The sequence below is a fragment of the Amblyomma americanum genome, chromosome 3 (genome assembly GCF_052857255.1).
Source record: "Amblyomma americanum isolate KBUSLIRL-KWMA chromosome 3, ASM5285725v1, whole genome shotgun sequence".
NCBI classification, from domain to species: Eukaryota; Metazoa; Arthropoda; class Arachnida; order Ixodida; family Ixodidae; genus Amblyomma; species Amblyomma americanum.
The window spans coordinates 125759635-125903813 of NC_135499.1; the positions used below are offsets into that span (position 1 = coordinate 125759635).

Genomic DNA, 144179 nt, shown 5'->3' on the forward strand with positions numbered 1-144179 from the left:
CGAAAGACAGGCAGGTTTGTACGTATGTTTGAAAGATTACAGCGGCAACGCGAAACCGCGCGAACTATGCTAATGCAGCTAGTGCCGTAAACTGCAAAAAGAAAAAAAGTAAAAGAGAAGAGGCTGCGGTGTCACCAGCTGTTGCCCATGTGGTTTGTTTCACTTAAATGCATTTGTCCTAACCGGAAGTATTAGCAGTTGGTGGTTCTTTTGTGCATCCTGCTATTCCTGATTTTCCTGCGGCGCGTGTGCTTTCTGTTCTTTACTCCAAAAGTATCCAACGTCGACGGCAATTGCGGCCTCAAGTGACAATGTCAGCCAGGGTGTAGCACGGCGAAACGTAGTTAGATTTTAATTCAGTTTTCGAACGTAGTATGAGCGATCATAACCAACGGGTCACACGAGCAGTCTTTTTTTTATATGGAAGTGGATTCGTTGGGGGTAGGGAGGGTTTGAGGGGGTTGTTACCAACGCAGGCTGGTCAACTTCCTTATAGTAGTCACGGTACGAAGTTGCTTTCAACTAATGATTTTCGTCTTTTATATCGGCCGAAAACGAAGAACTGGCAAGTGTTGGAGAATAGAGACCAGAAGCGTCACTAAATTTCACGTAATTAAAATCCTGATTTGAAAAGGTCACGTCGCCCACAACAGCGGCATCTAACGTGCACTGTTCGCAGGCAAAGAAGAACTGACTGTTGTGCGCGCACAGGATTTCCGTCTTTCCAATGCACTTGCACCCCGAGCTCCGCTAATTGGCTTAAGTGGATCATGGCACTGAACGCCGTGCACTTTCTCATTCTTATCTATTCTCTCTCTAAACATTCAAGCGTTTTGTTTCGTACAGCAGGAGGCGCTTGGCTCCTTTCGCTTTTAATCACGTTCACCGAAGCGCGCACTACCCGCACAAAGACTGAAGTACTTAAGTCTTAAAGCGGGTAAGCTGCCTGACGGCTGCGCTCCTATTTGGTTGCGTAACCAGGTCGTAGGGAAACGCATGCAGCAGCTCTGACATATAAGCAACGACCAGAATTTGCCATGGAGCTTTTGCCGCTTGATGTGGGACAGAGAAATTTCTTCCTTAAGATGGCATCATTTCTCGAGCATGGCATCAATATGAAAATTTAGGGCTTCTGCGTGTCTATCCCAAACGACAACTTTTGCTTGCCCTCTTTTCTTTTCGCATCTGAGGCTCAGTTTAGCCGAGTACAACAATGCTCGCTTAGCATTGCTAGCTTGGTATCGAGGCACCAAGAGGGCCACGGTGGCTGTCGTGCGTAGCAGCTTCCGAAGCACAAGCCCAGCACACGCTCAAAAGCTAACGTTCTCTTCCCTGAAGCGGTCGTATCCCCAGAAGACGGGAGAGTGAAAATAAGGGTACGGCAGGAAAAAAAGTATGGTAGCGCATTCTGTTAGTAAATGTTGTAAGGAAAGGTCTGGTAGGCAGGCCGAGCTATCCTCGGGAATACGACGTAACAGCACTGCATTGCCTTTTGTGCAAGGAGTGGTGCGCTGGTATTGCAAGTGAAGTATTGTCTACCATATCTGCCAGTCCAGATTAGCGTAATCTTTGCCTTAAAGTCTCCCGTTAGTGCCTTTTTAAATTTCAGTGTTTCTCTCTGTTGTGCGTACCGGATATAAGTTTCAATTTCGACGTTCATGCCATGACTGCGACTTCTTTTCCGGCAGTTTATTTTTTCGTCTGTTTATTATTATGCATATGCTGTGTTGCATACGTAGCAATGAACGCATTGTTTTAAATACAGTAATTTAGGTGGAGTTGATTTCACTTTCTTTGCACTGTCTGTAATTGGCCCAGCCTTCTTTCTCAGGATCCTATCAAGTCTGAGGTCTTATTCTCTACCTTAGTTTTCTTAACCTGCTCTTTATTTAGAATTTTTTTAGCTCTGTGTGTGGCTTTTTCCATAACACACTCAAACAACACCAGCAAGCAAAAAGAAACTATAGACCTCAACATCTAAGTGATCCGAATTATATGAGAAAACAAAATTAGGGAGTAGAGAAAACTATGTTTGCACCGAGAATAGGTATGAGCAAAAAGTATAAAGCGCGTAAAATATTTCGAAATTTCCTGTTTTAAGCCATTTGTCTTGAACTGCCAGGGCAGCCAAAAAGTCCTGTAAGAGTCATCTGGGGCTTGACGTGGCCGAACAACTATGCCATGGCTTAATACGCCCGCTGCCCCAATTAAACCGCTGCAACGCCCCTTCTGAGTTCTTTTTCAGAACGGCGACTGCGTTCAAGCTGTTCTTCTCGCACACGCAATTTTCTACCCGCCAGATGATATACACGCTACGCGATCCTTTTTTTAAATTACCTACACCTTGGTGCGAGAAGTTGAGCTCGTAGTGCACGAGTCAAAATAAATTCATATTGGATGGTATGCGCTAATTAATGTTCTCAAGCCTCTCCTGCATAGAGACATGCCGTAGTTGAAAGTTCTGAAATAATTCAGACCACCTGAGGTTCCCTTTTATACACTGACGTTAAACAGTACGAGGGTTTTTGTTTGCGTTTCTCCTCCATCGAAATACCGATGTCACGGCGGCGCTTTCTTCCCGTGCCCATGGGCCAGCAATAGAACAGAATTATCGCTGATGCACCACCGCTGGTTAAAAAATGAGTGGCACAAACATGCAACAAATATTGCAACATATAATTGATGTCATGATATCTGAAAGAATAGCATTCTCCCCCAAAACAATTCCCAAAAAAGGCCTGAGAACGTCGCTACCTATTAAGGCGTCGCGCTGGTGCAAAGACCAACGTGAACGGGCTATACAAACTTGTGCTTGATTGCTGCGACTCTCGCTAAGGGAAAACACAGGGCTGGTTTTCGCGCTTATCAGCAATGTTTAGTATCCAACGTCTATACCACGGGAGGCGCGACGACTAGAAAACTTCACTGTCTTGAGAGAATTTTTTTTTTGTTTTAGCTGATAAAAATGCTTTTTTCGTTTTTGAAATAATATAGATAATGATCGTCTCAAGAGCACCACGCCATTTTCGCTTGCTGTTTTCACTCGCCGTTTTAACTACTCGCAAATCGCCGTTTGTATTAGATTGTTGAAGCGTGGGGATGTTGAACCCAACCTTGGTTCTACTCGCCCTCATAGTAATGTTTCGAAAGCGCAAGCTACTAGCGATCAACAGTCAGTGTCAGTGTCTGTCAGTGTCAGCGAAAGTTAGCTCAGAATATTGTCGAAATTGAACATATTTATAAAAACTTTATTGCACGTTTTCAGACAATTGAATCGTGCGTGGCTGCTCTGGAGACCTCGTTACAAAGACGCTCCGTCGGCAGTGACAGTTTCAGCAGTAAAATTCCACGTCTAACAACCGAAGTTCACAGTCTTTCAACTAAAAATGATGAGCTGGAAAACCGTGCATGCGGGAAGAACTTAATTTTACGTTGTGTGTCAGAATCGTCAGAAGAAGATAATGAAAGTCTGTCCTCAGACATCGCAAAATGGTTTGAGGAGAAACTAAACATAAGCTGCCCTCAAATAAAAAGATGGCATCGTCTTGGAAGGCCTTCACGTGACCGTCCATGTCCCGTGATTATGAAGCTTATGGATTTCCGGGAAAACGCTGTAGTGCTAAAAAACGGCCACATGCTTAATGAAACTGATCGGCTTCTTCCCACTATGCAGTCTTAGGTCTCGGAGCGCTATCATCTCGCCACCGCCTAGAATGATTGAAGTTTTTACACACACTGGTTCATTCGCAGCTTCTTCCTTCACTGAACAATTATTTGAGCTTTAGCAAACCTTCCATCAATAGAAGTTGTCATAGCCTGAACCTTACCCGTTTCTTTAAAATACAGCTTTTTTCCCCTGGCCATTGAACTCTGGAAATCGCTGCCTGGAGATGTCTCGTCCGCGCACTACCTATTGACGAATTTTTGGTGGCCATCATTTGTTAGTGACATTTTTTTTTTCACATGCTTGTACTTTTCTACACGACTTTTTTTCTCCCTGGCCACTCCTGCTATAGCCTTATCAAGGCTGCAGTATGTATAATTAAATAAAAATAACTAAAATTTTAACATGAATTATCCGCTATGGAATTAAGAGGAAACGCATTAGTGCGTCTTAAGCTGATAACAGGCGCGCTACCAGAGGCCTGCATTAATAAGCGCTAATGCCAAGAGCTTAAGGGCGTGTGAGAAGGAAATATCGTGAAACGAGTAACTTTTTATTTGGCCGGGCATCCCGGCAGCTTGTAGTGGTTGCGAAGTTGGTAATTTCGTTTGCTTTATTCTATTTCCACTCGCTCCAGGAACCTTCGACTGTTTCCTCCGGCCAGTCTTTCATGCACATTAGTCTGATTTTTTTATGCAGTGCATGACCGTAGTAAGTAATCCGCGCTGCGCTCACAGCAAGAAGCTCGAAATACTAACGCGAGTGCTTTTTTTTTTTGCATGCCCTGTCCGCTTACCTGGGAACTCTTTTAAAATTCCGCACCATTGAAAAGACACTAAGTATCCAACATGAGCCTAATGGTTGCAGTGGCAAGAACTTGCTTCATAGAAGCGCTTGTAAACTCCAAAAGCACTTTACACATTGAGGATTTTTATTTTTGGCGCGCTCAATGTTCCACTGTAATTTTTAATGAAGAAGTTTTAGCACTATATTGACGACACTCCGGCTGTGCCATAGGCAGCTTTTGTTAATTTTTTTAAAGTGGAGTTTTAAATTAAAGGGACAATGATCTGGTCTGCCAAAAAAAATCTATAAATCGATGCTACTGACAACTCAACTGTCGGGAAACGAATGAAAAGGACAGCAGATTAGACAAAAGTATACACAGAAGGCAATAAAGCGGTTAAGCCAATTTCCAGGGAAGCTGTCTCAATAAAACGACCAAGCATACGGTGACCTAAGCCATCTTTGTTTCCCGGTCCGCGATGTTCAAAGTTGTGTAGCACGTGCACTCTACCGATGCGCTTGATGAATTTTTTTCTGATTAATGCTGCAAACAAAGACCAGCTGAACTCAGTTGTTCGAAATCTTGCTAATCATCGTCAACTCAGTTATGTCGGCTACAAACAACTCCCCATTGATCCTGTAGTACTCAATTCCCCCAGCTGCGGCCGTGCTTTCTCAGCGAATTCGCTTATCCCATCTCCTCACCTGACGTCCTCTTGTCTCCAACTAGGTTCTTTGAAGAAATAAATTTCGAACGCAAGGATACTAATATACTCGTAGAACTGAAGGAGTGCTGGGAAAGCCTTTCGGTGGAACGCTTTTCCCTTAGTTCACTTCTTTTCCCAAAACCGCAGCATTCCTGCGGGAATGCTGCGGTTTATACTCCTTCAGTCAATATATCAGTCAGTAAATATTAGTCACTTACCCATAACCTCCCTACAATACTAAACAAATATAGACACACAGTGGGCTTGAACAAAAAACAATTACATTCCTGTTTTGTGCAATTGTGATCCATAAATTTTTGTTTGTTGTTTCCGCGTATGTGCTTTTCAGTTGTTTTATTTTGGTTTAAGTTCATTACTGGTAGCTTTATGTGATTGACATCATTATTACCTGTCACAGTAACTGTTTTATTATTTCCCTATTACTGTCTACCTATGTACTATTCATCTATTATGTTTCTATTCTTTACGCTGCTGCCTTGTAATGGTCTCTTGGGCCTCGTCAAGCTTTTGTGTAGCTTTTAGCCCAAGAGACCATCCAGTTGTCTTCTGGAAATAAAGATGTACTTGTACTTGTATTACGACATTTCTGGAAAAAAGAAAGCTGCAGCTGATCGAAAAATCGAGCCATGGAACTCAGCGCTTCTAATGCCGTGCAAACCATGCACGCAACCGCTTGGCTACTTCTGGGAGGAGCATCGTTGCGTTTAAAGACATATATATGCTACGTTCTGAGTCCCGCAGCGGCTTCCTGCGGACATTTCGTGAACTTCTGTTGTTCAACTCCACACATTGTTGCCGCGTTAGAGTTGGCACAGCTCAGTAAATGATGAAACAGTTCGGGCAACAGCTGTACGCCACAGAAGAGGTCGCTCAGAAGAAATTTTGTGGTGCCTGGTATGTTCAAGATTCGCACTTCGCGATGAAGATAACTAGGGTCCTGTTGAATAATTATTTTAAATCAAAATTATGCACAGGTTAACTTCAGCTCACTTCTACCGTTCACACCGTACTTAGTAGAACTGCAATATGAAGTATTTAGACTGCTATTTCGCGGTGAATTGAGACGGTTTACCGGATCTGACAAAGCTGCTTGCCTTGAACCCAAGCATCACTTATGTCTACCAAGACTTTTTCCCCGAAGGTTGCTGCTTTTAAACAGATGACCTGAAACGTGAATTGCGGCTCCGGAGGGCCTTCAATATTTTCACTATGCGATAGAGCTATGTTCTAGAGAAATTACGACAGTTACAAGTTAGCCTTTTCTCATACGCATGCAGGGAAGTGCGTGCCATCGTTGAATGGTGCTTATTCATGACCTTTGCTTAGGCTGATCGTTTCTCTCCTGCCGCTGAAAAGGAAATCTCTTTATTCACATTCAATGGAATCAGTGATGCACCACGTTTGGGTGAGATGCGGGTTAGAGGTGACTGAATAGCTCCGCTGCATTAAATAAGCGAAGGAGGTGAACATCCTCCGACTAGTAAGGTCGAAGAGACAGTTCACTGCCAGTTGAACTCTTCGCTCAAGGTAGCGTTAAACTCATTAGGCAATTTTATCAGAGTAAACCGCTGCTAGAGAGACTACATTATTTGGTATACTCTATCAGATCGAGTACCAGTTCTTAGAGTGTAGGGAAGAATTAAGTTTTGTAATAAAGGAGTAATTATCTATTGGCGGAGCCGTACGGCTACAAAGCAAAGCTATGAAGCTTCCACCGAAACTTCGTAGCTTAAAAAATTTTTTCTGGTCCGGGGTTTGAGCCCAGAACGAACGCGTAAGCGGAGCAGTCACTCTACCTACTAAGCTCACCGCGACCACTAGCATATTACCGGTAGGGCGAGAGCGAATTGATCAGTAACTGGAAGTGGAAACGGTGTTCGTCAGAGTCATAGGGTAATCCCTCAAGTAGGACAGGGTGGTAGATTTGTTTACAAATTACCCTGCCATATATGCTAGCCGTGCCAGTTATCTCAGTTGGTGGAGGGAATGCTCCAGTGGAGCGGTGACCCCGGGGTCAAGACCCGTGACAGGACGAATTTTTCTTTAAAAACGAAGTTTGTGTGAAAGTTGCACAGCTTTTCTTTTTAGCCGTATGGCCCGCACTTGCATCGATACCAATGGGTAAATAATACCTTATTAGAAATCTCCGCCACATTTAGGGATTCCCCTACATATATGATCAGAATTAAGGTGTACGGCGAACCGTCAATTAGATGCTGTGAGCGCCGAATACATTCCGCTCTTAACATTCAGAAACAGGCAAAATGCCGCATTTTTACACTCACGCGAACTATCGAAACCGCATTTAGTAATGCGAAAACATCAGAAGCTTCATCGGGGAAAATGTTCTGCGTCGTTCAAAAACATCGTCCATTTGCTGGAGAGAAGCCAATTCTTCAGATATGAAATGTCATCTCTTCCGACAAAAGCATGAACACTTTTAATGTTATCGCATTGCCTGCACATTATGTAATTAGGTGTCCTCGTGATTTTTTTTCCCACCCTTTAGTAATTTGTTTTAAATGAACAACAGAATTACCCTGGAGAGTGTGCATAATTGTAAGCGTTTTCGTGTAGCTTCGCCTGAAACATTTCAATCTTTAAAAATGAAAGACGAAAGTCCTTCACAACACTAAGTTGTCAGTTCTGCACTGCATTAAACAAAGCGCAGCTAGCGAAAAAATTCTGGCTGCGGCTAGCCAAACTTATCCACCCGCGATACGGCGCAGAACAAGCGTCTTTCAGTCCTCCTGCTTAATGCAAAATGTGAGAGTGAGCCCAATCTTAGACGATGTAGCTAACTGACGAGCTCCATTACTCACTCGGTTTACAAGAGGTAACGAGAAGACAAATGCGAGGTATAGCTGCTGCCCGTAGCTACAGCAATCAGCGCTACTTGTTTACGAGGAGCAAAGTGGTGGCACTTGTGCGCGCAGAAGCAACGCGGAGATCCATTAGCTTCGCTTTCACAGTAATAAATTGCCCTGTTTCGCTTTCTTGCGGGCTAATTAAGTGCCATCTAGTTCCTTTTCATTAGTTTTCTTATATATATAGCACGTGCGAGATACGTCTTGGGCGTTTCCAGCTTCTTATCGACGACTGAACGGCGCAGTCACCCTGTTCTTGCGTCGATAGAAGACTACGTGCCATTGTTAGAATATAAAAGTACAGAGGCACATTGAGGCGAAGAGATGAGATGATAGGACGCATTTCGAAGTTGAACAGTCATTGAGGGTGGCATAAAAGTGACATACTTGCTATGGCTCTGCTTAAAACATCGACAAACTTTAACCTCCTAAACACACTCTGCAAAGTCACTCAAAAGACATGAGGTCCTTAAAATTTCGAGTCGCCTTTCGCATGAATTTGACGCCTCATAAACAATTCTCTATGATAACGGCGCTATCTTTAGAACACCTGGTGGGCACAGAGATGGCGCTATGGAAGCACTATTTTTGCAGTAAAACAACGCATGAAATGTTCGCCGAGCCCTTCTACAGCTTATCGGCCCTCGGACGTAAGAACGCCTCTCCGGAAGACGTTGCCGTATAGAGTGGCACGTGTTTCCTCTGTAATCACTCCAATATAAATAAAATATGTAATCAAGTGAAAATTAGCACGGGTTCTAATAACCATTAGTAAATAAATGAAGTTTCGTATTTCTTAAAAGTCTCACTAGTGAATTTTTTACGCTACTTCCATTGTGCCAGTTCTCAGTTCATACAGCAAATTCATCGGCCACGGTAATCGTATTTCGATGTATACGAAATATAAAGCCGCTCGAGTGTTCTGCGACGTCATCACACGTTAAAGAGCGCCAGGTGGTCTAAACTAATCCGGAGCCCTCCACTACGACTTCCCTCTCACCCGATGTGTGCCTTCGGGGTCGTAAACCCGACAATTCACAATTTTATACAACAATTTTTTTTGCATTTAATAGAGACAGCGTTATGTTAGGGGGTGAATCTATGCAACACAGCTTTTGCCGCTCGTTGCCACGACAGCATCCTCTCTCTTCTATGGCTTTTCTCCCAAATTACTACTGCCACGCGCTGCCTTACTGGAAGTACACGGAAACGAAACCCGCCTACGGCAGCTGCATTTCTGTCGAAGTGAAATGCATTATGAAATGCCGTATATGTGAGGGCTCCTTATGGAATCTAGAGTGGTCGAAAAGACTCCACAATCTTTCATTGCTTACCCGCTCACACAACTTCAGCAGGCGAAGCCTCACATATACGTCTACGGTATTTTATACAAGAGCTTTCACAAATTATTCATTTTCAGCTTCATAATCAGCCATCATAAGTTATTACGCGGGTTCTTACCACACTGCTGCGGGCATTTACGACCTGCTTAAGAGTCATAACGAGCGGCACGTAAGCTTGCATATTCCACGTGCCCATGCGTCCTGCTGCATTACTCGGCAGACTGTTTTATAGCAGGGCATAAGCCACGGGAATGACGTATACGTCACAAGGAGAGGCCATAAAACGGAGCCTTTTCCATAGCTCTAGTGGACATATTTTTCTTATATTCTTTCAGGTATGATTTTCTGCTATGTCAACTATAAGAGGGCCGAAAACGGTCGTATATTTGCAGGATTTCGTAATAATTGCAACACGGGTGCATTCAGCGGCGGTGCTGCGCGGGCTGCACCGCCGTTCGCCGAGCTGTTCCGCTTCTGTCTTTTTTTCTCTTCCACAGCGAATTCATCTCTAAACTTGCAGTAGTACTGCTCGTCCTTCATCATTCTGCCGCAGATTTTATGCGAAGTTTGCTGAATCTTCATCGCAGGTGGCAATATTAAGTCCCACTCTTAGGCCATAATATCTTTCAGCGCTCGCCAAGAGGGCAGTGAAAGCAAACAATAAAGATGTTTTCAGTGTAAATTATCGAAAAAAATGTTATGAGATCTTACGCCCGCCAGAAAAAAAATACATGCACATATTAAGATTTCTCCCGTTCACAAACACCAGCGAGTGATACTTTCATGTGTATCAGTTTTATGATCCTTGGCTGTCCCGTTTCCGCAGCCGTTACACTGCGCGCGCAGGATTCGGGAACGCAGTTTTGCAAGAAATTGCACTAAATTAAAAAATAACGTTATTCTTTAACTAGCGAGGCAAGCAAAACTAACCAAGAGAAGTACAACAATGAATCATTGTCTTAATCGACATTACTTTAATTTCCAGAGTGATGAGCTAGCTGTGTTCTTCATTAGTCGGGAATAGTATTCTTGCGTTAGACGGAATCCACACTAAACCAACGAAAACAAGTCACTTGACTCGAACTTTGCGGGGAACGTTTGCAGTGCACCTGTTGCAATTGTTTTTCTGAAATCCAAGTGATCCCCACGCATCTGTCAAAGTATATGCGACGGTAGCCGCAAAGTGAACAGCTCAACGCGCTTGAAAAAAAAATTGGCGGCGGTTTAGCTCTGGTTAAACCTGGAGTGACGCGATAGCTACAGCTGGCCGAGTGGAACTTGGTCCCGTGACCAACCACGTGACGAACCACGTGATCAGCCACGACGCCTACTCGTGACCAACCACGTGACAGGGCGGTGGCGCAGCCACAGGGTGGCGGTGCTGCCACGCTGAAGGTTCGAAATGCTACCGTAATGTAGCTATCTCTACAAAAAGAGGTCGCAGAACGGTTACGACTGTGTAACGCGATGCTCAGCAATAGCTGTTTAGGCGTTTATTTCTGGGGATATATTCCTGGCTCAATGGTGCAGTGGTCAAGTGATGTGCCTGCACTGGCAGGCGACTGTTCAAAGCAGAGCATGCCGTAGGCTTATGCGACATAGGTTGACAATGGCATAATGTACGTGACAATGACATTAACGCACCCACCGGTTATGCCAACGGCAACGAGAAGGCCAAGGATGGGCGCCTAACAGCTATAACTATAAAAATTCGTTCGGGAACTAGCCAAATGTGACAAACTTGGGATACTGTCCTCACTTAAGAGAGCGTGCAGCTTTTGTAGACTATACAGGGTGCTATTCTCGGTGAATTATTAATACGTAAGCACTACTCGCCTCATACGTGGCGCGTACAGAAAGTGCCCACATTTACTCCCCACAAAGTAACTTGGGTAAGCTCGGGTAAATTCGGAGGAGCTTCGCGCCAGCTGTGTCAGAAGATCCTCGGGAAGACCAACATGGGTCGCACAATCCCTACCTGTGGCTGTGAACGGAATAGCTACTTGCTAATGCAGTGGCGCATCAATTAACTCCTGCGCCACGGTGCTGGTTGTGGTATGAGGACTCGCCGCCATCTATGAATGTTAAGTAGCAATGACCAAATCTGCATATATGGGCATTAACCCACGGAGCTCCGAATGGTGTGCGGTTTGGTTGCCAACTCCAATTAAGTTACACAAAAGCGTGGAATACCAAAGACATAATCACCAACAAACGCACCAACGGGAACAGCAGTAGTACACCATGCTTTCGCATTCATGGCATGTAAGTGGACTTATGTGCAGCCCGAAGTTTTTACACGTTCACTTAAGCCATATAGTAAATCTTTTTGCCGAAAGAAACAGAAGAAAAAAAAACTAAAGGTCCACATTTTCGCCTGCCACTGGATCAAAGAAAATGCAGCGTGAGTTTTCTAAAAACACGTTGAGCAGTGAGGAGATATAGGTGACATGCAACAAGGCCAGAAAAAATAATATGAGAACAGACGCAGCTTTCTCCCAGCATCGCCTTCCCCTGTACGCCTCTCAACATATAGATGAAGACCGGGGAAGGTTCCTACCACACGAGACTACGCCGATGCCTACGAAATGACAACACCGTGCACCTCAAAGTGTCTGCTCTATAACAGCCTGACCTGTAATATGTTCGCTATGCTTACGCGAGAGCAAGAGGTTAGACACAATGCTAAAATCTGCTTGACGTAAAAGGTTCACATGTATTCACGGCAAACAATACGTAGCTAGATTTCATTGTTTTCGTTCCTCGCAGCAGTCTTCTTCGCACCGCGATCGCCCAATCCTTGTTATTTAGTAATCGCCAGACAGGCCAACGAACAAACGTAAGTTTGTTTCTCTCACTAGAGAATTCCAGGTGAGCAAAAAACTTCCGAACCAATATTATTCGCGTGATGACAGCTAACATGTTGTTGCTCTCACTCGCAGTAGCCATACAGGCTCCTAACGAATCCAACGCTGCCCGCGTTTATTCGTTCTCTGGGAGTCTTCTTCATGTACTTCTTTTTCTTCTCGGCGGCTAGCTCTTCAATCATCGGACGTGCACTGCTGCCTCCATGAAAGATTGGCGAAGCGCAAGGCAGGGCGCTCACTGGCCTCGAGGATATCTATGCCGCGAAAGGCTTACAGTTGAGGCGATCGATCAGTGTCCTTTTCTGTCGCAGATGATATACATCTGGGCCCTCGCATAATGCGATCAAGGATGCCATTTCCGGTAAGGCATTAAAGAAAACTTCTTCACTATGTTTATTGTTACTTTACGACTGCAAAGTTATAGCTTCTGAAAACGTATACGCAGGGACCACCTTTACGCCTCGCTACGTACCAAGGCCAGCATAAAGCAATAAGAGTCGGATCTAGAATAAATTTCAACCATAATGCCGGAGCACGACCGGTTTATTGTGGAAAAAAGCTTAAGACTCCGAAGATCAGCCTTGCTTCTTATCTTTTCACTTTAGTAATAGAAAAGCGAAGGCTAGAACAAGGGTCTAGAACCGGCATGTCTAAAGGTACTGGGAAATATCAAGCGGTTGCACAGCGGCCATAGTCATCCACTTCATAATACTCAAGAAGGTTTTCAGGGAAAGAGTCATGATCTGTCGAGTATCGTTCATCGTGTGTTTACAGGGGGAATCCTGAGGCAATGTTTAGGAAGAGTTGGGGTAAACCTTTATGGCGAATACTTTAGTAGTCTCCTGTTTGTTGATTACATTGCCTAGCTAAGTACCACTGGGACAGAACTGCAAAACATAATCGAGTAGCTAGGCACTCAAGCAGAACGATGGGCCCAGAAACGAATATAAACAAATTGACTGGGATCGAATCCACAAACTCTGGGTCAGTACCCGAACGCTATAGACACTGAGCCACCAAGGAGGTTCTAATTTGGCTTCAGCGCGGCACAGACGACTAGGCTCTAGACGTAACCGCTAACTAGGGTTATGCGAATATTCGAATATGAATCGAATGTACTTTGTTATTCAGTTTATATTTGATTCGACAAGATGATATTAAAAAAAATTTCTGACAATTAAAAAATTCTCGAATATTTGAGAGCTCCCGAATATCGCCGGCTTTCATTACTCCGACCGTGGCCAAGTCACATTATATGGACAAATAATCCGAAAACATAAGCGTGATCATCGTTTTTTTTTCGCCCGTTGATCGCTTGGTTCGTACACATTCGAACGCTGCTAGGCATCGACCTCCTGCTAACGTCCGCAAGTAGGCTTTCTCATATACCGCGTTAAAAAACGAAATGGCTGACCACCCGGTTCGGACAACCACATCGCAAAGGCGCACATTTCATGTTTTATCCTTCCGTGCCCGCGCCCATGACACTCGTCCTCAGGCGAAATGTGAATGGTGGGCAAGCTCACTTGTGCAATTTTTTAAGGCCTTCCGAAGAGGGGTCTAGTTTCACTGTCACCGCGAAGACAAGCGATCGTGTAAAAATCCCGCTTATTGCATAGTACACTCTAATTCATGCGCATATGGGATGTGCATAACAGAATGCACAAAGACATTAGGAGTTCCCTTGTTACCAGTTTATATAATAGTCTGGCCGCATAGTTTCGGTTTCAAAGCTTCGCCGCCAGCTCGTGCCTTTCGACTGCGCATGCGCCAGCTGGTCATTTTTTCATTGCTTTAAAAGCAATCACAGCGTCCTGGAGCTAGTGTGAGCTCCCCTTGCTGACAAGGTAACCATGTGGGCTAGCTGGTGTATTTCAGACATAACTTCACCAGCGAAAGCACGAGACACCAGGAGAAGAACACAGGACAACGCTGGACCCAACATATAGAAAGTTGCCCACAGAAGAAGAAATAAACTGTAACAAGGTAACCATGTGGGCTTGTTGGTGTATTTCAGACATAACTTCACCAGCGAAAGCACGAGACACCACGAGGTGCTGACGTTACCTTTAACACGCCGAAGGTGCGCGGTTACCAAGGCCTGTTCGCTATTTGTGCGGTGGAGCCTGCCGCGGCCCATTTTCGGCTTTTTTTTATTCGGGGAGGAGGTTGAATAACTCGACCTTCGCATATGCGGGCATTTCGTCTTGTCACTCTAAGTCTCAATGAATGATGTTTTAGTACTTATCATGTTAATTAAGGCTGCCAGTCATGTGTCAATTCATGAATTTCATTTCTTCACTCAGTTTTCACTTTACAAACTCTTATGCTGTCTAACGCAGCAGTATACATTTCTGTGTACGTCATTTTTTGTATGGTGCTTAGTCATGTAGTTTTGCTTAGTTCCACTTGCAAATACCAAAAAAAAAACGAAAATTGCCTTCTAATCTTTTTAAATATTTTTTTCATACTGAGCAGTTACTCGATATTCTATTTTTCTTCATATTCATATGCATTTCATATTCAAACATTTAAATATTCTCATACCCCTACCGATGACGAATGGGGGCTACTGCACAACCAGCGTTTATTCGGCTCTTGATCGCTTTCGGCCGCTCGAGTGAGATATCGCTGTGCAAGCTCAAAAGCAAGTTCTCGAGCTAGTGTTAAAGCACTATTCCGATGAGTCAAACCCGAGCAAGACCTTGGGACGTCTGTATGCTTGCGGTGTTTTGAGTTTGTACAAGTAAAATTATTCGATAAATATCAGCAACTGGGATTCGAACCAGAGCTCCACGAAGAGATCAACTTCGCCGGCCGCTGCACGAGAGCAGTATCCTATCGCCGCAGCCTATCACGCTGGCGTTGAACTGCAAGGCACTCCCGCGCTGTGCATTACACATGCTCTTCTTCACCAACTAATACTCCTATACAACTAATATTCCCGCTCTGAGCAATATGGCGGTAGTGAAAGAGAGTTGCACGGCATGCGTTGTCTTGGGCAACGTTGTGTTAGAAAATAGAAACTAGAGCAATTGCGTTGTCGTTGACAACATTGCTGCGGAAACACGACACTGGAGGAAAGGCCGCCTTCGTACATTGGGTAAATTGGCATTGACGATGAAAAAGTTGAAGATGCGCATTACTGGCTTCCTCGGTCAGTGGACACCTCAATCGCGCTTGAAGGTACGGGGCGGTGATGTCCACCAGCAAAAGAGTCCGCTTTCGCACAACGTTTCGTGTTTAGCAATGCTAGAACTGCAGCATTTTTTTTTTTGGGGGGGGGGGGGGGCGGTTGTTTCCAGCCACGTTCCTTTTTTTATGTCCTCAATGGTGATTCGTGATTCCACAACAACCCACCAAACTCCCCCCCCCCCCCTCCCCAAACGCGCAGAGACAGTATTATGCGCATTGCGTGCGCTTCCCATCACGTGAGGTTGTTTTCATTTATCCTGTGAGTGCCATCAAGCCGCGGAACCTGTGCGAAGCTGTAAGCACTCGTGGATACGTACCGTGGCACCGCAGAACTGAAATGCCTTGATGTGGAGCGTTTGGCTGCATGGAAACAGACGGCAGGGGTTGATGGAGGATCTAAAACGGCATTGTAGATTCGACGAGCGAAGGAAAGAAATTATTAGAAAGGAGTTAGGGTTAATGATGCAAACAAATCATCCAAATACTAATTAAGTCTTGAACAATGTTCGTAATTTTTGTGCTCCTGTGCAACAAACCTTGCTAGCACAAACGATATGCTTTAAGGCAATTTTTTTATGTTCAGGTAGTAAAGAAACTTGCACCAGCACCTGCTTCGAATGCGTCTCTAGGGCCCTAAAGTAATAATTTTTCTGGTCAAATACCTGGTCCTAAAGGTCGAATGCTGCTTTCCTCACTGTTCCTCACTGCGGGCACTTCCTGTGCCGAGGGCATGCTTCAATGTTTAGTCAGTCGCAGAGCCACTCAGAAAGGAAGGCATACTTGCCCGTCGTGTAAAGAAAACCCAGCCGGCCACCATCACGCTTTCGTGCTCGATGTTTCGAAGAACCCTTCCTTTCTAATATTAGCTGGGCTCTCGCGTGTCTTCAATTTCCAAGAGTAGAAGTCAGCGCACCTTTTTCACCGTCCTTAGATTCCGGCTGAATGAACGAAAAATATGGCCACTGCTTTTGAAGAAAAATAAGGGGAAATCTATGTGTGTTGAGCAAAAGCCGGGGCAGAAAAGTTTTGGTTTTTACTCAAGCATGAACGCAAAGAGGACAGTTTGGAAAGGAACGACGACTCCCAGTGGGCGCCGTTAATTATTCCTTTTGCTAGAAAAGTAGGGACTTCTGTATTGAATAATATGAAAAGAAAAAAAAGACTCATTCAAAAACAATCGGCCTGCAAAGATGCATCGAAGTTAAAGAATGTGGCGCTTTGCCAAGAAGCCTGAAAAGAACCTCGCGTACAAAGAAAAACCCGAGGTATGAAAAATATAAATGCATTAAGTTCTTCACATCTGACTTACACTGCAGCGAATACAGTCGAGGCTTCACATTCTGCTAGAGTCTTTACAAATCATTGGGTATGCCGGGCCAAACACTACAAATCCTTTAAGCCGACACAACACTGCAGTGTAGTGCCTGAGTGTCAGAACCTGCAAGGCGAACATTGGATAATGTAATTTATGTGTTTTCACAGCCGGCAAAGTGTGCGATGGCCCACGTTCCAATGAGTACACGCATTTTACTGAACTGATGCCCGGCTTCTCGAAGCTCAAGTGCTTGGAAAAATTGCCTTTGAACCCGTGTTTTGCACGTATCCGTGGCGCTTCACTGCCCAGCTGGCCATGTACGTGCAATTCAAATCAAATGAAATATTTATTATTTAGGATTGTGTAATTGCACTCAAACTGCCGTAAGAGAAAATAAAAACAGCATCGGCTTCTTAGCTTTCCTGCCTTGCAGCAAGCTGCAGGAAAAATCTGAAGGGGCACTGCCTTTTTGAAAGCTTTGATGTGCTCCATTACGTTTCCCTCTGGTCAGGCATGGGAGCGGCAGCTTTTTCCTGAGCCTTTTCCGGCATTTCTGTTGTTTTATTTTATCCCGCAAAGGTTTAGAAAAAAGCACACATTTCGCAAATAAATCTGCTATTCCGTTCTTTCTAGACTCTTGGCGGTAATGAAGAGCCGCTATGAAAGATTAAACGATACAGACATTGGTTTCGTCACGCGGATTATCTTTTGGAAACGATTCGCTTTGCCTGCAGGACGGAACTGCGGGAGCTTGTCGCAAGGGAATGATAAACATTCTCCTTTTCCACACGAAAATAAAATGGCTGAGAGTCTTGCCGCTAGAACGCTAATCCTCTCTAGGGTTTAAACATCGCAAAGAGCCTGCGTATTTGGCTGCGAAATGCTTTCGTAATGAAGTCCTGTGGAAAGTCTTATATATATATCAGCTAGCTTACCACCTTCTGCACGTCCTGGCCTTTTCCATGAACCTACCCTACAAAGCGCCTGCCATTACTTTAACTTTTGCACGCGAGAACACATCATGTACTGTCTTCACGTTACTGAGATGCGGAATAAAATAGGTAGGGGTTTAATGTTGTTAAAAAGAGTAGAAGTTCAAAACTATGTATTCATTCTTCAATTGTAAGGGACGCTTAAGGTAGCGTAGGGGACGTGGTAGCGACTGTGGCTCGGCTTGAGCCAGTGAGCAGGCCTGTGCAGTTTCCTTTTCTTTCTTCCTGAAACAACAGACGGACAGACAGTGCTTACACCACTATCAGCGCAATGGCGCAGCGGTTAAGCGATGCGCACTGCACTGGCAGGTAGCTCTTTCTGTCACAGCCACCGTTGGGATTGTGCGATCTATGTTGTTCTTCCAATCAACCTCTCCTGACCAATCATTACTTTCACTGCCACCTGCCTCCCTCTGGCTGCAGCTGGCACGAAGCTCCTCCAAATTTTCCCGAGCTTCCTGCCATTGGCTGCAGCTGGCCCGACGCTCCTCCAAACTTGCCCGAGCTTCCTGCCATTGGCTGCAGCTACCGTGACGCTCTTGCGAACTAAACCGAGCTTACCGAAGTAACTCGAGTAAGCTCGGGTTAGTTCGGAGCACGGGCCAACAAAAGACAAGATTCTTGCTCGGGGTTGGTACGTTTGAAGCATTGCTTTACCACTAATAGTTCGGATCACGGGACAAGGCAAGATTCTTCCTTGGGGTGGGCACGTCTCAAGGAGTGGTTTCGCACAAAAATTGTGCGTGGCTCGACATGGCGTCGCGCAGACTACTTGTCTTCCAGCGGGAAAAGAATTAATAGCAGCAAGGGATCGATGTGGTGCGGTAGTTAAGATACTGTTTTAGACGATATGATTTCAGTTTGTTTTCTGCATTTCGGCTGGTAAAGTTGCTTTGTGAGAGTCGGCCTGCTCATTTCCTCCGTACCGCAATCAGGGATACATCAGGCCCTTAACACAACTGCGATAGAATGTCTGTATTGTAATAGTCTTGTGGCACACACTGCGCCTAAACATATACCAGGTGCTTCAGGGCAGCCCGCCACTAATTTTTAAACCTAGGCTATCTGAGGCAACAGTAACATCAGTGTGAACCAGTAAACTGGTTAAGTCAACTCTAATAGTCAACTTTTTAGACCCTAATTTTTGGGCACTTGTTTGCAGTTAGAGATTTGAAGCAGGCTTTTAATATTAGCCATATCAGTTTTTACACTTTCTCAAAAACGCTATTTTCGACGGCGCTCTTGCGGCTCAACAAACTTTAGCCATCTCTCGCACAATTCGAAAATTCCACGCCCGCGGTGGGCGCTTTACCATGTCCACCAAATCGCGTCGCTTCACGGCTCACGTGCCACGTGACCCTCCTATCAATTTGAGGTTTACCGTGAAATCTGTTCTATATCGGCAACTATGAAGAGGACTCCTGATCAGATGCAACCGTACAAATACAGGACCGCAACTGCTGAGCCTGAGCAGATATTAGATATTTTGGTGCGCCACAAAGCAACCGACGCCGTCAAGGTTCAATCATAGTGTTTTCAGTTTTAGGCAGGTAATATAAGGTTTGCTATTTTAATTAATGGGGCCTCTGCTTCAGTTGTGCTCATGCCAGTATAAATATAAGTTTACCGTACAAGCTGAAGTTTCAGACGCGTCTCTACTTTGTCTGTCAGCATTCCGAAACACGACGGAGGACATTTTAAGATATGAGGAGGTAGCCTAAGAAACGAAACGCACTAATATGTTCTGGTACATCCAGCCGTACAGAAGGGGAGAGAGCTTCTTTTGGTTGCAAGAACAAACAATGCCAGATTGCGAACAACTTTACCCGTATTACAAATAGAAATGTTCAGAACACGCTTCACATTACAAAACAAGCTTTGGAGCCCTCATTTACAAAAGAATGACGACGTTCATATTTCAATGGACTGTAATGCGGAGCACCTGGAGCTACATCAGTGTAGTAAAGAGAGGTATTACATAGTTATGCACAGGCGAGATCAGGGACGAGGCTCGGACGAGCAGCAAGCTCGAGACAAGAAAAAAATGTTTGTTTAGGAGCGTTCAAAATAAAAATGCATACCCCTAAGCACTATACGTGAGGAGAACAAACGCTAAAACCAGTCTGAAGTGCAGGCTCAGCCTGCCTTAAGCTGCGGGCAAAACTATGAGCCAGTGTGTGTTCAAGACATGTATTTCACGTGCGTCTAATCACCGCGATACGAGTGCCAGCCAGTGTGTGTGTGTGGACATCGCCCCATGAAACTCGTTGTATTATGCCATCATCAACCTTCATTCATTCTTTCTCTCAAGCAGTCCATGACTTCACCGCGTGCTTGCCGACATCGCAAAGTGACATTTTGAGGGAATATCATCTTCTTTCTACTCCCTGTCCTCCTTCCCTTTCAAGTCCCCTCATCGCTTTCTCCATTGCAGTATAGCAAACTGGTTTTTTCCTCCGGTTAGCCTCCCTGGGTTCTTCTTCTTCTTCTTTACCTCAATAAACAAGCACTTACCCACGCGGGGCGATTGACCAAAGTGTAGTGGCATAAGCAAAGAAATTTCCCTGGGTTTTCTTCTCCTTTTCCTCCTCCTCGTCCTCTACCCTTCCTCTAAGCTCAACCAAATACAGGGACGCTGACTACAAAAAAAGAAGCTCGTTTCGGCTTCCTTAGGGTTGTTTTGTTCGTAGTTCGAAGTGAAGACAAAGGCGACCGCCTATGTGTGCCTGCAGTGATGGCGGAGGCACCGTGTGCGGACTCCTAAATCTTCGCCGCCATCCATATTAAGCTCACCAGCAGTAGTTTCGAAAAACGCAGATTCGAGAGATTGACGCAAGGTCACATCAATTTCGGTGGCAAAGGCGTGTACCCGCTCCGGTAAGGTATCAAGTCCTGTGTATTCTAATGTTCTAGGGTAGCTCTAGATGAAGACACAGCGCTTCTTTCAAATGGTCGTCTGCGTCATGTTAGGTCTTATAATTTTTTTTCATTAACCATTCACTACAGCTCCGCTTTCGGTCACAGTTAGGCCGACCGTTGGCCATGCTGAGATCGCAGGTAATCAGCTGGTCTACAATCTCACCTACGAGATCTTTGCGGGCCCCTACAATCCCCTGCCCAAGCACTCCGACCTGCAAAGAGCATCTGGGCTACAAACATAACTAACGAACACAATACACAGCTCCTCAACTCAGAGAACCCCAGTCTCATGCTCTGCGCGAGCGTCACATCAACATCCTTTTTAACCCAGCTCACCTGCTCCTCTTTTAAACGTGGTCTGACACCTCCTACTCTAACTGCACCTCATTCTATGCGAAACAGGAGCACCTTCTCGTTCAGTGCCCGATAGCCCTCCAAACTCTTTTCATCCCCCCCCCCCCTCTTACCTAGAGTACCTGGTTAACGTCGGACCAACTGGGCGACCAGCGTGCCATGGTGCTCTATTCCCAGGATATAGTGTGTCGCTCTTTAGTACAGTGCTTTTCTGTTTCTCATCCTTATGAAAAATGGCGTACTTGCTGCTACCCTAACTGTCGACTTTCGTACATGCTCCCTACCGAACAGAGTTTCTGGGCGGCCAACAGCTGCTGCTCATCTTCAAAACTGCCGACGTTGCGATATCAATTTCACCTGCGCCAACCGCGACAGGCTTTATGTGCAACGGCTGCTTAGCGGCGCTTCGAGTAGAAAAGCCGTCCACACGATCTGTCGCCCGCTCCTTCTCTTTTATCTGTGCAGGCAACATGGCGCATTCACCCAAGCAGTTCCTTAAGAAAGAGAATTTCTTTAAGGTTTTGTTTCACTCTGAGTTCGTTTGCATCAATGAACACGCAACCCGGCGTTTCTCATTTTTAATGAAAGTCTACGCTGTCTTCTGTCTTATGACTGAAGTAAGCGGGAAGCAATGAGGTAGGCAAGCAATCGAAGTGCCTGCACTCTTTCAACTGTCAAAAACAACTACGCTGCCGATCTAAGCTTTCATGTTTGTCCTTTTTTTATTGGCGCTTTATGTAGTTTCGTAGTGTTTACCGACATACATGATTCCAGAAAATGCTTCTAAAGTTTCGATGTTATTCCGGACGGCCCTGTTTCGGAGGCGGTTTATTCTGGAGTTCACAGCGCGACCTGAAACTCCTATAGATTATCACGGCGGCATACGCGAGCTGGACTGTGCATTTATTTTAAGACAAACCAGTTGGGCTAATCTGTTAGTCATCAGAAGTTTTTCGTTTCCTTTAGTTCGTTTTATTTTTGCAGCACTCGCGCCAAATGCCCTATATCGGTTTACACGGCAACACAGCGTTCTACTATAGAGATGAACGCGAGATAACGTGCTTTCCGCAAGGTTCTTAGGCCCTAAAGGACTGCGGGATGTGTGGACGACTAACGATCTTCAGGGGTAAGCAATTAGCAATGAACAATAAATCAATGGCCCTCCTCAGTAAACATTCTTCAATCTCACAAGCTAATAAACACTTCATGTACAAAATTTTTTGTGTGAGTAAAAGGAGAAAAGAAAATCAAAACGAGCGAAGGAAACAATGAAGGAAACAAGCATATCAAATATAGTGAAAATCTAAAAACCTCGCTACGCAAATTACACAGAGAAAGAAAAGCGATGGAGACACAGCAAGTGCTAGGGGGGTCCCTTTTTTAATATGCAAAGCGGCTGCATAACTGAAATTAGGAATACGGCCTCGTGCCACTTTAAAATATAAAACTTCAAAATGCCTTTTTCTACTGGCACAATCTCAGAACTGCATGCGAAACAGTTGTGAATGGAGTGGCCCAGTCATGCAGCATGGACCGTAGGAGGTCATTAGCATACCACAGAAGGAACTCTGGAAAGTGATTAGCATGTGTAAGCAGACGGGAAGAGACAGGGTGCAAAAACTCTGAAATGTCCTGCGTACCTAAACCGGAGTGCGAGGTATAGAGTTCGCAGCACTTGGTTGGAACCGCGGGAAGACATTACCCTCCAAGCAGTCCGGTCCCTCGGTTCAGCTTGTTTACATTGCACAGTATAAACAAGCATAGCTAGCGAGGAGAGCACCGCTAACCACACCGATGAGTGGAGCGCCTGTGAAGCGGACTCGAGTCATCTTAGTAGGTTGCTGCCCCCATTTGGAATTCAGCACACAGTCCGAACGTCGGATTCTGTTGTTCTGCTCCTACTCTTTGGCGGCCCTTCCACATATAAACATTCTTGCGCTAAATTTGGTCAGCCTACATCGCTTCGCGATTCAAAGTTCTTACAGTGCTCTCTTCGCTGTCGCACACATGTTTTTATTTTGTTCTTATGTCACTAATCTCAAACCTAAGGACGAAAATGATGCGATACAATCGGTCGACAATTGGAGTTGTACCTCTGCGTGGCATACGTCTTTTTGTAAACGAATAGAACACATCTATTCTAATATTATTACGGGATGATAATAACACAAGCTAAAAACATCTTAAACTATTTTGTAGTTCTGCTTTGACATGTATGCGTGTCTCTTTTACTTAATTCTCTGTCGTTGGGCTTATTACTCTGTTCTTTTTTCATGTATTCTGCAATTTTGCCATTAGCTGCTTTTTTCTTTGATTATTGTTCTGCCTATTTTGTTAGAAAGTGTTTGAAAGTTGATGCCCCCGTTACACAGTGCCCTACGGGCCTGTAAGTTTTTTCAAATAAGAAATAGGCTCTTCCTTTTCAAACCTGCATCATAGCTAAAAACATTTTAGCGAAGGTAAGACTACGCAAATAGGACTGGACAGGAGGCATAGAAACGAAAACGACACCCTTGGCGCAGTGGGCGCACCGTCCTGTCTTGTTTGCCCAGTCCAACATTTAGTTTATTAACAAATTAGCCCTCAAGAACATCTCAAAATTTGCATTCGCGCCATGCCAGCAGTTTTAATCAAAACGGTTTTAAAATACTAGTACGAACCCTGACTGCGTCATAAAATTTGAATAAAAGCCTACTGAAGAATGCACATCATTCGACTCAGTATCAGACACAGTGACGTAGTGTCTTTATCACTTAAGAGATTTGTTCCTGTTCTGACGCCATTCGAACTACCGAATGAAAGCCAGTGTCTACATGCGCTGCCTTTAACAGTCCTCACCGTGTCCGGAAATGCAACTGCTCATTCAAGGTGTCTTTACGGCGCAATGCTGTAACGTACAGTTCCGTTGGTGGGAATATTGGGCCTATAAAAAATAACCCTCACAGTTTTAACGATCCTGTAGCGGCAGAGTAAACTTAATTGCGATGTGATGACTTGCTGTTATCTCTTTTACCAGGTTCATTGTCAACTATCTGATGTGCACGATTTTGGTCCCTCGTTAGAAACATATGAAGAGTCGAAAACACTCGAATGTTATTCGGCAGATTCGGTGCTTGCGAGCGCATAATGACCCCTATATGAGCACAGCTAATGAGAATAAACAAATGGGGACACTGGCATAATTACGAAAGGCCAAAGCCACCCTCCAGTATTCTTCTGTCCCATGTGACGATTTTGCGTCCCAACGCAATGTGATCAGAGAAAGCATAAATAGAAAAAGGGCTAACATTTGAAGTTTAACCTGTGCACCAAAAATGTCCGTAACTAAGTCTATTTCAGAGCATTATTGTCGACATGTTCCTTGTGTTCATATTTAATTTCTCATAGTATTCCAGAACAAAAGTACTCCATACCATAGAATGAAAAATTTTCATGCAGTAATCAGGTATTTTTCTTTATATTCTCAAAAGGACTCTTAAAACCATATGCCAATCGCTCAGTTAACAATGTTTCGCAGGGTTACACTTTTACCAATCTGGCTAAACATCGCTTTAAACACGCGTCAGGCTAAACACGCGTGAAGCTTTCCAATCAACGCTCCCATATTGCTCAATAAAGGAACGTGCTGAACAAAGAGCGTGAGAGAACTGCATCACATTTGGGTGGAGTTCAATCTCAGAGAGTGCCCTCCATAATTAGAACCAATACCTTTCTCGCCATTCGAATGCAGTCATACGTGCAAAGAAAATGGCTTTTGCAGCTGTGTAAAACTTATTTCCTCTGTATGTTCAGAAATTTCCTCACCAGGTAGCCATTTACGACGAGCAGATGGGAAAACAGATCGGTATATCCACATGCACCACACAGCGAACATTAAATAACACATTAAAGAGCCTACGGTCTTCCCTGCACGTGCCCCCTGCGACGTAAACCTCTACACTACAAACTTTTGAGAACAAGCTTAATCTAATAATGTGTATCTATTTTATATTACTACCCAATACCACATCATCAGGTCATATTGTCAGAATGCATTTTTGAGCTTCAGTAATGAGCTTGATATAGATTACTACCTTAAACAATCCTAGATCTCTTGCCTCCATCGTTAACCCGTGCTATTATAATGCTTTACAGTCGTTTTATAATAATACTTTGTGCCTTTCAAGAAGAGAGTTTTTGCATTCAGAAGAGCGTAAATAAATGCGTGATAGGAAGAAACACTCTCCTAAGAACTTTACTGGAGCGGGTCACATTCATGCTGAAACATGCTACAGTACAGAGTTACTTTAAATAAATAACTGTCAGGCAATCTTTGCTGCATCGTTTGAATGCGTCAGCACACTTTGTTGCTGATTAAAGCTCACATACACTACAACTCTCCACAATATTTCATATTTATTGGTTTTTGTTTTTATAACACAGTGTATCGCGTCTGTCACACATTCACACTGGTCGCTTTTTTCTGGTGATGGTATACTTAGGTTTTTTTTATACGAAATTAAAAACTAAGTTCGTTGCATCCGAGATGAACACACGAAAGTTCGAGATGACAGAAGCGGCATACTTAGGTTTTTATATCCGAGGTAGCATAAGGAAGTTTGCTATAGCCAAGGTTAAAACATTAAATTTCGTTATACTCTATGAGGCATACTGAGGTTTGTTATTTTCGAGGTAGTACACATGTGACGTTTCACGCGTGAGAGCAGTCGCCATTTCCACTTGCACAGACCCTTCAAGTGCAAACGGAAATAAAGGAAAACACCACTTGAGGAAGAAATCATGCGAGCCAAATAATAACTTTACACGTTTATTGCTCTACGTGCATACCTTGAGTTCATGTGCCCAGCGACTTATTGGGCACACTATTTTCTACGCTTCAATAGCTAGTATCTTGTTATGTTCACTACCTTCTTGTCTTTATATTGAATACCTGAAAAAGTAAGATATAGTGTTGATCAGAGGTGCGAATAGCAACCAAAATGAAACAAAAAACATTTTAATCCTAAAAAAACAAAAATCTAAAATAATGCATCAGCACATGATAAAATGTCATCGCAAATTGAAACAAATATCGATGTGTCTGCTACTTACCGGAGCAAAGTATTCAGATTCCAAATCTTTCTAGAATTATTCAATGATTGATCCCTGCCTGTGCCGAGCTTAAAATGATACCCACGAGCTTTAATATAGATTTGTCGCGTCACTTTGCGTTCCTGCGTGCTGAATCAGTTCTCTAAATAGTACATTGGCTCTATTTCCTATTTCACCTTCTGGCTCATCTGACACCTTTTCATTCGGAGATTCTTGCTAGAAACCACCTGGAAATGCAACTTAAGACACACCCCGACGAGATCATATTTGGTTTTCGAGCTGTCCATTAGGCCAGAAAAAAAAAGTGGATAAATGATTTCGAGCGGTAGTATTCCCACTGCTGATTACGCAGCTAAAAAGGCGGCCCTAAGCCGCTAAACGAATCAACACAGTAAAAAACACTAGTCCACAAAGCGTATGTTACTCTACGTACCACCGAAAGAATAATATTTGTTGAATTCTAGACAACAATTGAATTTAAAGCCATCCTGCTTCATGATTATCTCTTTCTGTCCAATCTGTTCTGCGGCACAGACATCATCAAGGTGCTAAGACACTGCGCCAGAGAGTAGGTAGGAAAGAGCAGTCAATTTTGTTCTTTTGTATTCTCATCATGTGTAAAGTTTTGACGAAACACCTCTCTTACTGAGTAAGGCTTCCTTGACTCATGCGTGGCGTCCATGGAAAGTGTTAACAGAAAGTGTGGACCCTTACTCAAACTTACCCGAGTTACTCTAACTCAGTATAATATAGCGTAAGCTCGGGTAAGTTCTGAGGAGCGCTGCAGCCAGTAGGAGAAACTCGGGTATGCTCGGGACTAACTCGGGTAAGCTCGGAGGAGCGCCGCGCAGGCTGCCACTCCGTACGGTATGCTGTTTGGTGACCAACGCGAACAAAGTTACACAAACGCACGAACGCAAATAGAAGTAGTGCACAATTCACTCGCATTCAGAGCACGTTGAAACAATTTCTCTCGGTACTTGTAACGCGACTACATTAAAGGCATCGTGGTACAGAAAATTCGGTGTCGGTCTAGAAGGTAGGTCGGCCGCCAGGATCACGTGAGTTTGCGGCGTCTTGACAACCGGCCCACCGGCTTGTGAGCAAACTGCCCCCGTGGCAGTTGGCAGTTAAGTTAGTGCTTGGTCGCCCAGGAAGAGCAACCTCAGTCGCACAAGGCCCATCGCAGGATGGCGGAGCATTGCTTAATCGCTGCACCACTGGTCCCGCAGGAGTACGAAGGCTCCTAGGCATCTATGAATGCTAAGTAGATAAGGGCAGTCTGCATATATGAGAATTAACCCACTACGATATGGCGTCATAGCCTTAAGACAAAGCTTAAGTGTACCCTACGCTTTTTTATCTTATAGGTGGTGCATCTTGACTGGAAGCTAAATATCTAGATACCCAACTATACACTAACCAACCTGCCTACCTAAACTACCCACGTTACTTCTCCCCAGCATATTGGAATTATCTGTCCGGCGTGATTTCCCTACATATAGTGGGCGAATTTTATGACAACCAAGGCACTTCTTTCCGCGATGAGGCTCAAAGTTTGATGACCAAATAACGCGTAGCTCTACTTAACTTCTGCGCTGACTATCATGCGAAGTCACACCGAAGCGCAGTTATTCTTTCCTGGTTCTTTTTGAACCGCTTGTGAATGGGCCACAGCAAGCGTAATAGGAGTGAGTGAGGACAATGCGGAGCGAGCACAGAACGCTTCGCGAGCGTAACCTCAGGACGCCACAGAGCACACCGCTGAAGATGGCATGCAGCAGCAGCGGCAGCGTGTTTATTGCTTGGTCGTCGGGTACGCGTAGGGACTGGGGAAGGCGGAGCGCGGCGGTGGGCCAGCGTAGAGCTCGCCGGCTCCTCCAGCGGCGGCCGGTCCCAGCAGTGGAGACATGGGCGACATGAGCATCGACGGAACGGGAGACGAGGGCGGCTCCACGAGGCGCCGGTAGAATGCGCACTGCAGCACCGTGGTCACCAGCACGCGGCAGTCGGTCAGGCCCAGGTCGCGCCGAAGGGAGTCCAGGGCGTCGACCAGCAGCTCCCAGTTCACCGAGTCGTCCATCACGCGGAAGCGCACGTAGGACTGCGTCAACCGCCACGCAGAGCTGAGCAAAGCGCTGCTGCAAAAGGGCGCTACAGATGCAGCGCCTCGAATCCAGCAGTCCACATGGGACATTAGCGACGCTCATCTTGTGTTATAACGCAGGCATAGCGCTCTCACAGTTAATCTCACACTAACATTAGAATTAAGGAAGGCAACAGCCACCGAAACCAGCGAGCATAGGGGAATGATTCTATTTATTTCAATTTTTGGAGATAATTAAACAGAGACTAAGAGTGCAATTATTTCATAATAATAATAATATTAAATGGTTTTTCGGGGCAAGGAAATGGTGCAGTACCTGTCTCATATATCGTTGGACACCTGAGCCGCGCCGTAAGGGAAGGGATAAAGGAGGGAGTGAAAGAAGAAAGGATGAGAGATGTGCCGTAGTGGAGGGTCCTGGAATAATTTCGACCATCTGGGCATCTTTAACGTGCACTGACATCGCACAGCACACGGGCGCCTTAGCGTTTTGCCTCCATAAAAACGCAGCCGAAGCGGACGGGTTAGAACCCGGGAACTCCGGATCAGTAGCCAAGCGCACTAACCACTGAGCCACTGTGGCGGGTGCAATTATTTCATCGTTGAAAGAAAAAATTGATTAGAAAGCAGAAAAAAAGAACCACATGCCGCAGGTGGGATCCGATCCCGCGACTCTTAAATCCGCGTCCGGTGATCTACCAACTGAGCTGCGGTGACGGCCGTCTAATCTTATGATTTTGGGGTTATTTTATGTTGCACGTAATCCGTACCTTGAAAAATCACCACAGCCATCCGCGTCCATTGTGGCGGACGAGTATGTCGTGCATTACCGCGAGTGCAACGTGCAGCATCATTGAACGGCGAGGGTGGAAACTTTGTGAGAACCCTCTTATGCTACATATGGCATCAGCACTGCCAGAACCGAGGCCCTCCTCGTTAAGCTATTGAGCAGACAGTGGAAGGGAAATGTGGGCTTCGATATGACACACACATGAAGGAAGCCAGCAGCCACCAAAACCAAGCAGCAAACCGGAATGTTTCTTTCTACGAGCCCCTCATTTCTCTTCCTCTGTCTCCTCACCACCGATGGGGGGATTTCGGGACAAGCATTTCTATTTCTCTTGGCTGCCACCACGCGGTGCATCGTTTTCCACATGCAAAAACACTGCGTCGACATCATCCCTGACGTAAGGAAGAAAGAGAATAGACTGTTTGGCTGCAAAGCAGAATGTAATAGGCCACTAGGCTTAGCAGCACTGTCTGGGCGCTGTCGCAAATTTTTGGGAATGGCATCCATATTAAAGGTTGCCTTATTATGTCGCCAGTGGATTGAGCATGCTAAAGCATTGCTCCGTGACCTTTGAACTAAGCACTTTGAGCCGCTGGGCGTTCAAAACGCCGATTTTTAGCGAATCTTTGTAAACGAAGCTTTTTTCGCCTGACTTCACTACTCTCGCAAAAGGTGTGACCATATCAACCCCTTCACCGCGGAGGACGAACTCATTTTTTAGCTATTCTGTTGTACTACACATACGCATAAAAAATTGTGTAATAAAATACTTTTGTTTTTCGGCAGCATTCTTTCAGAAAACGTCCAACGCAGTTCATTAACTGGATTCATCAGAAGATTTAGTGTTTGTGAAGAGTATATAGATACATCAAACTCTGGGACGGAGCGTGTTTGCGGTCCTAAATTCAACTACAATGCATGGCTTGCACAAAAAATTTGATGCGCCATTTATGCATTTTGCCCTTCGGTTGCACAACCAAGCCGTGTTTAGATCTCACATTATTTCATCCCGTAGCCAGCGAGTAACCAAACAAGTAGCCCGCAGAACAGGCTGCCTGACATTTAACACACCGGTCATAACTCCGAATATGGCTGGAACTGCAGTGATGCTCTTGGTATAGGATGCTTCCCACGTAGAAAAAAGCAGCATGCTGAAATTTTCCCCGGCTTAAAACACTGTCAAGAAAAGACAAGCTTACGGAAAGACCTATTTTCTTATGCCTTATTCTGCAATAACGATATTTCTGCTAAAAGCACTTTTAGTGGCATTTCGAAAGGTTATCTTTGGTTGATGACCTCGCGCTTCCGGTAACCACAATGTTGTTCCACACCGAAAAAGCTCATGACAAAACTGGGCGATCAAATGCTGGGGGTCGTCGTACATGATGGCGCTGGAGCAAGAAAATTCTGTGCAATCGCTGATGTCGGCGCGTAGTTCTCGATGAATGCTTTCGCATGCCACACATAGCGAACCAATTCGATAGGAGCGACACACAAGGTTGATTGCTTAATGTTTGCGTTGGCAACAAACTTCACGCACACTCCAAACACTGTGCTCGCGTTGGCTCCTCCGTTGCTTCCATCAGCAGAGGAAACGACGTCGCAAAGCTCCCTTTTGGTCACTTGAAGAGGAGTCAAACCGACATTATTACTTAATTCCAACTGGACAAAAATTCATCCCAAAATTGCATGTGATTGGATCTACGATTTTTCCAGTCAAAGACAAAGATATCGCAGCAACGGTGGCCTGAAATCTCTGCATGTATAATGCGGGTCGCGTTCAAGCCGTGTCGCGTAATGTTCACAAGGAAGGCTCTCATTTCGAGAAATCACGTCATGGAATATCATGTGTTCAAGTGTGCGCTAACTTGTTGCAAACCCGGCTACTGTTACCGTAACAACTACTACAGAGGAACTGCTTGGTTTCTCCAAACACAACTTGCGCCCTTAAAACATGCACCTAAGAGCGTACCAGAGAGCCTGTGGAGGTTGTGGAGCGCGAACATAGTGTTCTCACCTTGAGCTTGGTGACGCCAAGGGTGCGGCCAGGGAAGAGGCTTTGCACCGTCTCCTGGATCTCCTCTATCGCGGCGGTTGCCGTCAAGCCGCTAAGACCATCCAGGGACACGGTGATCTCGTACCCACGTTCGGCAGCCGGATCGAGGTCGGCAGCATTCAGCATGCGCCGAACACGGCCCCGGTGCAGGAAGAGCACCCGAGAGGCTACCGACTCGGCTTCTTCGATGCTGCGACATGGAAAGAAACACCGGAAAGTTTCGAACATCCATTGTTCCCAGTGGGAATTAAAGAGCAGTGTATACGTGCAGGGCATACAACTTTAGAAGTAAAAGCACAGGGGAAATGTGGCTGTTATTGTAGCTGCAAATATTTTTGCAAACTGTCTACAAGAAGAATCGTCCCAAACTCTCTGAACTTATGTACTATAATTGTAAGCAGGCTTTGCAGGCTTGCAAAGGTAACAATTTCTTGCGTGCCGACTCACCCATCGCACAGAACAGTACTCCAAGGGACAAAGGTCTTCAGTACGCTTGAGCGGAATTCAAAACGGATTCCTTCGCTATTAACGGGTGGCTCGAAAACCTCTTGTGCAGGAGAAGTTCGGATTGACGTACTCTAATATGCAGTCAAACAAGGTCGTCGTTGACAGACATTGAACCTGTTCTCTTGGCCGTTTCTCAGGTGTCGTGAAAACATTTCATTTCCTCGGTAGCATGAACTTTGTGCACAAACGTAATGCTGCTTGAACAAAATCAAGGAGAGAAAACAAAGGTAAAAGACAGCGTACGAAAGGGCTTTTTTTCAAAGAGCACGGCACCTGGCCGCTTTCACCAAATTAAAGCGCTCGTTTACTCACTCGTCAGTGGCCAGCAGGACTGACATATGAGCCTTCTTCACGAATGTGATGATGCAGTGCCAGACGCGCCTCCTGGCTACAGGATCCAGCCCCTCTGTCGGCTTGTCCAGAAGCACCACGGGCGGCGCCCCGACTAGAGCCAGTGCCACGGCCAGCTTTGTGCGCTCGCCAGAACTGTATTCGACCACCGGCCTGTCGGCCTTCTCAACCAGGTCCAGCATGCACAGCAGCTGCTCGGCTAACGAGTGCACGCCTGCCACCGGTATGCGCCGCAAGCGGGCTACGTGGCGTAGAAGTTGACGTCCGGTGAGCCAGCCGACGGCTTTGCGCTCCTCACCCGCGTAGCCCAGCGCGCGCACAAACTCGGTCGGGTGCGCGAACAGGTCTGCGCCCCGCAGGTGCGCGTTGCCGTCCGAGATGGGCACCTGGGCCGTGAGCACGCGCAGAAGCAGCGATCGGCCGCTGCCCGTGGGTCCGAGCACTGCCAGGCACTCTCGCCGGTGCAGACACAAGCTGAGGTCGTGCAGCGGAGCGTACGGGCCGGCCTCCTGGCGCAGGTGATTCACCACCAGCGTGTCCAAGCACGGGAGTGTCTTATCTTTGAAGTGGCGCACCTGGCTGCAAACGCAAGGGTACGCTGTCATTTCTCACGGCGGCCAGTAGATCATTTAAACTCATTAAGGAACCACGCTGTCCACACCTTGGCAAGCAAATATTTGCATCACCTTCTGCTCGCAACCAATAACACTCTTTGAACTGCCTCGGATGCCTTACAGGAACGAGACATCATGCTGACATTGTGCCTTTTTTGCGCTGGTGAAGGGTATGGCAAGCTCTAAACTTACACACGCCGGGGCTCCCCAAAGCGCTTCTGTGGGGAGAATTCGCGGTGTCGCCGGCGTTGTATCTGAAGCGGTGCCAAGCAGACGCGGCAGCGTTTGTGGCGCGTATTTTTCCGCCGTTTATTCCCTGCCAAGAATCCCGAGTGAGTATTCCAAGACGCTAGATAGCCAAGCTCAAAGGCTGCGCGGATGCATAAACGCACCTGGAAGCTTCCTCTGCGTAAACCGATGCAGTCAATAAGAGGCACGGAATTGCGGGGAACTGCATGGTCTGTGCATTTGTGGAGTGTGGGAACATTGCGGTCTAGTGTTTAAAAGGCGTTGCCGTAGTCTGACAGGACATTATGCACAGCAAGCGACGATTACGCGCTCGACAATAAATTTTTTTCTTTCCACTGGGCTCAGTAATGAAGGTGGAATCGCTAATGATAATGCCTTTGACGTAATCAGCTGAAACTGCACTGCCTAGCTGTGCACACAAGATGAAAGATGGAGCAGTAGAAATAAACTCCGCTATATTAGTGCCGCGTTTTGTTCCACATAAGGATATTTTACTTGGAAACAACGTGGTAGTGCGTTCTACAGAGCAGCGAATGTAAAACGCACTCCTGATCCCAACTACGAAATATTCACAGTCATCTTGTCCCAAGGAACAAGGAGAGAAAAATGGGTTCTTAGAGACCTGTTATTTTATGCGGCAGACTCCTCATGAGGAGGATGCCGACATGCCCTATTGTTATACTCAACTTCAAACCGGGTATGGTTTCGGAAACTGACTGCACTGCTGCCAGATCACAACAGGGCTTGTCGAAAGGCAATTATGCGCTTCGTATGCGAAACTATTACAGGCATTCATTGTAAAAAATCGCGAGAAACGACAACAAAAGCGCTGACTTTCAACTGATGTTATATTACGCACACGTACAGTAAGGCCTTCAAAGAAATCGAACAGCTCCGGTCAACAAAACAAAAAATCTTTCCTGTGCACTTTTGCTGCAGTATTCAGCTATCATAATTCATGTTCCTAAATAATGTTGCTGCCGAAATACATATTCGTAAACCAATTTTAACAGAATATCTCACCAGAAAATCAACAACTAAGGCATATGCGCGTTCGCGTTTTATTGCGGCCTTTACATTTGTACCTATTGCCTCAACGCGTTTTGTTTTTATCTCCCATCAATATTTTCGTCCCTAACTTCCATAGCAGCTGCCACAGTGTCATGCAAACTTGCATAACTAAGTAACTAATACAGCGAAAGAAAATGTGGAATACTACACCTGCCCTGACACACAGTTACCCAAGATTCATAGTTGCCTGTCCTAGTCTCCCATGGTGACAAGGATGGGAGGAGAGTGTTGTACGACGGCGCTGCTTGGTGAGTATGATCATATCGTATTTGTTTGATGAATGTGTTAGACCGCCTGTCGTGGCATAAGAGGGGGTGATGTCGTTTGGAAGCTGCGGTTGAGTCCCAGTGTGTCCCAGTGACCCCTAACTGCCCATACTGTTCCGTTGTGCTCACAGATGGCATAGCGGATACACGGTGTCGCATATAGCAAGGAGGGGGGGGGAGTGCATTGCAGCAAAAGCAAAAAGTAAAAGAGACACTACAATGTCCTTGGGTGTACCTCTTTCAGCCGAGGAAGGAGGGGATACCGAAAGGAGTCTAATGTTAGCTTAGTTTGCCGTTGGGAGAGGAGGATACGTATGTAGATGTCTACGAGTGAGCCACATCCCGTGGATTTTAGGGTGGCCAGTATGATGTCCCGACAGACAGTGTCCAATGTCCGATGGAGGTCCACGGCTAGAATCGCTCGATGTTTGGCTTAGAGATTTCACTGACGCCTTCATTTAGCTGTAAAAGTGTCGTGGGCTGAGATGTGGGTTTGTACCCTAATAGCGTGAGGGGTAGGTGGAAATTGTCTGAGAGTTATTCCTGGAGGTTGAATTGTACAACATTTTCATTGCGTTTCTAATACAGGGTGTAAGAGACATTGGCGGGAGATAACAGAGGGAGCGAGATCTGCCTCGCTTGGGATGAGGTTTACTGACGCAGTATTCTATGTAGATGCAAGAGTGCCAGAGGTCGAGACCTCATTTTTGTATTGGATTAGACTAGACCCCCAGCAGCATAACTAATCGACCCAATATTGGAAATCTATTGGCAAAGGCCGATCCTACATAGGGCCATAGTAAAACCCGTCACTTCCGATAATGGCCCGTTTACCTGTGCTGCTTGGGAATCGGTGCGAAATGGCGATGTGCGGAGTACGTGCCAGTGGATTTTGGGCGATTCTGCACGCCGCCTTTTTGCATTGACGTAGTAAGTCGCACGTGCACGAGCCGGTCTCGACCTAAAGACTCCTACGGATGATGTGAAGCGTCATCGCATTATAGGGTCGGCGCCATACACATATTAGTGTAGTCTTGTGGGAGACTGATGTGGGATGGACCCCTGTAGTCTGGCAGAGTGGAACTTTCATCTGTAAAGACACGACTGTCTGCGCTATGCGCTTTTATTCGCTTGTACGAAACGTAAATATAGTTTCTTTGCTCCTCCTTCCCACTAAGAAGAAAATTGGTGTGATTTTCTTAGATACGTAAATGGCGCCGTAATTGTCTGACATATCTCTGTGGACAGTTTTAACCGCGTCATAAGGAAAGGGTTAAGGGAAGGAGTTCGAGAAGAAAGGAATGAAGGAATGCTCTGGGCCGGTTGATACGAGTTGGCAATAAAAAGTTTGGCATGCGTCGTGACACGTTACTGTTGCTCTATAAGGCTTTTATGAGACTGATTCTGGAATTTGGTTGTGTCTTGTTCTCTGGTAGCGCAAACTACAGGCTGCAGCCATTAGCTTTACTGGAAAGGCGTGCCCTACGGCTATGCCTCGGGCACTCAAAATCAACTTCAAACACTGTCCTTTATCTGGAAGCCGGTATCCCCCAATCTCTTTTCCCGCTTCCATCTTCTAACAGTGCGTACTTTCCTCAGGTCCTTTGACCCGGCCCCCGGCGTTCGTAGTCCCATTTTTTTATCCTATCCACAACTGTTTTTCACTGATAATTGGCCACGCTATCAGCTTCCTCAACTTAGGTTCACGCAGAATCTGTTAGCCACGCTTCAGGTTAATCTGATATCCTTGCAACAAAATGCAGATACGCAGGCTGACCCCGTCTTCTATTATGACCATATTTTCCCGTCCCATGCAAAACATATGCCCGCAAATATCCTAAATGGTCTCCTTTCTGAACACGTACAGAATTTTCCTCTTCATACTGTTATCACCACTGATGTAATGTCTCCGGCAGCTGTGAGAAGGCGGCGGTTGGGTATATTCGCAGCAGCTGGCTTGGAGCTATTCCGTTCGTATCCCAGATAATACCCCTATATTGTTCGCAGAGATTCTGGTCATTGGTTTGGCTCTTGTCAAACTTCCTAGGCATGTAGCACGGGTTCTTATTCTTGCTGACTGCCTTTCAGTTCTAGTCTCTCTCCAAAATTCGGGAAAATCTTTACTGAATCGTTCGTTTAGGTTTTTTGTTCCGCGCACAGTGCGTGAGATCCGCTTTTTCTGGGTACCTGTTCATTCAGGCGTCTATTTTAACGAGGTGGCTGATTTATTGGCAAGGTCAGCTCTCAGCGCTCCTGTAATCTATCCCGTCCCTCACCTAATTCTGTTAGAAACTTCACGTTTCTTCCGCAGTCTAAGTGGCTAAGTGCCTGCCATTTTTGCGATTCGCCTCCACCGAAACGCGGCCGCTGCGGCATCGGCGTATTCCAACAACGCTGTCTGGGCCCCAGCCTCAACGCAACGTGATTTGCATCTGTGGCAACTAGTGCTTACGGTTTACAATCCCGAAGTTCTTTGCTCCTTTTCTCAGAGTGGCATGTGTGCCGTGGCAAAGCAAGTTAAATTTGGTAGTGAAGATTTATTAAACTAGACCTCGCCTGAAACTGTCAGCCGCGTTGGGGCAGTTACTATTAAAATTCATTCTGACTACATAGCTAATTAACTATGACGTAGTAAATAACTTTTAGTCAACATTCTCGCGTGGTTAGTGGAAGTGGTGACTTCTAAGCCATGGACAAGTCGATTCCATAACCGTTGTTGAAACGAAGAAATAGTGATTCTCGAAAGATCTGCTTTGTTCCCCACAAAACTGTCGCTGAGCGAATGATGCATTACTTATGGTACCAAGCTCCAGCTGCATGCATGGATTATTGCTCCAGTAGTGCAAAGGCTTTTGCCCCGACGATGGGGAGCACAAAAGGATAGTCATCAACAATTAATAATAATAATAATAATAATAATTTGTTTTTGGGGAAAGTAAATGGCGCAGTATCTGTCTCATATATCGTTGGACACCTGAACCGCGCCGTAAGGGAAGGGACAAGGAAGGGAGTGAAAGAAGAAAGGAAGAAGGAGGTGCCGTAGTGGAGGGCTCTGGAATAATTTCGACCACCTGGGGATCTTTAACGTGCACTGACATCGCACAGCACACGGGCGCCTTAGCGTTTTTCCTCCATAAAAACGCAGCCGCCGCGATCGGGTTCGAACCCGGGAACTCCGGATCAGTAGTCGAGCGCCCTAACCACTGAGCCACCTCGGCGGGGTCATCAACAATTGTGTGATCGCTATTTTAGCGAGTAACGGAGGGAAATTGCGAGCCACGGTATAATACAGCGCGCAGTTCAAATTCGGGGCCGCGGTCATTGCAACATGTCACCAGTAGGGGTTGCGTTTGCATCTAGCTTTATGCGCTCCTCATGCGCTCGGTTCCAGTTTTTTTCAGGAAAAAAGCGGCAATTTTATCGCGGCGCAAAGCTTCAGAGAGACTTCTCATTCCCTTTGAAGAGTGTTATGGTGTCATATTGTCCGTGGCTCCGGACTCCCCATTGGGACCAGCCGCCAGACTATGCTAGGTAAACAATTTTTCAGTAAGTGTTGGTTGATTAGCTACGTAATTATGATTAATTTCCTACTAACTGGCGTCCGCGGCGGCTAAAAGTTTTCCCCTAAGGAGATTATAAAACACCGTGTCTACAGAAATTTTTGAACTTGTTCGTTGAAACACCTGGTATATTCTGTCGTATAGAAAGCTCACTATAGTTCAGAAGTGAATTGTGCTTTCTACTTGAATTTTTATCGTAAGCGAAGTGTGCAAGACTTATAATAGAAAGCAGAGATTGGTTCTTTTATTCTACTTGTAGTTAGAAAAGAGATTTCTCGTACATTAATACACCATCTTGCGGTGCCACTGCGGGTGAAATGAAGTAAATCGGCCTTCTAGCACTCAACTTCCGACTTTTCGGCCGGGTTCTCACCGCTCCTTTTCACCTTCGTCCATCAGGCACTGGGGCGACCGACTGACGTAGAGGTGCGGCTGGTACCCACAGATGCGCCGCAGCAACCACCACACGTTGGTCTCCGAAAAGAACACGGTGGCCAGGCAGAGGAGGCCGGTGAGCAGCAAGGTGGACTCCTCTGGCCACACTGAGTGCGGGTTCCACGTAAGCAGGCGGACACGCGGCAGAACGCAGCGCCCAGATGTGGTCATGCAAGCCAGCCGCGCATTGCAGCAGCGGACCAGGAACCAATAGCGGCGCACCATCTGTCTAGGGGACTCGGTCGCGTTCAGGATGCGACACGCCTGAAAAAAATTAATCTAAATTAGCTCAGCTAATCCAGGAAGTACAAAGCGAAAGATGCCGGCGTTCACAGTGTTCATTGGCGTTGGCGTTGACAATGTTCTAGACGGCGATGGCTTTGAGCAAAGGAAGGGCGCATAACTGGCTCCCTGGATATGCGGACGCCTCATTCGTGCTTTGATACACGTGGTGGTGGTGGTGAGAGAGAGATGTGGCCTGAATGCACTAGCGCTGACAGTGTTGTGGCTGACATGCGGTACTGCAGCAATAGCTACGCCGCAGCGTTCATTTGGTGGTCAATCTCTCGCGATCAACCATTAACTGCATGCCACCTCCCAGGGTGGCAGGGAGGGCGCGCTGCCTATCCAGTGTGCGGAACGCAACCAAAGCAGGCTTTTGCAGTTGGACACCAACACCACGTGCATGAAAGCGAGATTGAGGTCTCGACTCACCCACGGAGCTGGTTGTGCACCTTTTCTTTCGTGAAAATGAACGGCCTTTGCCAAGTTGTCAACGCCATTTAACTCTATGAACGCCGTCGGCTCACTTGTTTGGTTTTTGAGGAAAGGAAGCGGCACAGTAACCGTCTCACATATCTCGGTGGACACCCGAACCGCGCCGTAAAGGAAGGAGTAAAGAAGGGAGGGAAAGAAGAAAGAGAACACTGAAAATTGAAAGTTGGATTTTGAGGAAAGGCGCGGCGCTGCGCAGCGGCGGAACACCTGTGGCTCGGTGCTACTAGTAGTGCATGCGCAGTAGAGACTTGGGAGCGAGAGAGAGAGAGAAATATCCGCGGCGAGGCGCGCGTTGTGACATCATGTGCCTCCTCGGAGCACCGCCGCGGCGAAATCGCAAGTTCGCGGCCAGTAAAGCTTTCGCTTTAAAAGCGAGGAACAACGTCATGTTACGAACAGCGCATTAGTTTCAATGACCACGTTGCTGGCGACAAGGCGAGCACTTGCGCTTTAAAGAGCGATAAAGTGTACGTATTAGCGCAGAGTATAGTATCTGAAGCATTGTTTGAAACCGGCAGGAAAGGCGACAAAATAAGTGAAACCGTGGTACTGACATCGCTTAGCCGCGCTCGTGTATAGCAACATTGTGACGCAACACTACAGCCATGCTTTTGTGCTGTACCTTTTACATTTCTTATTATTCCAGATCATCAAAACCAGCTTGAGAATCAGTTTATTGGAACAAAAAAGAAAATATAAGGTGGACAAAATTGTACAGACATAGGTCCTGTAGTCCGTCACTGTACTGGGAAATCGTCTGGGACTGCGACTTTTCATCATCGCTATCAGCCTTACTTCTCGGCTGCAGTAGAAAGGCCTCTCCATATCTCTTCAGCTAACAGGTCCTGTGCTGGCTGCGGCCCCCTTGTCCCTGGAAACTTCTTAACCTGGTTCACTCACCAAACTTCCTGCAGCCCCCTGCTACTTTCTCTTCGTATCTATCTCTTGGTTACCTTGGCTGAGCATTACATGCATTGCTCAATGCCATTTCTTCTTGATGTCGACTAGGATATCATTCGCCTGCGATGGTTCGCTGACCCGTACTGCCCTCTTTTGGTCTTTTATCGTTACACCTATAACTTTTCTTTCCAGAGCTCGCTGCATTGTCCTCAAAATAAGTTGCATCTTTCTGTTAGCCTCCGCGATCTCCTAATAGGTGAGTATGGGTAAGATACAGCTGTTATATCCTCTTGTGGGATATTGGTAAACAGCCTTCATTATCTGACAGAACCAGTCAAATGCGTTCTACCCCATCTTTATTCAAGTTATTTTACTCTCGTGATGTGGTTCTGTGGTCACTGCCTTCTCTAAGTGGACGCATTTCCTTACCACTACCAGCTACTGGCTGCAATCATAAACTGTTGTTACCTTTTGAGACTGTTGAACATTAACTTTCTGCATATGAAATTTTTAAACCAACTGTTCTCCACTGCCTGTTCAAGTCATTGACCATGTTTCGGAGTTCATACCGTGGGTCACTTAGAAAGGCAATGTCCTCAACGAATCACAGATTACTGTGGTGTTTGGACGGGTGACACGAAACCCGCAGATACTGTCCAGAGTTTCGTCTTTCTGTCACAAGTTCATTTAACGCTACAACGTCACTCACCGTAAAAGTCATTTATCACTGCTCGCTACTGTAGGGAAAGATATGCGACTTCACCCAGGGTGGCAGCTAATTTCCCCTTTTCCTCGAAATCGCAGTGAACCTGATATCCTTAGATCAAGCCAAGGAGAATAATGCGGGCGCGCAGTTATTGAGGTGGTTGTTAGCGCGGTCACCTGCATGAAGTCGGCGTCGTTGTCCATGTGGCAGAGCTGGTTGAGAGAGGTGAGCCACATAGCCCGGCCCAGTCCCCAGGAGAGTGACACAGTGGGCAGCGTGCGCAGTATGGTGGTGACGAGCTCGAGCACGTCCTTGTCCAGTACATCTTCCTCGCCCATGTAGTACGCCATGTGCAACCGTATCATGTACAGCATTGCCAGGACCCCTGTGCAAACACCGTACACGCCTGTAACCATACCGCGCTGAAGCTGTCTGCAGAAAATAGCGTGCGCGGAAGTTTCAGAGGCAAACAACTATTCTACGGTTCGACCACCTCCCATGGAGCGTCAGGTTCACGTGGTCTGCACAGCGCGCTATGATTGAATGACACGCTGGGCGCAAAGGGAGTGTAACGCTATAAAGCAAACACGCGTCTCTCGAGCAGTCCATAATGGTCCTTTAGTTTCCAAATGATGAAAAGGAACTTTTCAATAGGGCTGCCATCGGTGCGTTGGATCGGTGAATCCGCGAGCCTTTTAAAGCGAAAGCTTTAATGGCCGCAAACTCGCGATTTCGCCGTGGCGGTACTCCATCGAGGCACGTGACGTCACAACGCGCGCCTCGTCGTGGAAGGTTACTGTGCTTCGCGCGCTCGCCGCGCCATCTGGCATGACGTCACACCACGCTGCTCGCCGCCGCCGCCGCTGTTTGGTAGGACGTGACACCACGTTCCTCGTCGTTCCGCTCGCCACCGCTCGCTTTGACAGCTGCGTGATAAGATGTCACAGGATTGAAAAAGAGAGCTGGCGTGCGCCGCAACCACAGTTGAGACGACAGTATGGATGGCGACAATTCTGATAAGCTGGAGGAGGCCTGGAATCGACAGCGGAACGAGACGAAGAGGAAACGAATCGCCCAGAAAACTGACGAACAGCGCGCCGAACGACTGGCTAAACGCCGCCGTGAATATGCCGCCGCGAGACAGCCACGTTTAATTTCCGGTGTCTCGACCGCTAGCAGAAGCGACAGCAGCCGTAGGAGAGACCTGAGTCCTGCTTCACTGAAGACGGCCCGTGATTAACGATGAAATGCGACCAAGAGACTTCAGCGGCGGGCTCAAGAAACCGAAGAACAACGTGCCGTTAGCCTAGAGAATAGGCGTAAGAGTGACGCGACCCCTTCAGTCCTTGGATAGCCTCGGTCCTGAAATCAAACATGCACCTACAGGTCATACTGGACGTTTATGCCTGTATTTCATACTTTGTGGAATATGTGCACAAGGCCAACCGGGGAGTTTCACACTTGCCTTCGCTACATATATTCTGGCATAGCCGAGCTAAGCCACTGCCATCTTTCTTCCTCGCTCTAAAGTGTGCGCTGTAAACACACAGTCCCTCTCGTAGAGCCTCGCCAGGATAAGGAATTGTGCAGGACGGTTTACCGACGTGACCCAATGGTTCAAAACGGCAGCAGCTTTTACGTGCGTTTGGTTAAGTTTGTTGGACCATCGCCACTTATTTCCCCTTACTGATCGACTGTTGTGGCTTTGTTTCTGCGTAGGGTTCCAATTCTTATTAAATCCAAAATCGATTGAGTTTCAAAGTGCTACACTCTTCAAAGAAAGTTAATTCTGGCGAAAAGCCCTTATACGGTAGCTGGTTGGGACTCACATGAAGATCACTGATATTGTTTTATAATACTGTCCGTACAACAGTTAGCGCCGCTTGGAGTGATTGACACGGTAGCGTTAATGGGTCCCTTCATCGGCTTGGGGCTCGCTCTGCATATCGTATCGCAGACGCGAACAATGTTCTTTACTTTTTATTAATTTCTTTGTTTACAGCAAGACACAGGGCCCTTTGACCAAGTCGAACGAACTTTCCTGAGCGCACACGAATGGCGACCGAAGGGGCGCGGTTCGAATGATTTTTCTTTTCCGCGCAACGGCTTTTCTTCGTTAAGAGCCCTACGGCTGGCGCTCCATGCATGTAGAGCTGCAGAAGGACGCCCAGCACGAAACCTTCCAGTTGCGCTCAAACTAGTGAAACAATGAGGAGCATCCAAAAGTTGACGTTACTGATTTCCATACGCTATTTCAATCTCTCAGTCGCATGAATGTCGCATTGTATCCTTCTCGTTGGAGAGGCCTCTCTGTTTTGGAAATCAAATTCAGCCTTGCTCTCAGTAACGCCCATCACGCTCTATTCTTTTGTGACAAAGTCTGTAATATTTGCATTCGTGCGCTCTCCACAATCATTATGTCGCAGCAGTACCCCTGACATGAAATGTGCAGCCAGGAACAGGATTACCTCACTTGACAACAAGCCATTCCTCGAGCCTCCACTTATAACAGAGTGCTACAGTGATGAGCCAAGAGGATATCACTCCTGAAAGAATGGCTGTCAACAAAATTCAAGATGCGGAATATATACCGTATATACGACTAACGGCTGCACTATTTTATAGCGCAGCAGTTCGCCGTCTGTTCCAGCATCCGGCATCGTAGTCGTCGGCATCGGCGTTACTGGTTGCCCAAGTACAAGAGCGAAACGACACCTGAAAGGCGGCTGTCTTGGGAAGAAACCGGAGGGCGGCTAGCAATCTAATATGCCACCTGCAAGCAGTGGCAGGTTGCGTCTGATGAGCGGAGCTCAATTTTCACATTACCGACTACCGTAACCATCTGACAATTTTTTCGCAATTTCAGCGAAATCTCCCACTTGCACAAAACTAGCATTTCTAAGTTCAGTTTTCTCGAATAATGTTTCATGCAAACTGGCGCTCTCTCTGGCGCCTGGTTGCAGATACGACCAGGAGACGAGCTGCAATGATGATCTTCTTATCCGGCCAGCCGGTATTAGTTTCTCAATGGCCGTTGCGATCCGCTCCCAGTACAGGAATGATTTCTACTTAGAATTTGAAACAGCTGCACAGCTGCACGACAGTGCATGCTGGAAGATGATAATGAGAGCAGCCGGCAGCCGTCGTTATATGACAGCTTCTAGCGGAGCGTACCGCGCGAGAAAATTTTTACATATGAGACGCAGTTGCTCTTTCCTGTTTTTTTTTCCAATCTATACGCTCCCTTGTTCGCGTCAGCGACCGATACGAGAGCTTGGATATTAGACAGTATTTTCTAAAGAAAGCAATGCTATGACTCGAAAAATTAATTATCCTGTCCATTCTCCTTTCTGATTCGTTTGGTTGGTGGCTTACCCTCTTCCTGATAAACGTCTGACTAAATAAGCATCAGACGTTCCTAGGACGTACGTCTTCACTGCTATAAATAGAAAGAAATTTAATTTATTTCCACCAGCGCCTCGACTGCACTGTGAAGCTCACCAAAGACACACTTGATGACGATCGCGAGAGAGAAAGCCCTGGAAGGCCGGAATCCCGCCACTTGTGCCGTCAAGTAAGACAGAGGTATAGCTGCCCATCCGTACGAAGCAAACAGCAGCACCGCGGAACGCCAGAACTCGAGGCAGTCACCGAAGCCCCAGATGACCACCATGGGAGCTAGCAGAAGCAGGTACAGCAGGTACAGCACGCCATAGTCAAAGAGCATGTTGGAAACCCAGTACAAGGCTCCTGGCACTCCAGCGAGCCGCTGCAGAAGCCGGCCTCCGTCGGTCTGGTCTAGGGCTGGGAAGAGGGCCGCAGAGGCGGTGAAGAGACCCAGAGAGATTGGTATAAACGTGGCCCCGCTCAGCTTCAGCTCCACGTCAGAGAGCCAAGAGAACACGTTCACGGGGCTCACAGAGGCACCTCCGGGGAGGAAGTCTAATGCCGCTTCGATACGCTGTTCGCTGTTGCCGGTGATGTGCTGCAGCACGGCTCCCTGAAGGAGTAGCAGTGAGAGAGCCTCCGACCGCCGGACCTGGACGCTGTACCAGGCCACCAGTGCCTGCAGTGGAAGACGAAGAAGGGGGAACAAGATATGTTGTCATGGTTGGAGAAGTGAGCGTCACGTCGTAGCGTGCCTCGCGGATTCGTCACAGCTGTCAGCGATCCACATGATGGCATACGGCGGGCACCGAATGCCAACTGAAGGTCCACTTGCTACCAACCTCTGATATTCAGAGTGACGATAAAGCTGACCAGGAAAGATTAGGAGAGGGTTCCGCTCCAGCCAATAAGTTACTCTTCATTTTACTCCCTCTCACTAAACTGTCAATGTAATTGTATGAATCACAAAGGGCGCATCTCGGTCCTGCTTCTGACAAATAGGTCTGACACTGGTTTTCTGATGCTGCTACTGCAAGTTCCCAGTAATTATACGCGCTTCCTCAACATTTAATTTTGTGCGGTACGTTTTCTGTATAAAAGGACCGACTAATCTGTCTCAAGATATGTCTCAAAAGGACAGACTAATCTGTCTCAAGATATGTCTCAAAAGGACAGACTAATCTGTCTCGCAGTGGACGTGATAGCGTAAAGGATTAATTACCTTATATGAAGGCCATTCTGCACTTTCCATTCATGGATCACTGCGAGTCCTAATGCCCACCTGGCGCACTGATGCAGAGGTTAAGCAATGCTCCACTGCCCTGCTATGAACCAGAAAGTACCTAGGTTGCCAAAGTAACCAGGCAACGATGTTTGTTTCTTTGCGGCGCAGCGGAACACCTCTGGCTGCCCTTAAGTTCTAAATGTTTATAATGTAAAGCAAACACTTGTCCTGAGCTTTAAGACATTTTGGTGTTTTAGAAGGCTCTAGAAAGACTCAAACATCAAACTATTTTCTCCAGAATGCTATTTCCATAATAAACAATATCTGCAGCCTCTGTTATAAAACTAAAACCCAAACACTTTACTTCTGGCTTACACTACGCGGCTCGTATTGCATCGCCAGACATCCTCTCCTGCATGCGTTTGTCAGGACAGGATACGAGAACGTGGACTGCATAAGGTGCAGCATAAGGGAGCCGGCAGGTGCCCCATGGTGAATGGAGGTTGCACACAGGCTCCCCTTACATGAGGTCACGCAGCCATGCGGATAGTCTGAGGTCCCTCTGCTGCTTGGACTTTGCGCGTGCTGCAAATATCCCATGTCTGGCCGCAACTTCGTTCTAGCAGCTCACATCAAGAGCCGTTTTTCGCTCAGCAGCATTTGTTATCTGCGCACTGGGCTGTACACGACCGCCTGCCCGTCAGTTGTTTTTTGAGAAATACCTACGTAAACTGGGTTTCAGTGATGACGTGTTTGATGCTAATGAAGAATGCCGGCGCACTGCCATCACCAAATCGTATTCGCACGCATGACCACGCAAAGACACGACGTCGTGTGCTCAGGAAACCACCTTTCCTATGGGTGATCGCGTGCCGTCAGCGTGCACGCTGTAATGTCACTACCTCGAGCGACAAACTGCGGCTGTGGTTTAATGGGCATGACTCGTAACTAAATAATCAGAGTTCACGAAACGCATTCTACTAACCTTAGTTCCGAGCTCAATGGCAAAGCGTGCTGACAGGTTGCCATGGGCGAGAGAGTCAGCGACCCCGTGAGCAGCAACGTCGATCCTGATGCCACGCCTCGCAGTGTGCTCGTCGAGCGTTTTGGCCAGCTCCGCGGTCTCTCGCACGTAGCGCAGGTACCCTACGCCACATTAACAAAAACCGCAGAAGAAAAACAACCTCCTTTGTAAAAGCATTCGTTAGGCATTTTTTGCTTCCAAATGAAATCCTCTGCTCTACATATCTGTGGCTGCCCTTGGGCTGCGTTTGTCACAGGTCAGGACACGGGGATCCTGATCTGAAACTGCTGCTGGCAAATATTTCAAACCGCCATTAGTGTAAAAAGCGTGGGGCGTAGGCGGTGTGCCAGACATAGGGAGAGAGAAGGCAAGGTGTAGAAAGAGTAGGGAGGAAAGAGAGAGGGCAAGAGGAAAGGGAGAGAAGACGCGTTGGATACAGGCAACGCGTGGCGGGAAGGAAAGCGCGATCTCTTAAGAAAGCGAGAGCTGGGGACAATAGAGAGGGCACGGTATGTGAAGCAGTGATTGATGAACTAGATGAAGTCATCTGCCACCGTAAGGGGGACACACTAACGTTAACGCATGCTCTGTCGCATGAATCGCTTAATCGCCTGTCACTTTTTTTATTCGGTGCTGTACACGCTCTTTCAGAAACTAAATGTTGTGACTGCGGCGAAACCCACGCTTAAAGCTCGCTAAGTTGAGCCACTACACCCGAATTTGCATTCCGATAAGAAGGTGGCATTTTCACGGATTCAAAAAAAAATTTATTTCTGGATTGCTCTGTAATTGCACGGTTCCTACTTGCACTACAGCAGGATTTTTTCTTTGTTAAAACGGCACGCAACTAACAACTTGTAGGTTTTATGCAGATAGAAAACGCCACAGAACAAGATATTGCCGTATGTTATTACCATGCCTCAACACCAAGTTCCTGAGGAAACAATTAAGGGTTTATTCTGCAGTTCGGCGATCGTGAATAAAGTAGTAGCCTGCCGGCAATTTTGTTATTGAAGTTAAAACACAGCAGATCTCGTGAGACAGAGAAAGGGCATAACGGCTAAAGGAGCATCTTGTTATGCATATACATTTGTAGAACATTTGAAACTTGATATTGAAGTCTTTGAAAGCCAGCAGAAGAATTTTGCAAAACTGAGACTTTGAAAATTGTCCGAAGCAAAAACAATTTTATGGCTTTTTCTCGGCCCACTTCTGGTTCTAAAAGACGCTTCATTATGGCCTTAGTTACCGCGTGCCTCGTGATGTTCGTGATGAATCCACACTGTTAATTCTAACGAAGTAGCAGAGACCCGAAAGATCGAAGCTTTCAGGTCTCTCGTTGTAGATTATGTTGTTAGTGTGCTACTTACTTCCTCCTGCGAACAATCGTGCGGGTTTGGTAATTGGCGTGAGGGATTTATTCTGATTCACCGCAGCATATGAACACAGAAAGGACGCGATGCGCCATCGTTAGTAAATCACGCAGTAGACAACGCCATTGCATGCACTCGCTCTCAAGGGAAGAATATGCTGCTAGCTTTAAAATGAATTGTCAACAACTTCGTATTCCAAACAGCCATAACAAAGCAATTTAGAGTTCCCGAACGATGGGAGAACTGAGGTAAATGCTGGAGGTCATTGGATAAAGTAAAAGATCTCAGTTACCTTTAGATATAGGCACTTTTCCTAAAATACACTCACACCTTCCGATTTATTCGGTTCACGTTGTTTTGTCAGCATCAGTGACTTATTTAACCTAACCACACTCTTCGTCACCTCATTTGCTTCAGTGACCCTTTTTGCTTGTGAATGCGGCAGCAGCAGAGCATACTGAAATATGTGGACTGGCAAGGCCACGAAGCTTCACCCTTTTTAAACAGACGTGCTATCCCAGATTATGCCACAAGCTTCGTTTCATAGTAAGCAGTGAACCCTGAATCAGCTGTGTCGTTCATTGATTTCTAACGCTCTACCGCAAATCCTTCGTGCGTCTTCTTAAAAATACGAGCGCCCGTCCTGAACAGTACCGAGACCACTGGCTACGACTGCATGGCTGGTAAGCACTCCGTTCAGTGCCTATGAATTGCCAAGCTTGTTCCGGCCGAAGGCCCGGCCGTAGGTATACCGAATGCATTCGATGACTCCTTCAGCATCGCTGCCTTATCAGAGCGCACAGGCGGCCGCATGGCATCCTAGGCAGACTGCAGCTATTGCACCGAAGCCCAAAAAAGCTGAATGCAGAAAACCAAACTCCTTCTTAAAGAGATGCATTCGGTATAAGCGAAGGCTTTCAATCCCTGTGCTGCTTCAAACTGACACAAGTGCCTTTAAAAATCACTATGCTAGCAGTACAGTCGCAGACGGAATAACACGCAGCCCACTTAGCCATTTCAGCCCCTCCCTCATCTTTCGGAAAGAAATAGACATGCACGGGAGCACAAGTGGCACGTACACACCATTTCTGTTCGACCGCAAAGGTGTGCGCCGTATTATTCTCTCCGAGGCTACGTACCAAAGCTGCACAATTTTCACGAGCGACAAACCCGTTGAAGATTCCGGTCGAGTGCTACGACTTCATGAAATTAACAGTGGTTTTCTGTTGCACGCAAAACATTGGTGCCTCAGTACCCAGCAGTTTTGCATTTTACGTTCGCTAAAATACGATGAGGAACATCAGTGAGACACCGCGATGATAACTGCAAACGCAGAGTCGAAGGCACACAGTCAGGGTCGGCGGTGTGGGGTACTGTTTTCTGTGAACAGTTTAGTTTTCCTTTCCTCAACTGTGCTCTTCAGCAGCATATGCATCCGAATCCACACTTTTCCACTTTCCTGGCGAGCCTCATTGTTGCGTTTGGCTGTGGCGACGATGCCACGCTTGTGTTCAATGGAAACCTATTCAATTTCGCGAGGAACGGCCTATTTCAGCAGAAAGTGTGTGTCTAGTGCAAGTCTCGGTCCCAAGCTTGACGTGACTACAGTCTGATCGTTTTTTGTAGCCATGGAGCCCAAGATATAGAGCCGACAGACGCCCTCCGTTCCTACGCAGCTGAATATATTCCCTGGTTTCAGTGACTAGCTTCCTCTCAACACATAGTATATTGGTAGCAGTTCCTATTAAGGACATGCATTTCTTACCATATTGCACATTTTATGCGTTATAGAGCTGCGGACAACCAGTATTTGATTTCACCGAAATCTTTAAGACAGGTCTATTCCCAATACCCCTCCATATATGGCGACAGTTCTGACAAGGAAGGAGCGAAAAAATTACGCGGCAAGCAAATTGTCAGCCTACTGACGGAGGGACACAATCAGACGCTCCATGCCTGCAGACATCTGTTCTTTTCCAGTAAAGGTTGTCACTGAGTGCAAGGACTTCCTTCTCCAGTTTTCTCGTTTCACCACTTTCAACACATTGAAGTGCATCACGGTAACGTATGAGCACGTGATTTTTATAAAATTTATGGCATGATCCAATATGCTACTCCGGAAATTGGTTACTACTTGCGTCAGGAAGTGCTCGCGGTCAGTTGCCAGAGGCAGTCAAGCACTTTTCTACGTCAAATCTTCATGTCCGGCATTCATTAATAAACATTTGTCGTCTGCCAGTGCATCGTAACTTATGTTGCCTGTAAATTGCGGTTAATAACGCTTTTTTGGCAAAATGAAGAAGCTCGACACCCCGCACTCAGATCTGCATCCGTTTTGTGGGTTGCATCAACACGCCTCCGAAATCACGCAAGAGTATCACCGAGGCCATAGACCATGCACGCGCTTCGTCCTATTTGCGAAGCCTACGCTATCGTCAGCAAGGAATGACATGGCTTAAATATAATCAGCTAGGAAAGACATATTTAAGAGTAACGGGTTCCGCAGCACGCTAAACGCTAACTGCAGGCGTCCATGTCTGTTACAGATGAAAGGGCAACACGAACACATTTCATACCACGAACCGAACAGAAATTTTCTTTCTCTCTTCTTTATCGCCCCCTCTACGTGTTAGGTAGCCAACTGAGCTTTGCCTTGTTAACTTCCCCGCCCTGTCCTTTCATCTGTCGTCCCTTTCTCTGCATGAAGCAGGCCGGCGGGTAAAATGAGGCCAATCAAGCTGAATGAACCTAGACATTTGAGGTAGTGTAATCTACGCAAAAAGCCACAGACACCGGGAAGAACTACAGAGGACTCGGAAGCTTCGTTTTCTTCTAGTTTCCGGGTTTTTAAACGCCCATTACTATGCCTCCAACGTCAACCGAACACATAGCATAATTAAATGCATATTGGGGGCAATCGTACCTTAATTTTCTGCCCCTTTCTCTGTCCCCTCAAAGATGTCGTACAGGTAGTTCTCAGCACCTCTCTTGGAAGGTTTCGTTGCGTGTGGCAGTTTGGCGCGCCCACAGTTCCCCGCGCATCGTAGGAGGAAGGCCTGTACGGAAGTGGCAAGCAGGTACCTGCGCGCATCGCGCGGGTGTCCAGGGACGTGCGAGGCAGGTTCCGCGGGAAGGGCATCCTCACGCTGGCCACGCGATCGCAGAATACCAGGAAAAGAATGGCTCCCAATAGCAGCAGCAACGTGTATAGAAACACGTGGCGGCCCAGGTGCATCATCCGGTAGAGCTGCAGCGCCACCAAACCCCGTCGAAGCACACCACCGCTGCGGGCAACGTGGGCCTTGGCTCCCGGAGGCTCATTCAGTCCGCCGGGGGGCACCACCGCCTCGCCCGACATGTAGCTCACGCGCATCTGCGCACGCGCACGCCACCACTCTGTATTTGGGAACTTAATGCCTGTTTTAAGGGAATCCCCAAGGTAGAGTAAACTCGTGGTAAGAGAGGAATCAGTAATTAGCATCCACCCAAGCGCAGCCGTAAGCTATAAGGCATATCTATACAACTTTTATCGATTCTTCGGAGTTAATAATAATAATTGGTTTTTGGGGAAAGAAAATGGCGCAGTATCTGTCTCATATATCGTTGGACACCTGAACCGTGCCGTAAGGAAAGGGATAAAGGAGGGAGTGAAAGAAGAAAGGAAGAAAGGTGCCGTAGTGGAGGGCTCCGGAATAATTTCGACCACCTGGAGATCTTTAACGTGCACTGACATCGCACAGCACACGGGCGCCTTAGCGTTTTTCCTCCATAAAAACGCAGCCGCCGCGGTCGGGTTCGAACCCGGGAACTCCGGATCAGTAGCCGAGTGCCCTCACCACTGAGCCACCGCTGCGGGTAATCTTCGGAGTTAAAATTAAGAAAATTGGAGAAGACACTTGAGCTCCGACTTAAGGGTATGAGGCAATAGCATAATCATATAATTCCCCTATATACAAAAGTTCATAATTTTCTTTACACTCATAAATCTCTCGGAGTCCTCATACCCTTTCTGGCGCAGTGGTGCAGCAGTTAAGCCATTCGCTACTGGCCTGCGGTGGCAGGCGCTCCCAGCGCTGGGCATGGTGTGGCCCAGTTTGCTCTTCCCGAGCGACCGATCATTAATTTAGGTGCCACATGCCAGATTCGACGGTTTGCTCACAATCCCATGGGCAGGTTGATATGACGCCGGAAGGTCACGTGACCTAAGTGGTCCACCTGCCTCCTAGGTTGCCCTCTGGGGACCACCTGCCAGAGCCATGCTCGTGATTTTTCACTCACAAGCGACTCCGACAATGCCGACATCGGATTTATTGGTGAACGGTGCCTCTAACGATATTGCGTTAAAATTCGTTGTGACCAGGGTACAAACCCGAGGCCACTCCCTTTCCAGGGCAGTCAGTCTACAATCTGAGCTAATCAGTAAGGCTAGTAGGTAGCAAAGCAAGGGCGGATATATCAACAACTCGAAGTGAAGGCGATGTTAGTCCGATGTGCTTGACAAAAATAATAATAATTACAGAGCAGCGCGTAACAAGACAGTACAAAAGGAGGAACACAGAACCACACGAGCGTTATTTTTTGCCGCTGCTACGTATAAATACATGAACCACAGCATGAAATGGGAAAGGGTGAAAAGGTAAGCTAATACAAGCTATAAAACTCAGCCTTTCGCTGGTTGCCATCGATTTAGAAAAGCGAGCCTTTTTGCCGATAGTGCCAGTAATGCCACGCTGACACACTTGTTTCCTGCACGTGAAATATACAAAGACTCAATAATATCTCGAACATGCTTGTCATTGTGGCGGTTGATAATTTGGCTTTCTTTTAAACAGTGGCATGCACGGCTTTGGGCGGGCCCGTTTCTTAGAATGAATCTTCTTCTTCTTCACCGCAGGTATATGGCACATACCCACGCGGGGGGATTGGCCAAGGTGTAGTTGAATATACAAAAAAGTTTCCATGGAAGATGATGACAAAATTGTAGCACCAATCATGAGTTTTGAAAAATCAGTGAATAAAAACAAGAGAACAATATTGACAGTTAAATAACAGAGAGCATTTTGGTGAAAAAAGAAGAGCACATCAACCTACCAGTTGCAATTATGTAATCGTGGAGAAACCCACAAATAGAACCCAATGCAAATTCCTTGGCGTTCACACCAAACGATAATAATACTGGCAAAGATAAAGGAAGCCCTAGCTTGGAGAGAGGGACCTCCAGGTAAATCTTTCTCTGAAGTGCGAACTTTGGGCCGTAGAGGAGAAAATGGCCTAAAGATTCAACTTTCCCACATGCGTCACATAGGTTCGTCGGTGTCAACCCACACCTGCATAGATATAAATTCAAACTTGGAATCCTGCACCGCAACCGCATCATTGTTATCTCACACAGCCTGGATTTACACGAACGGACGTTCCAATTATATGCTAAGTGCTGATAGTCAGTCGTATTTAGTAAGGAATCTCGTAACCTGGCTGATATATGTAGAAACCGTTGAAACCTGGAAATCGCCAGCAGGCTGAAATTCGGGACGGGATGTGTCACTGACCCGTCAAGAGCCGACCTTGCTAAGTAATCAGCCACCTCTTTTGAATGAATACCTGCATGGCCAGGGACCTAGACAAAACGGACCACCTTCAAAGTGCATGGGACAAAAAATCGCAGGATACGGCTCAAAAAATCTTCTTGTGAAGTGTCAAGGGAGACTAACAACGACAAACAATCAGCGAGAATAATAACATGAGACGCATGGCATGGAAAATTGTGAAGGGTCATACCAAGAGCCAAAAATTCCGCAAAGAATATAAGAATATAATGTGGGATGCGGACGGAATAGCTCCATGCCAAATCCTGCGAAAAGATGCCAACTGCAGCTTTTTGGCAGTTTACGGAGGCATCGGTAGCAAGCACCGTATGATGGGGGTATTTCTCTATGTGATCCGAGAGAATACCGTTTAAAATGTTTGCTGGCATGTGTTTCGCATGAGATAGTAAGATGTGGTCGAAATGAAATTCCACTGCTGCCGGCGTGTCATCAACCCACTGCAAAGAACTGAGATCAACACCAATCGGTGTTAAAAGGTTCTGGGTTAACATAATTTGTGGCATTTGATACCGTGGCCAATGATGATAAAAGAATAAGGCCGGCTGAGACACCAAAATAGGAGTACTGACATCAGTCACTGGGTCCATGGACCTGAAATTAAAGATTGAAATAAACGTCAAGAGCCGTGCAAGTGTCAGCAACCACCCCGACCAAAAAAATTGGCCTATAGGCTCATTGGAGTGTCCCTCCCCACGGTAATCTACTCATATACTCATGGCCACAAGACAACGGTACACGGTAGGCAACACCTCCTTCACAAATGACAAATCGTTTGCGATGGTCAATTACACATCTTTTTTTCTCTTGGTTACCGCACGGATTTGTGTTAATGCAAAGCATAGACAGTTTTATGGGCGCAGAAAATGCAACTTCAACGCCAGCTCGTCTTCCTATTTTCTTTTCGTTGTGGGAGGTTTGATGAATGTAAGGGATGACAGCTACTTTCTTGCGGTCCTGTTGTTCATTGTTACCTTCCTGCTTGTCCAACCGTAGTGCTTTTTTTTTCGTTTTTTGGAGGAGGCCTTCAGCCACAGAAACCATTAGTAGCCTAGGGTACCCATAATCAGACAGTCGTCTAATCTTTAATGCCGAGCATTCTTGCATCATATGCTCGTATATGATGTAAAGTTAAGTAAATCGGAAATGAGGGGACAATCACTCATTAGCAATTACACCGGACCAGGATGAAGTTTTCTTCAACTGCAGATTTTTCTGTTCCTGTGGAAGCTCTATAGCTTTCCTCTGTAGGCGTATAGATACGCTTTGGTGGATGCTAATAAGTTATTGCTTCTTTATTCCAGTGAGGGTTAGACAGGTGACGCAATCAGCATGCTTATAACAGTTATTCATATTGCGCCTCGCATGCGTGCGAGCCAAGAAAAGTGGTCGCGGGCACCGCGGATTCTTCTGGCTAACCACTAGTAACTCTCAAAAGAAAACATTTTGACAGAAGTCTGTCTGGTTGGGACGTCTCCCACGGTTAAATTAGCCATTGTGACTGGGGGCGTCGATATCAGTCGCAATGGCGAATTTAGCCATGGAAGGCGTCGAAAGCCGTGCGGTTACCACCTTCAGCCCCAAGCCAAAGTTGTTCCTTCGATATGTTTTGCCTTCGAGCATATGATGCAAAGTTGTTCCTTCGGCGCCCATGCGTTAGTAGCATGGGCGCCCCATCAATAGGTAGTGTGGGCCAATATAGAGAACGTGCAACGCCGTGCGGCGTGCTTTATTTGTTCGAAATATAGAACGACAGACTCAGTTTCGGCGATGTTAAAGTCTTGCAGTCTTGAAATATTGGGAGATCTGTGCAAGAAGCAGAGAGTAAAAACGTTATTTCAAATATTTCACCGCGAACTAAAATTTAATAAACATTTCTACTTAAAACCTCCAGGTAGACTGGGCTTCCGCTTAAATCATAGTGAAGCGAGTCGACCGTAGTTGTCCCTTACCAATGACTTTCATTGTTCGTTCTTCCCAGAGGGAATAGAGCTTTGGATCAAGCTGCCTGCAGAAACTGTTCGCAGTTCTGATACCGCATTGTTTGCAAACAGAATCAAGGTCTCTTATTAAAATCTGTAACATGTGGATATTGCAGTCTTTCGTTTTTTGTGTGTGTTTGTGTGCGTACGGCAGATGGGTGAACATTTTAATTCGTGTCTTATAGTCTGTATATCGTATCCTGTGTTGTATCCGTCGGACACTGTAGTGGATGTGCATATTTCTTTTTGTATCTGGCTCTTTATTCTTGTATGAACGTTATGTGTAACATCCCTCCCTGTAATGACCCTCAATTGAGGGTTTACAGTATCTCTAAAAAATAAACAAATGTAGACGACTGCTTTTGTGTGGCGAAAACGGCAGAAATAGAAAACCTCCTTACCCATCTAAGTTCAACTGAACCGGCTATACAGTTTTCAGTTGAACTTGAGCAGCAGGGCGGCCTGCCTTTTCTCAATGTTCTACTCGGAAAGCACGACAAAGGCTTGCGGTTCTCGGTATACAGGACGCCAATCCACGCGGGACGGTCCCTCAATTGAGGGTTTACAGCATCTCTAAAAAATAAACAAATGTAGACGACTGCTTTTGTATGGTGAAAACGGCAGAAATAGAAAACCTCCTTACCCATATAAGTTCAACTGAACCGGCTATACAGTTTTCAGTTGAACGTGAGCAGCAGCGCGGCCTGCCTTTTCTCGATGTTCTATTCGCAAGGCACGACAAAGGCTTGCGGTTCTCGGTATACAGGACGCCAATCCACGCGGGACGGTCCCTCAATTGAGGGTTTACAGTATCTCTAAAAAATAAACAAATGTAGACGACTGCTTTTGTGTGGCGAAAACGGCAGAAATAGAAAACCTCCTTACCCATCTAAGTTCAACTGAACCGGCTATACAGTTTTCAGTTGAACTTGAGCAGCAGGGCGGCCTGCCTTTTCTCAATGTTCTACTCGGAAAGCACGACAAAGGCTTGCGGTTCTCGGTATACAGGACGCCAATCCACGCGGGACGGTCCCTCAATTGAGGGTTTACAGCATCTCTAAAAAATAAACAAATGTAGACGACTGCTTTTGTATGGTGAAAACGGCAGAAATAGAAAACCTCCTTACCCATATAAGTTCAACTGAACCGGCTATACAGTTTTCAGTTGAACGTGAGCAGCAGGGTGGCCTGCCTTTTCTCGATGTTCTATTCGCAAGGCACGACAAAGGCTTGCGGTTCTCGGTATACAGGACGCCAATCCACGCGAGACGGTACCTTCATTTCAACTCGAACCATCCCACTCCCCGCAAGGCATCTGTCATCACATATTTATTGAACAGAGCCAACACCATATGTTCTTCATACTAAGAAAAAAGAAGCGAGAAGTAGTCTCCGATCTCCAAAAAACTGGGTACCCCAGTTCATTCATCCGTGTCATAAGCCAAAAAAAAAAGCTTCATTCTTTCTCCAGGAACGCACCAGAAGCGGAAACGCGTGAGTGAGACGCTGGCTCGCGTTCTCGGTAAAGAAGGGGTGCTAACAACGCACAGACTACCACTATCGGGTGCCTTCTCCCCTGTCCGAAAGACCACCACCCTAAAGAAAGGGCCCACGGCGTTGTATTCAAAATCCCCTGCTCGGTCTGACCGGCCTCGGACGCAGAGAAAACGAGACCTTCGCGGAAAGAATGAGGCAACACAAAGCGGAAGTCCGACAAATGAACCGCTAGCGCAGCGCTGTGGCCGAGCACTGCAAGGCATGCGACCAACGAATCGACTTAGACGGCACTATTGTACTGGAAACCGAAGCTAACCCGCGCAGGAGGCTTCTACTCGAGTCGTGATACATCCAACAGACACGGCAGAATGTAATCGCTCCCTGGGGACACTTCCCTCTTCTTACATCCATGGTTTGCGGCCACTGACCTGGAAGCCTTCCACACGAGAGCTTAAAAAACCAAGCAGCGCCTCGCCCGTCCCGAAACGTCGTGTTTTTCCAAAAATCAACGTGGTTTGCGTCAGTCATCTTTCTACTAAACTAGCAACTCTCGCTGTGAGAGCTTGATGAGGCTTAGGAAAGCGCATCTAGAAATAGAAAGTAAAATGATTGGTGCAACCGATCATACGTATGGAGGAAGGAGGAGGAAATAGGGAGAATAAATCTGATTTATAATAGTCTACACAGTAGTAGGATGGACGAAACAAAATCGCGAAAGACACGTAACATACTAAAGTTTCCTAATTTGTGAGCAAGAAAGCGATGGAGAGGAGGCCAGTGTGTCAGTTTTTGAAGGCACGGGAATTTTTGTGGAATAAAGAAATTTGACGGAAGGTGATGGCCGATCTGGGAGCTAGACAAGGACAAGGGTACTTGTAGTTTAAAGGGCCTTGTCCTTAACCAGGCTCAAGTTCCATGATGAGCCAGGAGCCTACGCTAAGCTAGTGGCTCCTTTGCGGTGAGCTATAAGCACCATGGGGTGGTGCCAGGCTTTGCGGTTCAACAGCCAACCGAGAAAATAACAAGCTCTGACGGAACCACCACGCCACACCCGAAACAGCTGCCAGGCTGATTCTCTAATCGTCGAAACTCACCACCACGTCCTCGAGGCTGAGGTACGGGAACCCGACGTCGCGGATGTACATGGCGGGCGCGTTCTCGTTCAGTGCGCGAAAAGTGTGGCCGAAGTTGAGTAGCTTCCGTGTGCCCAGCGAGAACAGCAGCTCGTTGGCAGCCTGGAAACAAAGTTTAACAGTTCACTCTTCTCTTTCCGAAGGTACTGAATTTAAAATAATCTGTTGTAAAATATCTGCTCTGTTGCAGCCAGAAATTTCTCTATACAGTTAAAGCAGCCTTGGACCTTACAGGGTCCATGATATTTTAATATTCTACCAAACATACCAGGATGTTTTTGTCGGCCAGGAAGGGTGAGCAAGGTACATTTGTGGAAAAAATTAACGAACCTTGTCATTTGGTACCATATACATTGAGGACGGAAGACGGAAGGGAGGGGCATAATAGAAGGAAGGTGCACATGTAAGCGTACATGAGTGTACATGTGTGAGCCACTACGCTGTCTTTTTAGTGTGTTGTTAATGATAACTAAAACATTAGTCTGCTCTGCGGATGTAGCATCATCCAGCATGGCCCAGGCCACGAAATAGGGGGGGGGAGATCTGTGGTTGTCTGGTTGGGGACCATTTATGCTTGGATTTGTTGGCAAAGACAGGCGATTCGGTTCGATTCAGGTGCTGGTTACTTTTCATTCTGTCTGCCCATCTCTTCTACGTCAACAAACAAACAAATTTACGTAATACTGGCAGACGTCGGAGCCGCAAACAATAAGTTCGGCATTAGTACACAAAAGGTTGAGTTAAAATGGCTAATCTTGCAACTTATGAGGTTCATGGCCCAAGCACTGCACCATTTAGCCATTGTGCGTTGGAATCGCACCGCGTGACAATCTGCCAGTATTTACAGAACAATGCCAACACGCAAACCTGATTTATGTCTTTTTTTATAAATGCAAGGCACATAGGCGACAACAATACAGAGGGTAAAACTTGTAAAATTATCGAAGGAATATTGCGACTTCATCGTTTCGCAGATTTCTTTCAGCACGGATATAACAAGAGGGGAGATATAATCAGCTAACATGACGTCTCAAAGGAAGTTGAAAAATTACACATGTTTGGCTAGATTAAATGCAGCATTTCTGCGCTCCAAAATTTGCAACTCACAATTTCTCTACTTGAACCGACGGGTTTGGTATCAATTCCCGGTCGCGGTTACCCTATTTCGATGAAAGGGAACACAAGCGCCTGAGTGCTCTGAGATGTCTGATAGCGCTCAACAACCTCTGGTAGCTGACAGTAATCAAACTCTGTTTCTTGCGGCGGGACTGAGAGCACAGTTCCAGCTTCTATATGCGTTAATCTCCGTACACTGTTTTCTGATTAAGGCACCGTCTCTCTACGCTTTCATGCGCACCGAAAGGTACATCCTTTGGTCCTCTCTGGTATTATCCTATGCCACCTTCTTCGCACCCCTGATTCAGCAGCAATATTTCCTTATTAAAAGTATCCGCTAACATGATATATCGACGCTTAAATAAGACATCCAGCGAAAACAAGCAAAAATTGACAGTTCACTGTTTCCAAGGCCGCAGGCATATCAGGTTATGTTTCTTCCTCAAGTCACTACGAAAGCCCGTGTTTTAGCGTTCTTTTTCTCTAAAATCAGTGAGTTTATCATTTTGATAAATTCCGCAAGTAGTAGCTGCTTCTTTGCAGTGGCAACGTTTGCTGACTTCGTTTTTATTCGAAATATCCAGTCAATCAAGGTAGGAACACGCTTTGCAAGGATTTTTTTCGCAGATTTTTTCTGCACCCTGCCCGCCGTAAATATTTCCGAAAACAAAAAACCGAGCCACTGAGCAGAGAGCAGCGTAGCTTTCCTAAGCTTTCCTTTCTGACCCCGCATGTAGCCAAACACCACGTAAATCATGGCGCATATTTTCGCTTTTAATTGTGAAAAGAGTAGAAAGCCTGGCGACATTCTCCGCCAATATTCTGACATCCACGGTCAACGCTTCCTAAAGGATTCAAAATCATGCTTGCAACATAGTTCATGCTCTCGCACCTACTGGTTCTGACTGCCGCAGGAAATTAATTCGCTCTGCTAAAACATTCAAAATTCCCGCCGTAATTTTCCACGAACAGCGCTCTCGGGTACGTTGTGGCACTTGCGAAAACTAAATGTGTTTCTCCACGGTCCCCCAGATTGGACTCCTCCTGTTGAATTCATAGATAAGAAATGACTACCATCCCATCAATGCATAGATGGTGGTAATCTTCATCTGGTAACTAATTTCTTGCGTGAGAACTTCCTTTCGATTCAATGCCAAATTTCTTATTCCCCTTCCTAGACATATATTTTACTTTCCCCACCTATCCTTTAATCGCCTCGCCCTGGCTGTTCGTAAACTCCTGTGCATGTAGGATCTCTTCGGCAGCCTTCTGCACTGAGGGTTGAGGATGCTTACACTTGATCAGACTATGTGCTGCCGCAGTGGTTATGCATTTCCGACTGGTGCCATCTGTTGGCCGGCAGTAGCGAAATACGAGTAGCTCAGAGGGAATATTTTCATATGTAACCGAGTAAAAACGAAAGCATGCGCTAATACAGTGCGCGATGATTATGATACTGATGACCTGCCCTTCCAACACGCTGTAGATTCTAACCAATAGGATGCTTCTAGCGCTGACACCAACTAGTTCTGATGGCCATAGGAGATCACTGTGGCGTACCAAACGTTCAAATGGCCGCGCTAATCTTTGATGTTGAGTGCCATGCATGCAGCTTGCGATGCTAGCCGGGCAAACTAGAAGCGATTGCCCATATTTTTGTGACGTTCAAGAAACAGGTAACCTCGTGTCCAGCAGGGCCAATTAAGGGAGAGCATGCCAGTAACTATATACGTAAGAGGAGACACGTACCTTCGAGATGAGTCGCGCGTCGGGCAGGCACTCTCGCAGCTGTGCCTCGACGAGGGCCGACCGGCAGTCGGTCGTGTCTCGCGTCAGCCGACACCGGTAGGGCACCGCGTACGCCTCCTTCAGGAACGACGGAGACCCGACGCACTGCACCTCGCCCCGAGCCAGGATGGCCACCTGAGGGGGAAGGCAGCGCAGCCATAGCAACAGCGATTGCGACGAAAACACGCATAGCTATAGCTACGCTAAGAAGATTTTTGTCTTCCTTGAGGAAAAAGACTAATGTCAATGCTGTTCTTTACGCCAGTTTAAGCCTTTTGTGGAGGTTGTGCTTTGACGTTTTCTGCGACCTCGCGTTTACTGGTATGTTGAGTTTTTTCTTGCTACGTTGACAACGTCTTGACTTCTCGGACACTTTCCTATTCACTTTCAAGGAGGATCACGCAATGAGTGCAATCTTTGTTGATTTAGGAGGCGTGAGACTTGAGCTAGCTCTGCAAAGAATAAACTAACGACAAGAAAAAGGCTCGACATTCGTTCACACAGAAGCAATAATGTGTTTATGGTATCGGCTCAAGACTAGAAACACTAACCTTGGTAGAACAATCCTGTGTACTTAAAACATATGGGATTGCTCACAATTAAACAATTTATGTTAGCGTTTTCAAAGCGTGGCTAGTGAATACATACATGGAAACAAAAAGTTCATAGGCCACATGCAGTGAATGCATTCTATATTAGATTCCTTTGTCATGTGGACCCAATAGGTATGTCGGCTGAAAGGGCCGTTTTATAAATTATCAACTCGGGAAGCATGCCTGTATTATAAAGCATGTAAACCTCGTGACTGCTAGCCACTCTGAAAAATGTGTTTTGATAGAATGAAGCGAAATAAACTGAGACTGAAGAGATACATAAATTAAGAGAAATATGTCCAAGAAAGCGCTCTATCCTTCCCTGACATGCTTCTGCATGATACAACAGAACATCATGCATCATATATGCGTGCTTTTGTACGATGAACTTTGTAGAATGTTAGCTCTCGTGCTGTTCTGTTGTGTCTATTTTTAAGAGAGACAGAATTTAACAGTTTTTAACGCACAGTGGCATCACTGTGTGTTTGTTTCTGGTGTGCTCGAGTTGTCTCTAGCACTTTTCTGCCTCTGACTGCCTGAGTAGCACTTTTCTTATGTTTTTATACCGAACAATTCTGGACAAAAGCATTTTTGATTGGGAAACCATTTATTAATGCAATTTTTTCTTTTAATGCAAGATTTCACTATAACAATCAATGCTTCCGCAGATCACCTGACGGCAGTTTTGCACTTTTCTCTATTAATTTTTCGCTATCATCAAAAGCATTCCCCATTGGTTTCCTATGGCAAACTTAAATGGTCGATGCGTTTGATGTAAATAGTTCAAAAGAAAAATTTTGCAACATGTCACAAGAAAAGACGATTACCTCCAATACTTTCATAGCAGTATCTTACAAATTCCAAATTTTCTAAATTTTTTCCGCATATGTTCTACATGCATCCCCAGGTGGTCGAAATTATTCCGGAGCCCTCCACTACTGCACCTCTTCCTTCCTTTCTTCTTTCACTCCCTCCTTTATCCCTTCTCTTACGGTGCGGTTCAGGTGTCCAACGATATATGAGAGAGATACTGCGCCATTTCCTTTCGCCAAAAGTCAATTATTATTTTTAAAACAAGCACGTTATCACACTCAGCAACAAAGCAGTTGGTAACGCTTTTGCAAAATAGTGGAGCGTTGTACTCTCGAGAAAGCAGCGACCTAGCAGTTTTCCTTTTGATGTTTACGTAATTATATTTCACTCATAGCTATAGTGTTTTTTAGTTTGTTAGGTACTGTTTTTATTGAGGCCAACCAGAACAAAACAGTTTTAGCTAAGCTTCAACATCACTGCATCCATTCTAGGCTAGAACTCTATTAAGATAAAAACGCAAGACACCGAGAAATTAGCAGCTTGAGTATATGAAGCGCACAAAAACACAGCACACAGGAAAAGAAAGACACGGGACAGGCGCTACTTGCAACTTTTTGTGCGCTTCATCTGTTTTTGTGTGCTTCATCTACGCAAGCTAAGAACCAACTTGCCCAAGAACGTGTTTGTTCTACAGAAATTAACAGATTCATTTTGTGTAGTGTTCCTTGAAAACTTGGCGATAAATAGAACAAAACAGTACCAAATACAGAATCACTGCTTTGTCACATATGATTGCTAATCGCACGACACTCTTAGTGGGACCTTTCACACAATTTTACTAAGTAATGAAACCAGTGACCTTTGCGCCCAGTAAGCGCGCCTCTCATACCCGTCGCTTATGCTCTTATCCCTAGCACCTATATGCTACCAGAAATGATTTTGTACTATTCTGCGTATGAGCATCTTTTATGCTTTTCTTTTTTTCTCACTATTGAATCCTTGCGCAGGTCACTATTTTAAGGGTGAAGTCTTCCTGTTGAGTGAGAACATTTTTCATGAACTCGTACTGCGCACCTTGTCGGCCACGAACTCCAGCTCGTCCGGTCTGTGGCTGGTGAGGAGCACGGCACACTGGCCCTTGATGGTCTTGATGAGCTTCAACATGCGCCGCCGTAGCATCACGTCCACACCGCCCGTCAGGTCGTCCAGCACCAGCACCTGGAGGCACGCATTCGAAGAATACGGCCCACCATTAAACATGCGACTAAGGGCACACATTCTAATTCATACATTTCCTCCGACGTGTGTGTTTGGTAGAGAGGTTTGGCTTTTTCAAAGAGACTTTCCGCAATCGAAGAAACACGAACTGCAGCACGCTTATTCCCTTTTGGACTAAGATGAGGTATCAATAGCATCGTCTAAATTGCGAGTCCAGCTAGTTGAAATATATCCTCTCTTGTGTGCTTCGCTTATATCGCTCCGGCAGCTGAACATATTCGCCGGCTTTCACCGCACCCCTTTCTACGGCGCAGACTGTAGCCTTGAAGATAACACAGACAGAATTATTTGGTAGTCTTCCACCTATGCGCAGGGGTGAGAGCAAGCAACCCGTTAAAACGAACAAGTATTCGCAATGTCATATGTATAAGAGAATGTAGATCTTCCTCACGACGTTTCGTTTCGCAGTAATTCTCTGAAACGTAGAAAGCATGCTTATCAAGGCCTACAGGCTGTAGCGTATAGCACTGAATGAGGCCGTTAAAAAACAGCTATTGCACTTATGATTACTTACGTTTATGAGGGCATAAAGAGTTGAGAAATGTTTTGTATTTTTGGCGCTTAAATGCAGATATTTTAAGCCGGTTTTGAGAGCATATAAATATAGGATTACATATACTCACAAACCACGCGCAAGTATATACTGGACACATCGTTATCGATGTGATCCCCTTCAATCATGACATGGGATATTGCAGGGCGCCGTTACAGATTTTACAACAGTGCGTTATGAAACATGCGCTTTGTGCATTTGAGCAGCATGCATCGAAGGCTGCTAGACATAGTTGTCACGTCTGCTCTATATAGGAAGTTAGGCATTACGATGACTCTCTCAGTGGCTCAGAGGAAAAGTTTTGTGTACTGATATGGCACCTTTGGGGCCGTCATGAGAGCGACACAGAGGCCGGCGCACTTGCGCAGTCCCACGGAAAGCTCGGACACCAGGTCGTTCCGCCGAGCGTACAGGAAGAACGTCCGCAGAAGTTCTGCTACCAGCGATGGCGACACCGGTTCGTTGCTCATCTGTGCACGCATATATAAACACCCAACGCCACCAAATACAACACCTACTCGTCAGCGTCCTGAAAAGGAAGGTTTAAAACATGTGGAATGAATGCCAGATTAACATATATGCCCAACTTGTGAGCAAACGCCTTAATTCTCGCCGCCCTTGGTGACGATTACTTATTCGATCACAAGTTATTATCCCCATTCTCCTCAACAGAACGCTGATGCCCTTTTCCTGAGGCGGAGCGCAGCAGAAAAATACTCTCTTTACAATGGCTGTTGCAACCGAGAGACTTTGTGGAATAACGAAAGCAGTTTCGCACTGACGTTGTTCGTTTCCTAGTGCTCCCAGGGAGCGTTCATTCTTCTCTAAGGCTGATACACTTCATGCTCCGAGACCACTAGTTTGTGAAATTTTCTCTTCATGGACGCTTACGATTTGGGCAGAAGATGAAGAAGTCGTTGTGTACTAAGAGATGAGCGTATTGCTCAAACTTGAAACATTTCACGCAAAGACTCCATTTCAAGCCCCTGCATCGCAGGCCATCCCTTTAATGTCGAATGCTCATCCCTAACTCGGTTCTTGTAAACCAGCGCAACGGCTCGAAGCCAAACAAGGAAGGGACAAAACACAGCGCTGAAGTTGAAGACCCTGACGTTGAAGACCAATCTGCCATGCTCGCTTGTGTCTTCTCTGTTTCATACAGGGGCTCAACGTAATAATAATAATAATAATAATAATAATAATAATAATAATAATAATAATAATAATAATAATAATAATAATAATAATAATAATAATAATAATAATAATAATAATAATAATAATAATAATAATAATAATAATAATAATAATAATAATTGGTTTTGGGGAAAAAGAAATGGCGCAGTATCTGTGTCATATATCAGCGGACACCTGAACCGCGCCGTAAGGGAAGGGATAAACGAAGGAGTGAAAGAAGAAAGGAAGAAAGAGGTGCCGTAGTTAAGGGTTCCGGAATAATTTCGACCACCTCGGTCGATACATGGCTCCACGTCCCGCCAAAGATTCACGGTCACGGCACGCCCGAAATTTCGAACTTTTTTTTTCAGATAAGTTTGGTCACATTTGAAGATTCGATTTTTGTATTGTTTAAAGAAAAAAAAAATGACGAATGCGAATGTATTTAACATGCGCACCACAGATAGCTTGTTACTAAATGCGAGTTACAATCGATACCAGAGACGATGAGGAAGTGCGGGAACAAAAAGATAAATTCACCTCTCGTGTAAGGAGTGCTACTGCCGTTTTTAGTGATTGTATTGCGAGCCCAGGCACCACGTTGCAAAACAAAACGATCCGGATCTTTCCGGGCGTCAGCTGCAAGTTAGCGCCGCCCTCTCAGTGTTGTCACCCGTTTCAGTTATTTGCTTAATTAAGGGGACGCCGAAGAAGAATTGAAGGCAACCAGTATCTACCGATTGCTACGTCGTATTGACAAAGAGGAATCTGTTACTGAAAACAGACATTTCACAAGCTTAAAAAGGTAATTAAATGAAGTGGTGTCGTCATCGCCCGGCGTATTAGGAAGCAAAGGGCGGTGTCGTCAAAGCAGTTTGCTTTGTCCGGGTTGTTGACGCTAGAATACACACCCGTTCGATTGCAACCGGTAGTCTAGGGAGCCCTTTATCTTCCTGACGTCACTATTGTTGGATCAAGATTTTTTTACCGAATAAATGTGTCTTTTGCTTGAGAACAAACATCAGCGTATCTAGAAACAGGCATCTAAAAGATTTTTACTAAGAACAATTTTTGAACGGAGTTATCCTCAGTGCTCCTTTAAGTATGTTTCTCTACAGCGCATACAATAATACTGACATCGCTTGTAACCGTGACAAGCTCCCGCTCTTGCGAGACCGGACCAGAAGACACAACTGGCACTCGTCTCGTGGGCTCAAGACGTCGTCCCCGCCTGGGGGCCATACTCGGCCTACTTGCCCCAACTCCCAGCCCTCAAGAGGCCAATGAAGTTGTTCTCTCTCTCCCCTGTCCTCACGAGAAAAGGCATTTCATTCTCGCGATCTTTAATAACCGCTTCCATCGCTACCATCATCATACACTTAACCACGTGAAGCGAAGCCCTTCAGGATTTTGTGGATTTCAGATGCAGCCACCGTTTCTTTTAAAACGCTTCCTGTTAGTGCGAAATTCCCCCAAAACGCATACTAATGTCTGTCGTGTTCGTTGCATAAAAGCTGTTGACGCGAGCCCTACACTTACTTCGCAGTCACCATGAGCGGCCTCCAGATGCAACAAAACGGCGCGAAATGCATTTAAACCCGGCTTAAGCCGAGATCCTAAAATGAGTGCATGGAGCTGTTCCTGTGCGCCTTACGAACACTTATGATAGATCCGCCAGCGGTAACGTAGAACATTATTCTCGCTGCAAGTGCGGCATGAATATAGCCGAGGCTGAGCTTAGGGCTATGAAAGATGCACCTGTGCGAGACGAAAACGTCATAAATTTGCGGCACTTATAACATAGCACGAATGCTTGCGAACGCTGGTCTTAAACGCGCAGCGCCACGAAGCATAACTCACACCACAAAGAACTCTTTGTAACCCTGCCAAATCCAAAAAAAAATATAGGCAGCCATTCATGCGTGGCAGCAGAATTTAAGGATATGCAATAATTCTAAAAGCACGAAGTCTGCGAGGTAGCGCTGATCATTCTCGTTACCACGAGCGTAATCGCCATTAGTTTCCTTTTTTCCAATCCTTACATTTTTTGCTCTGAAGCGGTCGTGTCTTGATAGTTATCTCCGTGACTTATGCAGCGACGTGGTCGTCGCTGGCAAGAAATACTCGTGCATTTATTAGAGCTAAATGAGACAATTTTGAAGTCAAGGCAAATGGTTAGAAAGCTATTTTTCTGTAGTTCGCAACTATAATCGCGACCATGCACCTTTTTTTTGCGCGTTTACTTTATGATGTATTCTTTGTTATCATGTTTATACATGACCCAAATTGCAGGGGAAACTAAAGATCCGCCTTAAGGCAGTGACGCGATAGCGGAATGGGTTAATTCCCGTATATGCAGATCATGATTCTCTATATTACATTCATAGATCCCTGGGAGTCCTCACAGCTTTCCTGGCGCAGTGGTTGCAGGGAGCACCTGCCCTGCGATGGCAATTGTTGCCAGTAGTCGGCTCTGTGCACCAAAGTTTGCTCTTCCCGAGCGGCCAATCATGAACTGCCACCTCCGACGGTGGCCAGTTTGCTCACTATCTGGAGGGCAGGTTGTAATGACGTCGCAAGGTCACTTCCAAGGTTGCCCACCTGCCTCCTAGGCTGCTCTCTGGGGTCCTCCTGCCAGAGTCCTGTCTGATTTTTCGCTCAAAACGTCGACACCTATACTGGATTTTCTGATGAATGGGGCATTTGACGCTGTCGCTTTAAAGCGCAGATGCCAAGGTCGCAGGTGGTCTTTGCGCCTCCTTACAAGTGCGTGTCGGTCGTCACTGGAATGAGTTTCCTGCAAGCGTCTCGGGATACCTGATACGGGCCGCCTACTTGGACCCGGCGTCTTGCAAGGGGAGCGGCCTTCGAGTACGCAAGAGCAGAGCTTAACGCTCATTCCTTTTTTCTATCGCTCTTCACAGTAGTCCTCTTCTCTGAACTTTTACCATATCCATGTTCCCTGTTTCTGTGTTTGTTCTCATCAGCTGGAACCACTGCGAGAACTCTTTGTGCTGTCTGCTGCGCAGCCCTTGTTCCTCTCTCTCAAGTTTGCCGCGAGAAAGGCGATTATATGTCCTGGCTAATTCTGTCTTCTAGTATTGATTGACCTGAATCATTGTAAACATTCACTTACGAAGGCTATGCCATTCACGAACCTGGTGCTCAAAAAAAACGAAAATGAACAGTCGCGTCTATCGCAACGTTCTACTTGCCTTAGTATACTGGCCCCTTGAAACCTGTACTGAATACACATATGTACATAACCACCTGGAAAATTGCCCACCATCCGGTCGGCAGGTGGGCAGCCTATAACAATGTAGGCTTCACACAAAGCAAGCAAGCACACAGCGGCTAAATTCGGGGAATGACCCTCTAAGCGCTAGCGCACAAAAAGAAAAGCTGGGATCGAGGTCGACTTCGACTGCTCTACTGCACTGGCATTCAAAAAGTAAGTCCATGATAAAAAATATAGGAGTCATCACGGCCACCGCACGTTTCTTACTTAAATTTAGCACCTGAATTTTACGATGGCCTAAAGAAAAAAGAGGAGAGTAATTGGGTGGTACAAGAGAAGAAGTCATTTAAAGTAGAGGACAGGAGACACGAGAAGCGGTCGTCACACGAATGCCCACTGCTCGCCGTTACCTTGGCGAAGTAGTAGAGGTTCTCGTTCACGGTCATGTAGGGGAACAGCATGCAAGTGTGCGGCAGGAAGCCCAGGCGACGGCGTGCCAGCTGCGGGTATCTGCGCACGCTGTGTTGGTTCAAGAAGACGTCGCCGCCAGAGGGGGCCTGGAAGCCTACGGCGATGTGCGTGAGCGTCGTCTTCCCGCTACCGTTGGGACCGAACACAGCCATGATCTCGCCGTCGTACACGCGCAGGCGCACAGAGTTCAGCACGACGCGACGACCTTGCACCTGCGTTGCACTGTCCAGTTGAGCGTTGCTCAAAAAAGACCAGTTCTCTGGCACCAAAAAAATGATTAACTGTACCGTAGTACATGATCTGAATCACGCTTGCTACGTAAAAACTACCACATGCTTTTGAACCAAACGCTGCACTCGCGTGTTTCTGCTTTCGAACCCCAGAGTATAAACCATTAATTTTGGTAGCGCTAGTTTTTAAGTATCCACGTTTGCAGTACAGCTGTCAATACAATGAAGATTATGAAAGAGATAGGTATGGCCAGGTGCAGTTCTCAGATGAGCATATCTGACAACTGCATCAGCAAAGTACCGATACCTCTAGTGTCGAAAGGTTTTTCGTTTTTGGAAGGATTCGTGTTGGCCACCCTTATGGCACTGCCTTGGTCAGTCCTTTGTGTGGTTTGATTTAGCTTCTGTGCTCAAATAGAAGCTCGTGCGATGTTTTCAGGTTAGGCTTAGTTTTCGCTAGAGCTATTTTTGATTCTTTTTAGGAAAAGTTCATCGTTCTTTGTTTTAGTTTTTGACCTGGTGTTTTTCACTATTTCTCGTATGCCTCTCGTGCTGTTCTGCTGTTTAGTGAGGACAGGGGGGGGGGGGGGATATTTGTTTCTCGTAGTGGTTTATTCATTGTGTTCAGTTTATAATAATTGATTATTTAATTTAACAACAATTTGACAAATCCATAGCCTTTAAGGGCTTATGCCTGGTTTATGCTTTGCGTTGACAAGTTCATTCAGTGAAGATATATTTTTGCTGTTTGGTTGAGCCAAATTGTTCCCCTGATTCACTTGCAAAGCAAATTTATCTGTATGATTGTGAGGGCCACCCCAGTGATAGTTTCTCTTGTGACTTCTTCATGTTTTATTCTTGAAGATTCCGAAAACCTAGAGATTATCATATGCATGGCGTTTCTGGAATATTATCAGCGCTCCACAGGATATGCTTGAATATGCCTTGCGTTTCCTTGAAAACTAAAGCTCACAGTCTGCGCTTCTCCGTGTTGTATGTTTCTTCCTGTTGTGATACGTATGTTTCTTCCTGTTGTCTCACCTTTTCGCGCATTTAACGCTTTTTTCTACTTTGATGTATTCGAATAAATTTTAAAGCTCGTAGATCTTGTGCCAAAAATAATCCGACACAACCATTATCAAATGCGGTCATTTTCTCCACTGTATAGGATACGGTTAAACTACAAGCTGAAGCATGGTGAGTAGTAAAGAGGGGCCCTGTTTAAAGTGGAAACCGCTTCACACATATGGCGGACAGTTAAGCAATGGCAGCGATTTGAGAGATTTTAATAGTCGCCTGATCAGCCTTAATGGCCCACCCAGTCATGTGGCGTGCGTCGACTACTCATCACCACCACCTGCGCTGCTTCCGTGTGCACGCATCGCGAAGAGAGCTAAAGGTAGGTACAGACAACAGCAGTACGTTTGCACGTGCGCGACGCTAGCTCCGTCGCTGCATCTTTACAGCATTTTTGGATATTATAGATTAGGAGTTCACCATAGCACCAACCGCAGTGAGCGCTTTAATCGCGATTGCTAATATCAGCTCCCTAACACAGCTAATCGGCAGAGAGGGTCTCGGCGAGGTTCACATGGTCGCGCTACATAGTAAGGTCAGCTTACAAGAAAGTCGCGCACAACGAGCTGCCTTCTATGCATAATAACCTAGCGCCCATAATCCATCCATACTTCAACGGCGAGCGGCTTTGGCCCATCGCCACCCGTCAGAGTACTTCGGCTGGCCTACACACTCTTTGCTGTTAATGCGTAGTATTCTGGTTGCCCTGTGAGCAAGGCAGCCAGCGTCGGTGGGACCTTTCGTGTGCTTATTTACAAATGATGGCGGGTACAGCGCGCGACCGCAGCACAACCAGCATCACCGAAAGTACCGGTAAAGCCTGATTGTGGTAAACTTTCATAGAACCGTTGAGAACGATGATGTTATGGTATAGACTACTATTTCGGGAACCATTGGTTCAATCTACGCATGCTCGATGTTACATTTTTTTTTCTGGCGGTCATAGAATTTTTTTTTTCAATAGTAATAGTGCGCTGAAATAATTCTTCGCTGTTCATAATGTTTTTAGACAAGAGGCAAGGTGCGAAATTTCTGAAATAGATGGTCGCAGGCTGTACGTGCCACACTGTGCAAATACGCCTTCTGGAAGCGGCGGCGGAGGTGTCGCGACCACATGGCTGATGACGCGGAACTAGCATGTCTTGTGGGAGTTTTCTGTCCTCATGGTCCTTGTGAACGATTTCAAGTGAGTGCTACGGTATTAAAATGTGTATTTAGGATACACCGCTCAGGTTGCCTTCAGACATCATCTTGAGATTTAACGTTCGGTCTCTCCCAAGCTGTAGAAGGCAAAACAAGGCATAGTTTCCTCCTGATTGTTCTGCAATGTTTACTCTTTTCATAGTCACATAACTACATGCTAACAAAGTTGTCAGCTACAGAATAATTTGACGTTGAACTGAGCCTTAAATTAGAGTCGTAGCTCACACATGAGCACGAAATAATTAACAACAAAAACTGAATTCACCAAATTGAAACAACCAAATGTGTCATACAACCAAGGAGACGATTGCATAGACGAAACCACAGCACGTATTCGCGGGATTTGTCTCTGAATACATGTAATCCGCTACTTTCCTTGGGCGAAACTTTCATGTTGCAAAGCAAGGTCAGTTACGTGGGACGTTCTATGCGGCAGGGTCCTTGTAAACACATGTTATTATATATACAGTCCAAGTGATATCTGAAACCTAGTTTTGTTTCTGTCATTTTAAGTTGCCTGAATATTTCCAGAAAGAGAGCGGAGAGCGCGTGGAGTGCGCCATATGCTGGAACGCACACAAGAATGAAAAAGTTCAAGTCGTTGCATCGGCGATCATATGATCAGCTGCTCTTCACGAACACATCAAATGCTACGAGCATAGAAGGGTGGAAAAAAAAGTTGATTAATATACTGGCTTCATACTTCAACCAAGCTTCTATCCACTTCCAAAAATGAGTTCGCTTGATCTTCTACCTGAAATTTATGGCCGCCATTTTCAAGCGCTGGGGCTGGTGAAGCTAATTCGCAATATGCATGAAGGAAAATATCAGAGTCCCAGCAAAAGTTGCAGCCTATAACAAGAACAACGTCAAGGGCAGTAACATATTTACATTCCGCCCAAGATTACGGTGTCATTTTTCATGTCAGTATAGCCGTCAGGGTCTCGTATACGGCCGATTTCACGTAGCATGCAGGAGTGCCCTTCCTGTTGTGGTTAAGAAGCCATAATCAAAAGAAAACAAACACCACGGCTGCCATAAGATGGCCACAATGCTCTAATAAAAATGTATTAAACTGCATCTTACAACTCCGAGTGCGTTGTTTTGTTTCGTCGCAATGGAACCAGTGATTTAATGTTTTGGGTCAGACACAGCTTTGATTGCGTCGAAAGCTACCTTGTGTCCGGTTCTGCACTGATCGCATTACTAAAACCGAAAACAAGTTCCGCTAATCAGGTGGACTCAAATTCTCAAGTTCGTTACTAAACAGATCGATATGACGCCTCGAACTACCGCTACTAGCAGAAAATCAGAGGGGAAACTTAAGCTCGTCCCTAAAGGTATGACGTAATAGCGTATCGAGTTTATTCCCATTTATGCAGAAGGTAATTCTCTACTTCAAATTCATAGGTCCCTGGGTGTCCTCATACCCTCTTGGCGCAGTGGTGCAGCGGTTAAGCGATGCGCCAGTGCCCTGCGATGGTAGGTGCTCCCAGCGGTGGCCTTCCGCGGCCCAGGTTGCGCTTCTCGAGTGACCAATCATTAACTGCCACCAGGTACGGTGGAATTTGCTGACTCTCCGGTGGGCACGTTGTGATGACGCTGCAAGGTCAAGTGACCTTGGTGGGCCACCTGTTTCTCTGGTTTCTCTCTGGGCATCTCCTGCCAGAGTCATGATCGTGATTTTCTCTCAAATCACCGACTTTGCCGGCACCAGCTTTTCTAGACAACAGTGCTTTTAATGCTGTGGAGTTGAAACATCAAGCCACGCTAAGTTTTAATGTCGCTCTCCCCTTCCTGGAAGGGCCAACATGCAGGGAATAAAAAAAATCTTTAAAACTTTTCTCTTTGGTTACTCTTGAAGCTTTGGGGAGCCTATGATCCTTGTGGGAATACAATATTTCACTATCAAACCTAGAAATTGCAATCCTAAAAAACCCGATAGCTCCTTGAAGCCTCAATCTTTGACTCTTGACGATTGGGGTGAAATGACCTTGATCAAATTTGAATGCCGGTGAACCTGTGTGTGCTCAGAATAATGACGGACTTGACCTAGTCTGAAAATGAAAATGGCCCAACTGCGAAATGAGACCGGTCCACCTCCGAAATTTGGGTGGCTCACCCCTGAAAATTTGAAAATTCAGTTGACCTGAGGTAGGATCCCACCTGGAACACCCCAGAAATGGGCTTGGCCAACCTCCAAAATTTGGGTGGCCCAGCCCCGAAACCTTAAAAACTGAGTTTACCCCCGTTCGCAACCGTGTTGGGCAAAATATTTCGGTCTTACCAGTGCTAAAGGCAGCCATTCTTTTGTCCATTTTTTTTGCTTCCACTGTAGGTTTAGAAACAACTCAGAGTAACCTACCATAGACACATGATCCACGTAGATGGCCGGTGGCTCAGAAGGTCGATGGTCGTTGGGCTCAAAGAGCTCATGCTCCGGATCTGGAGTTTGCCACGGGGTACGGTGCTTGCTCGGCTGCGGATGCGGAAAATGCTGTTTTTAAGACTCAAGACCCCTCAGGATTAAATTCACACGTGACCCATACTCTGACGCACACAACACATCATAAGTAATAACTTTCTAAATCAAGCTGAAGTAGTACGCAATTCAGATATGATGAATACCACTCAACGTTCTTATATTTACAGTGCCAAACATTTCAGTACTCCTGTACTCTTATTTGCGTTCACGTTTGAGAAGAATACACTGAAGGAAGTTATTACTCCCTTGCTGAAGTAAGATTCCCGCAGGTTCGAAGAGGCTAGTCCAGAGAGATTGAAGTTAGAAGGCGGCCTTGCATTACGCCGGAGCAGAAATAAATGAGAACGGGTTAAGGGCAGAGGACAGATATGCCTTTCTATCCGTTTTAGTGGCCGCAACAAGATGAACTCATTGCAACTTGCACCACAAAAGTGTGAAAATGTTTGGTACAGGACGTCAGAACCACGAGATTGCCAGAAAAATTGGAGCCAAAACAGAGTGCAAGCATCTGGCCGCATATTGTGAATCACTGACCAACGTAGAACGAGAACTTTTGAACTTGTAAGAATTATACACAATTTATCGTACATTTCAGCCCATTCAAACTCAGTGGCTGTGTCTAACCGTTTAAAACGATGGTTTCAGCTGCGTGAGCTCGCGACTCCATGAAGCCAGGCGCAGGCACCTATCTTGCAATCTTCTACACGACCCGTGGCTTTCTACCTGTCAAGAGCCGCGTGTACTGAGACCCGTAAGTGATCAACGATGTTGTGAAATATTTGAAGGCTCTTTCGTTCTGGAAAAAGGGCCGCTGGGTCACCGCACCAACGGCTTGCTTGTGGCCCGTATATCAAGCACACTATCTCAACTAGTCTACATGACAAGGCAAAGAGCACACACTGACTTGACCGCTGTCGGTGCAGGAAAAAACATCCCCGGAAGATGAGTCCCCGGAAAAAAAAAGTTCCATTAGGAAGCGCTAAATAGAAGTGGTCCTGAAGCGAATAACTGCCCAAAGAATTAAAGAATTAGTTCGTTGGGAATGAAACCAAAAGTGACATGTTGGCGACTACTCCGCCTGAGTCGGTCTGTTAAATGATAGCGGCTCTACCACTGTTGCAAAATGCCATTGTCGTCTGAAATCTTCGAGATGACAGCCAATACGTTTGTATCAGCAGGATCGGGAGTATGGACGGACGGAATCTGTTCGTTGCTTAGTCACTTCTATGCCAACGGGTGGAACCGCTGTAGCGTACAGTGTTGTTGGATTGTTAGTCACGTGTGCTACATCAACCGTGGCCTACTGGATTCTCCACATCGCAGTTGGATAAGCGGAAGGAGTTCGCTGAAATGCTACGTTTTAGCTCTGTTTACCCGCCTGTAGGCACCGGAATCATATCATGTACCAAAGAATGTCTGGTATGTCTCTGCGCCGGTTCTAGCATAAGTCTCTAGTGGAATGGTCCAGAATGAGTGCACTTTTGTAGCCATTACATTTACCACAGCACCAGCGGGGACAAGTATGCGGTTTAGAGCGCACTGCTTACCGGCACTGCATGTAACGTAAGATAAGCTAGCCAATAGGCCATGGGATAGCGTGTGCCCATCATAGAACCGGTGTGTAGCCGGTGCCACTGAGGATCTTACCCCCCCCCCCCCCCCCCCCACTCCCGCATGTGAAGCGGATACTTAAATCACAGGGGGTTGCGGGACGTTTGGTGACACTCTTTGCGGCCACTTTTTCCTACTTCGAAAATATGGATGTTTTTTGCGGTGATATTTTTTTAGCGACATTTTTCCAGGGGACACTGTATCCGGGGGCGTTTTTTTTTCCGGAAGCCGACTGCTATATTGAACGTCAAGCGTTACGCACAGGTAACAGGTCGACGCTTACCGTTAAAAAGCTCAAGAAACGAGGCCCGTCCACGTTGGTGCTGAGTGGTAGCAGATCATCCATGAGGACTGCCAAAGTGAGGTTGAACGATGTGCCGAGCACCATCACCATGAGCACTGAGGCCAGGCTGGGCACGTCAGCGGCAAGCATCAGGTTCAGTTGGTCCCACTGCATGCCAGTCACTGCGTACACCAGTGGTGCATTTTCATGCATCATAGCGACAATTTTCCATGGCGTAATCAAAAACTCTCTTAATTTGGTTCTGAAATCTTGATTTTTGCTCCTTTTTCGCAGCAGTTTTTTACGAAATAAATCACAAAAGAAAACAAAATATTAGTTCTTAAAATTCTCTGAAAAACTATTAAGACACTTTCCTCTAAATATTTGTGTGCAAAATTCTCTGAAACGGTGTAATTCCCGGCATGGAACATCACTGCCATCGATCCAAATACATTATTTTCATCAACACCATCACCTCAGCTATACCCACTCTAGCACAAAGGCTTCTCTTACAGTCAAGCTCAAGCTGTGGCTATGCTATCCCCAGAAAGTTCGTATATGATCTCTTAGCGCAAGTGATCATCGTTCACTCTTTCTCAGGCCAACGTACCAAGCCCGGATACATTTCCACTTCACGATGAAAGCTACAGGTAGAATATTTTTTTTTTGCATTTTCATCCTATACACTATGCCCTCTGTCTGCTAAGACTGCCACCGTGACTTCCCTTTACATAGCTGGCCACCGTTGGGTGCTACTTACATTAAATCTTCTTTGCTAACCTCTATGTTTCCCTCATTAATGCAGCGCGAAGACGAACACGGACAAGAGAGGAGGCGCTCTTCTGTTCTCCGTGTTCGTCTTGGTGCTGTATGAACGAAAGCATGTAATGCCAACTCGCCCAGCAACTGGTTTTACCAGCTTTCTGCAGCAGAGGTAACTAGTAGCAAGCTATAACTACCCTATCCTTCCCTCTAGACAGATACTGACAATGCAGTTCAGCTGCAGGTGACTCGAGCTGGAAGTACTGGCTTTGACAGCTAGACTAAATGCGCAGAGCAATAAAAGTGTGGAAATATTCGGGAACACTTAAGCTCCGCCTTAAGGATGGCAAGCATGGAGCGAATTTACAGTGGCAGGTCGGCAGTTTACGCCTCACAGCTCGCACTTGAAACCCGGCGTTGAAAACAACGCCCGCCGCCGCTAAGCGGAATCCGCCAGATATTGACTTCCGGTGCTTTTTCCGGGTAGTTGTCTGGTTACGACTGGATTTTCACACAACGAGCCAATTAATGCTCTCGCATTAAAACAGTGATCTAAAATCATTTCCACCGAAAGCTTCACCTTCACTTCGCTGTTGATGCTACATCCTATGATCGCGGCTGAGAACTGAAGAGACTTACACTTTCGCTCAAAGGTGACGACCAAGTCCATGGCGAGCTGCAGCGCGGTGTTGGGAAGCAGGCAGGACAGGAGTCGCACGCAGGAGCTCATTTGGACATAGAATAGGTACGGGAGGAAGGCTACGAGCACTGCGATGCAGGTAGCCAGCACGGCGAGTGTTTCCGAGGTAAAGAAGGCCGTCACCAGAGTCACGTAGCTGAGGATATGCAGCGCGTAAGCGTACAGCAGAATCACAAGCACGGTCGGGTCGGTGTAGTGCAGGTACGACACACCGAACCGGTCCAACACGCTGGTCAGCACGTACAGCAGGGCGCAGCAAGAGGTCAGCAGCGGGCCCAGGCCCCGAAGCAGGACCTCGAACCAGTAGACGCACGCGGACTGACCCATGATGCGCCGGAACTCGCGAAGGCGCTGGCGCTTGTCTCGCACCGTGTCCGCGGCGTAGTTGAGCAGGAGCCACACGACGCCCAGCTCGAAGGCTAGTGTGCAGTGGTCGCGGTGCAGTGTGACCCGTGAAAGGGAGGGACTCTTGTCGTGGAAGGAACGCGTGCGCCAGCGGTAGTCTGGCTCGGGCCGACCATGAGCGCGCGCCGTCAGCCTTAGGTGGGCGCCCCCGAGCAGGCAGATCACAGGCACCACGTAGTCGCGCCTCAGCGGGTAGTAGCCCCGGCGGTCGTCGCGGTCGTCCAATAGGTACAGCCGGCTCGTGTTGTAGCGCAGCGTGTAGCGGAAGTCTTGCGGCGGGCGCTCGTCCTGCGTCGGCCAGCTGGGGTTTGCTTACGCATGTTCGTACATCATTCGGCAAGCATCAGCATCGTAATCTCAATTGCTCCTGTTCAAAAATTAAACTGCTAGTAGGATAAGGCCAAAGCATAAATTTTTCTTTCGCTGGGAAAGCCAGCTAATATGCTCGAAAGAGGCCCCATTCAGTTGCCGCATCGCTGCATTCGAAGTTCATCGCTTCATGGTTCTTAGCGGATCTTTGAGACTCCAGATCATTTTCTGTAGAAGAATTGGTTGCTAAGAAGCGCGGCTTATATACGCCGCCTCCCCGTTCACAGCAACTGAGAATTCTCTCTTCGCTTTTCTCCGCGTTCTTCACAAAATATTTTCGTGCACAGCTTTAGCGTCGCTGCAGTAGTATAGATAGCCGAACCCGGCTATAGCGAAATCGTTCGATATATCAGTAAAAATTGCAGTAGGTAAGCTTAGCTGCAACCTAGAAGGTGAGAATAAATTTCACCCATGCTACCTATGCCGTTCTTGCAGCGACGTGTCCCCCGCCAGCATAGTGGCAGCGCGCCTCTCGCTAAGAGTTGCTATCCCTAGCATGCTTCGCATCGAAACCGTAGCGCGGTGTGCTTTAGAACTATAGGCACTGCCAATCACAAGGTGCCTAATCTTGTTGCCTGTACAGTATCAATAGAGCAATCACCAATTCAAATGGACTAAGATGGTATTACCGTTATTCTTAGCTTCTAGTAGTATTGAGGTCAATAGGCATTGAGTATACAGGGTAGATAGTTTTTGTAGCACAATCTCGCCTCCATCCTTCAAGAGGTCTGCTGTTACCTGACCTTAGGTTACCAACTGCTTTCCCCTTTTGAATGACTCCTAACGCTTTCTTTACTTCTTTTGTTACTGATGGGATGTGCCATTGCTGCGCGCTATTGCCTCTTTCATTAACGTCCTGATTGCATTCGTTACTATAAAGAATTGTGTAGGACTCGTCGCCTACTTTAAATACCTTATCCATATTGCTAACGATATTGCCCTCTTTGTCTCCTAACGAATACATGTGATTTTTGCCTAAGGCTAGTTTTCTCTTCGCTTTTAGGATACCTCCGTTCGGTAGTGCATGATCGATTCTCTCGATATTAAACTTTCTTATGACGGTGACCTTGCGTTTATTGATTACTTTGATAGATCCGCCAGTTCTATTACATCTGTAAGGTTGGATGATTTTATGGTTTGGCATTTCTTAATAAGATTGTTCGTGTCCTAAAAGAGCTTGCGGTATAACGCCTCACCATCACACCACCTACTTCTACTGCACACCCCGTAATGAAAGCTGTGAAATTCTTTAAATTATTTTTCATTGATTGAACAATCACGTCGTCTTCTTTATTGAAGGCCGAACATCTGTTGGCCAGCGAGATCCTAGATTCCTCGTTTCGATTTTACCGCTAACTCGTTAATGGGCTTCCGGTTCACTTGTTTGTCCCGGTCCCTATTCATGTATAGGCTTATTCGAGACCTCGCCATCCTGTGGTTGCTGCAACGCACATCTTCGAGAACCTCCACATACTGTATGATGCCATGATGAGCGCACTGTATGAAGTCTATTTCATTTTAATCTCACCATTGGGGCTCTTCCACTTCAATTCCTGTTCTCCCGTCTGCGAAAGAACGCACGCATGATTCGTATAGTAATTCTCTATGCGAACTCTACCCCCTGCTATTTCTAGATCCTACGCCATTGTCGCCCACTGCCTGTTATCCAACCTGTTTCTTGACTAATTTGGCATTGAAGTCACCAATGAGTACATGTGCTGTGCTATTACTCTGCTTATTGCCGATTCCGCGTCTTCATAGAAGCTTTCGATGATCTGGACACCATGGCTAGATACAGGCGCATAGGCCTGTATAACCTTGCGTTTTCGCCTCTTTTTAAGCACAGTTGCGATAACTGCCACCATCTTGTTAACAATATGAGCTCCTCTGTGTTCGCAGCTATATCCTGATTGATGAGATGTCTCACATTTCTGCGCAAGCCGTCAAAGATGATTATTAGGTCGAAGGCTGCCGACTCATTGGCCTCGGTGTGAGCGTAATCGACGGCTGCCTGCGGGTCCGGGAAGCCCGCCAGGCCCTCGACGGGTGTGTAGTCGCGGAAGGTCTCTTCGATGAGGCGTTGCGAGTAGGGCGCGTGGGGCGCGTAGGCCACTCGTCGGAACACCACCTGTTGCTCGACCACGGAGCACGGCCAGTCCAGCAAGTGGACTCCCGTGAGCGGCGGGTCGCGGACGCGGTCGACGAACGGCGTCCCCGTGGTCATCAGGAACAGCAGCACAAGGAGCGGCCCCATCAGACACTCGGACAGCGAGAGCCAGCCCTGGCGCAGCATGGCACGCAGGCACAGCTCCTTCCAGAGCACGGCCATCAGCTGACTGCCGATACCCATGTCCGTCTGCGTGGGCGCAAAAAAAAACAAATTGGCAAGCCGATTCCAACTGCGTTGTTAAGTCCAGCTTTCTCGCCCATGACTTTAAACTGTGAGGTGACTGTGTAATACTCTAGGATACTCTTATGAACATATTTATTGGAGTTGATGCGTGGCAAAATCTTGCTTTTCATTTGTGTCCTCAGTTCGCCCCATGTAGTAAAGACTTCTATAGTAATATAAAGGGGTTAGTTTCTGATAATAAATAGCAAAAAATTAGAGGCGCATGTTGACTGTCACAACTCAATCTTATGATACGCGAAAAAAATTTCATTAATAAACAATGTCCCGTTGAAAAAATGGGCTTGTACGCAATTTCTGGGTATGTATTTCTGTTCTTCTATTGTAGAGTGGGTGTGCCGGCGCGGTGCCTAAATGGTTATGGCGCTCGGCTGCAGACCCGAAAGACGCGGGTTCGATCCCGTCCGCGGCGGTCGCATTTCACTGGAGGCGAAATGCTATAGGCCGGTGTACTGTGCGATATCAGCGCACATTACATAACCTCATGTGGTCGAAATTTCCGGAGCCCTTCACAATGGCGTCCCTATATGACTGTGTCATTTTGCGACGTTAAGCCTCATGAGCCATAAACCATTTAGTAGTATGTGCGTGATGTCATTATGAGGCGTCCAAAGTGGCGCGTTGCGCTGTCGTATGATTTCACTGGATGCTGACTAATAAACTCACTTGGCAGTAGCGGCGAAACGTCGGAGAACCACCCCTAAAGGCTTTCCGCTTTTACCGCAGTTACGGCACCAGATTCAAGTGACAAGCGCATGCATCTGGCCTACAAGGTAAGACACGGAGGACGGTATCATCATCTGCATCGCAACCCCGCACCTGAGCTGCGCCTGCATCGTACTGCGTCAGAGCCTGGACGCTACAAAAGAAGCCCTGAAACGGCAGCCGGTCTCACTTGGTAGTAGCGGCTAAGCGTCAGAGAACTGCCCCTAAAAGCTTTCTGCTCTTACAGCACGTTAATTACAAGGGCGATCTGCTGACATAGCTGGAATTTCGAATTGTACGCCTCGTTGCTGCTGCCAGTTTTAACTGCATGAATATCTACACTGCATGAGTTGCTGACCCTGCTGGCGTGCTCGAATACTGGGTTTTGACGTTAACTGCGTGTTTTGGAAACTATTTGGCAGTCTACTGTCCTTTTGTTAGCTAACAATTAGCAAGGAAGTGAAAAACTAAACAAAAGCTGTAGATGGTTTCAAACGTCATATAAGGGCTGACTTCCAAAATTTGAAAGACAGTATCGAGCACTGTAGCGACATATGTGATGGCGTCAACGAAATCGAAGCCGAAATCAGAGAACTTCGAAAAGGACTTCAAAGGCTGTCTAAACAAAATGATGAACTGGCTGCTGAAAATCAAAACTCGAGCAGTGTCTGAGAGCAAACGATCTAGAAATAAAGGGTGTACCTGAGCAGTGTGATGCAATGGACATAGTGAAAAGGATTGGAAATCTGGTCAATGAGCCAATTGTGGACTCTGATATTGATGTATGCCAGCGCGTCAATACCTTTAAGTTCGACAAGATGAACATAGTTGTTCGTTTTGTGCAGCGCACACACCGAGACAAGCTCCTGCAGAAATGCAAGACGCAGAATATCGATACCAAAGGCCTTTACTATGTTGGCGAGGGTACACCTGTGTACATGAATGAACACCTGACTCGTACAAACAAAAAGCTTCTCCGTGCAGCCGTTGCTCAAAAGAAGAGAGCCGGATGGAAGTTTGTGTGGTATACTCGCGGCCTAAATCTTGCAAGGAAGGACGAGGAGGCAGACATTGTCAGAATCGCAAGTATGACAGATATTGCTAAGATTGCAAGCTAGACACCATAACCCGCATTTTGTTTGCTTCAGAAGCTAATAAAATGAAAAGGCAAGAAATTTGTTTTTTCTATTATGACTGCCCTACATTCAACAAAATGTGCCCAACTAAGAAGTTACAGTTTGCGACCATACATTTGAACATGAGAAGTGTAAAAACAAGATAGACAATTTAGAAATGTTCCTCGATTTTCTTGCTGTAAAATTTGATATCATAGTACTTACTGAAACTTGGTTAACAAAGAATGACGTGTCTCCTCACATTCAAGGTTATAAGAGCGTAGCCGTTAGCAGAGAAAACAGGGGAGGCGGCTGTATAGCCATTTACTTTAAGTGTAGTTAAGAATATGTAATTTTTCATGACCTAACGAAGCTGAATGAAAATAGCGAAAGCCTAGATGTTAAATTGTCGAACGTGCTAGTCAGTGCACTCTACAGACCGCCATCTGGCTTTGTAGCGGATCCTTTATTTTTTTTTAAAAACGCCCCGTACTCACTAGGCATCTAGCCATCTCTTTCGTTATTCTCGGTGATGTGAATATTGATGCTCTATCTCATGAACCATGTGTAAAAAAATTTCAAGGTATTGTTCATGAGCATGCGTGTAAAAATGATAACCCTAAAAACCAGGATTACTGCTGGTACAGCCACGTGTATTGATGTCTGTGTCACAAACATTGAAATCGAAAATCTTACTGCCGGTGTGGTGACAAGCAATATCAGTGACCACATGCCAATCTTCTGCCTGGCCTCTCTCGCAACAAGAAAACACGGTAAACAGAAGCATTGTACATCACAGGTTCGCACAATGAACGAACAGACGTTGGAAAATTTTGTTTTCTTTTATAGCAAGCAAACTGATATATATTTAAAGACACCAACCTCAAAACAGCTTATCAAAAATTTCTTCATCAGTTTCGTTCCTGCGATAATGCAGCTTTCTCTCTGCGAGAAAATAAGACCAAAAATGAAAAAATAAGAAACCCATGAGTAACCTAGCATCTGTGCAAAAAAATAAAAGACAGGGACAAAATGTATCATGCTTTCATAAAAACCGTGATCCCGCTTTTCTTGCTGAGTACAAAAAGATCAGGAATAGACTGAAATCGGACCTGAAAAAAGCCGAAAATGAATTTTATCAGAATAAGTTTATTCAGATCAACGCAGACCAGAAAAAAATGTGGGACATGATTAACCACCTTATGAATAGAAAGCAGACTTTTAATGCTGTGCAAGAAATAATAAAATACAACGAGCATGTCAAAGGGCAGGTACTGGCAGTTGAAATGAATCGTCACTTTGTTAACTTTGGCCAGAATGCTGGGCAAAATACGTGCACTAATAACTGTCCACTAGGTTATAGGCCGCCGCAATCTGCTATGCTTTGGCCACCTACTCCTGCTGAAATTGAGGCAATAATAGCGCAACTAAAAAGTGGTGCAGCCGCTGGAGAAGATGGAATAAAAGCATTGCCACTGAAATACACTGCACCTATTATTAGCTCAACACTGGCACATATCATTAATGCGATGCTTCAGTATAAAGATTATCCTGAAGAATTAAAATTTGCTAAAGTGACGCCCGTGTATAAAGGTGGTGGTGCAGTAGACATCAATAACTATGGGCCAATTTTTGTCCTTCCGGTTTCTTCAAGATATTTGAAAGAGCTATAAGTGATCAGCTCGTAACCTTTTTTGAAAAGTATCAGATGATTACCCGTGCCTAGTACGGATTCCAAAAATAAATCAACTAAAATGGCTCTGATTCATATTAAAGAAAGATATTGGGAAATATTGAACACAAACTTTTGACCCTAGGGTTATTTCTCGACCTGAAGAAAGCTTTCGACACTGTACAGCATAACATTTTGATAAAAAGCATGATATGCATTGTGTACGAGAAATAGCACTCAGTTTCATTAAAGGTTATCTGTGTGATCGCTACCAATATGTTGACATTAATGGTATCTTTTCCAGTAAAATGCAAATTCTATATGGTGCGCCCAAGGATCCATATTAGGGCCGTGTTTATTCCTGGTATACATTAAACATATTACCCCAGTCGCTCGCTTTACTGCCATAGTTTTTTTATGCGGATGACACTGATGTGTTCTCCACTGGAGCAAACAAAGCAAGCTTGGAAAAAGCTGCTAATGAATACTTAAGTTATCACGATGGCTTTCATATAATGAATTGAGTCTAAATACAAGTAAGACAAAGTACATAATACTCAAGCCCATAAGTAGGAGAGACTATTCAACCATTAATGTAACCTATGACGGAATTCTGATAGAACAGGTAAAAGAATAAAAATTTTTGGGCGTATGGTTCAGCGATGAGTTTTCATGGACAGCGCATGTTACTAAATGAAAAGCTGATTGATTCTAATAACTGTGAGCATCTACAAAATCCGGAATCAGATAACCACCTTCTTAAAACAGGTTTTATATTATTATCTTTTTTACTCTAGATTAAGTTATGGAACATTGGTTTGGGGAACAACGACAGCCTATAATTACAATAAATTAATTGACGCACAAAAAAGGTACTACGTTTGTGTGAGAACTATAGAGGCGATAGACGCAACTTACGGACCGGGCTGCTATACATTAAATTCACTATGCTAAAAGCAAACCAGGTCAATTACTTTAAGCTGCTGCAGTCGGTCCATCCAAACAAACTACTTATCCCTCTAAGAGAGCATAGCAGTACCTACCCGATCCGCGATCCTAAACGGAGACCGCCTATGATGCCAACTAATTATAATCGCCAAACGCTAACTTTTCAGTCTACTAAACTGTTGAATAGCTCTGGAATGCAGATGGATTTCAACAAATTCTTTACTGTTTATAAATGTGAATGTAGACACTTCTTGGTTAATTCAGCAATTTCATACACAACTCAATATGTGTTATTACTAGGCCGTTACCAAATCGGTTGAATCGGCAATACGCGTTCCGCGGTTTACAGATGGAATATGGTATCCAATGCTTGCCATCGGATACAAAATTGTTCTGGAGATTTAGTTTTGCTTTCCTTCTTTACGATGGGGAGATAGCGCAGGGGAAACACGAGGGACGGAAATGGAACGACGCGTGTTCCTATCGCGCTATTTTTTCATCATGAACGTTATCCAACTCGCCCAACTTTCGGCTTTTCTTTTTTTGTGTATTGCTTTTGATGTCTGTAGTGCCAGTTTCGCGCCTGATGCTTGCTATTGCATGTGTCCTTTGTATGCGAACCTGGATGTGTTAGCAGAAGCCGCGTTTCCTTACAACCTTGAATCATTCTTGACTGATGTACAGGGCGGTATAATTTTGCCTTTTAAAGACTTGTCTACATTGTATCCCTACTACTGACCGAAGTATTATACCTTAGTTCTGTTAATAATATTAATAATAACAATTGGTTTTTGGGGAAAGGAAAATGGCGCAGTATCTGTCTCTTATATCGTTGGACATCTGATAAAGGAGGGAGTGAAAAAAGAAAGGAAGAGAGAGGTGCCGTAGTTGAGGGCTCCGGAATAATTTCGACCACCTGGGGATCTTTAACGCGCACTGATATCGCACAGCACACGGGCGCCTTAGCGTTTTGCCTCCATAAAAACGCAGCCACCGCGGTCGGGTTCGAACCCAGGAACTCCGGATCAGTAGCCCAGCGCCCTAACCACTTAGCCATCGCGGCTGCTGCAAAAATTTGTACAAGGGTCCAAAGCTTCGTCAGCCTTTTAGCCTTTAGCCTTGGCCTCCTCTTAGACACTGTCGAAGGAACAAATAAAGGAAAAAAACGCGGTGTGGTGACACCAACACCGCGGAACCAGGCCTTTAGCAGCTGCCGCTGTAAATTCATTGGGTCTTTTTCCTTGCTGAAATATGATTATCAGTGAGAGCGGAGCCTGTGCGAAATGCTTGTCATTTGAAGTGGTTTGTAGTTACCGGTAGTGTGCCCCGATATCTGTTTCACGTTATCACCTCTCTCTCACCCTGCCCTCGCTCCCCACGTTATTATTAAATGTGGTGGCAGTTGTACGTCTCTCAGAGGTTATGATAATCGTGGGGGCAAGACGACTCCATGATTTCGCCGAATGTGCCTTGTACAGCCGCTGTTCTAAAAAGTGAGTAACAAAAAGTTGGACTCGTGCTTCTGAACCTCTTGCGACAGTAGCGCCCTTCCGGAAGAGATCGCTCGCAACAAGGTCAGAATAAAACTGCACGCAAACATTTGGCGGAACCAGCACAGAAGAGAGAGATGCGGTGAGGAGTTATGTTTTGAGGATTTGCCTCGTAATAAAGTGAAACATAAAGCCAGCTGAAAAGAAATCGGGGAAGCTCTTCACTTCCGGCACTACAGCTGTGTGCTTTAGGGGACACGCAAAGGCAAGCCATGCAGCATTTTCAAATGAAACATGCGGCTCGCCTAACTCCTTAGCAAAGAAGACGCATAAAAGAAAGCCCGTGAAATCTTTAGGCATTCTGCAACAATGAGCTAGAAATGAAAATGTTGAACGAAAATGACTGAGTTCTTTGAAAGAGAATTGTGCATTGGTCACAGCGCTAACATTTCCCATGCGATGCGCTGCTACGGAAATAAACGAATGGGGTCACTCACGCTCGAAAGCTGGTGGCACCAGGGGCGCACGCAGGGTCTAGTACCGACTGAACAGGCAAGGTGGCGCAAGACGAGATGACCCCGCCTTCCTTTCCATAGTATCCTTATTCCCCGAATAGCCTCAGTGTCGGGAGGACCACTTAAAAAGGGGGCGCTCAGCCCGTCCGGGTTGGGACTGAGCCGCTTGCTCCAGGGAGGAGATATGAGGCACTACTCTCCGCCGTCGAACCGAACGAGAGCCGGCCCCAGCCAGCCGTAGAAGTGCGCGTCGCTGCCACAGGTAATAAAAAACAGACTAAACATCTTTATGCTTCCTGATCACCGTAACTTTCATGAACGAGGAACAACATGCCGTCATAATCAAGGCAAGAAATCGGTGAAGACAAACTCCCAAACATTTCTCTCCTTTGAATTGTCTGCAGCTCGACACCTCAAGGAAAATTTTCATTGGCCAATTCCACACCATTCAAACCATTTAATTTTCCTTCTCTGGATGAGCTCTGATTCTGTGCGGTCTATTTTTTTTTTTTTTGAAGCGATGTTTATTGCCTCAGGGCATAAAAACTGCGAAGTGAGAGATGAGTAAGATGCTTAAATAAATGAAAAAAGGTGGGTTGATTTGATGAAATCAAGAAGTGAACGATGATATGAACCCTGTATCCAGGCATTATAGGAATCCGGATTGTCCGGTGAGAGTCCCACTGCCGCCAGGTGCCGAATTCTCGTCGGCTTCAGCGCCGGGCAGTCCCACAACAGGTGGTGCAAATCCGCCTCGCAGTCTCTGTTCTTGCAGACTGGACCCCCGGGGCGGGGATATAAATCTTTTAAATGCGGCCACTTGCGTGTCACTGCTGGAGTTAGGGCAACCCCGACCCGTATCCTACGAAGTGCAACCTCCTCTGCGCGGGTAAGACCACAGGGGAGGGTTACCGCACACGGAGGGATTCTGTGTGGTCTTCCTCCCAATCTTAATGAACGATATACTTACTGTGTGGATAAGTGGCAAAATAGCCCTCAGGAAAGTTTGATGGAAGTTTGGCAAGATTGGCTGATCCCGGTTACATCGCGTCACACAGCCAATGAAACGGTATTAACGGTATTTTCTTTTTCCAGCTGTGTTGCGGAAGAGTACCCTGCACAAAAAGCTGCCAGGAGCCGGCAATGAAACCTAGTCTAACGAATCACGTAATGGTACCTAAAGGCGACACACACTGGTGTTTCAATAAAGTTGTTTCTCTCTCTCTCGAGAGAGAGAGAGACGATAGCTTCTCTAACGGCTGCTGGCAGGTTAGCCACTCCAAATTTCAGTCGTAATAGTAATCTCATAAAAACAAGTCCTGAGTGCTTTACATGTAGAAGCGTTTCATGATACTAAAAATTCGTTTGCTGGAAGCTGCAGAATCGCGAACTTTTCTTGCGTCGGCAGTATTAGGAACGACATAAGAGGACACACTCGAAGGACGACCCTCACCAAGAGAAGTCTCGTTTATATGAACCCGACAACAGCGGCTAGAGTCAGGCGCGCGTAAGCAACAGCCCGTTTACCTAAATTAGTCACCACGGAATAAAGTCCCGTGCGTCATCAAGGTTGTGGTTCAGCCAGTAGCAAACCAGCTCCTGCTCCAGCAATTCCCTGCTGATAATCTTTTTCCCGCGCGTGAAATGGTATTAAGGACAACTTTCAGGGAATGTTTGTGAGCTAACACACCCATTAAAGAGCGAATGAGAAACTGACCTCTCAACTCTCAGAGCCGACTCGGCCTTGTGTGTTTTAACTCGGCAACCGGATTTCCTACCGACAAGCGAGCTCAGCTTGACTCTTTCCGTTTCATGTGAATGCCTCCATATAGATTTAAGGCCTGCGTACGCAGGTACTTACCGTTTAATGGCAGCTGCAGAATTTGCGTCGAGACTGGAGGTGGCTGTTCTTCTTCTGTTTCGTCGCCACGTTAACACGTTCGCTCGCGCCCGGCAGCGCGCACGAGACGACATTTCTCCATCTTGTCTTCGTAGGTCTGGTTAATAATGCTCTAGAAACAAATAACGCTCTCGACTTTGATTCGCTTTTAGAAAATTCGCGAAATAATTTTGAAAGTTCTGAATTTAAGCGAGTAAAATATTTTTAAAGGCAGTGTGCTAACCATTCAAAGCATCGCCAATTTGAACACTGGACAAAAGTCCTAATTTTGATTTAGCTTTCCGCAAATTGTAAAAACAATAAACATTAAGAAAGAGAACGATAAATGATCAAAAGGTGAACGAAAATGTTTTCTTTTTAATGATGAGTACTGAGGATGACGCAGGCGCTCTGGCTTGTTTTATTTTTGCCCTCGGCTGCACAAGCATTAATTTATTTCTTTTCCTGACCATCAACACCATGTTCGGCATTACAGAAAGGAAGAGTGTCTGTGCTCATGGTCACCTTTAGTAAAAGGCGAAAGATTAGTATGTGTATCTCATGAGTGGAGACACCTTAGCGAATACTTTCCACATGAAAAATGATTACTTATAAAAGCTATGATAAACTGTGCTGCAGAAGATCGGTACGACGCAGTTTTGTCGCGAAAAATAAAAAATCTTCTTAAGGCACGTGTAGCTGGACGCGAATATATGCGCTCCTGCCTTGAGCCAGAAAACTTCTTGCGGCTGGCCCGTTCTGATGAAAGGCTGAATGGTGGGCCAGCTGGAAAGACATATCAAAGAATTAATTTTTTCAGCCGAAAAACGACGAGGGACAACAGGAAAACCTACACAGATGTCACGTCTCCATGACGACCTAGCTGCACCTTCTTGCTAAGCTCACAAAGAAGAAATCAGTAAGCGGCAATAAAACCTTGCATTGTGTAAGAGCTGAAGGAAAACAAAAATTTCATTGAAAATTAAAAATTAGTTTTGACGAAAGGAAACGGCGCAGTAACTTCCTCGCTGATCCCAGTGGACACACGAACCGCGCCGTACGGGAAGAGTTAAAGGAGGAAGTGAAATGAGAAACGAAAAAAGAAGTGCCGTAGTTTTCAGGGAATAGCTTTAGTGAACCCGAATCTTTCCGGTCCCGGAATAGCGAACAATTTCACATAAAAGAGCGTCAGAATACGACAGCGCCAAGAAGCATCAGAAATTCGTCTTTGTCGAAAGCTTGATGCCGAATTAAATTTTGAACAAAAAGGAATTTCTGATTCTTCTGCTGCTACGAATGCTGCTGAATGTTTCTGGCGCGGTGGTATTTGAAATTGTTCGCTTTTCCTGGAGCGGTAAGATTCGGGTTCACTGAAAACTAAAAAGCAGCAAATATCTTGTGGGTAGGTGTAAGCATTTCGGTCGCCGAGCATTTGAGCACCAAACGACATTTTTTTTATTTCCTGTCCAGACCCGTGCCAGCGAGTCACTGGCTACTAAGATTTCGTGTTTCCAGTCTATCCAGTCTACTTAAAAGAAGCGTGTTATTTTTATTGGTCGTGAATTAATGAATTAATCTACAGCAGGCTGTCTATTGAAGCAGGAGCTAGTAACTCGTGTAAGAAAATGGTGCCTTCGATTGTGGTACCTCTGTCTGTGTTTATCTGCAGCTACTTGTATGTAATAGCAGACAACCATAACCCGTCAGCGTAGAGCATATAACCCTCCAGAGACATGAAAGATGAAAAAAACAAAATTGGTGAAACTAATCTCACGGAATCACAGGGCAATATACTTATCATAAAAACATCATTATCCTGCGTCTCATTGCATGTACTCCAATTATTACCAGGCGGACAAGCATAATAGTTTGACAAGAAGCTTTAGATTTCTCACTTCTGTCGAGGTTTCTGCTTATCACACACCTTGCTCTAAACAAGCTGGCGCAGATATTTGTAGCACACAATTTTGGCACAATACAGAAAATACTCTTTGTGCAAAACGAGCAGAACAAAGCTATGCCTGTACTGTTCACAAGTCGCCAACCGTATGGGTTGCCCTTCTCATATTACGGACATTCTTCACCAAGCTGCGCATATTCTACAAGTAATTTAGGAATTAACTGAGTGATTATGCTTTTGTTTCACTTTTGCACGTGGCTGTCCGGCCTACTTTGTCTGTTTACAGGAGGTGCAATACATTTGTAAGACTGGAGCTCAAATAACTTATACACAAAATAGTCGAAGTGCTTCAGAAGGAGAAAGAAATAATCGCGCCATGCACGCAGGTCTACCAGAGCCGCCACTTAGAGTATGAGGGAAATACCTGGCATTGGTATCTGGCACATGGCGCTGTGTATTGTGGTGCAAAAGATTCTAATTCAAAAAAGTAAGCTCATCCTTTTAGGTCGCTCAGTATCAGCCACGCCAATGCCAACCACTTCTACTTCCAGAATACTGTACAGCGTGATATGAAGCGACGCCTCGAGGATTGTGATTTTGAAGAATCTATGCTTCCTCAACAAATGCGTATCATTTAAACCTGACAGAGTCGTGTGCGACTCTCTTCCTACAATGACATGCTTGCTGAACAGCTCGTTGCACCATAAAATGCAAACGATGAGGCCTGCTCCTCCTTGATACCATTCCTACCGTGACATGTATATGTATTACACCTCCAACGGTATCTAGGATGGAGACAGAATAGTCCACTTTATAAGACAAAAAGGACCTCCAGACCCGTTTTTGCCTCAATAGCCTATTGCGAAAGAGGCCTTTAGGCAAAAATTCTGGCTTCGTGTTGTGCACTCGGGCTGTACCGCTTTACACGATCGCTGCTTGGTTTTCCGGAGCTGTCACACGTCTCACTTTTTCTGCCATGAGTGAATTCGCTCGAGGGTACGGCATTTATTTATAGCAGCGCGGGAGTTTTGATGCCGGCAGACCCGACGTATTGCCTTTTCGGATTTCAAGGCTCCACTAAACTTCAGAATATAAAGACAATCGAATCCAGGCGTGGGCAGCTGCGTCCAGTAGCCAGCAAATGGTTCCTATTGAATTTAGGCTAAAGAGGTGGCATTCTTTTCTTCACAATTCATGCCTTTTCCTGAATACATATTGCAAATAATGAAGTCGGCCAATATTTGTTCTTGCCCCAAGAGATTGGATACTGTTGCATTGTATTAACTCAAACGGTGAATCGAATGGTGGAAATTTGGAATAAAATGTTACGGCTTTCCTTTGAAATCGTTTATTATTGTTTTCAATATAAAGATCTAATACCACCCAAGCATATTCAAGCTTAGGCCTTATTAGTGAGTTATACGCGGATACTAAAACAGCAGCGGGAACTTTCGAGAGTTTATTCCGTAAAAACCATAATTTACGAAAGGCGGCCGAGCAGATATTTTCCACATATGAATTCCGGTACAGCTTATTAATTATTGTTATACCTATTTACTTAACGCTGGAGAATTCATGTATTGGTGATTGTCCATGGTGATACCTGTTACCAAACAGAACGTTTTTACGCGTCACTTGAAGGAACTCTGTTTTCCTTTGTTTAGAACCTTCTCCCTCTTGTGGCATCATGCAAGGAGGTTATATAAATTTCAAGAAGTGACTGCAACAGCGCCATTCTTCTGCTCCATCAATTGAGACATGCTGCCTACGACTAGGTAAAGGGCCAGAAATCCATATAACTAATATTTCAAGCCGGCCAGAACATTTATGACTTATAAATAATCATTAATATCAACAACGTGATATCAGGAAGCGCGAATGTTTTTTGAAGGTTTGATGCATTCCTGTCAAGTGTGCACAACTTGAGGTATCGAACCATAGGCAACATGACCTCTGGTATTTTACTTCATGCCGCAGGAATGTGTTCGCAGATGGCGCCGCCTGCGAATACTCTGTGGGTTAGGCTCAGTAAGTCAAGCTATAAAAAGCTCTTAGAGAAAAATTCGGCAGAGACACATAAGACTGCTTACGCGTGACAAGGCGTAAGACCGCCCGCGAGCGAACGCCGTCGCTTTGTGAACGCAGTCGCCTCGTGCTGCGGTGTGATGTAACTCGATGCCGCGCGGCTGGCAATTCTACCTCTGCATGGCTCTACGCACTAGGCGCAGCCGCCTCCGCGACGCCGCCGTATCCCTTCTGGTCTGGATGCGCGCTAAATTCGTGACGGCAGTAGCCGCCCTACCGCTGGCCGCGAAACCCTCCCCCTCCAGCTGCCGCATGAGGTTGCATTCGGATGCGCCGACCGTCTGCATCAAGTCATCCTCAGCATTACATTCATAGATCCTTGAGAGTACTCATTTTTGGCCCGCGTGTTGGACAATGTGGGCTCCAGCTGCGGGATTAGAGACAGAGACGCTGACAGGGGTCCGGAAATTTTCTTTCTCTTGAGGTGTTGTTCGCAATTAAAAGGAGCTTCAATTTATCAACCTCTGGGAGGAAGAAGATGACTTTTCAAGCGTTCAGATCGCTTCCTGCCACTTGCACTGAGGTTCTTGGCCGGGAACCCCGTAAACTATTAAAATATTCTTTTGAGGTCACAGTTATGAAATTAATCCACTGACCACCGCACGCCCCTATCCAAGGACTTGCAATGAAGTGAGTTCCCTCGATTTAATAATTCCTTCGAGCAGGTGGCTTCATGAACGCCTCAATTTTTTCTACAACCCACTTGCCTCTGTGCGAGGCTCCATTAGTTAATAACGTTCATCTCGACAGGCGCGCATCCTTGAACAATGATGCTAGCAGTCTAACGCTTCTGTGATCAGCCGCACTGGCGCGGCCATGCCTTCACATGCACTCAAACCATCCAGACTATGATGTATTTGGAAGGATTCAGACGACCCATATGGCCTAGTGACCGTGTCCTATTAGAAGTGAAAATCGAGTAACAATCAAGCCCCAACTAGAGTTGCGAGTGAGGGAACTTGTGCAGCCTAAAACCACCACGCGTTGTTCTAGCACCTGCAACTGAAACCAGCTTTGTCGGCTTGCAGGCGACAGAAGCGAGATCCACCACTTCTTACTCTGGCTCATAGGCTATCACCGTAGGAGCGACAACGTTCTTGTGGTATTCACGGTGGGAGGCGCCTGCCTTTGCTGCGTGCAACAGCCGAGTACTAACGGTTTGGGAAATCCATAGCCGGCCACGGTATTATCACCCGCGGTCCATTAATGTGAGCACAACGTGACGGCGTTATTTTGATGGGAAGCACCCATGTGAGCTTGATGCCTTGCTTAACGAGAAAGTAGATGAGCTGGTGCCACACTGATTAAAAGACTCAATTCCAATTGCTGTGCCCTGTGAAACACATCTACTAGAATTGCCACAAATGTTGCTTTCTTTGACAGTGCCCCAAAGCTTGCTTTGTCCTTTGCTGCTCCTTTGTAGCGAATGCTGCTTGCATAGCCAGTGGTAACTGTTCCTACCAGTGGCATACAGCAAGCACGTAAGAATATGAACGTTGAGAAAACGTGACGGCTGTGTAAAGCTACACTGTGGTGCAGTTAATTACTACAAAGATTACAGCAGCAATCACATACCAATCTATCGATATCTTCCGGAAACATGTATATTCATGTATAATATTTCCACTTGCCTAATACCGCGTGGCATCCGCGCTTAGTCGAGACGACGACGAAGCGGTGGTTGGCTCGACAGGACCACTCGGGCTACACCTGGCACTGTGAATAAAGGATCGACCTCATTCTTCGGTCCTCCCCTACGCCTACCCGCACGGCGCTCCTTAGGTTGTGACAGTATGATTATCACTACATGCTATGAACTAGGATACTTAGACGATCCGTATAAAATACATGGTTTGTCAGGCTGCACTCAGAGGTTCCCTGACGCTTGAGAATTCCGGTTTTGTAGATAATAGGTTACTTCAAAACCAGCGGAAAGAGTTGAAAAATTATTTATAAAACGAATCGATACGACTGAAATAATAGTGGCCGTTGAGTAAAGGGGTTAGAGTTCAGTTGTTAATTTTCACTATGTGCTTGTTATTTCACAGCTCTCAACATTTTTCAATGGCCCATTAAGAACGTTTAGCCCTGTATTCTGTGTGCACTGATTCCATCTTACAATGCTAGTGCAATGCGCAGTCTTAGGATCAGTCCAGTGTTAGCGAGAACGGGAGCTCATTCAAAAGATTAGTAGAGACGGCCGCCAACGATGTGTTTACGGATGCTGCATGCGGAGCGCTCAATGGACGCGGAAGTCGTAAAGAGTCCTTTTTTATATCCTTGCTGGAGAACCTCCGCCCCCACTACGCCATAAACTGGTTTCGCTTCCTTGAATGGAAGGTAAACAGTCCTACTGCTAATATCCTATGCCTAAGATAATGACGCAGTTATGCTCGCTTTTGTGAACCAGGCGCTACTTTGTACGCATAATGGGCGATTCAGTAAATAGCATATCAAGGAAGTAATAGAATCTCCCGAATGGTAAGGTTTAGTCACACGCATATATTATGGTCTTGCAAATTTTTCGCTTTCTATTAAAGGACTATGGAGATAATCAGAATACGCCACCACAAAATTTCGCTTCACAGTCGGTCATTTAAAACTACCCAGAGGCTGTTAGAATATCAAGTTTGTGTTCGTTACTGGTGCCGATGGGAATGGCGGTGCAACTACGACTGAATTAGCTGCCAGAACTAAAGCAACGCGGTTCAATACACGACGAAATTCCCTCAAAGAAATTTAGGTTGGCGCTGAACAGCACTAATTGCTTTTAGGCTTCTCTGGTCCCTCTACCGCCGCATTCAGTACGTCGCCTGAATTTGAAGCGTGTCGCTTTTTCATTGCTATCTTATTCTAAACTTCTAAGGCAGTGCAAAACTATGTGCAAAACATCGCAGAAGCTAAAACAAGTTGATACGCAGTTTGATGATCCTTTTAAAGTACAGATACTAGCAGTCAATACACCTTCAGATAGTTTATACGAAAGTTCGTCATTCTTCTAGGCATTTCTAGAGCACTGTTCACGTTTTATTGCGTGTAGAGCGCTTCGTTTTAAACAGTTGCAAGTGCAAATAACTCAAAAATTTGCCACTCTCGCTGCAGGCTTTAATCACAGGAATAACATCGAGCGCTATAAAAGATGGTTCGATAGTCTCTTAGATCTTCTGCCGAGTTTTCTCGCTGAATGCGCATGTTCTCTTAATGACTGTAAAGGAAAGCATAATATGTTAGTGTCAATAGAGTATGTTAACAGTTTTGTTCCGGCAATATGCTCAGAATAATGCTTTCAACGAGGGAAGTTAGCGTACAAAAACCAAGCTTCACTCAAACACTAATTAGCAATGCAGCTATGGGCAAAAGAAGATTATCGAAAATTTATATTTGAACGTACTCAAAGTGTCATCCCCCATAGCAAGAAACTTAAAGGCGCTTGTTAAAGAGGACTAAACGAGAAATTTTTACGCAAGGATCGTAAAGTACTGCTCGCGCTAGGGAGTGCTTTGCAGTTATAATTGTCATTGCCAACTAAAAGCGAGAAAGGAGCTAACAAGTGGCTAACTAAATAAATCCATGAGCCGATACATATGAAGTGGCCCCAGAAAAGAGAGAACGATTGAAAACATCGGAAAAATTCAAAATAAGTAGAAGCTTAAGCTTGGCTGAGCGCAGAATATCGTGCATTACATTAGTTACGGCTAGCACTTAACGTCCTTGCGTGCTAAAGGTACCTCACCTGAAGACATTTATAATTAAGCCTTTGGCCTTGAGGCCATTAGCCGGAAGTCATTTACCTTGAGGACGTTCACCTTTCGACCTTTGCCATAAGGCTTTTACCCTAAAGGTCTGTTCCATGAAGAGATTTAACTGAAGACCTTCACCAAGGTGTACACTTCAGCCAGTCCTTCGCATAAGCCTGACAGGTGTACACACCTGGCACGTTACCCACAACCCCGTGGGCAGATGGGTGGCTTGCCACAAAGCAAGGTTCAGGGACGTACAGTCGTCCAGACGCCTGTCTAGAGCGCGCGGCCTGTTCTCCGTGTTGTGTGTTCATGACTGTCACCGCTGCTTGCGGGCCCGGTATAGGCTTTAAAAACATGAGGAGTTAAACAGGCTGCCTGGAAATGAGCATGCAGGATAAGGTCTTGTTTGCAGCCCTAGGGCAGTCGTAAATGCCGCCAATGTACTCCCCAGTGCGCCGCTAGAGCGCTCTACACAGATGTCTGGACGACTGTACATATCTCCGTATGCTCGAAATCGGAAATGCGCCTAGTAGTGCTACCGCTCTATAAAAATCTGGTTTAATAGCACCTTGATTCAATGGTATACATTTGGTGACATTACAATAAGCCGATAAGTTTTCGGTTATTGAGTTCAATTAGATCAAGAAGAATATTGTCTAATGAGTGAATGTAACTACAGAAAGAAAATAAGCGACTCAGTGAACATAATTTCTAAAAGTCCGAAGTGTAATATACGGATGAAACTTAGCCCTATGTTCGTCAGTACCTGTAACGTGCCACTTGTCCGCACAGCTACGCTATTCCAATGGTGGGCAAGGATTAGTCGGTCAGGACGTGCACGAAAAATGTCTACTTGCGTCTTTTCAGTTTGATAATTCTCTCTTTTTTCGTTGATATAGCGTTCTTCGCAGATTTTCAACAGGTACTCAGTTAACATAACTCCTAAATTTTATTTCACATGGCACGTCCTTGTGATTTAGGGCACCATTAATTACAAGTTCCAGACAAGTCGGTAGCACCATGGTACTGAAGGTGACCGCCAGATCTACATCCTAAGAATAGAGTTTATTGTCCTAAACAGTCAATTCATTGTCAACCATGTGAGCATTGTTCTCTACTCGCCTATGCTCGAGCCTCCAACTCCCCATCCTGGAGGGGAGTGAGGACATGTGGCACGTGCGCCGCATGGTACTGGCGGGTGCCCGTATGAGCGACCGACAAGCTGCGTGAGGATTCAATAACGCGCGAGATTGCCAAAAAACTCATTGCTGCACAGCAACGAGCATAATCGTGCTTTCGAAATTTTAAACGTGGCACTCGTTTTTACTAACGGCCAACTACAAACCTCTAATTATTCTCTCGCACTTAATTGTACAAGTTTAAAAGTTTCTTACTAGGAGCTTACAAGATAACATTATTCACATGTTTTCTGATCTTTGTCAGCATTGCTGCTATACTATGTCGCAAAGAGTTCTTCGTGACTCAAAAAACCAATTATCCAAAACTACTGGCGTGCTTAGCTGAAAGATTTTGTATGCGGTTTTGAGAACACAGGGAAATGAGCGGCTCAGTATGATACACGTGTGAAAGAAGTCAACCGTTACTGATAGCAAAAAAGCATCGGGGAATGTTTGCGTCTAAGGACGATGTTTGTTATAGGAAGAATTAGAAGCGTAATCACTTTGTTTAGACAAAAGATATTTCAACAGGAAGTAAATGAAAAGACATGCACATGCCGCCTCGCACGACCTCCGAATGTCGCATAAGTTGCCCTAACAAATGAGCTACGACGGCAGCTATTTTCCTCTTTTATTCCTCGGTGCTTTTGTTCTGGAAGTAGACTAACCTTGAAAGCGTTTAACAGCTCCTGCCCTAAGCTTAACAGCGGACGTGGAACGTCCGTCATACCGCAGCTGCTGAGGGGAACCTCGTCGGACGTAGAGGGCGACAGCTGTTCGAGAACCTTCCTACGCTACCTTCGGTCGCTACCTTCGGTATCAAGACTACCTCAGCCGACAGCGCCATTAGTTTCCTAGCAATCGAAGAGAACGAAATGCAGCTTTGGTTACGACACAGATAATTAAAAAGCAAGAAGTATATGAAACAAAACTAAACATCAGGAATAGTTTGTTTTTAATACTGGTGGTGTTCTTGAAAATAGGCATTTATTATCGTACCGTTTACGTAGGTCATTCTAATTTCACAGAAGACAGAAGAAAAGAAACCACGGGTAGGGGTCATAATCTGTTCAGGATATTATGGATGCACTGCATGCCTATATGCCTATACTTGGCGGTAGATGTACAAAGATGTGGCCTTTCTTGTTTGCCACGTTTGGATGATAATTATATGCATACCTGCGTCCTACCATGCGACTGTTCTTAATTTGCTTGCCCTTTGCTGCAACCCTTTCTTAGCCGCCTGTCCGAGCTACCTGTCTTTGCCTATCTAAAAAATATGTGCATGCTCTGAAGCAACGAAAAAAATTAATGAGGAAACCAGTAAGTGTGTCCTTGAAGAGGGCAATATGACCACTCACATAGCTCAATGGTCATCTCAAGCGACAAGAAATTTTTATTATTAATTCCTGCACCGCCTGACCCGCAGGTATGCAGTGTACTTTGCCATCTTAAAACTGGTGTCATTGTGGTAATCTCTCTTCTTTGCCCATTCAAAAGGAAGGACATAAAAATAGCGTATATGGCGTATAACCGTGATCAAACACACAAAAAAGAAATATACATAAAACCTAGCGGAATAAAATGTGAACGAGCTGATAAAAACCTTAGTCACCCCGCAGGCCCTCTTGCTCAGGCCGGATGAGGCACGTTGCTTACGCCCAGGTAAGTGAGGTGATCAGTCAGAGTGAATAAAGAGCGTGCATATTCTTTATCTTGGCACATGCATGTTATGAAAGCGTTTTTCTAGGGGTTCCCTCCAGTACCACCACTTGGCACCGACCGGCAGGAAGAGACTTAAGCCGGCATAAAAACTTATGCAAACAGCGCGAGGCCAACTACGGGCCAACTCATCACTTCCTTCCTGAATCCAGGTAAAACTTCCGCAAGACATACAAAGACGCTATGCTCCCGATGCGATCGACGTCCGATTTACGCCACTCCTCTGAGAGCGGCGGAAGACTGCAGGAAAAGAGGAAGGCTTAAGGATCTACGCACGCAAGCTATTGGCGGCCCGCTCTCAGGCTGCAATATTTTCTGAAGCCTGAAGTTTGCAGGGTCAAACCTATGGCGGGGTCATTTTTTACTTGCGATCCTTTTCTTGCGACTGATGTGGTCTTAAGGGTTGCTTTTTATTCCTGCTGAAAGGAAATATTCAGACCGGTGTTTCCTCAGACAGCGTTATGAACAGTACTTCTGCATGTTTTTTTTTCCTTTTCTGTGACCTGGACGCCACAGTACTATCATACTGATTTCTTAAAAAACGTCGTCATTTTCCGAAAAATGTTGACCATTTGGATTAGGAGCATGTATCTTTTACTTCAAAACAATCGTAAGTATTAGTGTTTGCTGCGAAATATCAGAGACGAAGACACGAAACCCCGATAGTTTACTTAAAACTTATATTGCTTATATCATGGGCAGTTAAACTTTTGGTTGTTTACTGTAGATGTAAAAACAAATAAAAAGGCCGCCACAGCCTAGAAGACGTTGAAGTAACCAGCGTTAGCTGATTGGGTTACTAGACGAAGAAAGCGAAGAAGAACGTGCCCGTTGTCATGTTACACCCCCTCAAGATACGTCCCGCACGGAACTTGCTTCGTTTTGGGGGTCAAGGTGGGCCTAGAATTCGGCTTGTGGCGCGATATGGTAACGCTTCAATTAGTATAATTGCATGTTTACAATGTTTAACCATTATTTAATTTAATTTTATGTCTATACCACAACCCAAAGGGTTTTATTTGCCTACCAAATACGGTACACCACTGTCACCGGATGGGTTCCCCTTGTTGTCCGAGTATATATAGCGGAACGAATGTATACATATATAGCGGTCCCGTAACGAGACAGTTTTCCTCCCGTTGTAGGATATTTTGGGGGGATGACGAAGGAAAGGGATGGGAGGGCACAACCAATTTTAATGCCTGTCATCCTGGATTTGAGGAACCGAAACTATGCCGCCATTTCGTCCCTTTACGTCATTCTCACATATTTCAACAATATCCTCCATATTTGCACCGAGACGTCATCATTAGCGCGCGGCAGGTGGCTGTTTCTACAATGCTATTGTATATGGCGCTACAAGTCTGCATGCGAATATGGTGTTTTCTAATTGCTGCCACAGATGACGCTGTGATCTCAGGGTGGTAGCAAACCCCACAAACCTGGAAAACTGATGAGCAAGAGCTAGCGCTCTTAAAAACATCACTGCGGCAAGGATAGTGCGGAGTATCGATGTAAGGTGGAGTGCGTATGGCAAGTTCTCTCCGATCATAAATGGGGATTTACCACAGGATAGTGAGGACTATCGATATAAGGTGGAGTGCATTTGGCAGGTAATATCAGATCATGAGCGAGGATTTATCGAAACTCCTCAGTAGGAATGTATATAACACGCGTATGATCTTACCACTGCCCACCTATAGTGCACGAAAGTGAAGGCTAGCGAAGAGGGTTCAGCTTGAATTCAGCACAACGCAGCAAGCTATGGAAAGAAAATTGGTTGGTGCGACGTTAGGAGACACATGGAGAGCATAGCTGATTAAAACAATAAAACATGAGTAGAAATCAATATGAAGAAATAAACACTAGCAGGGCATGTAATGCGAAGGTAAGGTAACAGGTTGTTAAGGGTAATGGAATGAATTCTAAGAAAAGGCAACCGCAGTAGTGGGTGGAATAAAGCTAGGTGGGTGGATAAGATTAGTAAACTTCTGGGCTGAAGGTATCAGATGGCGCAGGACTGAATTGATTGGAGGGATATGAAAGAGGCCTTTGTCCTAAAGTTTATGTAATTAGAATGTGATACAGTGGGACATATAGCGTTTCGCCACTCAACAAAAATGGAAAAGTATTATTTGCCTCTACACCAAAGAACTTATCGGTAAAGACCTGATGTATCTGGATGATAGTGCTAGCTAATAACGCGGAGGTGCGTTTTTTTTCTGTCAATTTAACATTGGCCAGCGTCCATTTAAAGCTTCTCAAAGATTATGACCACGATCACGAGGCCGCGTGTTGCTAAGCGCTATTTGGAAGGTATTCTGGATTATCAAGTGTTATATGCATTGTCGGTAAAGGTTGCTTTCATTGCTTCCAAAGTGCCCCAAAAATTTTCTTTTGACTCTTTAGACCATACTGCTGCTGTTAGGCTTAACTTATGTTCCTGAATCTGCCCATTTGTCACATAAACAGTTATTGTTTGGCTGATTTACCTCTGTTATTTCTTGCCTTGTGCAATAGCCGTAATATCTCAACGAAGAATCTAGCTTTGAGACAGCACACAGAAAAGGCGAGGGCAGGAGTAGCGTCTGTCTTCGGCGCTTCGTTCTTTGCTCAAGGATTATGTCTGAACAACTGGCTGCTCAGCATAATTTGTAAAGTTAAATAGTACCTAATCTCAATTTTCTAACTGCCATAACTTTTGCCTCTCAACGCGTCGGGTTGTAGCTGCGTTTCTTTAAATGACACGATTTTTTTTATCATGTCTAGAAGCAAAACGGCTGCGAAAATATGTTCCTGCCTTATTAGAGGACACAATTATAGTAAACAGTTTCTCCAGAAAGCTGTATAGGACAACGTCCAGCCTCACAGAGCCACACATTTCATAGCCGGCCTCAGATTCACCATTGCACAAATTTAATACTAAGAAATTACATTGCATATATCACATAGCCTGCGTCATACAACCGTGCTTGCTGATACTTGTATTTCGCAAGATATGCAAAATATAAATAATGAATGAATGAATGAATGAATGAATGAATGAATGAATGAATGAATGAATGAATGAATGAATGAATGAATGAATGAATGAATGAATCAGCCCTGCTCGGCTGAAATATTTTGAGCGTGCAATGTAATTATCCATGCTCTATCTGCAGTGCATGAAATTAATATACTGGCGCTTGCGGAACCCTGTTTATCGCTGCGAGCCTCGTCGATAGTCGCTGTGCTCGGCATTATTTTTTAAGTAGAATGATAAGTACAATGAAATAAAAAATGGCGTACGTTCTTCCTAGCTTTTCAAACCTGCACTTAAGGAAAGCGAAGCATTGTGCTATATTCCTCCTTTGTGAAAAAATAAATTGAGATCACGCGTGCTGAATATCTAGAAGCGAGTAGAATTGCGCAATGTTTTTGGTTACATAATTTTCGTCTTACGCCATTCATTCTTCGCCCGCAGCTGGAAAGGGGAAGACAGAATGTTCGCCCCGTTTTAGCCGCCTTTGAATTCGCCTATAGCTGACTGCCTGAAACGAGTATTTAATTAGTGTTTATGTTGCCTGATAGCGAGCTAAAATGCTCCATTTGATGTTTACAGTTGTTAATATTGAAAATAGAATTCCTACATGCTAATCTGCATCCAGTTCTTCTGCGCATTAAACGGAAAATATCGTCCAGTGTTTTTTTTTTTCTTCACAACGAAATAAGCTGGCACAAACGTTTCTTCCTGGGTTGAGCACACAAAAAGCAAACACGCAATCTTTAGTTATGCTTAAGTCTGCTGGCTGTAACGGATTGACGTTTTGCTGCCCTTTTGCTGTGCGACAGATAGCTCCCTTCATATCAATACATGATCCTTTCCGAGAATGCTCTGAATGCATTACTGAGGCCACTGCGACTAAGGGTGTTCCATTCTACAGCGCCCATAGGAGCTCAAATGCGAACCTTTCAATGTCTTCTTTTCACTGCGCATTCCTTGTGGCAGGAAGGGAGAAGAAAAAAAACCCTTCCATGCAGTATACCTAGAGGTTAAGTGGTACAAGCTGGCGGTAAAGGCTTGACAGCGGAAAGGCAACAAAACATCACAGCAAACGTCGATACCTGGCCTAATAATTCGCCGGTAGCGTTGCTTTCGCAGATTTTCAAAAAACTAAATGAATAGAAAGCCAGATGCTATGAGACAAGTATCGATCACTCTCGAGAACACGCTGCTTACACCAAAACTTCCTGCGCCCATCGTAGCAGGGTAACGCATAGCTTAGGCACTGGACGAGACATCTTTTAGTAGCACGCCCTGTTTACTTTCACGGCCCTACATTCCTTAACATATCGATGCAATACGATGCGCGTGCATGCGTTACTGGACCACGCCAAGTATAAAACGTCACGAGCACAATGTAATCAGCTCGTGAGTGGTTTTTTTCTGAATAGATGATTGCGGATGCTACACTTATAGACTTGTTTCATTTTGCAACGACAACTGCTCGAGGGCTTTCTTTGGAATAAAATGCGTCATTCTGCTACGACACAGACTGACAAAGCGCAATGGAACTATAGGACGAGTAGAAGAAACACGAAACGCAGGACAGGCGCGTCATTCGCGGTATAAAACAGCAACACCAACTCTCAGTTTCACGTCCGGGGCAGTGAGAACGAAGCATTGATGATTTTGAGCTCTAACCAGAATGAACAAGTGGTCAGAAAAAGTGAATGGTCGAGAACGTGCCACCTTTGGTAATATTACCAATGCGAGCTGATGGTGAGCTGATGGGGAGCTGGTGTCTGGCGCGAAACACTTCACTTCATCAGCGCACGGAAGGGTGAAAATTTTTTTTCTCAGGGGTGCCTTTCTTAAGGCCATAGAAAGGATGCTTAGCCTGTGACCATGTGATACGGGCGTTTCATTGTTTAGTTTTTTGTTTGTTCCTTTAAGTACTTACAATATATTATGTCGCCCAATTCTGTGCTACTGTTGATCTAAACGTGATTTATTGACGAAATACTTTTCTGTATAATATATAAAAACAGAGGCCAAAAGTGCCCACACGGACTACGGATACTTGTTAATTGATGAAGATATACACGGTGGGCGAAATTAGGCTTCGATGATTTTTTAAATTTCGGTCCTTAGAGGCACCTGACTTCCACCTCGGTTCATAAGTTATGCGGCAAGAGGGACAAAAAATGGGACGATAATAATCGCTTTCGAGGCTCCTTATTAACCAGTATCTAATTTAACTATTGGCGACTGATGCAAATAGGTATATCTATATTTGAAACTAAGAAACAATCGCATTCCAACACAATTCCCCTCGGTAGAATTCTCCTAGTATGCGTGTGTTTCGAGGCATTGGCGTCAATATTTTCATATCGATCCGTGTTACTTTGCACAAAATCCGGTAACTATCGGTTCGCTGCTCCTCCCGGTGGGACGGGACCTTTTCTGCCAACGGCATAGAGCGACCGGTGAATCTTACAACTGTTTCCCTCTCATTTTTGGCTCCAGCAATAAACAAAAAAAAGTTCAACGCAAAATCTGCGTCATACTAAGGAGGAGATTCGCATCGACTCCATCGTCTCCCATGCGTAGTTATGCAAAAATTGGTGAAATATTTCGGGACAAATGTGTCAGAACTCACGTACTCTACAAGAATTCTACCAAATGAGGTTCTCTAGAAATGCGACCTTCCCGATGTTTCATTGACGCTACCTGCAGCGGCTGGACAGTTAATATATTTTAGTTGGTTAGGTGCCGACGCTGACAACTGTTATCATACCTTGTGTCACTCTGACCGCATAACTTTTGTGTTTGTGCACAGGTAAATTTCACGTACCACTAATGTTTATTTTTAAGAAATCTGTAAAGCTACGTTTTGATCACCCTGTATTTATTGCTTATGCAGTAACGAACACATAAATCGAAATGTCATGGGTACATTCGCCGGGAATACTCTACGAGTAGTCTTACAGTGTCTAACGCTTGCTCTCTCAAACGGGACGCAGCAATTCTACTTCGAGGTGACCACGACAAAAAAAGAAAACAAAGTCACTGCCTCGGCGGGTCTGCCTCGTGAGACGCGTGGGGAGATTCACCTTCGACGAAGAAAAATCGGTGCCTAACTGCTAGCATTATCGCCTCTCCGGGTCGGACGCGCCTTTGCGTTAGTGTCACTACTCATGCGTGCCGTTTAAGCACCACGGGCTAGACATCCCGGAATGCAAAACCCTTTCTCTTGTCTGCACGCTGTGTTGTTTTTCTTGAAGTTATGTTTTGAGGTTGCGTTTTTCTGGGGTAGGTAAGAAATATCTTTCTGATTCTTCTAGGGATCGCGCCCATTTTGTCTGTAATGGCCTTGGGGGTATCAAAAATACGTGGACATTGATGTTTTCATTGATTCAATTCTTTGCTATCTGGTGTCCACTTTGTGATATTGGCAGTAGATTGTAGAATACCTTCTCCTTTGTTTGTGCATAACGGGCTCTTATGTGCTCGACGAATAACCGCAATGTGCTGGCCGTCAGGTGACCTGAACATAAGGGCCGCGCACACTCGATTGGACACGGTTCTATATAGTGTGTCGAGGCAAGCTGTACACTATTGGGAGAGCTCATGCTGTTTTTTTTATTTTTTCATTCTTAATTTTATCTTTATTTCTCAAGTACAGAAGGCAGATGACACCAAGAAAAAAGCTCTGATCAGGTTGACTGGTGGCTCCAGGTTTAAGTTAACTCTTTGATGCCGGTTCATTGTAGAAAGAGCACAGGAAGGTGGTTTTTTGACACACAAAGAGAACATGGGAAAGAAAAGCCTCATGGTGCTTGCCAACGCTTCGATAAGCGAACTTGCCTTCTTCTGGGCAAATACATGCTGTTGTCGAAACGTTGGCAAGCACTCTGAGCACTTTCCTTCCCTTGTTGACTTTCTGTGTCTCTTTGACACGGTTTTTTTCTTGCAAGAGCGCATCCGAGCTTATATGATGCATTTCCCTGGAGTCCATGACACTAATCGCGTTGGATGACGTGAATGTCAGTTCTGCGAACAGGCAAGAGGTATAGATTGTGCACTCCAAGAAATAGCGCCTGTGTAATTTTCGATCTTCGGCGTCATCAAACGAACGCAGCCTGACCAAGATTCGCGGGTTTCTATTACCGCAGGAGCTTGGCAACCGCAGCTCTCCACCAAAAAATAAAATTTTATCACATGACGGAGCAATGAGTAGGCATTGGTTTTCCGCCAGAAAATTAACAAGGAAAGAAAGTTAGCGTACTCATCAGATAGATTCGCTACAGAGTGGTAAAAATTTTTATGACGCATCCACTTCGTGAATTAATTGCCGGTTATGCGTCGGTGTTCGTGGTGCTGCAACCAGATCACGTGACTCGCGCGAGACCCCCTCGAGCGCCCGTAGTCGCTTCATCCTTGCTTCAGACAGCAGTGGTCGTGCGGGGCACTCAGTGCTCTGCTTAGGAAACGCTGACGTGTTCACCCTATAACTGACGTGGCTGACAGTTTAGTTAACGGTGCAGTGCGACATTGGATAAATATGTATGATCTGGACTTTTCGGTTTGGACCGCAAAAACAAAAACAACATGCAAGTGCGCCGAATTATATTTTGGGAACTCAGTCTTAACCAAAAAAGTCGCTACCCTTCAAAAGTCGCTCCTACCCCCTCAAGCTAGTCATTCTTCTAGTGAATGTCAATGACATTCGCAAATGTCATTGATGGTTATACATAGAAATTAGACTCTTGTAGATGCGCATGTATCTGAATGTCACAAATTTTTTTTACACCTTCGGGTAACTGAATAGAGGTGTGAATTGTCTTATTTTTTTCTTCTCAAGTATTGTTCATTACAAGTGCGAGCTGTTTATTTTTCTGTTTTTATCTTTGCCTGTATATGAAGACCCTCAGGTGATGGTTGAAAGTTTTAATAAATAAAAATATATATATATAACAGAGATCAAAGAACATAGCATGCGCCCTGGAAAATTATGCGCTCAAACCATTGCGAACTAGCACCAGAACGTTAGGCCTATTATTTAGGAGCAAATCAGCCCACTTGAATAGTAATTTGTTTGTTGCTTTAGTAGCGCTTTGAGAACGATGAACAGTACGGATGGCTAATGACTCGGCTCAAAATAAATTTGTTCCAAAGAAGTCCTCTTTCCATGGTCTTGAAATTGCTGCTAAACTCGACTGCCTAAGCCTCATTCAAGTTTAGTGACCGCATAGCGCCAGGCCCAGACACAAAGAGATAGCATGAGTTTCAAAACTGAAATTTTGAGAACTTTTGTAAACCAGAACGTCAACATAATGGCCTAATATTTTGCCGTATGTACTTCGTTGCAGATACCACCACGCTTTGTTCCATACATATAGACAAAGCAGAGTCTAGAGTAAATTAAGCATAAGCAAATAGGTTACCCGTTACCAGGGCGAGAAAGAGGACAGGCTTTGTCTAGAAGTAATCCTCTTTTCCCTGTCCTTTTTTTATAAGGAGTTCTGTAATGCTCACCCTGCTCTACCAAGCGTAAAAGCTTTAAGGCTACCCTCTTGTGCCGCGCTGCAACGAAGCCATAGTATGCGGCAGGGCATAGCATGTGCTCTCAAGACGCGAAGAGCACAAATGAATAAATAAAGTTGCTCCACTGAGAACACTGAGCTCTTCCTGTCAAGATAGTTGCCCCAAAGCCGGGAGATAATAAGAGAATACTGAGGAAGAAACGGAGTGGCTGCTATAAATAAAGGAGAGAAGACTGCGTACTAATAATCTTGCCATATTTCTTTATGCAGCCTGTAGAAAAATCTATTGTTTTTGGAAGAACAGGTATTTTCTTGGTTCTTTTTATACAGCACGAATATGCGCACGGCACTCACCTCTGTGGAGTCTCTCTTTTCTAAGAATTGCATCCCTTATCTCATTTTGTCTCTAAACTGCAGACTTCTGCTCACAGATAACTGCAGTTTTTGAGTTTTTGAGCCTTGCTGAATACCTACAAGAAATGGTTTCGATTATAAACCTTTTCTCTCCTCCTTCAGAGATTTCAAAACCACTCATATTCTTCGCGTGCTAGCGTTCATCCAAAAGGCCTGCTTACTGGCTAAAAAGCTCGTGCTACCTTGCAACTGCGCCATAATTGTAATGTCCTTCTGGCTACCTGATTTTCTTTTTAATTTCGAGCACCTCCACGTTGCATAGAATGAGGCTGTCGATAAGCTAGACTAGAGCGTGCAGGCTGTTGCATTGGAGAAACCTGATGAGGCTCCTGTTTTCAGCGTTGTCCGTTAGCCACAAGGACAGGCGTCGGTCTCTTGTAGCCATAAGTCTAACTTCACAACAAGCAGAAGTAAACAGGACCACAGTCCACCATGCACCAACTGGCTCAACAACATACGCTTCTTCAGTGAATTAAAAATATTGGTGCGACACCACTTTCACCAGTTTCAACGCCCGTCGCCCAACCAATACCGGTCAGAAGCTACTGCAAGCGAAGAGTCATGCCTGCACTTTTCACGTATACTGGCCTGTGTTCTTGTCCTTTCACGTTTTGTTCCAGAATGTGAGTTTCATGTTGCTCATCGAGAACTCAACAGTGTTCGGGAAAAGATAGAAAACGTTACCAGACCATTTGCCGATTTACCTGTGGGCAGGCGTCGTATACAAGATATTTCGCACTGAATGCCGCCGTTTTAAGTTTGCAAAGACTGGCCATACAAACACACGTCTTTTAGGAACAAAATCGTGACATGGCGGGAGGCATCATCTTTACCAGCACCATTGCCAAACAAGCTTACAAGCGCACATTCAACAATTCCTGCTGTAACATCATGACAACTGCGGAAATAAATGACATTTATTACAGACTGCAGGTAAGATTCGATATCATAGAGCCCATCACTAAACCATGAATAGGAAATACTACAACATTCCGGAGCCTACTTATTATCACCACGTCATGTACTGCGTACCATGGTGAAAGCAGACAAGACGACAGCAGATATTTTGATCTGAGCGCCATTTCTGTCGTATCTTCAATTTGGCCCTCGTCTCAGGCAGCACCTCTTTGCTGTCTTCTTACTCGTTCTCCTCAAAACACACCAAACAAGGCCACTGCAGCAGAGTTTGGCTCTGCCATCAAACGAGGAATTCGTATGTGGGAATGCAATCCACCAAAAAGAAATTATTTTCTTGGACTTCGACAGTAACCGCCGTCTATCTCGGGTAGTTAGTGCACCTGCCGCAGCCGTGTAGTGGAAGAAACTTGTACAGCTGCGAATGCGGCATCCCACTTGCTCCTTCCCAACAATAAAAGTAGAGTATTTCGGTGTTTACATCCACAGCGATGGCACATTGCCAGCTGTCACAAAGATGCTTCTATTCCGAAACTCTTTGCAAGGATAAGTCGTTGAATTTGTAATTGATCAATGAAGTAGAGGCACTATTATAAAAGGACATTATCACAGTTTTAGTAAAATTTATTTTCATTTTCCTAGTGTTGCGCCAGGTACAGAAGCTGACCAAATGAGGAATTTAGTTCATTCCTAATGCTCTGCGTCTGTAGATACTTGTGGGCTGTCCACCTTGGCCCACTCTGAGAGGGAGAATTACCACTGTCGCTGTTATGCCTTTCAACCAGAAGTGGCATCTCCAAATAAACACTCTCTGCACACACCGTTGCATGAAGCCGGGTGATTACGCTTCAGAGGCCACCAGTGGTTAGAACTCCAGTTTTTCATGCTTTTTCCGTTCACATCAAAGACCATTGGCTTCATCAAAATAATTCTGAGCAAAAGAAAAGTTTACATCGGCGTAGGGAATGACAGTCATGACCGCTGATGGCGAAGCCTCTTCTTTGATGAGCCGGAAAGCAAATAAACGCATGAGGAATGTCAAGTGCTTTTCCCTGGAAAACAAACAAGCGATGTGCTTTTGTTTTATCATCGCGCCCGCGGTGCTGTTGCTATCGAAACGAGACTGTAGGCGCGAGCTAAGGCGCACCATTGTAGGCTTCGCGCGGTAGTGAATTCCTATGTAATTCCAATAAAAGAACTAAACCTTTACCTGGATAGGATCGCAGTTGCATCTTGAAGCAGTTATGTCTTGGGAGTTCTGCTTGCACTACGGCACTCACACAGATGCTGACAGAATTGCTGTATCTACAGTACCCTTGGATAGTTTTTTTTTTAACAGGTAAAATATGTGTAGGCTGGGTTGTTAATGCGGCACCCCTAAAAGCCTCAGCTGAAAAAAATATATGCCGGTCATAAAATTCGTCCAATGAATGGAGAGAAATGACGTCACCAGACTCTATCTGACGTCATGCACAGTAAGTGCATTGGCAACTTCTAATCGTATCGCACTGTAGCCACTTAAGGTAATGTGTTGTCCCAGCTATCCTTGTTCCGGTCATGCTGCCGACTCATCACAAGCCCAGAAGGCGTGCGTAGCGTTTTTCTGACCTTTACTTATGGCTCAGAGATGGCATGCCAGACGCCTTGATGAGCAGGGCAGGCTAGAATCCTTCCTGACTTGCGAAATATACGTCGAACAATAATTAAGCTCAATAGAGACAAAACCAGCCCACTGCTTCCTGCTCCGAATAAACCATTGGATCCAGCGCCCGGACCAGCTTGAAGCGTGAGACCACATTTCCCTACGCGCCAAATGATTCTGCTCTTTCTCAAGAAAGGAAACAAGAAAGAGAAAATATTCGGAAATATGCGCAAAATTTCTCATGAGGATCCGAACTACTTCAGAGCGATGGTTACATAAGGAGTGACTTTTTTCGTGATCTCCGTGAGTCTAGAATTCATTGTTGAGCTAAAACGTGGAAAGAGGTGTCTTTGAAGGTTCTTTGGTCATGTCATGGACATGATGTGAACCTTATGATCGTACCTTATATGTCTGCACTGTCATACATCCACGTAACACAAAGAAATCACCAGAGTGAAAATAGTTTCATGCTTTTGAATGGACGCTTTGAGGTGACACTGATATAAATATACCTGTTTTGTAGCGCGAGTGAACAAGTTCATTGCTGACAAACTTTATCCGAATGTTACTACCGCAGTTTAGCAGTTAAATTCTAGCATCTACTGATGACTTAATTTCTGTATAGGGGCTTTTTCTTTGTGATTTATTATCCGCAGTCTACTCAGTTTCTGACATTCTTGTCGGTTTTGTTAAATATTTCTCCAAGCGACAGTTTAGCGTGTAAAAAATGACCAGACTTGGAATCCATGTCTTTAAATTGCTTCAAAAGGAGCCATGCTCAGTGGATCTCCTGATTTAAAAAGTCTGGTATTCTCTAGTTAGGGCTACTTTAAACTGTTTTACTATAAGCCCAGAAAAAAAAAAGGTAGGAGGTGGCTTTCATGCCGCATTTAATGGGGACAACAGCCTGAGTGCGCTTTCCCATTCCTTCACTAAACAGTGTATTCTTTACTTTTGAGGGTTCCTCGCAATCTCCGTGATCAAGGAGGCATAGGACGTTGCCTCCTTATGTTTATTGCTATTGCAGATGAACGAGATTGATGAAAAACAATATATCGCGCACATTCAATCTGCCTGACTACTCTCGAGCAGTTATTGTATGCATTCAATGCGGCACGTCGGGTCCGTTCCTGGAGCCTAACATTTTTCTCGTTTGCAGAAAGGAAAAAGAGGATATGTTTTAAAACGTTTATGGCATTTTTTATGTTTCTTAGAGCAGCATATTATGTTTCACGGAGAGACATTGCTCCCAACGCATGCTTTACAATCGTGCCTGTCGAGTCGCAGTAAGGCTTCGTGTTTTGAATGAAATATTGAGAATACTGCACGAGAAAAACTTCGAATGTCGAACGTGAGAAAACACTTTATAAAGCCGCCTTAGAGAGCATACATAGCGTTTGCTCACATAAAATCTTCAAAGCCGATGCACAGATCTCAATGGCCCGTGATAGAAACCAATGGTCCGCATGACGACTCTCGGCCTGTGCAGCTTCTAACTCGAGCGAAACGGTCGATACCCTTGCACTGAGGATCATAGGTTGTGCACGAGGATTTGAGAATATTTTGTCTTGAAGACTACATACGTCAACGATTGACTGGCACTGTGGAAGATTCCAAGAATTGTTATACCGTAAATTCAAGAAACCAAATGGAGAACTTTGTCCTCAATACAATACAAGCGTCTTATATCCTAAACACTTTTTTCTGTGCCTGTCTGTTGCTCACACTGACAGCAGGAATACACTTCCGTGGTTTTCACGGTGTAAAAATTATATTCGGGGGATAAATTGCCGAAGTGTTACATTTTACATACACTGGAAATGTGCAGCCTCAAGAAGAAGGGCAAAGGATTAGGCAAGTTGGTCATACAGGCTGAACAACCTTGCGTCATTTCGTGGCGGCTAAAAAGTGAGCATGGCGCAAATGTCAAACGTCTCTAGTCTTGCGTCTCTTACTCACTAAAGGTTTATTCCCGATGAATGAAGTTTCCCTTAATCGCTGCCCTGAGGCTGCGACCAGGAAAGTTATTTTTTTTGCGTAACGTGAGTTTATGGCTAACCCGCTCCTTAGTTATCCCCTGGTCGCTTGTCACTGGCCGGTATTAGCGCGCCTGTAGAAGCAGGAGTTCACATTACGTAGGAATACTGCAAACTGACTGAACACGTGCGTGGTATCAAGTGAAACTTTATTCGGGCTGATATCACCATCCATGATGTTGCACCGTTCGATGTCCCCAAATACGCTGAGAAATCGATTAATAAGATCACGCATCATGCGCACTCACAGAACTGTTTCGTTGCTGTCTTGATGCATAAGAAAAAACACATCTATTCGGATTTTACAGCTGCGATGGAAATATAAACCACATCTATATATCATTACAAGTCGCAACGCAGATAAACTCATCTTCGCCCTTCTTGAGAGGTCGGTCAATTCAGTCTGTAAGTTAAGGCACCCGTGATGTTGCACAAACTGCGTCACGCAATTCGAACGAAGGCCTGACAGGTATGAGAATTACCCTACCAATATGCCGAAGCTGAGTGCGAGGGTGTAGATGACGTTTGTCTTCTGCAGAAATTTTGGATACCTACTTTCTATCCTTATGGAATGGAGCTTACAAAGATGTGTCCTGTGGTGCCCATCCAAGAGGTCACTCTGTCGCAAATTATACAAAATTTACTAATTGCACTTTCTTAAGATTTTTTTCATTGCTCACAATGGCCTCATAGACTGCTGTACGCTACATATGAAATCCATTATTAAGCTTCAACAGGTTCTATAACAGGAACACTAGATCAATATAAAGAGCTCAGGAGTTGACCAGAAAAACCTACCTCGCTCCTACCATCGCATAATGGTGACGAAATATCGGGAGTCAGGGAGACTCAGAGAATCAAGACGGGAAGTTTTTTGTCGCAGTACAATCAGGTTGACACATGACGTATTGTTAGAGGAGTAATATACAGGTATATTAGAAACACGGTTACATCTAAGCACATGGCCGATGGCCACACCTTTCGAAGACTGGTTTGATAAGCCACGGTTTTGCATCATCCCGCTGTATTAATTTAAATGCTTTGGAACTTATTGCCGGTTTTGCCGATTAATGCCGGTTTGGGACTTAATGCCGGCTTAACTTTGAGCCTAGCGCCTCGCATAGTCACAGCCTAAACTCACCCCGCGCGTGGCGTCTATTCACGAGAAATGCTTACGCCGTTGCTCACAGCGTGAGGGGTGCAATACAGCGACTCGAAGGGACAGACCAACACCGTCGCCCAAGGTTTGTCATTTCTCAGACACGCACTTGCTAGTCACAGACCGTGGCCGAGCCTGTTGGCTAACGACTTTAATATCGACATGAATGAACAGCCTATAGACCATGCTTAGAGCAGTCAGAACTGCTAGACCTCGCTACGCCGCCAGGGTAGGTTTTCCCCTTACGACAAGCGTGCATACAGTTATCGTCCCAGAGCTGTGAGCTCAGACAAGACATGTGATATATAAGCTCTCATAGCGCAGGCTTCAAATCCCTTCTATCACATTGCAATGACAATGAAACTTTATTCCCCAAATTACTACCAAAACTGCCACTCAAGAGGTACCGGTAGCCGCGCAGGTCGCCAGTCGGCGCGGTAATCTAAGACTTGGTAAGTCTGCTTCTTATAATCCTTTAATAAATATCTGATGCATTATCTTATGTGTCTTATCTGTCGAACTAGTTATGCCAGCCCCATTGAAACTCGTGATATTGCAGACACAGTAAGCTACTGTTTATCTTTCCAGAGTTGTTTTACTTCCATCCTGCGTCGTAGCATTTAATTTTTGGAAATTAAGTGAATCCATTTGCGATCTCTATTCATTCTGTTGAAACGTCCGAAATAGATTTTTAATAAAGGTCCTGCTTCTTGCCACCTACTTGTTCCAGGAACTCTTGGGGTTAGTAAGTTAAGCTTTCTTCAGAAAAATAAACACCTACTGAACTTCCCAATGTAAGAGCTTTGTAGCTTCCCAGATTGTACGTCCGTAAACTTTCTACGAACTTCGTAGTAATTTGTCCCCTATTCTTCAGTCTAACAGTAATATCCAGAATTTTAATAGAATACAGTGCCAATCTAAAGAACACAAACCGCGATACAATTCGCGTTATTGACGTGAATTTTTCAAAAGAATGAGTGGAATTCTTTTGTGAGCAATCGCAGAGCTTTAGCATTCCACCTTTTTTTTCATGTGCGCTTTCTTCAACTTATACACCCGCAAAGGAAGTGTTTGCGTGACTATCACAGTCGTGTTGTAAAACTGCATTTTTACAAGCTGTTTGCAGGTGTGTCAAACGTACGTAACCTTCTCTAAGCGTCAAAGGCATTTCTGGTTAGCAGAGGAATGTTTGCACAAGTTGGCTGAGCGGCAAAACGAAAAATTGCGAACACCAGTTATTTTTACTCTTGTACTTCGGAACAATCGCGAATACCTGGACGAGAAACGTCATCGTTTAATTTGAAGCCAGAGGAAGATATCCCGGGAAAAAACCTCTTCGTTCAAGATCTTACGCCTTCCCAACGATCGTTTCACTGTTAACTTGCGAAGAGTGACGTGACGACAGAAAATTGCCACCTCGAGAAGCGAATATCCTTTTCTTAGCCGGTGGTCATATACATCAATTTTTTTTCGGCCGAAAGATACGTGAACTTTCCTGTCGCATACGGAGAGAAAAAGAAAAGGCACGTGAAAACTCTAAATGGTTTTTCAAAAGAACAAAAGTATGTCTTTAGACTTTTATATGTGCTGACTTTGCCAAAACTGCTCGCTCCGTCTGACAGCGGTCATTTCTCACAGGGAAGAAACGCTTCAGTGCTTGCTCCACTACGAGCTCTGGATAGAAACAGCCCACGTCCAGCGCCTGTCAGCAGCACCTGGACACCTGATCTGTGTGCCACGTGCCGCTTTTCTCTTAGCGAAGGTGTTTCAGCCCGACAGCGTCCCACATAGGCATCCATCATCCTAGGAATATTTCTGACGCTGCTTGAGAGCCTCCTGGGCGTATGTGTTTCATTGAGATACGTTCTTGTGGTTGCTGCTCTGCTTTTGTTGCTCACTTCATAAAACAACTCGCACTATTGAAAGAAAAAGTATATGACATTTATTTGCAGCGAGTTTAACATATCAGTAAAAGTGCTCTGAAAAGACTTTTTCCAGTTCTTGACCGAAGTATTCTTCCTATAAAGAATCCCTATTTCTGGAAAAGTCTCATTTGACCTTCTGTGAGAAGTATCACCGAGTGAAAGTTCACCATTTCTGTTCTTAAACATCGCGATGAGTATTTCAGTGGAAAGAAACCATACTAATGCTCCAATTATGTAAGCGGGGTGTTAAAAGTTGAGACCTCGTGCAATACCGCGAGCCTTTGGGTGAGCTTTCTTGTTTCATTGGAGTCGCTTATAGTGCCGGAAGATCGCGCATTCTATCATTTCTTCCTGTGTGTCAGCGGCTAGAGTGGCATCGCTGAAGACTCACACTTGTACAAAATAAGAAACAACCAGGTCCAAGTAGACACCATTCTACACTTAGATATATGTTTTTTTTATAATGGTAGTTAATTTCATTGAAATCAAATGGATGTGTTCTCCAGAATGGTATATGGAAATATTCTTTCTGGATTCACTTCTTGGCGTAGTGATGGAAACTTTTTCTGCAGTGCTACTGGAAATGACCAGCTTCGTTTTACCCTGCCGCGCATTATTCTAACACTTTTCCTTTTTACTGACAATTGCGAATTTTTCACACAATCTTGGGAGGTCGTTGGATATTAGCTGCATATATTTATTGAATATTCATTTGGGAGCTGAAAACAGCCAGCACAGGAATGGTCATTTATTCCAAAATAGTTACTCTAAATAGTTTGTCTTCATGCGCTGCTCCGTGCCACTTTCCGTTTTCGCTTTCCTCGTTGTGTCTGTCTCTACAGGCCTTCTTTAAAAATACGCGCACAGTTAACAGCTTCCGTCATTAATGAATTTGGCGTGTGATTAAACAACAAATTATCCGGCCTGAGAACTGCATTATCACTTCTAGCACATCCAAGCGTGGGCTTTACAGCTATGTTGTACATTTATTACATCCTCCACTTTAAATATTGTAATGAATTATGTTACTTCTCGTATCACCACTTGATGATCGTTGTGGAATTCTCACACACCTGTACTACAACTCCCTGAAAAATGTGCATCCAATTGCACGCATTTGTTTTTCGAGGTAACACACAATGTATATTATCTGAAGATCTATTTTTTTTTAGGTCCACCGAGTTCACTATAGAGAAATTATGGGATGAACATTTATTCCACATTTGCACGGTACACGCATCTGTTAATTGAATTGAACTGGTACATTCAAGAGACGGCACAGACACGTCAATTTGTCAGGAGATCTGCTGCGAGGCCCGTCCGCATTGACTAATCATGCAGGCCGTGGTCTGTTCTCTTACACGCCGCAGTCACATTTGATGGAATAACTGCCTGGTCAGCGTAAGTGGCGAGCTAAGCGTTACCCTCTTAAACTCTCACATGATGTGCCTATATTTCCACGGAAACCGCAAAATACCTGTACTGATTTTAGCTTAGAATTATTGGAGCTGCTACCTTTCACATCTGTAACCTTACAGCATTATCATATGAAATAGCATAACCTGACGCTTAAACTCTAGGGACTTTTAGCGAGCGTTTCTGTAAAATTTAAAGCATCAAATGCATTTTGCCCAATTTATCAAAAACCCAAATTGTACCGCATACAACCTGAGACTTAACATGAGACCTTTAAAGAAAGCTGACCCAAAAAATTCCAAAATTATCCGACCGCAAGCTGTCTAGCCGAAATCAAAACATTACCACGCCTTAAGACCAAGTGGGATTTGAAGCATCGCCACCGCAAACCGAGCCGGCTCGTTTCTGAGTCACCCGAAACACTCCGCCAGTGTGTGTGACGTCTGCTGTTACGTGTTCCACGTTCTGCACACAATGTTCTAGCAGCTATAATTTGTTGCAGGCATCTTTCATACATTCTCTCAGTGCTACCGCATTCTTAGCACCAGTAGCTTGTTGCTGCGATCCGTCTACTGTACCACGGCACCGTTTCCAAAGGTCATGACATCATTTTTTCAATGGCTGCCAGGACACTGCGGTATTAACGGTAATCACCAGGCCGATGCGGCTGCGCGTTCTGCTCACAACGACGGACTTCCAGTGAGGATCCCAATATCGAGACCTGACGCAGCATGTGGGCTTCGCCTTTTGACGCTGGAGCTCACACTTTCAGCGTGGAACACGGGAGAGTTTTGCAACCTCCGCCTCAAGGCACTGGACCCTGAACTGCGCCTTCGTCTTCCACGTAACTTAGAACGTCGCGACGCAACACTGTTATGCCGTTTATGTATCGGTGTTGCATTTACCAATTACTATGCTTTCCGGATGGGGATGGCCGACAGCCCTGCCTGTGAGAGCTGTGGTTTCCGAGGAGACCATCGCTCATCTTCTCTGTGAGTGCCCTGCATATGCGAGTGGAAGACATACACTGTGTTGCGCCCTGGACCGCCTCGATCCTCGCCGATTAACAGAGCAAAAGATCCTCGGTCCGTGGCCACAGCAGTCGACTGCCCTCAAGGCATACAAGGCACTCTTTGCCTACTTGAGAGCGACTGGATTGAGTGACAAATTGTGACAGCGTTGTGCGAGTGTGTATTATGCCTTTTTTCTCTTCTCTCTTCCTCCTTTTAGTCCCCTAATCCCTCTTCCCCAGTGCAGGGTAGCCAGCCGGAACCCCTTTCTGGTTAACATCCCTGCCTTTCCCTCCTCCTGTTTATCTATCTATCTATTAGCACCAGTAGCGCCGCGCAATCTAGCTCCATAAGTCAAGAGATAAGCCTCAGTTACGTTGCAATTACAGCTCGAGATAGCAGCCCATGAAGGCGCAAGGGCAGCGAAGACTACCAAAAGCGTCACTCATTTCAATGGACAGCGTGCGAAAGCTAACATGGAGCTAAAGCAGCGACTGCTTAGCTAAGCGCTTTGTCCGGCACGAAAAGAAAAATTGACTGAAACATGCGACACCACATGCGACGAGGGAAGCCGGGCGGACTGTGCAGTTGAGAGCGGCTAATGAGGGCAGCTCCTCAAGCCGCGAAACAGCCATCATCGATAGGCACACCATCGGATTCAGTAAATAGAATTGGCAAAAGTCGAGGGCGCGTGCACAGCCGAATGGCCCCCTTTCAGAAGCACGCGGAAAGAGGAACAGGTAAAACGCACCGTTATGCAATGAGATCTCGCTCCCTCTTTCAGAGCCCCAGGCAAACTGCCGGTTCGCCTTTCTTTTATTGAATATCCACTACGGCCAAAAACAGCTCTTCCAGTCTGCGAATGGAGCTGGCGCACTTGTCCCTTTCAATACGACAGCTTCCGAAGCCACAGGTGACGCGAATCGCGCTCAATATCACATGGACCAGGAGGGCAACTCGTCGCCCATATTCTCCAGATTATTTTTCTTCGTTCTTGCAGGCCCATAGCCGCGGGTTGCACCCTGGAGTCTGCTGGCAGCCTGAATTCGTATCTATTAAACCTAACCACAGCCGTGAACTTACTCGAGAGACTTGCCGAGTATATCACAAACGCCCGCTGCCAAAGGAGCGAAAAATTACGGGAGATGTGCGCTGTAGTTGGATCTTAAGTGCAGGACATAAGTGCAAGGGCGAAAAAAATGCAAGGGCGGCTTCTTTCACAGTCCTTACAGTAAAGAAAGCTCGGACTTGCATTTTTTTCGAGGACCCAGAACTACCATGCAGTACAAATGGCAGCGGCCAATTTTTCATTGAAGTGTATTTGTGAACATGCGAAGAATAAACAAGCTTTATGTTCTTACACACAGTTCTTATTATTCAAGGCTAATAATTTGTTCTCTCGAACAGCACTTTCAAGTTCACGCTAATTATTGTGTACAAGGGCTGATTTCTTGGCACGAAATATTGATATCTTCAGATGTAGTGGTGTTTATTGAAGAACGTGGCTTTCATGCCCCCGATGCTAGTTGAAGAATGTATCTTTCATGAGAGCAATGTTAGTCTGGCGCTCAAATTGACTACTGCCAGAGCAATGTGATACGTTCGTTTCATTTGTCATATCAAAATTGTGCAACCAATGGTCGTCACAACTATTTTTGCATACTGTCAACCTGCTTCAGGCCCGTGCATATGTGGGTTTATTCGCGTATAGAAATAAGCACCATGAACAAAAAAGCAAGAACAGGAGCACAATGGGGCTGGCGGCAACAATCTCACAACAGTAAAGTTACGTAACTTTCGTAACCAATAAAAAAAACGTTCAACTTTCTCGGTAAGGACATCAGCTTTTAGGGAATGAACAACTTCACTTGGTAAGGCATTGCAGGCTTCATTTGCCTTTGGGAAAAAATTAGTTTATAAATCGGTCTCAACGCACCTGGCGTGCCCTAATGAAATTTTTGTGGTTACCATGGATGACGTGGCAGTGGGAGTTTCCAAATAATCCTCCTCATTTACATGTATTCAAGCCTCGCCCTTTATTCTGGCATGGCCTCTTGATTTCAAACCCGGAGAACCTAGTAACATGCTTTAAAATAGTTACTTCTTATCTCACAACAAATTTACTAACGCGTTGCGGGAGACCATTTATAATATTATTTTAAAAAAAAACATACAAAAAAGGAATGGCAGGAATTTGCGCTAAAGCTGAAGTGCGCTGAGAAGATAAGGACACGTTTAATGAAAACTACCCTTTAGAAATAACGTGGGACAGGCACAAATATAAACACATGTCTTGATATTCAGAACACATAATACAAGAAAATGTGAAAAAATATATTCACAGAAGGTACTATTTATGAGGCAAACGTGCTGCACTGCCAGTACACACTTTGCTTGTATTCTTATATCAGCTACCATGCCTTAGTGTTCAGAACTTCCTTTCAGTATATATGCTTCTCACTTGTGTAAATCAGTGCCTAAAGTCTCTAGATTTCTCGTTACTGCAGGTTGAGAGCAACATTTTGTCTTTGACTATTCATCTGCTCATCATAATATGGTTTGTTCTCGGAGCGTCTGTAAAAAGTTTCCTTTTTGGCTCTTTCGAGAACCTTCTACACAAAGAATTTTGCTGCTGGCCGAGCTTACCAAGAAAACTTTAAACAGTTATTGTGCTTATCAGGCGATTTTTAGCCGTCTGATGTTAACCCATCCACTGCTTTCAAATCTATTTTAGAATCCATGGCCTCAGAGCCCTCAGCACCATTTTTCTTTCTTTTCCAATCGGTACTGCTTGTCCTGATTGGTACTAGCAGTTCTTATAAAAATTAAAACCAAAATATGAAGAAATTGTAAACGATACAAAGCAAATCTTTTACAATAGATTTGGAGACTTCATTCGATATTAATTAAAAACGAAAAGCAAAACTTTGCTTATCACAACGCGGACCTGTGTTCTTTCATTGGGGCTTCTCTATTGCTGAAGCCGGCATTGAACAGGCATTTCTTTTTGGATCTTTATATAACCTTTAAATTTTTTTTCCCCCAGAAATGCAATTATTCAACCTGAGCTAGGAGCTTGCAATTGGCAGCCAACATGCAGGGTTTTTCAGTCACCTCACAACGGTATCCCGATCCCGTTTAGATTGAGGCGTAAGCACTCTGTTTTCTAGTTAATTTACACTTGTAGGTGAAACTTTCCTTGGCTGCTTTGTAAGTAGATTCTTTTTCGCCTCTCCTGGCCTCTCTAATTTTTTTCATTCACATTAAAACGCGCTGAGAGCACAATATTTTCACGTAGTTCAGGCTGCAATCCGGAGAGCAGAAAGACAGCTAAAATGGCTTTAAAACAAAACTTTTTAATTGGGCTGACTTGCGCCCGCAATGGACTGAATCACTCGGAGGCGGCGTAGCAACAAACGTGCTCAGCGGTCGTCGAACAGAATGCCCGCCGCTGTCGGCCGTGCTCAATTTAAAGCTGATAGCGAACTGTCGAGATAAAGCGTGCGAAGTTGCTAGAACACTCTGGAACGAAGTAGAATCAGCTTCGCTTGGAGGCGATCAATCGAGATAAATCTGGTCGCGTCTCGCGCCCAGTGAAGTAATCAAGCGCCAAGGCAGCAGCTTTGAAGAATGAACAAACACTACAAATGTTCGCGACAATGTGACTCTCCCTTGTTAGTCCATATTTTTTTTTTCAAGTTTATATGCGCTCCAGCGCCTGAAGGAGAAAATGAAGGTCTTGGCAAAGGTAAAGTAATTATATTTCGGTGAACTCAATTTCACAATGCGCTCTTTAAATGGAGACACCTCGTTGAACGCCTACTTCAACAATAGACGGTTTCTTTCCTTTCTTGTTCGTCGTGCCGCGCGTTCATTATTCTGCCATGTGGATGTAGCATATATATGCTGCAGACAATAAAACTAATAATATAAGGCGCACTGCTTCCTGCCGAAGCTGGGCTTGAAGCAGTTGCATTAGGTGAGAAAATATTGAACTCTGGCTTTTGTATCGTTGTTTTGCAACTTGTCATAGCGCTCTGTGACATTGTGCTCCAACGCAAATTTTGTCCTAAAGGAAACAACATCCAAACCCCACCCACCGGTTTTCTCTGTACTATGTATTTCACGTTGATTTTCTGCAAAATTCTAATTTATGCACTTTTCAATGCGCCCTTGTCCATGAGTGCGAAGAACTGAACAAATAAGAATCTACATATCTTTTAAAAAATGACATGCAAAACAAGCAGCAGATATATTTAGTGCTTTCTCTCAGTGGAGTTAACATTTACAGGATAAAGCAAGAAGAGTCGTGATACCTAACACGTGAATTCGAACTGGCAAAACAGAAAAAACTGCACAGAACATATTCACATGCCTTACCCTCAATGCCTAGAAAAACCCGTCGTGCATCTGACGTTCATATATTAGCATTAGAGGATGCTCCACGGTTCTGTTGTGAACACACAGGAAAAAAAAAGAGAACGCTACAATGCGAGGAAACATGTTTTTTTTTCTCATTATTACAGGGGAGACGCTGGAGCGGCCGAGGCGTGCGGGCGTGTCTCCTAAGAGCTCCGCAAATTTTCGATGTTTTCATCTGATTTAAGCAAGCGCCTTAAGAAACATTGACTGCAATCAGCGCTAGAAGTCACCAGGACAACGGGGATACCAAATTCATGGCAAGTTAAGCTGGTTTTTGAGCAATTTTCGCGATCTTTAGATCGTCGCCCCGACGACGGCTCTAAACCTAAAGTCGATTCCAACTGCTGCCCGCCTGCATAGATTACTGTGGGAGTTACCGTAGAAGGAGAGATGCTCCCGCCATAGGAGGAAGAGGAGCAGGAGGAAAGAGAAGGAGGTTAACCAGAAGAATAGCCGGTTTGCTACCCTGCACGGGGGGAAAGGGGTGAGGGGAGAAAAAGATGAAGGAGAAAAGACAGTTGCAGGAAATTAAAGTCACTATGCAAAGCCACAGCGTTCAGTAAAGTCACAGCCTATCGTGCAGGCCTCAAGTCCTCAAAAAGCGGAGCCGTGCCTTCGATGCCTCCACCACCGACGACCGGCGCGGCTAGTGGCCGAGAATCTTCAGGAATTTTCAGAGGAATCAGAGGAATTTTCTATCAAATCCGGCTGGTTCGAGATAGGTAAAGCTAAACGTGGCGTTCGCTCACGCTGCAGCAACGAGGCAAAGGCAAGCCATGGTGGTGGACCGAACAGTCGAAGGAGACAAGATGGCGATCACGTGAGCTTCAACTGAGCTAAGAACGAGGGCAGAAAGATGGCGCTGCCTTCGGTGGTAACGCTGACCGTGGTAAGGACTTAAATAATGATAAGGTACGGTTATGGATAGTTTGAAAGGAATAGTCTATTCTTCTTATGTGTAGTAAAATCCTTCTTTTCCAGTGTTTCCATCGCTCACTTCGGGCAGTTAAGACTGCGACAAGAGACGAGTTGGAAAGGTTTTTGACGATAGCAAAAAAAAATAGAATCTTGCCGACGGGAGCTCGGCGGATATATTGTTTTAGTGCAGTCTTGCAATATATAAAAAAATTGCATTCATAGACTGGTTCCCGTTCAAAAATGTTTTTGTCCAGAATGCTTGGGTGTGGTATTGAAACGTGCATGTTGTTCAAGGCTGATTTCTTTTTTATGCTAGCTCGTTTGTCTTCAGTTACCTACTGCTTCGTGATCTACTTCCACGAGATGCTTTGTTCCTTCCCAAACTGTGTTTTATTGGGTATTTTCGGTCCGAGCGGATTCTTTGAGCCAGTGTATTTTCAAACTTTCAGTTGTTTTCTTCCAGTGCGTTTATTTAGAAATGCTTTTATCTGTTTTCTGTGATTTCTCCACCGCTCCTGCCCAAAGCCTGGCTTACTGTTAGCATGACGATTAAAATAAAAAATACGTTAAAAAATGTCATATCACCGCCTTCTGAAAACACAGCAATTTTATTTGACAGTTTAATTAAGCTTCAAGAAAGCCTTGATAAGGCTGCCCCGTGAAACGTGCACTAATGCCTTGCCGTAAAAAGCAACCTTGTCTTCACTAGGACATCGTAAAAAGTACCACGGTTGTTACGCTCTCGCCAATGGACTTCTAATTCCAGCCTCATTTTACGCTTCCCCCTACTAATTACCCTCGAAACAAGCCCCGCGGACTCTGTCGCTTGAGGAGACAAGAGATAGCAAAAAAAAAAAAACGATCCAATCACCGCGGAGGAAAACAAAGTTCCATTGCTTATTGAGTGTCTTTTTACTCCGTGCGTAAGCGCAAAGGTAGATCCTAACACTTTCCCGAGCTTTTCAGATTACTTGTTCCTGTCCGTTTTTCAGCAAGGAGAACAAAATGATAGAGCCGTCAGGGACAAGCTCCTGGGTTCTGCTCGGAGAGTTTCGCACTTCTACGTGGGCTTAACTTGGGTGCTGTTCAGAATGACCTGCACAGAAGCGGATACGAAGGCATTAAAGAAGCCATGGGAATGTCTCAACAGTTGCAGAAGCAAATGCATAAGATGAGAAATGTTGCCTGCCATGATGTGCAAAATTGAGCACTCGAGCAGACCCTGAAGAAAACTGCTTGCTTCAGTCGAGCAACCAGCAATGAACGTGCCGCAGAGGACGGTTGACACATTTTCACCTTGCTATTGTGAAAAAATGATTTGGTAGGAATCACAAGTGCTCAGAAAAATGCTTTTCCCAATAGGCTCACGTGAGTATCAGAGGCTTCAACATAAGAGACAGACACACACTTTGTAGTATTTCGCTGTACAGATCGTAGTCAACCCAACTGCGCAACTGCACGTTTCTCTGTGGTCCCCCCCCCCCCCCCCTCCTCCCCGAAGTCAAAATTCGTTCAAAAGCAAATTTGGAGATCACAAATACGATAGATGCTTACTAGACGAATGTTTTCATTTACATTTACTAACTTAAATATCCAAACATATACCGCCACAGCAGCTAAAAAGCATCAGAATAGGCTCGCAACATTTGTTCCTGTGTCTTTAAAGCTTCTTAATTTATTTGTTGACTTAAAATAATTGTAGCCTCTTTAGAAGATCGTAGCAAATCGGCTATCAGCGCAGTAGTTCGTTGAGAATAATAAACATGAATCAAAAAGTCATTAAATTAGAAATTTAGAAATATAACACTGTTCAGCTGGAAAGTTAAGAATCAATAACGGAATACCGATAATGCAATTACGGAAAGGCAAACGCGAATTAATCTTGGAATAGTCTTACACATGAACAGCAATGCCGGCATTGGAGTATATTATGGGACCTTTGCAGAATTCCTAAACAAAAACGAGGCTTAAAAAACGAGCAGAGCCCTAATCCCTGCAGTACAAGATAAATAAGATAAAAAAAGAAAATGTTGCTTCGTTTGCTAGCTGAAAATGGATTAAGAGAGCATTACTGATCAGATAAACTCCCGTCATGAGACGAAGGAAGATAGTTCATGAAGAGAGCATGACGAGAAGTGTGTGTGTCTACCAGTGTGTCAGGAGCTGCCTGGCGCATACAGGGATAAAGTCCTCGCCTTCCCAAAGCGAGGACTAAAGCTCCGCGATTCGCTGCAATACCTGCCCTGCCGTATCGGCAATGCCTATCGAACACCCGCATATATCGACGAAACAAGCAGCACGGCGGTGGGCGTGAAGGGAGCTCGTGAGGTTAAGCTCCTCACAACTTGAAAAGAAAAGTGTAGCGGATGGTACGAAACTCCTCGTATACGTACTCTTCAAACGGAAGACATTGACATCAGAAGCATTCCTCAAAAGTGTAATCGTCCTAGCCAACGAGAAAGTCAACATCGTGAATGGCATGGTAGTTGAGCGGTACTGCCTGATGTGGCCTCTGAGGCTGTCGGCGGCCCTCAAAATTACATTCTCAACCTCCATGTGTTCGACTCCTTTCAAAGCCACCTCCCAGGCAAGGACAAAGCGGAGCTTCAGAGATAGCATACAGCCATGCTCGTGATTCCCGGCTGTTCGAAGGGGCAGCTGCAACCTCTTGACGTCGACGTCGAATACCGTTTTAAAAAGCAGCTCCGCCGTCAGTATAACGGGTAGCTGGCGGCGCAGCTCCGCGACCGTACGCCAACCTGGTTTGTCAAAAGAGCCTCCCTGATGGCCGTGCGCGGTTGGGTACTTAAGGCGTGGGCGGATGTTCCACGCGATGTCGTGGTGTGGTCGCTCGCTACGTGCGGGATATCGCTGGGTGACTACGTGCCCTGGAACTGCTGCAATAAGGATGACAGCAGCTCTAGTAAGGACGGTGTCAGCTCTATAGAGCACGAGTAGTGCAGCGCCTATAAAAAAATTTGTTGTGGAATGCACCTAGGGGTCGGCCCTGCCCCACTTCTTTTTCACCTAACATACGATTTAGAAGTGTTGGGGAGGGGGGGGGGGGGCAGTCGACATACATGCATATAAATACGGGGCATGAGTTCGACCATGTGAAAGAAACTTCGCATTTTGTCATAAGCACGCCTAGCTTTCCTGACGACGTATATGTGACCTTTGCTGTTGTGAGAGTTTCATCAATAAGAGACCAACGCACACATTTGTGGGCTTCATTAACACAATAAATTTTCTTATTTTTTATGCTACAAATGATGCCAGATGACCTTGAAGATCTATAATAGAGCCAAAGGTCTGAACTTCCCGGTTAGGTATTTATTAGCCAGAAAGGACGAAAGCTTGCCAATCATTCGCATGCAGCTTAGCTAAGTTATATGATACTGAAGTCTAAGCTTTTGAAGTAGAGAACGACATTTATACACATACTTTTTTTTCTGAAAGTTACTCATGAACAGCAATCTGAGTTGTGAGATCCCACTCGTGTTGTCTTTGCATAAACATCCATGAAGCTTCGTGGTGCATATGTCATGCCTTCGCTTTCCTTTACAGTTCACTATTGCGGGCCCCATTGGCTTGGTGTAAAATTTTGCAACTTTCCTGAAGAAGTCACCCTTTGAAAGCTTATGTTAAGTGTACCTTCTTAGCTTCAGCTAGGATCCAAGTTTGAGCGGGTGTTTCGTGCTGCCATCAGGTCGCTCAAGCGCAGCAGAAGGTTGCGCAAGTGGGCCTTTGACGAGAACTGCCACCTCTCCATAGACACTTGTTCCTGACCGCCAGAAATAGTGCTGTTACTTTGCGAAACGTGGAAACGCAGGAGAACCAACATATTTTTGCGGTTTGGATATCTGTCTAACTCATTTGTGATCATGTGCCTTTTGCTCGGTTCAGTTTCCATTCGACCGAAGTTTAAGATACAAATGTCGAGCATGAGAAGGTATCAAAGTTGCACGTCACGTTAAGCTGAATTCCATGTGTAGTATGCTGTACTGATAATGCAGAGTCAAGAATACCTTAGGTGAATGTCGCACATTTCAGTAATTTTTGTTCGTGAGCTATGGTCTTGCCCGGCCAGTGACCCACCCGTAAGCACCAGCCAGAATACCTGTTCATTCCGCCCGTGAGAAGAACTCTTAGTCGTAGAACGCAAAAAGTATGGCGTTGGTACTACAAATACAGTATTGCGCTTTAGCGTTACGCTTGGATACCAACTGGAATCTTGTGGTTAAATTTAAACGCTAAAACAGAGGGAAAACTTCAGCGACACCAACAAATCATTTCAAAGATAATTTGAACCCTGTACGTTCGAACTGACGAGACGCCAAACACAGCAGTCATTAACGCCAAACACCGCGTCCGTCTTCAGGTGTTTGGTACAGGCTGACCACGCCTACACAGTGGTGAAGGACGCCGCAATCTTAAGCAACAGACACGGTCGCTTGTGCGGATTGCTACGCTAGTCGCAATCTGAGATTAGGGAACCTAGCTTTGTTATATTAAGCTGATATGAAGCAGATTAGAAAAGCTGAGGATAAAAATGAACTGACAGGGGATCGATGCGCCAATGAGTCAGAAATGGGTAGCATTAGAATTTCATTCTTCTTTTAATGACCTCACTCGACACACGCATTACTTTACATCCGCCTGCATAGCACACCTAACGTTCATCGCACTCCTTGAGACTTAGATGCTGCTACATGTTTTCTACTTGTACACTTGTGTACATCACTCCCTTGCATACTTGGTATTTCGGATGATATCCGAGGGGAAATTACCCTCTCAATTAAATTGCATGCTTCTACTTGTTTTCGCTTGACGGAAGTATCTCCCGTCTTTCGGTGACGCTTTCTATGAATGCACTTCGTTTTGGACGCTTCGTATGCCGCTTGTTGAACGTCCCACTTCCATGATAGACACACGCAGGAGCCGCGCAGCGCAATTAAGCCGTGGAATACGGAGCGCGCGCGCCGCTTGTCTTCGCAGCTCAGTTGCTTCCTCCAGGGGGATTCCGCGGTAGCCACCCGCAGTGTTCGCCTCTCCCTCCCCTCGCCTGCAAAAGGAGAGGGGCATTATCTCTTCCCAATTTACCACTGGCCAACCATGGGAGGTGGCAGGTGGTTCTCGGAGGCTTAAGAGCAGACAACCGTTGGAAACTTTTTTTCGATAAGGGTTCTAATTGTCTACATTCCCAAGTTTTACACCCAGTGGGCGCGGGTGGAAGAAGGCAGCAGTAGCTGCGAATTCGTCGGCAGCAGCCTTTGTCGGGCAATGCACTCAATGTGGTTCTTGATGATGATCACGATTGGGGACAAAGATGTGATATTCTTCAAGCGAATCATTCAGGCACTCAAGAGCTGAAGCAAGCAGCTCGACCATGCGCCCTAAAAAAATCTTATTTCCGAACGTACTTCAAAACACTATTTTTTGAAAGAACACTACAGCTGCACGCATTTTCTTCTGTCGTCTAACGGTACTAAAAAAAAAGCTTATCTTTACTTTTCCTCACAAGGGAAAGGAAGCGCTAACTATCAGGAAAAAGGAGGGAGAGGAAGCTAGGTTGGTAATAGTTCATTCTGGATTGTACAGAGCGATAAAGACGAAGGACGAAGCTTTCAGTACGCAGACAAGTAGATTGACGAGCGCTCATCGGTCCAGAAGACAAAGTGCGATCAGGGGGATTAACACAGTAAAAAGCTTTTGTTTCCAATGATTCAAAGGTTACGTAAGGCCTAAGCCACAGTCATAGCAGCATCGGTTCTTCCCAATAGTTACATTCTCCTCTCCTCTCTGCGCACTCATTTCAGCTCCACTCTGCGCACTCATTTCAGCCGCTGCTGTTAATCTTCTTGAACCCGTGTTATATAATGAAACTGCGTCGTGCTAGCAATGTTATGTCCAGTCACCTGAGCACCAAGCAGACAGCTGTCTTTCCGCAGTACAGGTTTGTAATTGGTTGCGTGGCTGTGCTTCATTTTATTGATCGTTATGCAACCGCTCCAGAGGGCTCACAGTACGCGTTTTTCCAAAGTTTCATATAAGCACGGGCATTAAAAGCGTCTGTGCAATTAATTTCATCACACGAGGTACACACAGTTGAGTGGAGACGTTTAACACTACTCTAGTTGTGTAATGCGGTTTCCGAATACCTCTTACGCAACTCGAAGTCGCCCGAGTATGCACGAAATATGAAGGGGTAGAAAGGAGAATAAAGGCAAACGAGCAAGTGAACCGCAGGTGCCTTTTTTACACACCTTGCTTCGACAAGGCTATAACAAAAAACTTCGGGATAAAGAACATTCAACTATTCGCAGCTTAAACAGACAATATTTAAAGTGTGGTACTGGTTTAGTGGACAGAAACTCGGATTTGTGTGAATAGTTACAGAGACTAATCTACAGCAACTAAAGCTGGGACCTAAAATTCCATTACTCACTGTTTTTCGGAAATGTGCTGATATCGGTTTTGAATATTTTTTTGCATTTCTTCCGCAGAAACCGATGAGCTCGCTCTAACAGGCGCAAATATCTCTTCGAGCTTTCTTACCAAGGCTGCAGTAGAATATCTTTTCACTTACCTTGCCTGCATAACAAAACGCCCATGGGGTTGCTGTTACGTCATATGCGCACTAAACTCTCTTCATGCCCAATCATCATCATATCATTAACAATACGAATTAAAAGAAGCCTACACCAGGTACTCGGTAGAGAAGACGTGTATGAAAGGCCTGCTATACAGAACAGCAGCTTCGAATTCACCTGGCCTCTAGAGAACTCGAGAGAAGTCTACTGCTAATGTCAACAACTACTGTCGACGCCAACAGGATACAGTGTTCCTCAACGCACTTCTGAAATTAGCAGATCAATAAAAGCAGAAACTGCATAAAATCTCTTGACGATATCAGCGTAGCACTCTCTCTATAAGGCAAGAAAACCTACTTGTATAACATATTCTAACGATGCAGCAAGCTCTGCTTTGTCTTGTCTACATTAGAACTAAACACCTCATGTGTGTTCATGAACTACTAATTTAAAAATATCGCGTTTCCATAAAGCAGGGATGAGCGAAACAGCAACTACTAAGACATTTAGAATAGAAATACGTTGCGTTGCAGCATGAAGTTGAAAAATCGGAGTAGTAGAAGTAAGTGGCCTTATAAAAATATTATTAAAAAGGAAGAAAAAGTTCTTTGGTAGTCCCTGCATCTTCCTTCGATACGGAAGCGCTTGAGCCGGGGCAGCGGAAATAAAGGATAGCAGGCAGAATCGAGAAATGAAATTAAAGAAGTGAGGGGACAGAAAGAGAGGATAGGGGGAGACCTAAGATACACAAAAACTATTTACACAATGATAAATATGTACAAGTTGTTCGTGCGATTACTTTATGATGAGGGAAGAAATTACAGTGTTTGCAATATTTGATTCAGTGCGTAAGCACGGCCTTTTTATTGCAGAGAGTGGTTTCCGAGTTTACATTCATGAACCGTTAACTGATTCACATACAAGATGACTGATTCAATATTATGTCCCTTTTTAGCGGACACGCAAATTCGATTTTGCTCGAATACGAACTTCCTGATTAGTGCTCTGTAGAAGACGATGAGGAACGGGCAGTGAAGCGGGACGGAGCCCTCGCGCTAGGCACATACTTTCTTTTAAAGCGAAATTTATTGCCCCAGGGCATCATTGATGGGCAAAAATGTGATGAATGATGCAGTATAGATTAAATGAATGGAAAAAGGCTAGCTGATTTGATGAAGTCCAGTAGAGAACGATGGTACGGTCCCTGCGTCCAGGCAATGTATGAAGCAAGTACTTGGTGAAAGACCCGCTACCATCAGGTGCCGGATCCTTTTAGGCTTGAGAGCTTGGCAGTCCCACAGTAAGTGATGAATGTCGGCTTCAATGTCCTCGTGTTTACATATCGGATACCCTGGTCGAGGAAACAAATCTCGGTACTGAGGCCCTCTTCCGAGTGACGGCAGGTGTGAGGGCAACCCCGACCCGGATCCTCCTAAGCGCCACCTCCTCTGCACTGGTAAGACCGCAGTGGAGGGTTACCGCACACGGAGGGATGACAGCGCGTGTGCGGCGCCGGAGTAGTTCCTGTCTTGATGAAATGAGGGTAAAATTGTTCAAATGAAGGCGCCGAGGCGGTGATGAGTTTGTATTCGCAAGGCGGGTCGCTAAATCTGCCTGGCTTTGATAGGTCAGCAGATCCCGTGGGACCTACTCAATACGTACTGGCTGCGGGATGCGTGCCGCGAGCCAGTGGATATCCTGACATATCGTGGGACAGCGGCTAACACGTCGTAGCAACCGGACAACTTGAAGGGCGTCAGTGCGGATGACAACGCGGGCCGCAGGGAGCATAGTTATGTCGGCCACAGAGCAGAGTGCTTCTTGAACTGCAACGAGCTCAGCACAAAAGGACGAAGAGGGTTCCGTAAGTTGAAACCAAGAGGTTTGATTCAGGGCAGGTCTGCACGGACAGTAGATAGCTGTTGTTGCTTTGCAGTCTTGTATGCTTGCGTCTACGTAGACAACAATGGATCCTTCAGGCAGGCAAGCACCTTGTTCCTCAAATTTCTGGCGAAGCAAGGATGCTGAATAAGCAGATGTTGGCTGGCTATTATCTGTTGGCTTGTTGTCGCTGAGATGTACAAACTTGTAGCACATACTGATAGCACATACTGTTAGCTGTAGGCACATACTTGATAGGCTAACAACAACAACCACATACAGGGTGGGCGGAAAGGTGGACAGAGTGGAGCCTAGGCGCCTCCGCTGTTCGCATCTCTTTTCATCACGCTTTTACTTCGGTGCTAGCAAAAAGACGCTATATTCGTCCGTGATGAATTCTGGGATGACTGTAACGTCTTTTGTTACCACTCTGGTAAAAGCACGATCAAAAGAAATTTGAACCGCGGAGCGCCTAGGCTCCGCGTTGATCGCATTTCTTTCCCTCACGATAGTGTACATGCAAGAGACGTTTTTCTGGCCTCTTATTATCGTGATTAATGCTTTCGCCCTCCAAATACCGTGTAGCCCGGCTACACGCCAAGAAGTTGGCCATTGAACAAAACAGTGCCACGTTAGGTCTGTGTGCAGCGTGTGGCATTTGATTAGGCCCGCGAAGATTGTTTAGATGTTCATAGAACCAACTCCTTTTATGTACGTTCTTTGCAGGCGTGTGTAATATGTTAAACTTGGACGGGTGTTTTGTTCTGCCCCATCCACTGTCTCATTTTGCCCCGGGAGGTGGGAGAATAAAAACTGGCGGGTACACTTAAGCTCTGCCTTAAAGGTATGACGCGATGCGGTAAGGTTATGATAGCGATAGCAGGTGCTACTAGTGGGGGGCCTTGTGCGGTTCAGGTTGCTCTTCCCGGGCGAACAAACATTAGTTTAACTGCCACGTGCCGCAGAGGGCAGGTTATTCACTATGCGATGGACAGGTTGTGATGAAGCCGCAAGGTCACGTGACCTAGGCGGCCCACCTTGCCTCCTGGGTTGCTCTCTGGGGACCACCTGCCGGCGCGATGCCCGTAATTTTTTGGTAACAATGCCGGCGCCGATACCAACAACGCCGACATTGTGCTTTCTGGTGAACGGGGCAATTAACATTATCACGTTAAATTGAGGCATTGTCAAGGTTTCAATTTCATTAAACTTCATTTTGTTCTCTTTCACCTGGCCTTTTCGCGTACGATGAGCATGATGCCAGAACAGTAAGAAACTATGCGATTTTTTTTTGTATTTGCGAGTAATAAAAAGAAGGCGACTGTTTGCAAATTTGTGACGCGTTTCGCCCCTCTTTCCACTAATTGTGAAACGGGTGATTTGTTAGCTACTAGATAACTGGCTATTTAAAAAAAAATAAGACAATGTATAGGGGAGTGCTCGCGGGGGGGAGCTGCATGCGCTAGTGAAAAGCGCCCTCTCCGGCCGACACCTCATAACTGACCAGGCAGGCTGGTCACCCCTCCTATTGAGTAGCTTCGCGAGTAGCACGCGCCTCTTCTCGAAACGGGCCAGTTCTCCACATGATTTTCACGCTTTTGTCAACCTGCAATTTTGTTTGCGCAGTAGCGGGCTTTTTCCCTCGTGCTTGAATGCTGACGGGCTTTACAAATTTGGGTTCAAAGAAATAGTAAACCATGAAATTTTTTTCGCAGCGCACACTTGAAATAAGGACAACTGGTATTGGATCATGTCTACTCGGTGAAGCAGATTATCGTGGAAAGCGCCTCTAACGAAATGGTGAAACTCGAGTCGCAAGCAAATGACAAGATCATTTACGATCATTATTAAAAATGTACTTTTTTCTTGTCATGGTAATTTTCACAAAACACCAAATTCTGTTTGATGGATTAGCAGTTTGGTGCACGCAATTTTGTTGACCAAGTTGTTGGGATTTCGTTACGTTCTTAGCTGAGCATTCATGAAAATATTCATTTCAACATAAAATAAAGTTCTCTTGAGGCGATCCGGGAGGCTGAAGAGAAAAATTAAAACGCGCACGAAATGCGTTTAACAGCTGCTGGCTTATAGTTAACAGAAAAAAAATGCTCTAGTTCAGTTAATCACTACCACTGAGGTAAGCGGTTGGTATATTTATTTTAATGCCGATTACCGTGCACGCGCATCCAAAAAAAAAACAATTTATTTGCAGAGCCATCTCTGATAGGCAAATTCTCATTAATGCGCAAGCAAAGATTTTGACTAATTTCTTTTACATACAGCAAAGTAACTTCGGAAAGTGAGCCGGGCATCACGCATCGGGACACTGGCGCGATCACTGACCTCGACTCACACGCAGCTGCATAACACAGGTGTTAATGTCAGTTTCCCAAATATTTTTTGCATTACTTGACTGGCGGAGGGCTTTTCTGGCAGAAAAAAAATATCAGACCCGTTAGCACAAGTTCTACTACCAGACACTGCATGCTTCTGAATTACAGCAAGAACTGGTCAGAAATAATATTACACGTGCAACACACCAAACATTTTTAGCAAGCGAAAAAAACTTACTTAACCCTCCGCATAGCAGTTATCCAGGCTTGCCATATTTCCTTATCAACCATTTCATACCTAACAATTCTGTACAAGAGCGTTTTTTATCGGGAAACAGTTTATGAACTAACTGTTTCATATATTGTAAGATTTCACTATAAAAATCAATATATCTGCCGATATCCCGTCGACAGGCTTGCATTTTTTTGCTATTAACGTTTCCCATTTGTTTTCTAAAGCAGTCTTGACTGCTCGGTGCGAGCGATGAAAACAAATTTAAAGATTTCGCTGCACAATGGAAGGATGGACCATTACCTTCAATGTGTTGATAACAGTACCTTACAATTTTCCAATATTTAAATTTTTTTCTCTTAATTTAGGACATGTCTAAGAAATCGGTACAATTTCACGATCAGCTCTTGGTGCTTGGTTTTCAGGGAACTACTGTGGCAGTCCCCGACTCAACACTCCACTCTGAATGCCGCGGAATTCCAGCTGTAAAAGCATGCAAGCACGTATCACAACTTCTCACAGTGCCCTGCATTCAAGAAGGCAGTCTCTTGCTGACAGTGATAAGGAAGTTCGATCGCCTTCTGGCAGCGGCTTATCTAAGGCACTTAGTAATCGCGGTTGCAGAAGGCCATCACAGGCGGGTCAAGGGCACAAAAAGTACACCTGAACATGAAGGTGGTAACAAAACAGTGGTGATGCCGCATATCCGGCAGATGTCGCGGGCTCTCGGAGAGATTGGCCGAAAAGTGGGACTGAAGGTTTGCATGTCTGCACATGAGAAGCTGTCCCACATTTCAGTGGTTACGGCGCTCGGCTGCTGACCCGAAAGAAGCGGGTTCGATCCCAGCCGCGGCGGCCGAATTTCGATGGAGACGAAATTCTAGAGGCCCGTGTACTGTGCGATGTCAGTTCGTGTTAAAGAACTCCAGGTGGTCGAAATATCCGGTGCCCTTCACTGCGGCGTCCCTCATAGCCTGTGTCGCTTTAGGACGTTAAACCCCTCTAAACCATAAACCATAAGCAACAGGAATGTTAGGGATGGGGGTCTGGACAATAGGCACGTCATTGCCGTTTTCATAAGTGCAAACCTAGCTTCGAGTAATGCGTAGTGATAGAGAAATATATGGATAAAAGAACACAAGAGATAATTGAAGCCTGTGTGCTGGAAATACTTGGGAGTGAAAATTTTCTAAGCAGTCCATCGTTATCATTATCAATAAAAGATTTTGCCTTCTTGGATGCAGGACACTGTGAGAACTCTGTAAACTTGCCTACATGATTTTAGGATTCGTTTTGATTGTAAATGGTGCAATTTTGTTTTTGCTTTAGAGATGTCCGATTTCATATCGTCAGCCTGATAACCTCTCATGTGGTCCCCCGTGCTCTTGATTATACCTTTATAAACCCTCTAAGCGCCAATAAAGCGTTCAGCGGAAGTTAGAGCTTGTGTTCCGTTTTGCCCCTAATTTTTCCACTGTGCAGCGTTATGTTAACAAAAATTACAAAGAGGAAAACAACCGCACCTGCGGAAACAGCGCTGTACAGTTAGGATGGGAAGTTTGTTCAATCCGTTGTCTGCATCAGAGAAGGCACGCAAGGTGTGGTTCTTGGGATCCCAAACAAGTTCAGAAAACTGTACAAAGGGAACACGGCGTTTCTCGCAGCCTTATAATTATGGTGGAGCGCGAATGCTCTCATCGACTGCGTCATTTCGCCTAGGAAGCACGCAAGCAAGGCTGTGAACACACGGAGAAACGCGGTCGCTCCCGCTCACCTTCTTCGCCTCATTTTTGCCCTCTGTCTAGTGGTCATTCGTGCATTCTTTTGCAGGAATTCCCGCTGTTCTCTCAAAGGGAGTACCAAGGAGAAGTAATTATAATTTCACCTCATGACGTTTTGTCGCATAACATAAGGCCTCATTAAAGGAATTGCTCGCTGCGTCTAATATGCGGAAAGCAGCACTCTTCGTGTCTCCTACCGTGCCACTTAAACGAAGACGGCCATTGGAATTTTTAAGAACTGGTACAGGTGGACCACCGAAGTGAGCGCCGCGGTGCCCATTCTGTATAGCTGTCCTGGTGCGGTTTTTGTGTGCAAAGCTTTTCAAGCCCCATCTCTGCGAGCGAGTTACCTCATATGCAGCGCGAGGCGGGTGGCGTGCAGGAGTGCACCGTCAGCTTTAAGTAGGCAAACGACCACACCTCAGTGTTTGGGTGCGCAGTTCTAAGCACGTGAATGCGTTGCGATGTTTGTGTCTCTTGTCTTACTTCCATCTTTCCGCAAGACCAAGTCCGGAAAAAAGGCTCAAGTAGTTCACAATTCTTAACGTTTTTTTATAGCAAATTATGCGGTTTGCTCTTAGAGAAAGAGGACAATAAAACAATGCTCGAGGCTTTCCTACAGCTCCTGCAAAGTCAACACTGAATTGATGGAGCACCATACTCAAATGAGGAGCTCGTGGGTTCTGGTCTAACCCGAGGGATGTGGTTCTCTTACTAATTTATTCGAATATTTTATATTTAAAATACGCTTTCAATTTTCCTTTGTGGTCATCAAACCGGCATTTAAAGACTAGCATTTACCTATGCTTTGCTTGTTCTTATAGAGTAAAGACAATAAAAAAAATAACAAGAGGTAAACCCCTCGACACGAGCAATGATGTATAATAACACGCAAGAAGTGACGACAACGGTCTGGTAACGGCCGTCTTGAGTCGGCTTTATAAGACACTTTACCAATTAGCAAAGCAATTAACTGGACGATTAATGTCAGTGGAATAGGCTTCTTCCTTTTTTTTTCATTTCTTGCACGCTAATGTTGTTGCTTGTAAGAAAAGTTGTGCTTATGCGGACAACTGTGCCTCCATAAAAACGCAGCCACCGCGGTCGGGTTCCCGGGTTCGAACCCGACCGCGACGGCTGCGTTTTTATGGAGGCAAAACGCTAAGGCGCCCGCGTGCTGTGCGATGTCAGTGCACGTTAAAGATCCCCAGGTGGCCGAAATTATTCCAGAGCCTTCCACTACGACACCTCTCTCTTCATTTCTTCTTTCACTCTCTCCTTTATTCCTTCCCTTACGGCGCGGTTCAGGTGTCCAACGATATATGAGACAGATACTGCGCCATTTCCTTTCCCCGAAAACCAATTACAATTAGTAGTTCAAAGAACGAGTGGTTTTTTTAGTCGCACCATCTCAATAAATGCAAACACTGCCCTCCGCTAAACTTGGGCTAAACTTTTCGCCCAAATTCACTGATGTTGAGACGCAGTACTTTTCATACCCAAGTTAGTCAATGTTTAGAGAGGCATTTCTTGGATATGGTTAGGTATAGTCTCTTTAGTTTTCATTAAACATTTAAAATAGGATTGATGTGATTCATATGGGATAAGCAGACTCTAAACAGTGCCCCCCCGCTCCCCCTCCTTCCCAAAAGAAACGTATTCCAACATAAAATATTAGATGTTTTCTGAGGAGCTCCGTCTACAAGGTAGTTAAGGTGGCCACCGGCAATCCTCTTTTTTGATAACCTTCTCTTGTTCTTGTTTTCATCTCCTGCGTTTCTCTGCGAAGCATTTCTTATTATTCGTCGGGCAAGCCGGAAAACTGCTGCTTTCGCACACCGTTCATTTTCATGCTAGCCCAAACGTATTGCGCTATATCTTGCACATTGCAATGACGTGCAATATTTCGGTTTTCCTGCCAGGCCTGCCAATACGCGGGAAGGAAAAACAATTACGCATAACTAATCATAGCAGGCTTAAAACTGCCATTTTTAATGCTTATTTTAATTCTAAAACGAGGCGTCGGGGTTTTCCAGCAGCAGTGGTACCAAATATCCCTGATGGCGTCCACACGGTGTAAAAAAAATAAAATCTATTCCGAAGGTGTGGGGAATGCAACCCATTGTTTTCAGATTGCGAGGCGAGCACGCAACTCCTAAGCCACGAAACCGCGTTGCTTTTTTTTGCAAACAAAGCTGAGCGTACTATAGTAGCCGCCTTAGAAGTGCATATATAATGAGTATATGCGTAAATAAATTTAAAAAAAATCAGAAATAAAAATGAAAAGAAAAATAATAAAAGAAAACAATGCATTTGCATTCAAAGCACGTGCGTAGTGCCCTCGCAAAAGTGTCCTCGAAATTTTTTGTTTACTCCATACACGAATGAACTAGAGTGGTAACGCTTTGAAATCTCCAAGTAACGCCAGAAATAGGTATTCTTATTTTAGCCCGGTCGCGCATGAAGCCTTAATGAGTAATCGTATATTGCTGAAGCGGCGCAAGATGGATATATATATATACAGGTGTTTCAGGGAAGTTGATTACTAATTTTTAAAAATAAGATTCTTCAGGTAACGAGAAGCGATTTGCGGCATAGTAATATGAGTGTTGGCGGACGTCAAAAAACAAGCGAAACATCTTAACTAGCTACGTGATTAAGTAAAATCTAATAGTGAACTTTCTAACTTTTACCAATAGGCACCTGATTGCAATTAGAGATTTGTAGCCGACGGTTGGTAAAAGCTATATCAGTTTTTAGAATTTCGAAAACGCCATTACTCTCGCCGCGGTGGCACGACAAAATGTGGCTATTTCGACTAGTTACGACCACTGACGGGGTTGCTTTGCCTGCACACTTTTCGAAAGTGCATGTATTTTAGCACGATGTAGCCAAATTTTTTCGTGCCACAGCGGCGAGAGTAATGACGTTTTCGAAAGTCTAAAAACTGATATGGCTATTATGAATAACCGGCTACAAATCTGTAATTGCAATCAGGTGCCTATTGGTTATAGTTAAAAGTTAACTCTTAGAATTTAGTTAGTCACTTTGCTAGTTAAGATGATTCGCCTGTTTTTTGACGTCCGCGAACGCTGGCATTACTATGCCGGAAAAAGCTTCTGTTTACCTCAAAATCCTTATTTTTAAGCTCGACTGATCATTTTCTCTTTAACACCTGGTATATATATATACACACATACACACCCGCCGCGGTGGCTCAGTGGTTACGGCGCTCGGCTGCTGACCCGAAAGACGCGGGTTCGTTCCCGGACGCGGCGGCTGAATTTCTATGGAGGCGAAATGCTAGAGGCCCGTGTACTGTGCGATGTCGGTGCACGTTAAAGAACCCCCCCAGGGGGTCGAAATTTCCGGAGCCCTTCACTACGGCGTCCCTAATGACTTGAGTCGCTTTGGGGTCTTGAACCCCAATAAACAATATATACACGCACAGGGTGCCCTAGCTTAATTTGGCGCTGGTCTCAAAGTACGCCGCGGCTGTTCAAGACGACGCGACCAAATGCATGTTGCTGGCTATTCTATGGAGCAGTTCACACTATTTTTGTATTGCGTTTAATTGCACCATTGGTCAAATTTAATTAACCAACTTCGCAAGCAACAGATAGAGGCGAAAAAGTTCAAATGACAAAGTTGTAGAACGGTCCGCAAAACGTTAGATTGAACAGTTTCTAACTTTTCATCTAATGCGTATCACCTTTTTTTCTTTTTTTCACTCACTGCAGCTGCCCGCGAAATACAAAAAAAATTACACACGCATGCCCGATTGCGCGCCGCGATTGCAATGCTCTGAAATGTCCCGCGTACGAACGAGCACATCATTTAGCCCGGTAAGCTACCTCGTTAAAGACCACAGGGCAGTGACACAGCAGCTGGCTGCCCAATTTACGCCCCCACTGGCATGCTTCCCTCGCGGTGGTTCAAGATATCGATAAGCAGACACAGCCCTTATTGCTTGCGCTGGCGTAAATCGCACATTTAGGGCGTTGCGTGTGATCGCTGTCACCTTTCAAGCGGCGACACACTCGGCTAAATGAGCTGTTCGCTTGTAGGTGGAATGTCCGACAGTACTGCAATTGCGGCGCGCTTGTGGACAAGTAACGTGCTATTTTTTTTTTGTATTTCACGGGCATATGCAGTGAGCGAAAAAAAGCTGGAAGGTTATAGATGGAAAGTTGGAAACAGTTCAGTCGGACGTTTTGCAGACCATTCTACAACGTTCTATTTGGAGTTTATCGCCTATTTTCATTGCTTGCTAAGTTTGTTAAGTAATCTCGATTAATTATGCGATTAAGCACAATACAATATATAGTGTGACTTGTTGCATACAATCGCCAACAACACGCATTTGGTCGCGTCGTCTTGGAGTGCCGCGGTGTATTTTTAAAATCTGGTTAAAGTTGGCTGGGACACCTGCATATTTAATAAGAGGAAAAAGAAAAACACAATAAACTGCAGGATAGTCATAAGGCAGGCAGGACGCTCAACATACCACTCTGTAAATAATAATCCACCCGAAAGGTCTTCAAGCAGACCTTTGAAATAGAATGCCTAACGCCTCGTAAAAGTTTCTACCGTAATATCCCGAGTCATCGCCTTACCCCCACACCTGAAATTCACGAAAAAGTGGGGAACAAACAAAAAATTAGAAAAAGATAAAAAACATGCATTTTTTTTTCATTTAGCGTGGCTTGACAAAGAGATACACTTAACTTTAATCACGGAGTGTTATCGTGTTCGAAAGGCTCATAAAAGAATTTCTAACGTCCGCGAAATCCACTGCTTGCGTCGGGCGAGCGCCGCTCCTTAAAAGCACACTCTAAGTCGTGTCTGCGATCAGCCTGTGCTCGAAAGCCTTTTCGAAAGAAAGCGCCACCTGTTGCACACAACTGGAACTAGGTCCAGCGCAATTATGCATCGGTCGTCAGGCAGTCTAATTGCGCCATCCGTATCTACGACACATGCCATGACAAAAGATATAGCGACCTAGGGGTGGGCGACGGTTTGGTGGTTTTGACATGAACGATATTTTGCCTAAAGGAGGCGCTGGGCGATGACTGAGGATATTACGATAGTTTACATATGCTTTTTGCATAGATTCCTCCCCCTTGGCAACAAGCAGTCACACTGCATGCACTATCCGTCCTTCGCTGTCACGTGTAAGAGAGGGAGCCCGGATTGGCTGTCCAAACATCTCCCGCGCCCAGACGCTTCCAGCGCAAATCGTGTTGCGTTCATTGCTGTATATATAGGCTCGCAAGACGACCTCCTTATCCGAAACGCCTTGAGACATGCAGGCCACGTCTTTCTCTCACTTCCACACAAGGCAGTACGCGAACGAGACTCTGAGCCGGGGATTAAACTGATGCAATAAACCACCCTCCTACGCCGAGATCCAGTGAGCAAACAGCTACGAGACGCCCACCAGCGACGGAAAGTGTGAAAACTGGTAAGTAATCAGATTCTGCAGCCATACACCCGGCAAGCTCTGACTGCACACGGGGGATTTATATTGTTCGTTTGGTGTTGCGCGTATTTTATAAACTTGGCCCTCACCACGGGGTTATTTGTGTCCACTTTGCGCGGAAACGTTACTGCATTAGTTAGCGTGTTTTGACCAACACCATGAAGCACCGCTCTAATTAAAGTGAGCATTAAAGCCATATAGCACATAGTACTAGCCTAACCACTCTAAACCAGTTGGAAACGCTCTGATTGCTCGCGTGTATCTCCTTAATTTCTTCATCCTTGCATTCCTTTTATAAGAGGGCAAGCAACGTGGAGACGGTTTTTGCGATATACACTTTTTGACGTAGATTGTTGCGTTTGCCTCGTTCCCCACGCTGCACGCAACAGGAGTTCTTAACACGCGAACATGATTTAATCCAAAAGCTCAGCGTCAACGAGCACCAAGAAAGACGAAGACGGAAAATTATATTACATTCTTCCTTTCAGAGTGCCCCTGTTCTTTCGAAAGCCCTGCGCTGGCTGTAAAGAGGACGGAAAGCAAGTGTTGCAGCGAGGCTGAAGTGATTTGGGAAAGTGACCGAGTTGGTTGAGAGGGGGTGCTGGCGCATTATCAGACCATGTAGTAGCGGGTAAGGGGACCTGCACAAAACCTTTGCTTCGTCGATAACTCAGACGTCTGGCTGGACATGCCTGGTTTAGAGGCAGGAAAGCCAGTTTTAAACATGCTAACAAAACACGACTGGAATGAAGGGGAATCTCGTTGTATTCAATTGGGCTTTGTTTTATCCATTTTTCAAACCGGAACTACTCAGCTCCGCGGAGCACTCTGTCACAGGAAACAGCCGCGTTACTCTTTAGGCTACAGGCGCCGGGAGAACAATCTGCTTACAGTAATTGTTCTTTGTTGCGCAGCGCTTGAAAAAAAAATTGCGGAACTATTTATCGGCTGGTTGAAGATAGCTGGGAGGAGAAAATGAGGAGCCACAGAAGTCAAATGGAGTAAGCTTCTTTTTATATCGGGATTTCACGTGCGGCGCTGTCACTTCGTGAGCGAGTCTCGCGCTTGTTTAGAGCTGAGCCCTACCGCATAAAGCCTGTGCTAATGTGGCATGGCGTACAAGGTATTCCGTGTTCCCAGTATTCGACAATTAATCTAGCCTGTCAGACAAAAAAAAAAGGGGGGGGGGGTGCAAAAGGCAGGTAGGTTAGCATTTCCACGTCGGTCACAAAGAAAGGTTAAGCCGCGTTGAGAATAATTTACCTCGTGATCACTGTACTTTGAGTAGTCAAAGGAGTGACTGTTAAGCCCTTAGTGAATAATGGCTGGTACAGCGCCAATAGTTCCTAGAGGTTCATCTCACGTACCATTTTGCTGGTGTTTAGCATTAGCATTACTACCCGCGCCTTCACAAAATGTATCCATCCGATGCTGTGTGATGCCGCCTTCACCTTTAAGAATGCCTCCGCCCACTACCGCGTCATCTTTGCCCTCCCCCAATCTGCACCCTCCAGAATCTTTGACCCAGCACCAAATATCCGTAGCACCGTCTCTGACACACCCTCACCTTCAAGAAGCCGCCACACACCACCAACCAACCAATATTCCACTTAAGTAAGCTCCGTCCGCTGCCATCCTCCAAAGACAGCTATCAACTCACTTCCACTCTCCAGAGGCCTCCTCGTAGCACTGGAATAAAAGAGTGACGGCGAAATGCAGTTCAACGAAGCAACGGGAAGGCATTCATTGTAGATGCGAAATCCACAGCCAATACTGCTAACGCACATTTGTCACATCACATCGTACGATTGTCTGTGCACTTTTTACTTTACGGTGCTGAGTTTAGCGCAATATCCTATGTCTTCATGTTGGCTACGGAATAAGAATAAGTCACACTGACGCCACATTTCAAAATTTCAAAAGCGATCTGTCGCTCGTGAATTCTGCTCCTCGTTAGTTCGTATTCAGACAGGGGAGTAGCGCGAAGTCACCGGCTGGCCAAACTCGGCCCCTTCTCCCGGATTCGCGATTCACAAAGGCAGCGGGGAGCCGCCGAGAGGGATATGCTGGCTAGCAAAGCTACCAGGTTGCAGAGGCCGAGCGAGAAGGGTCGTAAAGGAAAGATGGGGCCAGAAGGTCTGCTGCCGTGCTGGAGGAGCGGGCTTGTGCTGGTCTAAGGAAAGCGGGAAAAAAAGACAAGAGGGGGGGGGGGGGGGGGGCTAAAAGCATTACAGATGCACGAAA

The 144179-nt window shown here is 45.4% G+C and overlaps 2 protein-coding genes across 2 annotated transcripts; both read right to left on the reverse strand.

Moving 5' to 3' along the window:
* Nucleotides 1-27878: 27878 nt before the first annotated feature.
* LOC144123284 (ATP-binding cassette sub-family A member 17-like) lies at nt 27879-50883 on the reverse strand. The gene is made up of 8 exons (XM_077656138.1): nt 50601-50883; nt 46108-46268; nt 44012-44576; nt 40687-40895; nt 38066-38391; nt 31894-32511; nt 31036-31264; nt 27879-28225 (listed from the first exon to the last, which is right to left on the reverse strand). The coding sequence occupies exons 1-8, from the start codon at nt 50875-50877 to the stop codon at nt 27920-27922; spliced, it is 2691 nt and encodes an 896-aa protein (XP_077512264.1). The 5' UTR covers nt 50878-50883; the 3' UTR covers nt 27879-27919.
* Nucleotides 50884-53695: 2812 nt separating this feature from the next.
* LOC144124101 (phospholipid-transporting ATPase ABCA3-like) lies at nt 53696-80236 on the reverse strand. The gene is made up of 10 exons (XM_077656764.1): nt 79813-80236; nt 77051-77804; nt 75650-75831; nt 73636-73749; nt 68700-68972; nt 64196-64345; nt 63119-63262; nt 60600-60773; nt 57696-57836; nt 53696-53716 (listed from the first exon to the last, which is right to left on the reverse strand). Exons 1-10 carry the CDS (start codon nt 80233-80235, stop codon nt 53696-53698), a joined length of 2376 nt encoding a protein of 791 aa, XP_077512890.1. The 5' UTR covers nt 80236.
* Nucleotides 80237-144179: the final 63943 nt, after the last annotated feature.

Excerpts from the sequence above, each read along its gene's own strand:
- LOC144123284 (XM_077656138.1), bottom strand. The coding sequence starts at position 50,877 with ATGTCGGGCGAGGCGGTGGTGCCCCCCGGCGGACTGAATGAGCCTCCG. Across the intron at positions 32,512-38,065 it reads GACGAAGGTGAAAAGGAGCG|CCAGGTGCGCCACTTCAAAG; the intron begins GTGAGAACCCGG and ends TTGCGTTTGCAG. Across the intron at positions 31,265-31,893 it reads GTCCTGCTGGCCACTGACGA|CATCGAAGAAGCCGAGTCGG; the intron begins GTGAGTAAACGA and ends TCCATGTCGCAG.
- LOC144124101 (XM_077656764.1), bottom strand. The coding sequence starts at position 80,235 with ATGGGTATCGGCAGTCAGCTGATGGCCGTGCTCTGGAAGGAGCTGTGC. Across the intron at positions 73,750-75,649 it reads GTTTCTTGAGCTTTTTAACG|CCGAGCAAGCACCGTACCCC; the intron begins GTAAGCGTCGAC and ends CCGCATCCGCAG. Across the intron at positions 53,717-57,695 it reads TCAGCCTCGAGGACGTGGTG|GTCCATGGACCCAGTGACTG; the intron begins GTGAGTTTCGAC and ends CTTTAATTTCAG.